Source organism: Phascolarctos cinereus, unplaced genomic scaffold (genome assembly GCF_003287225.1).
Source record: "Phascolarctos cinereus isolate Bilbo 61053 unplaced genomic scaffold, phaCin_HiC Scaffold_9;HRSCAF=440, whole genome shotgun sequence".
NCBI classification, from domain to species: Eukaryota; Metazoa; Chordata; class Mammalia; order Diprotodontia; family Phascolarctidae; genus Phascolarctos; species Phascolarctos cinereus.
This window is the reverse complement of record NW_027556402.1, coordinates 49,610,896-49,732,791: the sequence shown is the minus strand read 5'-3', so window position 1 is coordinate 49,732,791 and position 121,896 is coordinate 49,610,896. Positions and strand designations below refer to the sequence as shown.

The following is a 121,896-nucleotide window of genomic DNA, read 5'->3' as shown; positions in this document are numbered from 1 at the left end:
TTCTTCTTTCCAAAGGAGACAGGTGCAAGTGATTTTGCAGAGATGGTAGTGACCAAAGATTTTCAAATGATTATCCAATCATTTGGGGTAAGGGACAGTGAGGAGTTGAGGTTGTGAACCTAGGCATCTGGAAATATATTGGTGCCTTTGATAGACATAGAGATAGATGTTCATAAGAGAGGTGAGTTTTGGGGAAAAGGTAATGCAGTTTGGGATGTTTTGGCTCCAAGATGCCTATAGGACATTCAGTTTGAAAGATCAAATAGTCAGTTGGAGATGCGTAACTGGAGCTCAGGAGAACATGGCTGGATTTATCTGTTTGAGAGTCGTCTACATAGAGATGATAATCAAACCCATGTAGCTGATGAGGTTTCCAGGTGAGAAATGATAGAAGAGGCCCCAAGAAGAGCCTTGAGATACTCCCCCTCCTACCTTTAGGGGATGATTTAGGTAGTGAACTGGAAAAGAAGACTAAGAAAGAATGGGCAGATAATTAAGAGAACCAACAGAGAAGAATATCACTAAAACCCAAAGGGGAGAGAATATCCGATAAAAAAGAGTACTTAACAGTGTAGAAGGCTGCAGAAGGGTCAGGGAGGGTGAGAGCTGAGAAAAGACCATTAGGTTTGGCAATCAGGAGATCACTTTGGAGAGAGCTGTTTCAAGTTGAATGATGAGGTTGGAAGCCAGATTGCAAATAAGTGAATGAGAGGAGAGAACTTGAAAGAACAAGGGAGTAGAGAACTTCCCCTCTCCCAAAATTTGGCTTTGAAAGGGAGAAAAGGTATAGAATGATAGTTTGAGGGTATAAGAAATGGTGTAAATATATCATAGGGCAGCTAAGTGGTGCAGCAAATAGAGTGCCAGGAAGTCAGGAAGATGTGAGTAACCTCAGACATTTACCGTGTGACCCTGGGCAAATCACTTAACCCTGTTTGCCTCAGTTTCCTCATCTTTCAAATGAGCTGGAGAAGGAAATGGCAAACCACTCCAGGATCTTTGCCAAGAAAACCCCAGAAGGGATCTTAAAGAGTTGGAAACAACTAAACAACAACGAAAGTATATCATCAAAGAAATGTGATCAGAAAAAGATGTTGGGCTAGTCATATAGTTAGAGCAAAGAGATAACCAAATCAGAAAATTCAAGGAAGGTCTCTGCACATTAGGTGGAGCCATTGTTTTAACTCATGGTAGAATATAGACAAGAACTGCAAAGAATTGGTAGGTATGGAAGGGTTGTGGTCTCCGTCACTGGAGGGAATACCAACCTCAGTGAAATCCCAGACCCAATGGAGAAATAGCGAATACCACTCTTGAGGGCTCCACATTGTTCCTAGGATGGCTTCTCTTGCATAATGTAAGGTCACGGGAATCTTATCTATCATTTCTCTAAACCTTTTAAAATGCACTCTCCCCAAATCTAGGGCATCAGTCCTAGATTCTATTTTCCTCTCCTCTTCTGCAAATAATATGAGGGAGCAGGCAGTCACTTACTCCCCTTCAAGGCTATGTTTTTTTGTTTTCTGTTTTTCTTTTTTAGCACTTAGTTCCCTTCTCATGACCACGTGGCACTTTCTTCTTACCTATGTGGTCTTTGATAAATAAGTGGTCAATCACTATTGTCCTTTCTATCCCAAATATTCTTTTTGTTTCTATTTATTTTTCCTTGTCCTAAATCCTTTCCTTTGTATGAATTATGAAGAGCATTGACATTCACTAAATCACCTTTGTGACCCCACGCTTCACATTCACACAGTCCTCAAATAGCAGAGACCTTTAAATGATGAGAGGGAAATGGCGAAATTGCAGATATAACAATGCAGGCCACATGGTCCAAGTTTAATGAAATATAAACTGGAAGCTTGAGAAAAGTAATGAAGATACCCCTGGTGTAAGTATTTAGTAAAAGGGTTAATTGATGTAAGGGGATACCAACTAAAAAAGGAGCCAAAGAGAAGGCAGGTATGATTAATAATAACAATAATTATAATAATTGATATCTAATTCTTTATGATTTACAAAGTATGTTACACGTCAGCCTCAGCATCTCAGAATTGGAAGGGACCTCAGTGGCTGTGAAGAGCAATATCCTAAGGTCATACTACAGGAAGGCTAGGTTAGTTTTTCCTTGAAAGGTGTTGAAGCCATTTTGAACCTTAATTGGCCCAGGAGACTAAGGTTCAAGCTAATGGCAAAGGTCCTGGTGGCCTCAATGCAAAAATGAGTACAAGGAGTCAACAGTTCCTCCCTCTGGCTTCAAATGGACGTAATTGGTTATGAGGAAGAAGTCTCAGATGCCTGACAAAGTTGAAGGATTGCTGAGTATCCTTTCCTTGCTACGGCTAAGTAAACCTTCATTTGTTAATTGTTAGATGGTCTATGAGTATTTCATTTTGTTCTAATTCTGAACCTGAAGCACTAAACCGGCCTGAATGAAGCCTGCCCTCTAACTGTGGCCACTGGGCCCTATCTGAAACCAAAGAAGAATTTTCTGTGGAGAAAATTGTCAAATTGTCAACCAACCAACAAATTGTCAGCCAGCTTTTGCTTGAAGAACTTAAATGAGGAGGAACCCATTGTCTCACAAGGAGGCCCCTCCTACCTTTGCATAGTTCTGATTGTTAGCAATTAACACCCCATAAATGTAATTCCTTACAGTATCAATGTGTTTCTTAATATATCTGGGGGCAACTAGGTTGAACAGTGAATAGAGCTCCAGCCTGGAGTCAGGAACACCTGAGTTCAAATCTGGCCTCAGACACTTCCTAGCTGTTTGACCTTGAACAATTCATTTCATTTCCGTCTGCTTCAGTTTCCTCATTTATAAAAATGGAGATAATAATAACATTACTTCCTAGAGCCGTTGTGAAGAAAAAAATGAGATATTTATAATGGGCGCAGCACAGCGCCTGACATGTAGTAGGTGCTAATGTTAGCTATCATTATCATTAGTAGTAAGTTACACAACAGCCTTGTGAAGTGGGTACAACAGGTATTGCTTTCCCCATTTTACTGACAAGGAAACAGACCTAGAGAGGGGCTAAATATTTTGCCCATGTTTACACAGCTAGTAAGTGCCAGAGGTGATATTTGAACCTGGATCCTCCTGACTCTGGGTCCAGCTCTATCCAGCACATTAAAGTGGGACCAATGGAAAAGCAAACATCTTTTCTTGGGAAATAGGAATACAAATATCTGATAGGGTGTATTTTTTTTTTTTTGTCAGAACTGTGGAGTAGAAAAGGCTGGTTGGGAAGGACCTAGGTTCGAATCCTGCCTCTGACATAAACTAGTTGTGACTCTGGTAAGCATGGACGCTCAATTTTGTCATCTGTAAGATGGGGATGATAATAATGTTGGAGGTTTAAGCTTCACGCTTAAGTCTTCTCCACGCCTTTGCCCAGGGGGTCTCCCATATCTGCAGCTCAGGTGCAACAAAAGACCCTTCCTAGCCCCCAAATCATTAGGGCTCTCACCTGCCTTGAAATGGTTGCATGTATATATCTTTATATGTCTATATCTTTCAGCAGAACAGAAGCTTCCTGAAGGTAGGAACTGGGGTCCTCTTTTTTTTTTCCTTTATTTTTTTGGTTTTTGGAATCCTGGAGCCTTGTCTTGTACATAACTATTGCTCACTAAATGTTGAATTGAATCAAATCTGGTAATGTGTATAAACCTTAAAGTGCTACTTACATATCAGTTAAAGTGATGATGATAATTTTCATTCACAGCTTTCTAAGAATAGAGGGAATTAGGGATGAAGGAGAAGGGGAAGGAAAAAGGAGAGAGTGAGGGAAAGATAGAAGGAGCAAAGGGAGGAGAGGTCTATAGATTGATAATATGCCAGGAAGGGATAGTTAAAGGTTTTTGTTGTTTAGCTAAAATGTATGACTACCAAAAATTGGATGTCTGATTGTGATATGAGACCTATGTGAACTGGGAGAGACACTTTGTGTGTACACTGTAACATTTGGGGCATTGTGTGTGGACTCTGAAGGATAAGTAGTCTAAATTGGCTTATATGCTACCTTCTTTTGGCCTTAGAGAAAGGCAACATGTCACTATATTAATTTTCCAGAAACAGAGCATGATAGATGAAATGTCCACAGGGTGCTGATCTACTTAAGACACTAGTAAAGTGGACTTGGATGCCAACAAATCCATTCCTGTTATACAAATGAGGAAACTGAGGCAAAGAGGTTAAGTGACTTGCCCAGGGTCACAAAGCTAGTGATTGAAGTAGGGTCAAGTCTTCATGACTCTAAGTCTACTACCCCATTCTCTATAACATCTGTATCAAACACAAGACAAACATTCTAGATTAAAATATAATTGGGAAATATTTAATGTAATAAAATTACAAATTCGATGCCATAGTTCTATCCCGTCTCTTATCTCTCGCATCTCACCAACGATGAGATTTTGGTAGCTGTCAGTGCACCGGCTACTCTGCACTCAAAATTCGATGCCATAGTTCTATCCCGTCTCTTATCTCTCGCATCTCACCAATGATGAGATTTCGGTAGCTGTCAGTGCACCGGCTACTCTGGACTCATCTCTACTGTACTGATCTGACGCCTGGACATCCATGTGCCATCATTCATTTGATTTAACCTGGGGCAGATTGAGTTTTTGGCTAAGGCAACATCAGCAGTCATTGGCAATGTGGCCCAATAGTCCAAATCCAAAGCATTACTTAATCACGCTGCTAAGACATCTCTCTGGGACCTTGCTATACTTCCTTCTTAGGCTAGGCCACTACTGATCACACGGCTTTCAGGACCTCCCTTCAGGACAAAGGGAGGAGAAAAAGGAACCCATATACCCGTATAGATCTAATCACTTCCTAATGTCTCACAACTTTGTTTCCCCTGGTAGTTCCTCAGATGTCCCAGAGGAGATGAAATGCACTTCAGAAGCATCTAATGAAGCATTATCTTGCCAATTTCTTTCCAAAGAACCAGTGTAGCTTGGCTTACAACTTTGGCCCTTCTTCTTTAAAACTATTTACTATTCTCAGGATATATATATATATATATATATAGTTCCTTATTTAAATGCTCAAAAAATCTAACTGCAAGTTTAGGTTTTTGGGTGCCTGAGAGAATGACCTTCCTTTCCTTAATCACCATTATCTAAGAGAGGGACACAGATCTTTATCCTTACTTTTCACAGCAATACAGTAGATGTTATAATTTTGGTTAAATGAAAAATACAAATGTACCTATAATTTATTATTCAAGAACATTTATCAAATGTTTATTACATGCTAGGCACTTTGCTAAACAATAAGGATCCAAACACGAAAGTGAGGCATCTGTTGTCAAAGAGCTTACATACTATTTTTGTAAAATGTAATAGCAAGAAAGGTCTTCATCAAACAATAATTTCCCCTTATAGTTACACAAATGGGAGAATCCCATAACTTCTTCAAAGAAATATTGCTAGTTCTTAAAAACTACCAAACTCACACATTACTTGACTTTCAGAGAAGTAGGTCTGGATGATAAATATCCTGTCCACAGCCCAAATTCTAATCTTGGACCTTGACCCCTTGCCTGAGGACCTGTCTTCTCAACAACTCTTTCTGGATATTTCTGCCGGTTTAATATTATTTTAAAAATTTTATTTCCATTCCAAATTCTCTCCCTCTACTCTTGTCTCACTCATTAAGAAGGCAAGAAATGATATCCATTATACATATGACAGGGCAGCTAAGTGGAACAGTGGATAGAGTGCCGGGATTAGAGTGAGGAAGACTCATCTTCCTGAGTTCAAATCCAGTCTCAAATATTTACTAGCTATGTGACTCTGGCAAGTCACTTAACCCCGTTTGCCTCAGTTTCCTCATCTGTCAAATGAGCTGGAGATGGCAATGGCAAACCACTCCAGTATCTTTGCCGAGAAAACCCCAAATGAAGCCAGAGTCAAACACGACTGAAATTACTGAACAACATACATATGAAGTCATGTAAAATATATTTCTTCCTTAGCCACGTTCTGAAAAAAAAAAGCAAGAAAAATAAAGGAAAAAAATATATATTTCAATTCGTACTCTAGACTATCAATTTTCTCTCTGGAGGTGGACAGCATTTTACACCATGAGTCCCTTGGAATTGTGGTAAATCATTGCATTGATCAGTAAGTCTTTCACAGCTCATTTTCCATTCAATATTATAATTACTATACAGATTTTCTCTTGTCTCTGCTAACTTCACTTTTTATCAGTTCATACAAGTCTTCCCAGGTTTTTCTGAAACCATCTTCATCATTTCTTTCCTCTTCTTCTTCTTCTTCTTTTTTTTTTAGGCAATTAGGGTTATGTGACTTGCCCAGGGTCACACAGCTAGCATCAAGTGTTTGGTCTGAGACCGGATTTGAACTCAGGTCTTCCTGACTTCAGGGCCAGTGCTCTATCCACTGCACCACCTAGCTGCCCCTAATCATCATTTTATATATATATATATACATTTATTTATTTTTAGTTTTCAACATTTACTTCCACAAGATTTTGAGTTCCAAATTTTCTCCCCATCTCATCCCTCCCCCCACCCCAAGATGGCATGCATTCTGAATACTCCTTCCCCTAGTCTGCCCTCTCTTCTATCTCTTTCCCACCCCATCCTCTTCCCCTTCTATTTTCCTGTAGGGCAGGAGAGACCTCTGTACCCCATTTCCTGTATTTCTTATTTTCCAGTTGCATGTGAAAACATTTTTTTAAAAACTGTGTTTTTAAAACTTTGGGTTCCAAATTTTCTCCCTTTCTCCCTCCCCACCCACCCTCATTGAAAAGGCAAGCAACTAAATATAGGTTACACATGTGCAGTTATGCAAAAGACTTCCATACTAGACAATGTGAAAAACTAACTCTTATTTCCCTTAATCCTATTCTGCCCCCCCATTTATTCTATTCTTTCTTTTGACCCTGTCCCTCCTCAAAAGTATTTGTTTCTGATTACCCCCTTTCCCAATCTGCCCTCCTCTCTATCATCCCCTTGCTCTCTTGTCCCCTTCTTCCCCTATTTTCCTGTAGGGTAAGGCAGATTTCCTTACCCAATTGAATGTGTGTTATTCCCTCCTTAAGCCAAATCCTATGAGAATAAGATTCACTCATTCCCTGTCACCTTCCACCACTTCCCCTCCACTGTAAGAGCATTTTCTTTTGTTTTTTTTTTGAGATAATTTACCCTGTTCTACCTCTCCCTTTCTTCTTCTCCTAGTACAATCCTCTCTCATCCCTTAATTTTATTCTTCAGATATGACCCCTTAAACTTCAACTCACCCTGTGCCATCTATCTATCTATCTATCTATCTATCTATCTATCTATCTATCTCTATCTATCTATCTATCTGTCTGTCTGTCTGTCTGTCTGTCTGTCTGTCTGTCTGTCTGTCTGTCTATCTATCTGTCTGTCTGTCTGTCTATCTATCTATCTATCTATCTATCTATCTATCTATCTATCTACATACATATAATTTTTCCCCTCCAACTACTCTAATACTGACAAAGGCCTCATGAGTTATAAATATCATCTTTCCATGCAGGAATGTATACAGTTCAATCTTAATAAGTCTCTTATGATTTCTCTTTCCTGTTTACCTCTTCGTGTTCCACTGGAGTCCTGTATTTGAAAGTCAGATTTTCTATTCAGCTCTGGTCTTTTCATCAAGAATGCTTGAAAGTCCTCTATTTCACTGAATGACCATTTTTTCTCCTGAAGGATTTTACTCAGTTTTGCTGGGTAGGTGATTCTTGGTTGTAATCCTATCTCATTTGCCCTCCGGAATATTATATTCCATGCCCTGCTGTCCTTTAATGTAGAAGCTGCTAAATCTTGTGTTATCCTGATTGTGTTTCCACAGTACTTGAATTGTTTCCTTCTGGCTGCTTGTAATATTTTCTCCTTGACCTGGGAACTCTGGAATTTGGCTACAATATTCCTAGAGTTTTCCTGTGGGGATCTCTTTCAGGAGGAGATCAGTGGATTCTTTCAATTTCTATTTTGCCCTCTGGTTCTACTATATCAGGGCAGTTTTCCTTGAGAATTTCTTGAAAGATGATGTCTAGGCTCTTTTTTTGATCATGGCTTTCAGATAGCCCAATAATTTTTAAATTGTCTCTCCTGGATCTATTTTCCAAGTCAGTTGTTTTCCCAATGTGATATTTCACATTATCTTCTATTTTTTCATTCTTTTGGATTTGTTTTACAGTGTCTTGATTTCTCATAAAGTCACTAGCTTCCAATTGCTCTACTCTAATTTTTAAGGAAGTATTTTCTTCAGTAATCTTTTGGACTTCCTTTTCCATTTGGCCAATTTTGCTTTTTAGGGCATTCTTCTCCTCATTGGCTTTTTGGACCACTTTTGCCATTTGGGTTAGGCTATTTTTTAAGGTGTTATTTTCTTCAGTATTTTTTTGGGTCTCCTTTAGCAAGCTGTTGACTTGTTTTTCATGATTTTCTTGCATCACTCTCATTTCTCTTCCCAGTTTTTCCTTTACTTCTCTTACTTGCTTCTCAAAATCCCTTTTGAGCTCTTCTAAGGCCTGGGACAGATTCATATTTTTCTTGGAGGCTTTGGATGTAGGAGCTTTGACTTTGTTGTCTTCTTCTGGTTGTATGTTTTGAACTTCTTTGTCACCAAAGCAAGATTAATATAGTCTGACTCTTTTTGCGCTGCTTGCTTATGATCCCGGCCAATTACCTGAGTTTTAAACTCTTTGTTAAGGTAAGAGTCTGCTTCCAATGTGGAGAATGTACTGTCCCAAGCTTTGGGGGTTTGTACAGCTGTTTTCAGAGATACTTGTAGGGACCTGTAAATTATCAGTTCTTTCAAGGTCGTATGAGAAGGGGTGAGGTGTTTACTCCTTTCTTGGCCTGTGCTCTGGTCTATTAGTGACCACAAGCACTCCTTTCTGTCCTGGAACTGTGAGGAGGGTTTGCTCTTTACAGCCACTACAAGCTTCACCATGCCAGCCCTCCTTCTCGCCCTAGGACCACTGCCCAGAACTGTGACCAAGATCCAAGCACAGGCAAAGCAGGAGATTCCTGCCTCAGCACTGGCAAAGAGATCCCTGCAATCCTTCTCTGACCAGCCACTGGATTCCCCCTCAGTCTGTGGGCCAGAAGTTCAGGAGGCAGCCGGGCTTGGGAAGTAGAGCTGAGACCACCTCGCTTCTCTCTCAGCACCACAGAAACAGACTTTTCCCACTGACCTTCTAAGTTGTCTTCGGCATTCGTGGATTGAGGAGTCTGGAAACCACCACAGCTGCCTGCGATTCAGTCCTCTGAGGCCTGCTCCAGGTTCCCTGCAGCCTGCTCACCCACGCCACACTGCGCAATGTATCTTTCTGATCAATCATCCAGGCTGTCAATTTGGTTCACTCTGTCTTTTTGTGGGTTCTGCTGCTTTAGAATTTGTTTAGAGCCATTTTTTACAGGTATTTGGAGGGGTTTGGGGGAGAGCTCAAGCAAGTCACTGCTTTCTCTCTGCCATCCTGGCTCCACCCCCCCATCCTAATCATTTCTTACAGCACAATAATATTCCTTCACATTCATATGCCCTAACTTGTTTAGCCATTCCCCAATTGATGGGCATCCCCCTCAGTTTTCAATTGTCACCATAAAAAAAAAGCCATTATAAACATTTGTGTTACATATGGGCCCTTCTCCTTTAATCTTTATTTCTAATTATGTACCTATCACATGTAAAATGAAGTCAATATTACTTTATTTGAAGATATGGTGGACCAGACACATCTCTTAAAAGCTCTTTCCAGCCTAAGAGCTAATTCTATGATGTACTTTTTATGTTTTTTGCTAGGCAATGGGGTTAAGTGACTTGCCCAGGGTCACACACCTAGTTAAGTGTTATGTGTCTGAGGCCAGATTTGAACTCAGGTCCTCCTGAATCCAGGGCCGGTGCTCTATCCACCATGCCACCTAGCTGCCCCCCTAATAGCCAATTATAAAATAAAATTTACATTCCTTCTCAAAACCAGCTGTTTTGGACAACTATTTCTTTCATCATTCATTTTCCTGACCCACAGTTTAAACTTGGTACTGGCATCTTAGATCTTTCTTATCAGATTGTTGTTGCTGAATCATTTCAGCCATGGTGGACTCTTTGTGACCCCCATTTGAGGTTTTCTTGGCAAAGGCATTAGAGTGGTTTGCCATTTCCTTTTCCAGCTCATTTTTTACAGATGAAGAAACTGAGGCAAACAGGGTTAAGTGACTTGCTCAGGGTCTGAAGCCGGATTTAACTCAGGAACACTAGTCTTCCTGACTCCCAGGTCTGATATTCTATCTACTGGACCACTTAGCTGCCAAATCTTATGAGGCTTCCACTCCAATTACTGGACTACTCACAGCATTCCAACCATGTCACATGCATACATTGCTCAGGTGGCTTCCCCATTTGGAACACTCTATTTGCTACTTATCACCCACCAAAACAAATTCCTCTTTCCTTTAAGTCCCGCCCTCTCCCTTCCCTGACCATGCGTGATCATGGCTTCTTTTAAACTACTCCTAATTTTTCCACACTCACCCACTTTGAGATGTTTCTCATGCTGCCATCTAGAATTATTTAGCAGCTCTCTTACTTAGCTACTTAACTTCTCATGTGACGTCTTGTCTGCCCAACAAGACTATCAGCTCCTCGAAGGCAGTTTGTGAATTATATTAATTCGTATATTCCATAGTGCTGTGTTTTAATGAAGAATTTTCTTTTATGGATCATTACTCAGCTATAATCTAGCCTAATAGGGAACACAGTGGGAAAATTTGGTGCTTGAGATGGGATGCCACAATTCTCATACTAACTATGAAAGGCACTAAAGCACTCCTGAGCAGGAAATATTCAAGTGGCAACCTTCCAGGCAAAAGGTCAGCGTAATGGTAAAAATGAGAACTACGATTTCACCTGCGTTCTTTCCATGTTTCTGTTTGCTAGGCAGCATAGGAAGTTAAATTTTGAAAAGTGAAGAGGCAATTTTGGGAATCAGTTATTTTTACTGTTCAATTTTGCAGGGAAAAACCTGTCTAGAGCAGGTGAAGATTTATTTCTCTGGGTCCGTTTCCTTACCTACAAAATGATGTGGAAAAAGTTATCTTTCAAATTTCTTCTCACTAACGTTCTGTGAGCCTAAGTTGATTTCCTTTGTAGAGAACTATCACTGATGTCTTCTGACTCTATAGTTCTATCACTACTGAATGACAAAAGAGCACTTTTTACCCCCCAAAAATGAAATAAGCCCAAGTATGAAGACAGCAAGATCAATGGCTTTATATTAAAAAAAAATACATACACACCAAGCACCTTTACCATTCCATGGTTCTTTACATAGCGGCAACAATCTCTAATCTCAATGTACTTGGAATAGATTATTAAATTTTTATGAATAACTAAACTGTTGTTGAAGCATTTCTTTCAGAATGAGTGAAGGCACTATAAAAACTCAAGGTGGTACTTCTATTAAGTCAGTTAAACTGAGTGGTCATGTCATTTCTGAAAATTTCAAGTTAAAGCAATGTGAAGGTTGAGAACATTTCTTTTACCAGCACAATGAGACAACTGACGACACTAACAATAATTAGCTCTCTTTTGAAAAATTACTTGGCTTTTAGAAATGGAACACACAATGATAAGTCATAGATCATAGATCAATGAAAATATATTGACATACAGAATATTAAAATCAACGTATAATTTCCCACAAGTTACCAAATCCTACATCTCAGACATGTAAAAATATTGGTTACAAAAAATACACACACAATCAAGCAAAATATCTTTAATTAGTAAGGTGATCATAAATAATTCCACATAAAAGATTTAACAGAATTACAAAGAGTGTTTCTTATGTGGACTCCATCCATTCTTAATATGTATTAGTCAACCTCATTCTCTAACTGGGACAAAAAGATCTGTCATCAAACATCCAACAATGTAGCACATTTTAAGCAATTCATATTCTGTAGTTACATTTTTACATTTTTTTACAAATGTAACATTTATGTACATTATACATTTTATTTCTACAGTTCATGTATTGAAATTCTATAGTCTTCACTGGGAAAATGATGAATCCATTTAATGAATATGAATCATTCCTTGTTAAAAAGTAATTCATATTAAACAAATAACCTGATACCATTGCCCTTTGGCATCTCTCATCAGAGTTTAAGTTCGGATATATTCTGTTAAATGTAAGAAAAAGGATTTATCTAATTTTACATTATGAAACATCATTCCACATAGCTACATAAATTTGCCAGCTTGCAATTAATAGGACCATACTGCTGCACTACTGGAAATGTGTATAAACCAATTCAAAATGTAGTTAGTGAAATAGCATCATCATTACTATCTTTTAATTTAGGCTGAAATAAATCCTCCTTCTAGCAGACAATTCTTCACCTTTAACTGTCAAAGCTTCAGAAAGGGTGGGGTGCATTGCAAATGCTTTCTTTCCAAATTTCCCATGTGCTTCTCTGACAACGTATGCTTGTCTCAAAAGTCATGGATGTTTTTCTTCTTCTTTGGTTCCATTTCACTTACAAATCTGCTGCTGAACATGAAGCAAAAATTCATAGTAAGAGAATGCAGCCTCTGTCCGGTCTTCAACTAAGTGCTGGAAAAAGTCTGTCTTGGCAGGACTCTCATCTCTGAAAAGGAAAACAAAAAAACATTAATTGGAGCCATTAAAACATGGTCTCAAATAGAGGTCACACTGTATACTTCAAGATTTATCCCTATCACCAAGACAGATTCAGAAGCACTCCATACTGAACAATACCATCACCAAAAGATTCATCCGATGGCTAAAGCAATGTTCTTTTCTGATCTTAGCTAAGCTAGTACTTGGGTGAAAGATAAAGTCCCTCACTGGGCTCATATGCAAAACCCTTCCACTCTGGCAAGATGTCAAAGTTTGTGCTCTGGTAGCACAACCTTCAAGAGCTGAGGAGCTCTCGGTTCCTTCCATGAAATGGAGTGGGATTGGAACAGGATTTCTGTCAGGGAAGCAAACACTAAATGCTCAATAGAGAAGAAAAGCACTTGGATTGAGTATGTCGACTGTAAGCTGAACTGAAACTAAAAGTCACTGAACCTGCTATACTTGTTATGATTTAAAATAAGAAATTAAAACTAGGCATTCTATATTAAAAAAGAGAAAGGATATGTGCACTATAGAGGATATTCTGAGAGGCTAAGTGAATGTTACTCTTTTGTTTTAAAAATATTCAGTGTTTTAGGGGAAAAAAAAATCAATCACTTCCATACAGATGTACAAAGGAAACGTGAATTCCACAATAAAGTTATGAAAATACTTACTTTACCACATGGAGAACTGGACACAATGGCCTGTTGTCTCTAAGCCAGGAAAGAAAGGACCTGGTTCTTTCTGAGGAAAGTGTATCTAACTCTGGAAGATGTGTCTAGGTCAAAACATGAGATAAGAATGTTACTTCTTTTCATAAGGGCTTTAGTAGAACTGTTACAATTTAAACTTATTGAAAGAAAACAGAAAAATGAAGAAAGCTTAATTTTAGATAAATTTAAGTTGAATTTACTACTCTATTACTGAAATTAGTAGAACATGTCCAGGAATTAGTATGCCACTGAAACTCTTACCGTATCATTTTTTCTCTCTAAATAAGAATAAATCTCAATATATGAGCTGCCTATGGAAGAGGCCACTCTTGAATGATAGATCCATTTACCACTGTTCTAAGTATGAAAGAATTCTATCCTGTTTCCTTATTCCTTAAAATTTTTAAAAGGATACTTTAGAAATCAAAGATGCAGAAATATTGAGCTTTTTGTCTGACTTCTATTCCTTTCAATTTTTGTTCTTATGATTCTATTGAAATTAACACAATGATGGTGGAAATGTGACTTCCTCATTACTCAGGTCAATATACTGTAAACATCACTATTCAACAGCACTATGACAAAATTCCAACCAAGATTAACCCTTTCAGAAGCAATTTTTTCCCTTTCCTTTTTCCTTGAAAACAAAATAAAACAACAATAATAATGCCTTATAATACTGACTTGCAAACAGATTGAGAAGAAATTACTTTATTTCTACTTAAGGCTTGTATTTCTATTTCTTACTGCTTATAGTAGACATAAGGTGATACTACCATTAATGAAAAGCTTAAACTTTACAAATAACCATGACTTAAGCTCTCTTCATTACATGTTGCTCTATTACCAAAATCAAAGAAATACATTCAAAAGAATTCAACCTTAAAAACGAGGAGCCATTTATATGCAAAAAAAAAGGATGTTCAATTTCCCTTCACTAATTCCTGAATGGACTTGAAGACTGCACATTTCAATATGTGATTAGTCATTATTTATACAATTCTCATAGAATCAAATGCTGCCACAGAATTGGCTTCTCCCAAACTGGAGTGCTCTGGTGTTAAGAGTGAGGAGAAGGGAGCTCAGATAAAAGCAGGAAAGACGGAAAAATGAGCCGGATCCCATGCTTGATTCTCCAATCGTCAGTGATCTAAATTTTGTTCCACACTCTTAAGAGAACCCTCCAGAGCTTGATAGCGGACAGGCTAGTTAGCATTAGGAATTCTTCATATCTGTCTGTCTCTGGCGATGATACTGACAGGGAAGGATCTAATCTACATCAATGGCTCTATAATTATGACTCCGAAGTATACATGTCCATTTAGTACTTTATTTTCAAACGTATATACTGCCCCCCAAGTTGTAACACCTACAATGGCCACTAGTAAAGAACATTAATGCAAGGTTATAGTAAAGGTTTAGAGTTTTTGGTTTAAAAAAGAAAAAATATAGGCTCATTATTTTACAGTATTAAGTTACGCATGGAGTGATTTTAAGTAGACAGTGCCTAGCTTACAAAGTGAAAACATACTCATTTTCACCACGAAATGGCAGGTGTTCACTTGTTTCCCTGACACTGTTACAAGCTTACAGGCTCGCACGCCTCCCAGAGCTCTAGTTAAGATGCCGGCTGGAAGCGGCACCATTCACTGTCGCCCAAAGCTTGCCGATTTAAGAGATACATCAACCGTACAGAGTCCACTGACCAGTTTCTGTGGTAGTGATGCATAGTTTGGGTAACCGAGCACATCTTTTAGGAAGTTATTTTCACAGCTTTTCCCAATCCAGATGTAAATAATCTAAAATAAAAACAAATGAAAGCCCTCATCAGTCAAGAGAAGACCTGTCATAACTTCCTACCTGTCAGCAGACACAAAAGAGCTCGTATCAGGCGACAATTCAAAAGAAAAGAGAACACCGAAGCAGCAGGAGTCTGCACTGTCAGCTGCACAGTGATCAATAATCCAGAACCCTGGATTTGGGAACGACCTGCATGTATACAGCATTTCTTAGAGATCATCTCATTTGAGCCTCACAACAACCCCGTAAGGTGGGTGCTATTATTGCACCTGCTGCAGAGACAAGGGGACTGAGGCAGGGGAGTGACATGCCCAGGGTCACACAGCTAACAAGTATGTGAGGCAAAATTTGAACTCAAATCTTTCTGACTCCAGACCCAAGGCTCTATCCACTGCAATGCTAAGCTGCCTCCAGAAGGAGAAAGGCACCATGACTGTTGAAAGCAGCAAACAACAACTCACGTTCAAATAAAAAGTACAAGAAGGCAGTAGGAGTACTTTGCAAATAGAGAGAACACTGGATTAGGAGTTATGCAACAGAGTTTGAAAATTTAGGCTTTGACCCTTACTATTTCAATGACCTAAGCAAGTCACTTCTAAACTCTATGAGCCTCAGTTTCCTTATCTGTTAAATGAAAGGGTAGGACATGACAACTTCTAAGACCTTTTCCAGCTTCAAACATATCATCCTAAAAACCCCAGTCTTACTAATGTAGCTTGCTTTTTACATCACCACAGCTTCCCCAGGGTCTCATAACATCCTCTACTTTTAAAGAAAAAAAGAGTGTAACTAATCAGAACACTGAAGAAGTCTGAAAACATGTGCAGCGTGCAAGCCTGTGGGCCTCCTGCCTCAGCAAAGGGAAGGGGTGGCAGTGTCTTCCTGTAACTCTTCTGAGGCAGGCTTGTCTTTTCTGATTTTGCAACATACATTCTTGATTTTTTTTGGGTGGCTGTTCTTTCCATTTACACTGTTGTAGCCAATGTAAGTCTTGTTTTCCTGGCAGTTCTACTCATTTCACTCTGCATCAGTTTTATGTAGATCTTTCTAGGCTTCTCTGTATTCATCACACCCAGTGATATTCATTCTATGACAATCATGTGGAACACAATTTGTTTAACCACTCTCAATCTATGGGCATCTACTTTCCTTCCAATTCCTTGCTGTTACAAAATGTGTGACTACAAATACTTTGGTGGATTATGGGGACTTTATTATCAATTGCTTCCTTGGTATATAAGCCTAGTAATAAAATCTCTGGGTCAAAGGGTATGGACATTTTATTATTTGCATAATTCCAAACTGCTTCCCCAAACAGGTTTCTGCTGATTCACAGTTACACAAACAAAGCACAAGTCACCTTCCCACAACCCCTCCAATACTGGCTATTGTCATCTTTGCCAATTTGTAGGGTCTGAGATGAAACCTTATGATTTATTTCGTAGTAAAGGCATATTTCTAGGCAGTAAGTCAAAGGAAATGATTACTATGTGGTCAGAAATATTAGTTTTAGGAAAATATACAGTGTTATATGAGACAGGGTTTTATGGATTAGTTTTTTTACTGTGGACTTACTTTTGATACAATAGCACCACCTATAGGTATATTACTGATCAGCACCAAGCACATAGAGTTTTATTAACAATATGTTTCTGCTAAAAAACCAAACCACCTCACAATAACAATGATCTCATGGAAAGTATTTCAGAAAAGCTCTACTGGGGAGGCTCAAATGATAGTATTGCGTATAATTTCAAAAGAAATTAGACTACTTTTGTTTGGCATTTGGAGAGATTCTGTTTTCATCTTTTCTTGTGAGAAGTGAAATGTGGTTAGGATCTTCTCTTGTCCCTATCCAAAGTGACCAGAAGCAATACTGGAAATAAAAATCACAGATTCAAGTTTGATTATTGATAGCTGAAATGTTACATCTAAGCTATGTGATAGGAAAATGACCAAGAAAAGTATCATCATCAGGGAAAATGCTTGCTAGCAGCCAAGATATCTTACACGGACATCACTAAAACCACACAAAATATGCTTTAATCAAACCGAAATCTACAGGATAATAAACAACAACAACAAAAAAAACCCCTTGGCAGATAAAAAACCCTTCAAACTAGATATCTGAAACCGCGAAGCTTATTAATTAATTTTAAAAGATTACTCAAGCCTATTCAAGAAAGAAAAAATGTCCCCTAATGAAAGGTCTTCAATAAAAAAAATCTGCCTAACCCAAAGTGAAATTTAAGACTGAGTCAAAATTAAGGACTTACAGAACCAGCATCCATAAGGAAGGCGCCCTCTCTTGTCAGCTTCTCTGCAGACAATTTTTGAAGAGGCGGCTGAGGCACTATTCTGTCGTTAATATGTATTGCACCCTTTAAGGAAAATTAAACTTAACGTTAATATCACCAAAACTAATAGCCATTGGCTTTGTGGAAATATTTTAAAAACTAAAATTATTTTTCTCACAAAATCTATTTTGAATACGTCTATCTTACACTCTGTCACGTGTAACTTTTTAGGCTCCACCTTTTGAGCCATATTCCTCTAGTAACAGGAGTTACTTGAGAATTCCATTTTTGAAACAGTGAAACAATAAGGACACCACATCCTGAATACTGTAGGACTAGATAATCACAGTTTGAAACAGTATAACAAAACAGTCTTGGGTATGTGGCAAATTTTGTGAACTTAATTCTTTCAACTAGTATCAAATTATTTTTGTTCTGATGCTACAATAGTTTCTATGAATTTTGAACAAGAGGGCTTAAGGCACCTCTTTAGGGCAGGACATCATATAATCTTTACAATCACCATTAGAAAAAGAGGATGCAAAAAACAAAGAGGACAAACAGCCACCGACCTTGTTCTGGGCTGCAGACGATAATGAATTACTTATGCATCAAAAGAGTTCCTACCTCATCAGTCAGTTTGTCTATTCTGTACAGGTTGGGATGAATGATTTTCATCAGATGAACAAGTGGCTGACACTTCATCTGGCACATGGCAAACACACGATCATCCAGGCGGGTGCTAGTACCAGTTCTAAATGCTTTCTATGAGGAAAAATAAGGTAAATTAAAAAGTTACTAAACAACTACAGATTACATTTCATAGTTAGGAAGTTATCTATTAAGAATATCAGTTACGCATTCTAGGTATAAGCACTGACAGACGCAGACTGAATAGTTGTAGGCAATCATATATTTATAGTCATTCACCAGGCCTTCCTCATTCTCCACTTTAGTCCTGCTCCACAAAAGTCCTAAAATGCTGGAGTACCCCACATCCTATATTATTGTCCTCTAGAGCTTTTCTGAACTTCTGGAAATGAAAACACAACTTAGTCTGGTCTACCAACACAAGATGAGGTAGGTACCTGCTTGAGCAGCGCCAAAACATAGAGAGGAAACAGCTTGAGGGAGGTGGGGGCTATGAGAGCAGACTGCTGTGAGGTGGAAGAGGTCTGGCTGTATGCAGAGAGGGAATCCACTACAGCATTCACTAAGGCATCTCTTGCATCTGATAAACTTGATGAAATCGACCGATCCACAGCTGGAAAGGTAGAGAGACCACATGAGTAATGATAGCCCCAGGGCCAGAAAGCATTAAAAGGGGATTACTGTCAGACTTGGTAAGAAGTGGGAGAGAGAATGAATAAAAACAGATTATGAGGATCTCAACAAAAATTGGACAGAACAAAAACAATTCTCAAGTCCAAGGACGGGCTCTCTGGGGTATTTCTTAAGTGAATTCTTCTCAATTCTAAAACCACTTAACAGCTGTTCAGGAGATAAAGCAGCTACTTCCCAGGAAGTGCTCAAAGGTATTTGCAGGACTTAAATGGAAACAGCACAAATGCAGCTCATATCATGATTTCTAGCTGACATAACACACTTTAAGGTTTACAAAGAGCTCCACACAGATTACCTCCCTTTAGTCTCACAATCATTTGTAGGCACACAAGCATTATTCACATTTTGCAGAAAAGGGACTGAGGCTCAGAAAGACTTTGGTTTTAGTTACTTAGTATTCTCATTACCGTGGGTTATTACCTTCACCACTGCAGTCACAACCCCTGTGATCTGCATTCTGTGTTATTCTTGCCCATCTCTCCCTTTAATTCTTTCTCTGCTTCTTTTAATACCTCCAGGGTACCAATGTAGCACTTAGAATACCTATCTCATGCTTACACATAACTGGTGAAATCACAGAGTCACCTGATCATAGCATTTAGGTCTGAAAAGGATGTGAGGGATCATGGAAACCAAGCCCCTCATTACACATATGAGGAAACTGAGGCCCACAGAGAGGTTAACTGACATGTCCAGTATTATAGAGGTAGAACGTGGCACAGTTGGGATTCAAGCCAGGTCCTCTGACTCCAAATCCTCTACTCTGTCCTTGGCACTAAGGCTGCCTCCTAAGAAGTCACTGAATTTTATTACAGTACCACCATGAGAACACTGGGCTTCTGTGGCAACGGGCAACCTAGACTTAGGGAATTTAGCAAGCAGTTTCCCAAACGTGAATGAGCCAGACAGATCTTGTCCTCAAGCACTGGTCCAGTTCATGGTCCATCTGTCCACGATTATTAGTCTATTCTTTCACATTGTTGTGATATCACATTTTCCTTCTGGGTCCCGAAGGTGAAGGCTGGGTAACGGAAGCAAGGAAAAGGACTCAGGTTGAATAATAAGAAATTATGAAAGTGGTTTGGAGGTCTTTGGAATGCAAAAGAAAACCAGAAGTTGGATTTAGGGAAGAGAAATTTGAGAGAACTTGAGGAGTTAATGAGAAAGAGCAAAGCAGAAGGATGAACTTCAAACTGAAGCTATGAAGAGAAGGGTTAGAGCTAAAGGAGACGGACTCAATAGGAAGACGGTCAAGAGGAGGGAAGAGCAGGCGACAAACAAGAAGCTGAAGGAAGAGAAGAGCTTGACCTGAAGGAGAAGCAAGAACAGTAAGAGAAGGACAAAGTTAGTACTTGAAAGGACGACATAACATAACATAAGGCTGTAACACACTGGCCAAAAAAGAAAAAAAAAAAGCTAACATCTTAGCCTTAGTGAAGGGCAGGAAAGGAGACTGGGTGTTAAGTCAAAGTATTAAGGAGGCTAAAGAGACAGACAGAACGGGTTTTGTGTCATGAGAAATCTGGAGGACAGGTGGGGTGGGAGGTTACAGGGAAAGATAATGTATGGGCATCTCACCCAAACCACAACCCATCCAAGCCTGCTCATCCTGTGTGACTCACTTCATCCCACCAAAACCAAAAAAGATCAGGGCTCTTACTCTATCTTTGCTCTACGTACAGAGCTTGCCCCAAGGGCAGATCCAGAAGACATTTGGGGGTAAGGGATGGGGAGCAGAATTGTTCCAACGGCAGCACTGATTAGTTGAGGTTATAACTAAAGCTGGAGATAGCTATTCATGTCTCTCTTTCTTCTTTCACTCCTCTCTCTAGGCCAAATATCCCCAGTACCTTAAACTGATTCTCATTCTATGGGCTGAAGGCTCTTCTCATCATCTGGACTGCTCTCCTTTGGACACTGCTGATTCATAGAGCTTTGGTCCATTAAACCCTCCGAGATCTTTTTGGTTAACTGCCATCTATCCAGGTCTTCCTTCCTCCCCTTTTACCCCCATCTTATACTCGAAATCTCAGGTGCCCATATGGAGCACATGCTTTGTTCTGAAATAGCCAACATAATGGACAAGCAACGGCTGAACTATGAACACCAGGTGTTCTGAAACTGGAAAAATGAGCAGTTGCGGCTGTAACCTGAAATCAGATGGCAGAATTGGGATTCTTCTCTGAAATAATAGTAAATGTTGATTTCTTCAGTTGCAATTAACATAGGCTTATGTTTCTCTGATGCTCTAAGAAAGTGGCAATAATCATTGAGATACCTGAAAACTTTTATTGGATGAATGTCGACTTATTCCTGAAAACTGGATTGAGATTTTTTTTTTTTATCAGTTTCTCAAATAATTTTCAAAAAATATATGGAAAGAGGCAGCTAGGTGGCACAGTGGATAGAGCACCGGCCCTGGATTCAGGGGGACCTGAGTTCAAATCTGGCCTCAGACACATAATAACACTTCCTAGCTGTGTGACCCGGGGCAAGTCACTTAACCCCATTGCCCAACCAAAAAACCCCCTAAAAATACATGGAAAAGAGCTAATTGACAGTGTGGGAGAAAATGGAAAAAGCAAACATAAATAAAAATAGGAGATCTGGTATAAAAAGTAATACAAAATGATGGCTTATGGGACAGAAGACATGCCTTCCACCTGTTGCCTCACCCTTGTACTCACCCATGTTTGCTAGAAGGCAGATGGCTGCTTGTACATCTACTCCTGCATAAACATCTGCCAGTGAACTCACTACTGGCAAACAAAGAGTGTGCACCCGAATCCTCCGCTCACCTAAACAAAGTTAGGAATAAATATGCATTAGAATAAAAGGTGAAGAGAGAAAACTTCAGAGTTGCCTAAGAAAGACTCACAATCAACAAGTCTGAAAGAAAAGCAAACAGCACGAAACTGTACTGTTAGATAAGTAAACACATCGACGCTGCCATTTCTTCAGCAGGAGACACAGGAGGGCTTCTAGCGCCTCTCTCACCAGCAGGCTCCCTTGTGATCCGGTCAGACAAGAAGACAAGCTTCAGAGCAGTTAAGTAAGCTTCTCAAAGGGGCCGGCGTGGGGTCAGTCAATTGAGATGAGCACAACTTGTGCACTCCTCTAAGTCCACTCAAGCCTCAATGGGGGCCAACTGAGGCAAACACACAGATTCCCCTTCTGTAAACGTGATGGAGGCTAATCAAGGCACGCTCAGCATTCCCACCTGCACATTCACCCCAAGGGGGTCCCCAGTCACTGACCAGTGCCCACTTGCTTTACAGGGCAACAGACAAAGAAGGCATATTTCCAGCAACAGCCTCACATTTTTACATTACTTCATCCCTGTAGCTACTGCAACTGTGCAGTAGAAACCATGATCATGAGAACTCGTATCTAACACCTGGAAACTAGAGACTGTTATGGCTATGGATCCTGGGAAAGAAGCCTCTTAAGAAAGAATAACAAAAATCCACCTTTCACACACTAAAATTCACCTTACTTACATTTACAAAACAAACTATAACACTTACATTAAATTACATGCCAAGGTTGAAAATCTGGGTCAGGCTTTCAGTGGCAATCATGTTAAGATGCAGGTGGTTTCAACTATGTTGAAATATGTCACATTTGGTAAAATGGAAGAAAAATCAGACTACCTCAATAATGTACATAAGGCACTTCAATGCAAGAGATTTGCATAAGGGTAGCTCTGTATTCTTAGTTGAGATAATGCTAAAGATATAACCATCAATGAGATTCTGCACAAGTCACTTGCCAAAAACATCTGTTCCTGACTAAACTAAATACTCTTTTCTGAGGCACTATACTAGCTGATAGGCTAGTATAGGCTATCTCTCTCAGATAAGAACAGTAAGAGCTCTAGAAAGCTTTACTGAAGTTCTATTTAAATTACCTTTGCTTGAGGTATATAATAGGGCAGTCTGAAAACACACCAGAGAAGTATCTGTTAAATTTTCTTCAATTGACATCTGAACTGCAAATCCAGCATCAGGATTGATGTTGGCAAGGGAAAGCAAATCAGTAGATCGAACAAAAAAATTTCCATGGAAAGTGTGTATTGAAAGACCTAAAAAGCAAAAATTTAGATTTAGGTCAAAGTGACAACGGACAAAATTTACTTTAGAACTGTACTTATTGTGTATGGTAGAGTGAGGTGGATTGGGAAGGGAGGGAGATAAGAGAGAGGGATCTCAAACTGACTAAAATATATCATTTAAGCTTTATATAAGACAAAGACTATAAATTTGGTTCATTTATACCCATAGTTTCAATGATATTTTACCATATGTGACTGGGGCTAAATATATATATGTAACATTCTACAGCAAATGAGGTCTTCGCCCATTCATTTAATATTTGAAATGTGGTATTAGACGGCATTCTTTCGAATTCCCATGACACCAAGGAAGTAAATATAAATTGGGGATAAGTTACCACAACATTCTTAACACAATTTCATTTTAAGGGAACTTTAATTCCTTGTTTCTATCTCCACTCCACTTTGAATTATATTTTAATTTTTTTCCCCTTAATAAAGCAGAAAATCAATTTTGCTTATTATTTTTTTTTTAAGTGAGACAACTGGGGTGAAGAGACTTGCCCAGAGTCACACAGCTAGTGAGTTTTTATGTGTCTGAGGCCAGCTTTGAACTCAGGTCCTCCTGACTCCAGAGCCGGTGCTCTATCCACTGCACCACCTAACTGCCCCATATTTTTTTCAAGTTTTCACAAGTATTTGACAGTAATTAGAGAGTAAGACATCGCACAAGCCAGCAAACTGTACAATTTGGAAGTACACTGGTTAGATAACATACGACTTTTTATTTGCTGGGTAACAACATTCACAAATTAAGCCATTTCAATTAAAATTTGAACAAGCAGCAATTTAAGCTCAATTCTTTTTACCTTTTGTACATCTTATCCTCATGACTGCTTCAAATCCAATTTTCCTTGTGAGATAACGTTTTAAGTCTTTTTGCAATTTTTCTGCTTGTGAAGGATTGTGGGTATGATGAAAAGATGGGTAATAATAGATGCAACCTGCAGAATACTTGGACATGCAAGCTTGGAAAAGAAAAAGATAAATATTTATTTATTATAGATGGAGAATCCAAACTTTTTTTTTTTGTTCATAACTTGATAGTATGGCACATTTCAGCATTTAAAATAATGTTAAAGTTAAATGGCTAGCACAGATTGGATAAAATAAGAAACTTAGGTAGAATAAAGTTAGAATAAAATATACAAAATCTAAACTTTAACATCAAGTCTTAATGAAACATGTAATATCAGATTTACTGATAAATACAGTGCAGACAACCAAGAGTGAATCTTAGCTGAGCTCTTTGAGCGGCATGGCAATCCTTTTATTCTTCCCTAATTTGCTCTGTAGTATGAGAGCCATTTTGTTGATCTCAAATGAAAAAGAGGTCTGCTAACTTCCTAGAGCATAGCTTAACAGATATTGTTTCAAAATTTGTCAGAATGGATGGCTACCATCCAATTTTTGTGATTCATGTGGACACAAATGATACTATAGCAGAATGTAAACTATTTGAAGGCAGGAACCCATTTAATTTTTGTCTCCATATCACCAGAGATTAAGCACAGTGCAATTACAAAATCTTGGGAAATGAAGTGAAGACCACAGAGGCCCAGACAGTGTTTGCCTCATTACTGCTCACTGAAGTCAAGGAAAAGTTGATCTGGAAGGTAAACAACTGGCCAAGAAAATGGCTGCCGGTTGGTGACTAGAGCGCACCTATCAAAAGCTGGTAAGAATGTAATTTGCCCGGTATCTTGAAAATCTAATAAATAACCAAAAACGAAGGGGAACGGAGAGCCGAAGTGTATTCGACCATGCTTGGTACCATAGACAGCAGCAAGGATAAAGAATAAATAGCAGAAATACCTAGAAGTTCACTGAAAACAACATTCAAGAAAGTAGCCTGTAGTAAAACCATGGTTTTAAAAGCCCAAAGTTTAGGCAACAAACAAAATGAATGAGAGATCCTAATGCAAAGAGGTAAGTTTGAACTCCTAAGTATCACTGAGACTTGGTGGAATGAAATCAACTCAATGTGTTCTGGATGGCCCTAACTTAATGAAAAGAAACAGAAAGGTAAGGGTGGGGGGTACTGTGGAAAGGGGGTAGCGGTATATCAAAGATGATATACTTGGAAAACCCCAGAGACTCAACTAAAAAGCTGAAACAATTAATGATCTTAGCAAAGTAACACGAAATAAAGTAAATCCATATAAATCATCCACACTCCTATATATTACGAACAAAATCCTATAAGAAGAGATAGAGATATTCTGTTTAAAATAACACAGACATGTTTGGGAGTATACCTACCAAAACAAACCCAGGAACTATATGAACAAAATTATAAAAAAACTAGGCAAGTAAAATCAGATTTAGATAACTTGAGAAATATTAATTGTTCATGGGTAGGCAGGCCAATACAATAAAAACAATTTTACCTAAACTAATTTATGTATTCAATGCCATCCCAATTAAATTATCCAAAAATTATGTGACTGAATTAGAAAAAATAACAAAATTCATGTAGAAGAACAAAAAGTCAAGAATATCAAAGGAAAGTAAAGGAAGGTGGTTTAGCAGTACCAGATGTTAAACTATATTATAAGGCAGTAATTATCAAAACTATGTGGTATTGGCTAGGAAACAGAAAGATAGAACAGTGGAATGGAGTAGACATACAATTTATGCAGCAAATAAACATAGTAACCTTGTATTTGACAAGTGTAAGGAAGTAAGTTTTTGGGATAAGAATTCATTATTTGGTAAAAACGGCTGGGAAAACTGGAAAGCCGTATGGCAGAAACTAGGCATAGACCAGTATCTTACATGAGTTAACCAAGATCAGATCAATACAGTAGCAGCACTGTGTATCAGGAATATTCACGTGAGGAAATTCAGAAATAAGAAGGGGGAAGCATGGTGGAGAAGGTCTGGGTGACAAATTAATGGAAGACAAATAGAAATGATTTTGTCACTGGAGACACTACACCACAGGCCACCACAGGCAGAAAGATGAGTTCAGGAAAGAGATCACAAGCCTGGTATGGAGATGTAACAGAGCAGTGAGGGGAGGGCAATATCTACAGATATTTGCTGGAGTTCTCTCTCTGTTAAAAGCAGAGCAGCTTACTTCCCAAACCTCATTAATTGGAATTTCTTGCTCCCACTAGTAGAGGAAATAACAAGGAATCTGCTGGTTTTTTGGGTTGGGGGGAAAAACAGGACAATGACACTCTCTGGGTATAGAACACTATACACGTTATCAGACTTGGTTCATGGGCTGGTTGATTCTGCTGGATTGTTTTTTCCTCTCCTCTCTGGGGAGGTGGGCCTATACTGGGAAATGCACGGTGTAAAAATACTTTTTTTTTTGACAGAAGAAAAAACCCTGCTGTTCCTAGTTCTCCTACCTCCCAAAGAGTCAGCTTGACTTAAGCAAAAGTGGAGGTCATGCCAGACTAATCCTTGTTTCCTTTTTAGACGGGTTTACTAAATCAGTAGCTTAAGGGAATTCTGTCAGTTTAATTTACCTACACTTTGACAGAGCACAAAGTTTCTCATGCCATTCTTGTGGCAGACACGATGAGAAGCAGGGCATGTGATAATACACCTAGATGGATTTGGGACTGGCTGAAAAGTCTGCACTTGAAGGATAGTCTTTAATGGCTCACTATCAGCTTGGAAGGGCTGCAATAGTGTGTCCCAGGGATCTGTGTTTGGCCTACATGGGTTTAACGTTTGAATCAACGCTCTAGATAAAGGCACAGATAGCATGCTCCTCAGATCTGCAGATGACAGCATCAAAGCGGTATATAAATAAGACACTAGACGACAGGGTCCAAAAAGGTTTGGGCTAGCAAACTGGACAGAATCTACTAAGGCAAGATGTGTTAAGGACAAATCTAAAGCATTCTACAACAGGACAAGATCAGAGAGGCATGGTTAGATAGGAGCTTGTGTGAAAAAGATGGATGGGTTTTTATGGTCTTCAAGCTCCATGTGGGCCAGCACAGCCAGAAAAGCCAACAGGACTGTGGTCTGCTTTAAGAGGCTGAGCTGCCAGGGACAAGGAGGACCACAGCTCTCCTGGGCTGTCTCCTGGGCAGACAACGGCTGCATTCAGTTTGGATACATAGTTTGGGAAAGATATCGATGAACTAAAAAGCTTCCAGAGAAGAGCAACTGGGATGGTAAAGGGCTATGAGGACTGGTGGAAGGAACACAGCACAGTTTGCTTGGAAATGACAAGACTAGAGAAAGCACAGAATCACCAGCTTCAGGTATTTGAAGGGCTTTACGTGGAAGGGGAACAGACCTATTTACTCTATTTGACCACTGAGGACAGACCCAGGAGTAATGGGTAGAAACTTACGTTTGCTAAGAGACAAATTTAGGCTTGATTTTTTTTGGGGAAAAAAAATCCAAACAATTAGAGCTATTTATGAACGGAATGGGCTGCCTTGAGAGTGAACAGAGTATAGACTTGGATTCAAGAGACTTGAGTTAGAATCTTGCCTTGGACACCTTACAGCTGTGGGACACTGGGCAAATCACTTAACCTCTACATGATTCAGTTTCTTCATCTGTAAGAGAGGGATAAATCCTAAAGCACTATATAAATGAGTTATTATCATTATTTGACTGTCTTTATTGCAGGTCTTCTAAAAGAAGGAAAAGTGTTTCCTGAAGATGTTGTAGTGGGGTGCTTCTTTTAGATGGACAAAATGGGGGAGTCCTTTCTAAATCTAAAATTCTGTAAACACATTTTTTCCTCCAATGTCATACTTCAAAACCCTTTTTCATGATGCTCAATTTTTTCCTTTTCTTGCTGCCAAGGCCAACCTTTACACAACTGACCGTAGAGAACTGAAACAACTGCTCTTTAACGTTACCAACAACTTCAACTGATAAACCCATAGGCCTTTTCTTGGTCTTTATTCTACTTGACCTCTTTTGTGGCTTCTGATGCTGTTGACCACACCCTCACCCTCCTGGACACAATGTTCATCTATATTAGAGCTTGCCTGACCCTTGCTCTTTTCCTAACTGCTAGACCTTTCCTTCTCAGTCTTCCTTGCTAGATTATCACGTCCCTGATCCACTATGTGTAGGTGTCACTCAAGCTCCCCTTATCTTCTCTAATCTCCCCTTCATCATCTTTATGTAGATGATTCTCAAATTTATACATGCCACCTAGTCTCTTTCACCAACTGCCTACTGGACACTGGATGTTTCATACTCAACATATCCAAATGAGAACTTATCATTTGCTTTACCCAATCCTACCACTATTTCTATTGATAGCACCACCATCCTTCCGGTTAAGAGGGTTTGCAATCTTGGGAGTTATGCTTGAAATCACTTTCTCTTTCTCAATATCAAATGCCATGCCTTGTGAATTGCACCTCTACAACATCTTTCATATCTACTCCCTTCTCTCCACTAAACCGAGAAACCAAGTAGGAGGCTACTCCAATAGTTAAGGCAAAGGACAATGATTGGCATCCTCGGTTCCAGCACTTCCCAACCTCAAAGCATCCTCTCATGAAATAGGTATTTCTAAAACTGATCTCCCTACCTCACTCCCCTATTCATAAATCTTGACTATTTTCACTAGATACAATTTAAAATTCACAACCTGTCATCTAAAACCATCTACAATGTAACTCCCACTTATTTTTCCTATGTTATTCTCTTCTCTCTAGGTTTTTTGTGACATTGCTCTCTCTTCATTTTTTCCTCCTATCTATCTGAACATTTCTTCACAGTATCTTTTAAGGCTGATCTTCATCCAGGTCACAGACCCATTAACTTAGGGTGTTCCCCAAGATTCTCTTCTCTCTATATGTGATTTCACTAAGCGATCTCATCAGCTCCTACAGTTTCAACTATCGTCTCTACGTAGGTGAATCTCAGATTTATTCATCTAGCTCTGGTCTTTCTCTTGACCTCATTCTTACTCCCTACTAGACATTTCAAAATGGATGTCTTGTGAACTTGGCACATCCAAAACTGAACTCATTATCTTTCCCCCAGACCTTCGCCTCTTCTAAACTTCCCAATTACTGTGGAGGGTACCACCACTCCACAGTCATTCAGGGTACCTAGGTGCCATTCTCGACACCTGACTCTGTCACCCATATTCAAACAGTTGCCACGTCCTGTTATTTCTTCCTTTACAACATTTCTTTTATATGCTGCCTCATCCCTTCTGTCCCTACGCAGGCCCTCCTTATCTCATGCCTGGACCATTCTAACAGTCTTCTGGTTGGTCAGCCTACCTCAATTCTCTTCTGACTCTAGCCAGTCCTCCATTCAGTTATCAAACTGATCTTCCTTAGTTAAACACAAGTTCCACTGTCACTTCTCCATTCAGTCACCTGAAGTGGCTCCTGGTGCCACTTATTCCAGGACCAAATAAAATCCTCTATTTGGGTTTTAAAGATCTTCATGACCTGGCCCCTTCCTACCGTTCCAGTCTTCACCTTTGCCTCTCTGAGTCCCTAACTTTCCTCAAAGTCCAGGTTTTCCAAGAGTCCAGTAAGTACTCTGTTCCTCCTGAAATTACTCTGTATTTGCTTCTGTGCTTATGCACCATTAGGTCATTACGTCTTGTTTTTGTCTTGGCATCACAAGCACCTAGAACATAATGCCCTGCACATGATGGTTACTTAAAATGTTTGGTGAACTTAATTTTTCTTACATACAGTAAATGCTACTACCATCATACTCGTGCCAAACTCTCCCCAAATATAGAACTTAAAAAAAATTAAGCTATAAAGTCTAGATTTAAGTATATGTCAAAACTGGCATAGGTAAACAGGTTAAACTGAAATATCACCTTACCTAGAGACGCCAGGTCAGAATACTGTGAACTTAAAAGGAACAGATCCACTGCTGTCTGTTGCCCTGAACAGTCTAACGCCAATTTCTTATAAAAATCAGTCGCAGGACCAAGATGTTGCACAACCTTCGGCAAAAAATTAAAGATCCATTTTATGTACACAGCAGAAGTAGTGTGGGCGTACAGAAGTATTTATCTCAGGGCACTGATTCTTAATGACTTTAAACACAAATGGGGTAGGAGATATGGGCCCAAAAGTATCATATGCTGGAATTAGTCAAAATATAGGTCACCTAACTGCTTAAGACAAGTTGGATATCTAAAATGATCTCTCTTTGAAAGGAAAAAATATAGCTGCATATTAAAAAAAATTATACTAAAACCACACTTAGATTTTATAGATGCCAGACCTGAGGGGGAAAACGTCTGACCAATGAATAAACTAATATAATTGGTTTCTCAGCTCAAGATAGGCAGAGAGCAGTTTAGAAACTTAAAATGGACAGTTTTTTTTTTGAACAGTCCAACAGCAAAGAACTGTGTTAGCTTGATAACTCAGGAATTTTTAGAATGTTGGAGGGTGTCTATCTTTGCAGGCCAATGGATAGCTAAACTGGAAATGAAAATTTGTTTGCTGGTAGGTACAGAAAGCCCTTTATCCCTTTGTTTCTTCTTGACAAAATTTACCAGTTTAAAATCAACTGTGCCTCCCATGGGAATTCAGATAAATGTTTAAATTACCATTCTTCCTCCTGGCATAAGTTTTTATTCACCTTAGGTGAATTACTATTTAAAAAGATGTAATGACCATTCAATTTTAGCATCTCTGCTTAGTTTAAAAAAAAAAGAAGAAGAAGAAGTGCATGTATTTGGCCTAAATGGGGGAAAAACCTGCAGGACCAAAAGAACGCTTACAGACTCCATAAAATCTTCTCCAATCCCCCTATTTGCCAGTCCCCTCGTTCCCTAAACTACTCATACTGACTTTGTGTAGGCTTACGTACACACAGACACACACCCCACAAACACAGTTTCCCCAGGGAGAATGTAAGCTCTAAGAGAGCAGGGACAGTTTCATTTTTGTCTGTCACCCCAGGACCCTCTGAGGTGCTTGGAATACAGCAGGCACTTATTGATGAAGAGAAATTCCTAGCAATGGTTTTCTTTTTCCTGTTAAGGGCACTAAGTTTACAGTGAGAAAAGCAAAGACTGGACCTTTAATTGTACCCCTATAACTGATATTCTCTGCTCAACATTCAGTAAGTTAGAATTTGTATAACTGTCCCTAAAACTAACTGAAAACTAACTTCCTCACAAGGATTCTTTAATGTCTGAAGGTTAACAATAGCTAAAGCACACAAAAAATGACTGGGGTCCTATGATGAAAGGATGGGGAATGGAAAGCATTCTGGTGAACGCAACATGAAAATAAAATCTAAGATACCTTTGTGCTGGATCTCTGATTAGGATCTTCTCTGGACTGCAGGAGTCCTGCACCCAAGGAAGGTAACTGTGTCTGGAATACAGACACACGGCCACCTGTTGGAGACATTAATTTAAAGGCAGCCTGAAGTGCAGGACCAAGAGCACTATGGGTTTCTCTTGTATAGGTGAACATATTTGGTAAAGCATTCAATAAGTCTTTTATCAGCTGGAAAACAAAGATTACAAATAGTTACTAAAAAGGAAAGGAAATTACTTATCTAAAGCATTCTGGAGCATTTGTGTTAAAATTCAGGTTCAAGACTATATGTAACTGAAATATCAAGTCTTTCTAAAACCTAATACAGTTAATGATGAAATGTGGCTGCTTTCAATGTATTGTTTCCAGAAATCCATCTGAAACAATACATTTAAATACAGATAGCTTTTATACAAAGAAACTTAACACTAAATGTTTAACTTTCAAATTACTGAAATCACAGCAATGTATTAATAAAAAAAAGCCACTTACCTCTTTGCTTTCATGTAGATTTACAAGTAAACTATCAGGTGTAGGTAAGAAGATATCTGTGGGTAAAACAGACGTTCTAATAAACAAATCAAGGCACAAAGGATTATAATAAAGGAAAGTACTATAAGTCTTGGTTAAATTATGTTACACAGAATAGGGACTGTATCGGCATACAAACTGATTTAAATATAACAACTAATTATAATAGCAGCACAACAGAATAAAAAAATTAAAGTATTTTCCTAGAAAAATATTAAATTAAGGGCTTACATATCAGGGTATGTGTGCCCGGTAATCTTATGTTACCATTAACTCAAATAATTTGAAATTATAAGCACATTTTATTTCACAATTCTGTACCAGTCCAAGACTGTGGTGATTTCTTTTATTAAGTATTTACCATCTATGTCTGAGACAATCAACATCTGAGGCTGTGATAACCCTTCTTGTAAGTTATAGAAATGAACCGTGCTGTCAAAGGTTATGAACCCGATTCTTGTTCTCGAATCTCCAGGCAGCCTAAAGACAAAACAAACAAACAAACAAACAAAAACCTTTCAATACTAAGTGCTTGGTATCACAGGTTTTTTAAAATGACATAATAACTAAATGGGTTAATTTGGGGTTGGCTGAGCCCTTTCTTTTAAAAGAGCTGAATAAAAACAAAACAATACTTATTGAAACCATCACAGAGAGTTCATGGGGGAGCACTGAAACTAACAGACAATGTAAGAAGAAATGATCAAACACTTTTAAAAAAAATGTTAGGCATATCTGGAATTTGTATTGAATAAGAAGAACATCCACTTCAGCACCCAAATATTAAGAGTGAAAAACAACATGGATTAGAGGATGAACCAGATGTTTCTTGCCGATTTAAAAGGCAGGTAACTTGTGAGAAAACTTGACTGCATTGCTTGCCTAGCCTTGTGAGGCTGAGAAACCAGACTGTTGCTTAGAGACCAGATCTGTTTAATGCTTAACTCAGGACCTAGGTTGTGCTGACCAGAATCCCAGTCAGATCTAAAGATTAATGTAAGGAGTTTTCTCCTGCTATATATCTCAAGCAACCCACTGTGTCTTATTTGGAAATTGTCTTGGTGTGGACCACAGCTACTGTTTCCTTGTTCCTTTGAGCTCTATATAATGTGTATATTACAGACACTCAGGGGAGAAGGCCACCCACCCCTTTTCCAGCTCTCCCCTCTGCTGGATGACTTAATAAACTTCTAAGTGATTTCTATTCTGGGTTTTGTGTCTGTCACATCAATAATGGTGTCAGGAGTAGGACACATCAATAACACAAAGGCTACCTTCCTTCAGAGGCCGGCTATCCACTTTTTAGATATTTTATAGTAGGGCTTCTTTTCATGTATGGGATGAATTAGATGGCTGCTGAAGTTCCTTCCCACTCTCCAATTCTGTAGGTGTATTAACCTTCCTTTCCTGATAAACATACCCAACCATTAGCTTAATTAAAATTAACCTATAGATTTCCTTGATATGGTATAAAGGATGTCAGGGTATAATTTACAATTCAAACCAAGCAGAAAGACATCTGCAACACCTGGACAGTGAGTGTTACTGCTACTGGCACAGAGAGGCTGCTAGGTGGTACAGCAGATATAGTGCTGGGCATGGAGTCAGGATGGCCAGAGTTCAAATCCAGCCTCAGAATTGGCTTTGCCTGTATGACCTTGGGCAAGTCATTTAACCTGTTGGCCACTGGAGAAGGAAATGGCAAACCACTCCACTATCTTTGCCCAGAAAATCCCAAGGACAGAGGACCACAGGGTTACGAAGAGTCATATACAACTGAACAACAACATGTAACAATGCATCATAATGAAAGCTCACTTAAAATATTCTCCAATAATAATCCTAAATCTCTGAACCTAGCTCAATCACATAGAAAAATGAACACATCTAAACAGCCTTACTTGTCTAGATTTTCCAACAGCGACTGGCAGACAATTGTCAAATACCCAGCTTCCAGTGCATTATGAGACACATCTAAAACAAACAAGTACACTGCAGGCTGAGGAGGACGAAGCTGGAGGGAAAGAAACAATGTCATTTATTTTGTAGCCATAATTCACTCTTTCACATCATACTAAGAAGACAGCAAAAGAAACAAAATACCTAACAAACATACTGTATTGGCTACTCTCTAATACGAGTTTGCTTACAAGCTACTGAAATGACAAAGAAATACTGTTTTGTTTGGTTTTCTTTTCTCTCCATTAAATTGAGTTGATATAGGCTATGTGGGAGAGGCGATGCTGTTCAGGAAGTCAGAATGAAACAGAACTGGCCAAGTCTGTCCTACTTATGAAATGCTGTGCCAGCATGGATGGAGGCGAGGAGACAGGCCTGAGAATCATCCATCTCTGCCTCTGGTATTCTCCGCCTAAGGGCTACTAGGTGGTTTCTTTGGCTATGCTCTGCAGATTGAGGTCAGGGAGCCAAAACCCCTGGCAAGCCTTTCAGAGAGGTGAAGTGGTGTATCACATGTGAAAAGGAACAACTACCCCTTTCTCTCATCTTCAATTAGAGAAGGACACATTGGGGATAATATTCAGAACTCATAATATGGAAAAATAACTTGTAAGACAGAGTTAGTAACGGATGTCATAAAGAAAGCAGAGCTGGGAGCGGGAGACAAGAAATAGAGTAAGATGGCATGCCTCAGAGCGAAAGAACTGTAGAGGAGAGTGGCACAGACCGCTGTATGTGAGGAAGGATCTTGTAATTTTAAGTGGCTACTGACAAAAAAACATAAGATAATGGAAAGACAGGGAAAGGAAGTGGGCCAGACTATTAAGCTAACCAGTCTACAGCCACACATACAGCATGGACACTGTGTTCAGACGTAACCTCTTGAATTGTCTGGACGTGGCAAAGGCTGGAGATAGGAAAGACTCTGAGGTGAAGATCCTAGTAGCTAAGAGAAAGAAGACAGCCTCACTGAGAAGAGCAGCACCCACCCAAAGGATATGATTGTGAAGGAGAAAGAAATAAAGAGAGGGCGAGTGCCAGAGTTTGGTGACTGGAAGAGAAGAGAATAAAGGCCAAGCTGAGCCAGTAACAATGCAGCTGGGTACCTGGTGAACCAGAAATACGGTCCCACCTTCTACACACTATCAATGGAGGTAGCTTGAGAGACAGGAAGTTCCATTTGAGCATCAGTCTGAGACAGTGACAGCAGACCTAAGCTAATATGATGACCATACAACCAAAAGGCAGTAACTGTCAGTGGTGGTGCTGGTGATTTTAGAGAATGCTACTGTAGAAAAAGTGTGGATTTTGAATCAAGAAGGCCCCAGTTCAATCCTAACTCCGTCACTGTATGACAAAAATGGGGACAGCATACCTATACCTCATCTAGGCTGAAAGGACTGAGTGACGTTATATAAAATGCTTTGTAAACTTAAGAGTTTACATGATGGTAGCTATTATTATTTATGCTTAATATGATTAAGAAATGTTTATATTATAAATTGCCTTTTCAAAAAAATCTACTTTTTCATTAACCAACTTTCAGATTTTAAATAAAAAACAAATCAAAACACAAAAACAAACCCCCAGCCCCCAAAACTGATCTTGTAAAAGTTCAAAACAGCGGGGAAGATTCATAGAATTCAAAACTAAAAAGAAGCACTGCAACCACATGACCAGATAATTATAACAAAACACTTCATAGTTACCATGTAGTCTGAAGAAGCAATGAATTCCACGGTTGAATTCTGAACCTCGGGCCGTTTGTGAGGCTCTCCATAGGAACGGGTAAGGGGATTATACATAAATTCCTCAGGAACTAGACAATAATTGGGAATCCAATGCAAATCATCACTGACAGATAAAACACATGGCTTTTATACTCACAACTAAACAGTTATGCCACAGAAATTCTAATAACTACTATTTTCAATCTTGATGTTGTTTACTTGAGGACTCCAAAGAGCTTAATAATCATTGAATCATGAAAAGTACCTCCCTTTAAAAAATAACCCAGGTGCAGAAATATGAAGTTCCTTTCCTGAAATCAAGAATAAGGGCTAGAATGCTATTTCCCAAATTAGCAGCATCCTATCCATCAGACCACACAGCTGCTACGAGAAAGACACACAGAGACACACTTGAAAACAAGAGACCAAGGGTCCCTGTGAAACAGCCTAAGGAATAATGACACATAATTTGACTTCTATGATACTCTCTAGATCTGAGCTGTCCTCTGCCATGCGTAAATATAACTTAAGACACAGGACTTTACTTGGGTAACTTTCTCTGTTTGCTTTGTGAATATTTTTTTGTTTGCCCTCCACTTACACACAGGGACTTGCTCTGAATCTCATGGTCCACTAGGTTGGGGGCAAAATGAGGGTATTCTTGGCCTATGTGCTCCTTCCATAGGACTGAGGACAGAAATCACTTTATGACACAGTTGTCAGAATACACTTAAAATACATAACATTAAAAAAACAAACAAACACAAGCCAAGTTCTACTCCCAAATACGAAACTCACCATCATTAACTCTGTAGCACAGATTGCATTTCCATCTCCTCTGATCAATGAAGGACACAAAAGGGTTGATATATGTCCTGCAAGACCGGCACCTCACAATGGTGCTTGATGTTATAACTGGTAATTGCTAGGAAAACAAAATGAAGAAGTTGTAGCACACATTATCCTAAGGAAATGTTAAATATTTTTATTGTTCTGCTCAGTATAAAGATTAGAACCCATAACTGCTTATGTGTATGGCTTGAAATGGCACCATTCCAATAATACCTCACAGTGCCTTGAGCAAAATAGGTGGCTACCCAGCTGCCTCTCCTCTTACAAACAAGTAGGTAACATCACTAAAATAAGATGGCACCACAAGGAGTGAGAACTGGCCGACAGGTGGCATGATTGGCCAAGGGAATACCATGAGTCAGAGCTCATCAGCTGTACCCTAGATGTAATCCTGAGGTACTTCTCTGAGTGACTATGCCTGGGGGTGGCATTTTTATGAGTCTCCTTGGGTATGAGAGAGGTATGAACATCTTTGCTTATGTTCATGGTTAACTTAAGGTTTAACTCATGTGCTCAGGCCTCAAAATAAACCAAAAACACAGAATCTCAAAGTTGGAAGGGACTTCAGACATTATGTCATCTGTAATAACCCAGCTGACCCAAATGGTCATACAGCCTCTGCCTCTAGACCTGTCCTAAGGAGTAGCCCACTGTCACCTGCAGATCATTCTACTGGGGGCAGTTTCTCAATTGTTAAGAAGTTTTACTTAACAATAGGCCTATAATGTGTCTCTTTTCAACTTTCACCAAAGGCTTCCAGTTCTTCCCTTTGCAGCCTCTCCCACAAGATAATAGTCCTTCAAAAACCATTCCCATCAATAATCAAATCTTTTTTTCCCTCAAAGGAAAATAGCTCCACTTCCTTTAACTAATTTTTATAAAACACATTTGAGCTGATCATTCTTCAGTTATTAATGGTCTTCCTTTTTAAAAAGCTGGCCTACGTTTTATTGTGTCTTTGAACTGACTTGATGAGACTCTAGTGACCATCTAATAGTGCAAGCCTCTACCCTGCAGAGGAGGCCTATTAGGAATTAATGAATAGTAATATGAATACTGAGAATTATGCCTTGAACAAACTCAATATGCCCTATCCATTCTTTTGAGGCTCCTTTGTTTATCTGAAGCGAATACCTTGAAAAAAAAGAAATGGAATCTGATTCTTTTAGGGGAGTGAAACTGACAAGCAATAGGCAGCACTGGGAAAACACAGTTAAAATGTAGTGAGTTCAAAGTGAACTCACTAAGTCTACTGAAGTCTAAAAACACAGCAAACCTAGCTTTTATATGAAAGGGAAATGGAGCAAAGAAGAAATAACAGAGTAGGGAATGTTAAATATTTAGAAACTGTAATACTCTGCCTAAAAGGAAGTTTTCCCTTAATGTCATGCCCTAGTTACACTGAACCTTCTGTTTTTTTTTTCTTCCCTTAATGTTGCAGAGATGATTTGTTCGATATGACTGATAGCTATGGGACATTTTCTAGGATTCATTCTTACATAAACAAGCAACCTCTGTAATAGTAATGTGAATGTATACAATATACAGACATCCAAATATGTATGGACACATATATATTTATTTATTTCTATCTCAATCCATCCTCAGCTGTCTGACTCTGTGCAAGTCACTTAATCTCAGCTTCCTCATCTGTAAAATGGGGATAATCATAACACCAACCTCCCAGGGTTGTTTTGCTGTGAGGCCCAGTGAGATAACTTTAAGGTGATGAGTGCACATAGTAAGCACTATATGTTAGGTATTATTATTCCTATAATTTATCTCTCTCTCCTGTCAACTCTTACAGAATTTTGTGTCTATTTTATGCATTCCCATACCTTGGTTTCTATTTTATTTATCTGTATATGTGAAATTCTATGCCTTCCCTCCAGTGATGGTGCTCTATCCACTGTGCCACCTAGCTGCCCCTTCCCCAATTAGATCTTAAGTTTCCTCATGGCAGGGACTATCTGAATTCTTTGAATTCCCTTAAGGATCCAGTTCAGCTTAATGGAAAGAGCTTTGGATTTGGAGTAGAGGGTAAATGGAATCATGTTCCAGGGCCATGTTATTTACTAGTGTTAAGACCTAGGGCAAAGGTGTGTAAACTATAAACCAGTTTTCTCACTTTTAAAGATTTGGTTCATAATACTGATGAGGAAATCGACTCCCTATTTCACAGGGTTGTTGTGTGAAGACCAAACAAGATAGTATCTATTGGTAAGCCATAAATCACAGGGTCACAGATCTAAAACAGCTGCTATCTAGTTAACCATCTTGTTTTTACAGATCAGAAAACTGAGGCTGGGGGAGGCTAAGGTCACACAGGTCCTTGGATTCCAGACCACCACTCTTTCCACAAAACCATATGCCTTGGTTAAAGCTCTCTATAAATATCAGCTACTACTAATCAGAATCTATTGCAATCCTTTACACGTTGGAGGTGTTCAATAAACATATAATGAACTCACAGAGTGGTCTCTAATTTAATTTGGAGACATACTTCCAGCCCTGACCTTTCTCCCAAACTGTCCCTTGATTCTCTCAGTTATAATCACGTTTCCCGCCCTGTATCTTATCCAGCAATTTATTTAAAAGCTTTCCTATGAATGCACATACATGATATCGTATAATAGCTTTGCATGTCACACCCCACTATTAGATGGTAGGCGCTATGAAAATAGGAATTTAAACTATGTATATCCTCTAGCACCATTCTGCTGCACATAGTAGATGGTAATACGTGCTGAATTGAATGCTGCCAAACTAGAGTATTTTTCTCTTACAAATTAAAAACAACAAAAACAGGAAAGAAAAAATATTCAATTGATGTACAATACATAACCATGCATTTCTCCATCCGAGAACAAAAATATAAAAATGACACTTTACCGTGAGATCTCTGAAGGGATGCAACAACAACCCTAAAGGAAGCTTAGCTTTATTCAGTAAAGCCTGAGTCTGTGGAATATTTGTCAGAGTACATCGAAATGAACTGAAAGGCAAATGAAAAGAATATCAAGTTTAGCTCTCAGGCTAAAATATACCAAAGCAGATGGAGGCTAAGTTGTAAACAATCACAGTAATTAAGAATATTTCAGCTGATTATAGGGAAACCATCAGACATTTCTTGATCACTTTAAATACAAAAACATAATACAAAGCTCTAAAAAGAGGCTCAGAAGCTCTCATGATGGAAAATTACCATATTAAGAACCATTCCCTGTTCCTATTCTTGTCACTGAGGGTTAGCTATCTTAATTCCACTTCCCCATGTCACCTGTTGATAAGACTTACACATGACTCCTTATACGTGTAGCTTCATTTCACACAGCAACAAAAATAAGGTTGCCTCATCAAAGGATGAATGATATTCCTAGCACAGTTAGCCCTATTAGAAATTTTTTCCCCTAGACTTCAGAGCTGTTCTAGTTTTAGTCATAAAATATTCATACTGATACAAATTTGATAATACTTAACAAAAATTCCCTTACTAGAAAGCCAGAATTAAGTATTTAACAAAATGAATCACAAATTCACCTAAAAATAACATTCCAGGCCTATATTACTGCCTTAGGATAATTCCTTCTATTGCACATGTTAAAGCTAAAGTCCAAAAAAGTCCTGCTAGTTTCCTATAAGGTTTATTTCTCAGACAGATGTAAACTTTCTTGTTTTCTTATGCTAACCACTTTTTCATGTTAAGAATTCCTAATGACCCAACAATTACATCATGAACAAAATCAACAAGGACACAAAATAATTTTCTGACTTCATATAGTATTGATAAGGAGCCAAATAACCACAACATATCAAGGCTGACAATGGATAAATTTTTACAGCTGGGCAAAAATGAGGTATCTCAGATCCCTGGCAATTCTGCCCCCCCCCCCCACTTACAATGATCAACCAGTATGAAGAATGTTTCCATAATAAAGTGAACATAAATCAATGACAATTTCTGAGGTCTATTCTAGTTCCAAGGTTTTATACAGGAGGCCCCAAAAGTCTTAGTGAAGCTTTAAGCTTTAATAAATGTTTCTGTAGTAGGGGAGATGGGAGGACCCAAAACCAAATTTCACCTACTTCAAAATTCTGAGACAGTCCAATCCTGCTGACAACTCAGCAGCCTACTTCAGTTCCCAAGGGGCAAAACCCAGCTCTAGTGGGGCCCACCCAAGTGTGATGTAGGGGCTAGAGATGGTTTAGAGTTGACTAGTATGTGTTTCCTTGACCAAAAGGAAGAAGAGCCAAGTAATGGAGGTCATCTTCCAAGCTGTAACTCAATTCCCCAAAAGAACAAAGGAAGAGGCTAGTGATAGGACTAGACCTGCAGAAAGAATATGGGGACTCTTAAGAGGGGCATTCCAAAGAATGGCCTAGGTTAACCAGGGAGAAGGGGGATGGATGGGGAACTTGGGAGGAGGGCGAAGTCAGGGACAGGATGGATTAGCAAGTTGTTTTAAGATGTCTCTCAAAACCTCTGATTCTGAGAGTAAAGGATAATTAGACATTTGGGCTTCACTGCTTCTTTAGCAAGGGGACCCTTCAGTGTGGGTGTTCTGGGAGTCTCTGGCTGACAGGCACCTGGCCTCACTGCACAGCATGGGTGGCACAGAATTCCCTGGATTAAGTTCCATGAAAGGCATGAAAAGCAGGCCTGCTACAGGGGTCAACTCAATTTCACTTACTGCTAAGGTCTTGAGAAAGACAGGAAAGAAGCCTGATTAGGGATGAAAAAATAAAGCAGTGGGTCAAGCTAGGAAAAAGAGGAGGTGAGCTAAAAACAAATAGTTCTTAGTGAAGACAGATGGCAGCTACTAGAGCAAAAAGTCAAACAAATGAAAAGAACTGGAAATTAAGAAAGTTCATGGGCTATGGTCCCTGGGAAATAAATAAATACTTACTGATTCTTAAGCAGAGTATTACCAGACCCTATATGACAGGAGCCTTTTCCTATTCAGAGAATCCTGAGTTTACTTTTGGATAGAAGGGATGAGTTTCAGGAATAAATGGAACTCTCACGAAGGACACCTAGGGAGCAGGAGGGCATCTCACTACAAGGACAGGGAAGCTGGAAGGCACAGAGAATATTCTACTTAGGCGTTCCTGAGAGACAGGTGCCAAGCCTGATTAATAACAGGTTCATATGGAGTATTCCAAGGAAGTGATCTACAGTCAGAGACCTCGGTTTGAGTCTTGGCTCTACAATTTATTAGCTGTGTGACCCGGGGCACGGCATAGCCTTTCTGAGCTTCGGATTTCCTCAAATATCAGGGCCAGAACAATGGGAGGAAAGCAACAGAAATGTTGTGAGGCTTAAATAAGAGAAGGCACGTGAAGGCACTTTATACAGCGCTACATAATGTTGGCTATCATTATTATTATTATTTTTGTAATTAGGAGATGCAATGGAGTCTTAGTAGCAGGCCAGATGAAGGCAGAGAGTTAGGTCCCTAACTGAAAGAATGCAAAAGAAAGGAAACTGAAATTAAGATTCAAGATGGGGCAATACTACTGTTGTTTGTTTTTTCCATATTCCCTAATGAATATAAGAATACCAAATGGCAAACCCTCTGCCTAAACCTCTCCTTGGGCTTACATAAAAATTTATTAAATGAACAGATGTATCTTAGCTATGCAAAGGCTGAAAAGGGGACACAAAATATTAAAAATAGAGAGGAACTGTTTACAAGATTATTGTTTTTATTATAACTACTGATAATAACAACTCACATTTACATAGTGCTTTAAGGTTTACAAAGCGCTTTCTTCACAACAGCCCTGGGAGGTGCAAGTATTATCATCCCCATTTTATAGACAAGGACACTTAAGTGACTTCCCACAGTCACACAGCTAGCAAGCATTAGAGTCAAGTCTGCTGACTCCAAGTCCTGCGCTCTTTCCATTGGGGAAAAAAAGGATGAAAAGGAGAAAAAGAAATTGTTATTAACTTATTAGGGTACTGGAAAAATTTCTGCACCAAGACTTAGAATATGTTCAAGAAAGAGGCAGAAACTATCTCTGCATAAAACAAAAATTATCCCCCAAATGTAAAAATATGCTCTAATTGCCAGAAGTTTCTGAAAATAAAGCAGTTCTGAAAGAGGGATTACATTTTGTGTTTCCCATTTCCATGTTAAATTCCACACTAATTTAAAGTGAAAAACCTTCCTCAGTACTGTCTCCAGATCAACAAATTCCATTCCATTTTTACTACTTTTAATGCCAATATAAAAAAAATCTTGTACCAAGAATAATACATTAAAAAGATTACAAAACATATACCTACTCAGGATTACAATTTAATTTTCTCAGGTCTGAACTCAAATTAGGTACAGGAGCCAGAACGGGAGTCACAGGCAGAATATTCCTGTCTTGAGTGAGGTTGACTGGTCTCAGACTTTCGGGTTGTTGAGAAGAATGCTGCAGACTTAATCCACTTAGACTAGATGACAACTGATTCATACCAGGATACTGCTGAAAAATAAGAGCACTATTAAAAAAAACCAAACCAAACCAAACCACTATTTCAAATGTGATCTTAGTCTGTTACCCTATATCTATAAAAGATGCAGAAAATTTAAGATCTCTTATACTAATGAGTAAATAACCCCATGCTGACTTGTCCACTCACATTTTTCCTCCGTTTCAAAGGTAAAAAAACCCATTGATTAATAAGCTCTATGTTGTGTGTGTGTGTGTGGTTTTTTTGGCAGTCACATTACTTATTAGAAGGCTGTGTTAGGAACCAAGACTTCACAATTACCCCAAAGTAGAGAAATCAGAAGATAATTCACCCCATTCTATTGCAAGGATAACAGGTACAGAGATATTGTTTTGTGGGATGCTCTGGAAGGTGGTGGGGGAAATTTAGACAAAGGAAGAACAAAAGACATTAATAAAAATTCATTTAAAAAAACTTCATAGTCTTTAACTGGGTTTTACAGCAAGTCAATATTTAAAGCATTTTAATTTTTGTCATAAAGCTTCAAATTAAGCAACTTACCATAGTAAGAGAAACATTTTTTTAAAAACAAGCTTCTATAAAAACTAAGACAGTTATTGAAGTTCTAATCTTTCAGAATGATTTATATAGCTAATAAACATATTAACAATTTACACCTAGGTGAGAGGTATCATTTTGGACGTGGTTTTGAAATGTGTTAAAAAACAAGGCCAGGCAAAGAGGCTTTGCCATCTTTCTGACAGAGACATGCACCTCAGACCTAAATCTCTACCAGGTTTAGAGGATAGGAAACAGAGAATCTAGTAGTTCATAGCGCTGGTAACATATACAACATCCCCCCGGGGTAACAGGAGCAAATAACTTTTTCACTTGTCATCCCACAGAATACCCTTACTTTTTGCTTACACTAGACACCTGTCCAATTGTTCCTTAAACCCAACTCCCCACATCCTGCCTTATTTCTAGTCTAAAAAAATTAGGGACACTATGGAGTGCAATTGACGGGGTGCTCAGCCAGCCCTAAGATCATATATATCTCTGGGAAGCCTCTCAGTTTCTCACAGGACAGGGGCCTATATCACAATGACATACAAACGATTCATTTTCAATTTTACTCTTGGAGGCAATTAAAGAAAAAAAAATTATCTTTGGTGGGAAGGATACAATAGGTGCCTTCCACTGTCTTATTCCTTTATCTTTATTCTAACACATTACTTATGGTCTTTTCCAACCATAACAATAAAACCTTTTGCTTCTTTCTAACCCCCAAACTTCTAGGCCATAGAATCCATTCACATTTGGTATCTCCTTATTAAGATAGTGGGAAAAATTACATGTGATCAAGAGTAGGAATTACTGGTTCTAATACAAAAACAAAACCAGTTTATCAAGTCAAATCTTTACCTGAACTGATGAACAAATAAAAGAAATTTACTCAAGTAGAGCTCAGGAAAATCTCTGTGCCTATAGAGAGGCAGGAATTACATAACAAAGTACTAGAACTTGAAGTTAGAATATTTGGGTTCAAATCCTAGTCCTGACACGAATTGGGTGACCATGGATTAACTTAAGTCTAAATTCTTAATCTGTAAAACAGTGATATTAACACTTATAATACCTACCTGCCAGGATTGTAAGGCTTAAGTGAATAACGTCTTCAAACCTTAAAATACCAGCCATCACCATCACTTTCAGTATTTTTGCTACTATTAATGTTATGGTTTTTTCCTGCTCCTTGTTTTGCACCTTCCCTTAGAAGGCTTCGGCTCTTTGTGACTTAAAGCCTTTGACTAAGGTGTTAACCAGCTTCTAATGTTTATTCTCAGCCACTCTGAGACTGAGAACATTTTCTAAGATAGGCTGAGCAGGGGCCTTTGATTCCAAGCAGAGAGCTTTCTTGTCAATCTTGGGGAAATTCTGCTCTATTTAAATTACTTTTCCCAGTGCAACAGAACACTTGAGAATCAGAAGGCCTAGGTCTAATTAAATTCTAGCACTGACACTTACTAGCTATGTGACCCTGGACATGCCACCAATTCTCTGAACCTCAGTTTCTTCATCTGTAAAATTGAAAAAAATAATATTCACAATGATTTCCTCACACAGTTGTCAAGGAAACTGCTTTATAAACTGATTTACAGGAATGATGTGAGCTATTATTGCCAGTAAACACCAACCCCAAATGCTCATGTTAAATTGAGATGGTGTCAGACTAAGCTAGGCTAAGTATGGCAATAGCTAATTACAACTGGGAAGAGGGAAGACAAGACAGACAAAAATGTCCAAGGATCACACAGCTCAGGCCAACAGTGATATCACTAGCACAAGTATCTTAACAGAACGATGTCATTTGCTTACTAAGCAGATTAGTAAAACAGTTTTGGGAAGACATAATGCTGTTTTCAAATGGGACGAGTGAGCTCAAAACAAATTCCCCACACTAGGAGACAGAAGAAATAACAGCAGATAATCCTTTTTCCTTTGGGCAGGTGAAGTTCAATCATGATAGGTTACATAGTGATAAGGATGGGATCTAGACCCCAAAAATGAAAAGCCCTGGACTTTCCCACATGGCCAAATCTCTGGCGTTCACCTGAGGCTATAATCCCCATCAACTGGGATCTCCCAGTTCTCTAATGCCAAAAGAATACAGAATTGGGCATATGCTTCCAGATAGGGAAGTTCTTGTCCTCTATGGTGGGGAGGGTGTACCCAGATCCATGGCCTCAAACTGAACCAGCGGACTGAGAGCCTGAGAGCGTCACTGCCCAAAAAGCACCTCCAAGCCTTGCTAGATGCTTGGTGAGTGACCTCAACTGCAGGGCAAGAAAGAAGGGGAGGAAGCTTATATACTTTCCAGTCTTGGCTGGAGAAAAACTTGGGGTTAGGCAGTTTCCCCATATGGGCCACCAAAATGTTGAGTTTTAGGGGTGCTGGGACCCCAAATCATGGCAAGCAGGTCCTGCCTGAAAGAATTCGACCCAAGCCTTCTTTCAGCCAAAGACAAGGTTTATTAGAACATCCATCATATTGGGTGGACTCCTAAGGAATCTCAGCACTGGCTAGATTTTAAGAATCAGAGCACCCTAATGGAGATAAGATGGACCTTATACACAGAGAGACTGAGAGAGATCTAGGAGTGGCCAAGTAGTCTGCCAGACTGTGAGGTAATAGAATGCTAGGGACCATAAAATAATGGAGGGCTAGGCTAGGTTAAGGGTAATAGAGAATTGGGAGATTGGGCATAGCCACAATGAAAGGCCAATTGATGGGATTACAGCCCCAGGCGAACTCTAGAGATATGGCCATGTGGGAAGTTCAAGGTTTTTCCTTTCTGGGGTCCAGATCCCATCCTCATCAAGAATGACCTGGACTTCGATTAGGATGATAATTCTGATGATAATCCGCTTAGACTAAAGAACGCCATTATTTACACATACCTGGGCAAACTGCTGGAATCCAGAATATGCCGGGTTACTAGTTTGTACTCCAGAACTCAGCCCTACATTCTGATAACCAGGCTGAAGGATTGGATACCCATAGCCAAAGGGCTTAGCAGGTTTGGCTGCCTGAGGAACAGAGAGAGCCGGAGCTGGACTGCTGGTCGATAGAAAGCGTGTCTACCAAAGAGATAAATACAGAGTCAGAACCTTGAAAACAAACTTCAAAAATGCAGCTATGGCTCAACTCCACAGATCCTACCCTACTAGTCACTAGCATCCTTTTTTGATTTTTTTTTTTAACACAACACCAGGAATGGGTTAAAGGGTACATAGCAGAGGAAAAACCACTTTTCTTCCCTTTCTACTAAAACTGACCTCTGCCTTGTCACATGTCCCTGAAATGGAATTTTATTATATAAGCCAACAACATAGTATAGTAGAGAGGCTACATGTGGCTCTTTAGGTCCTCAAGTTCAGCCCTCTGACTGAATCCAAACTTCACAGAACAAATCCCCTTAATAAAAGGATTTGCTCTATAAAACTTGGACTCAGTCAAAAGGCTGAAATCAAGGACCGAAAAGGGCTGCAGGTTCCTCCTAAATGCAAAGAGGAAAGAAGGAAAGCATCCTGAAGGTCAACAGACCACAGCTACCAGAATGTGAACTGGGTGGTAGAGCTACACTGAATCAATTTCAAAGGAGCACAGGTTACTGCATAATGGAGGTAGATGTTTGGAACCACTGCTTTTTTGATACTGTTACATATAAAATGCTTTATTCCAGGGGCTGGCAAACTACAGCTGCTGCCTGTTTTTCTATATTGCCTGAGAGCTAGGAATGGTTTTTATGTTTTTAAATAAGGTTTTATTGTATTTTTTAAAATGTTATAACCACTTTAGCTCACTGGCAGTACGAGAACACCAGGCAGAGGGTCAACAGGAAGACCTGTACTTTATTCTAATACAAGGTCTTCCCTGGAAGTCCATTCTTTTTCACAAGAGTTATTACGCCAACACACCCATCGTGTCACCTGGATAGCTCCCACCTTCCAGAGCATCAAAGCTGTTGGGCACAGGAGAAGCACTGCTGGTGGTAGAGGAGCTGTCAATGGCTAGGAAGAAAAGAAAACCAAAATAACATTAGTAAAAACTGCAGAGATTCAGAGAAAGTCAATGGCAGTTTGATAAAGATGTTTTTCGTAGACTAGAGTAACAGTCTTGCCTTGAGAAATCAATAAAAAAACTAATGGTTAAAGATAGTTTGAGTTAATATGGATTTCGGTTAAAAAGAAATGCATGAGGTGGGAAAAAAAAGAAATAAATAGGTATGAGGAAATAGCCATTTAGAGCAAAAGAGAAGACATAAAATTGATATAGGAGTAGCCAAAGAACAAAAGAACATGAGTTTGAAAATGGGAACCAAATGTAACAAAAGCCCACTCCAACGAATGCATGCCCATTAAATATGTCCCCTCAAGGTTGAGGTAAGAGCTGCCTAAAACAACGGGCTCTTCTACTTCTATAAAGAAGAGGTATAACCTTTGCTCTGCCCGGTTCTCTGACTTTCTACGTGTACTGAAGCAGTTTCTTCATCTGTAAAGTGAGGGTAATATTTTCTGTTCTATTTACCTTATAGGATTCTGGAAAGAAATTATAGCAAATATATGGGAAAACATTGTATAAAGCATAGGCTCAGTGTCAACATAAGGGAGCATTATGTAGGTCAATTTAAATAGTACATTTTTATTAGTAAAGTTAACTAGATTTTTAGGAAGAGGACATGGTGGTAGGTCAATCACACAGCATATTCTCTCTGAACAAAGATCCCACAAACACAGATGCTATCCTTGTTCCCTGACACCAATTATTACACTAGGGCTGTTCCACCCCTGAATTTTAAGTTCATTTAAAATTATATGTTTGCTTTGTGATCCTGGGCTGAAGTCACTTAACCCCAATTGCCTAAAAAAAAAAATTTTGTTTGTTAGAAATACGTTTTTCATGACTGCACTTGTATAACCTATATAAAATTGCTTGCCTTCTCAATAAGGTGGGGAGGATGGGAAGGATGGGAGGGAGAGAGAATCTGGAACTTAAATATTTTAAAAAATGAATGGTAAAAATTATTTCTTATATAATTGGGGGAAAAAGAAAATGTTAAAAATAAAAAAGAATGTAAAAAAAATTATATTTTTTGTTCCATAATTCTAGTGCTAATGACAAAGCTTACTCTATCTTTAAAACATCAGACAAAGGGCTAGACATTACAGCTATGGGATGACTTCCGTTATGAACAATTCTCTAAAAACTTACAAAATCAATTCTTTCGCTTTGGCCTCAGTATTCCATCCTCCCCCCTGCCCCCATCCCCACCTCCACCTATAAAACATTTTACTTGTACATGAGACTCAACAAGAAATTTGATAATATGAACAAATTAGGATGAGAAAATTATCTCTAGAGATAACTACTCAAGCATTAACTCTTCTGGGTACTAGTTGGTGAAGTAGAGGAGAATATTTACCTCATACTAATTACCCAGACTGTTAAGTAAGTTCTTTGTTGAACAATTAATAGAACCATTTAATTAGTAAACTAAAAATGTGAAAAATAATCCTCACTGTAATGGTATCAATGCCTATAAAACATAATGAACTTCTTATAAATATAAAATGCTTAAATTAAAACAAAATAAAAAACCAAAACATTTCAGATACCAAAGAAGACAAAATATACTGACACGTACCTTGAGACCAAAATTACATCATACAATAGGTATTAAATTTTCAAAGTCACTAGTTCTGGCCTTTGTGATTCTTATATTTATGGGTTACTAAGAACCTAAATGTACAAGATTAAAAGTCTACAAAAAGCAACATTTTAAAAAGGAAAGCTGGTGACTTTTATAAGGAACAAAGTTATTTGAGACAGCACACTACTGAAATTAATGAAGACTTTAGGGAAGTATGTTGGCCATAAGCAGCCTTTTTTACTTTAGGGACTCACAGACCAAAAAAAAGAAAAAAGAAAAAGAAAGTAAAAATGTATGCATTAATTTGCATTCAGACTCCACCCAGTTTTTTTGTTGGAAGTGGACAGCATTTTTCATCATAAATTCTTTGGAAATGTCTTAGATCATTGTATTGCCAAGAATCGTGATCATTGTATTGCCAAGAATCGTGAAGTCTTTCACAGCTGATCATCATCACAGTACTGCTATTACTATGTACAATGATCTCCTAGCTCTGCTCATTTCACTTTGCATCAATTCATCTAAGTCTTCTCAGATTTTTCTGAAACATCTTGCTTGGCATTTCTCATAGCAAAACAGTATTCCATCACAAACATACAGCACAACTTGTTCAGCCATTCCCAAGTGATGGGCATCTCTTCAATTTCCAATTCTTTGCCACCACAAAAAGAGCTGCTATAGATAATTTTGTACACATAGGACTTTTCCTTTTTCTTTGATCTCTTTGGGGTACAGACCTGATAGTTATATTGCTGGATCAAAGGGTATGCAGTTTTCTAGCTCTTTGGGAATAGCTCCAAATTGCTCTTCAAAACGGCTGGATCAGTTCACAACTCCACCAACAGTGCATTAGTGTCCCAATTTTTCCACATCTCCAGTATCTGTTGTTTTCCTGATGAGCCAATCTGATAGATGTGAGGCGTACGGTACCTCAGAGCTGCTTTAATTTGCATTTCCCTAATCATTAGTGACTAAGGATTTTTTGATATGACTATAAACAGCTTTGATTTCTTCTTCTAAAAACTGCCTGTTCATATCCTTTGACCATTTGTCAGTTGGGGGATGACTCATATTATCATACATTTGACTTATATATTTAAGAAATGAGTCAGAGAAACCTGCTGCAAAATCTACCCCACCCCCACGCCCCACTTTCCTGCTTTCCTTCTAATCCTGGCTACATTCTTTTTGTGTGTGCAAAAGCTTTTAAATTTAATGTAATCAAAAATTATCCATTTTACATTCTGTAATGTTCTCTATCTTTTGTTTGGTCATAAATTCTTCCCTTATTTGTAGACCTGACAGGTAAACTATTCCATGCTCCCCAAGTTGCTTATATCACCCTTTATTTCTAAATTAAGTACTCATTTTGACCTTATCTTGGTATACAGTATATGATGGTAAAAGTAATGAAATATTATGCTACTAAAAGAAATGATTAAAGAAATGGTTTTAGAGAAACCTGGGTAGTCTTACATAAATGAATGCAGAATTATATTTTAACAAGAACACTGCAGAAATGAACAATTCTGAAAGATTTTATGAACTCTGATCAATCCATTACTTAAGGACCAATGACAAAGAAAGTACTCACACCTTTTGGCAGAGGAGGAATGGACTAATATGTAGAAAGAGACATATTTCTGGATATGGCCAATATGGGAACTTGTTTTGCTTGACTACACATGTTACAAGATTTGTTTTTCTTTTCTTTCTTTCTTTTTTTTTTGGGGGGGGGAATAAAGAAAGGGAGAGGAAAAATAAATGCTTGATAATTTAAAAAAATAAAATAAAAAGGGTGAAGGAAGAAGCCAAAATGGCAGGTTGCTAAGTAGTAAAGAGATGATGACTAAGTGGGGGTAGCACTAGTGGAGATGATATAGATGCTGATAAAGCTGAATTTCCTCATCCTGACTTCAAAATTCTCTAAGGAACACATATTTGTATTTCCTTCTAAACAGTGCTACCTATGCTAAAAAGTTTTTTCTTTTTGTTAAAGAAACAAAGTTATAGATAGGGAAAAGAGGACATTTGAGACAACTAAGGGGAAAAAAAGTCCTGATATGACATGCTAATACAGTGGGGCATAAGCTAAGTTAAATACACATAGCCTCTGTACTCTTATTTCAGTGCAAAATATCTTCTTGTTGAGGTTTAGAATTTCCTTCTAATCTTTTACCAATCTTCTAGCTTGGAAGAAAATATATTTCTTTTTCAAAAGCTTTTTTTGTGTTAAAGGAATTGATAATTTCCAAGAAACCATTTTACCTTGACCACAGAAAGAAATGTAAGGATTTTTTAAACAGTTGTCAAAAAGTACGAATGGGGAGACGAAACCTAAATTGTCAAACTGAATGAGTATCAATTTAACAGACGGCAAGGATTATGACTTTATCATTTCCCCTGAAAAGAGAATGAGCACATGAGTTTCAGCTAAGGCACCAGAAGTTTTCAATGAAACACATCCATTTTTTGAAAGGTCTTTGATATTGTAGGTGTGGGCACTCCCTCCTGGATACGGAAAAACTCTCTTAACTAAATTGCTGTGGCAAAACACTTATCAACTGGTGGCCAAGTTTCTTGGGCCTGCAGCTACAACTGCTTACTGGGAGGGGTGTAATAATCTACTCTCTACTCTACAGCAAGCAAATTGTCCTCCTTTCCATGATTTAGACTCAAAGGCTTTCTACTTCTCTTTCCCTGATTAAGTCTAAAGTCCAGAGGAAGAATGAGATAGGATCACAGTTAGAGGGGAGACATGCAAGTCAGAGGGAAGGTTTCCTTCCACTTTGGCATACGCATGTATATGTTTTTTCGTGAAAACAAGCACCAGATAGTTATTTTTTTTTTAAATCTTAAGTTAAATTTATTTTTCTCTGAATTATTTTTCAGGATTAGATTGCATATGGAATGATAGTTTAATCTGCTCTTTGTAAACTAATTTACACGAACAGTGCTAATTAAACTTTGTCTCCTGGAGATTTTGTTTGTAGACAGCAACTTTTGGGGAAATGTTGTTTACTACATATGCAGTGGGTTTACCAGATTATTTTAAAGAGCATTGGAGTAGAAAACAAAAGTCGTGGGTTCCAGTCTCTGCTCCACCATTTATTACCTGTGTCTGACTTTGGGTAAGTCACTTAACATGTCTCAGTCTTATATATCTACAAAATGAGTGCTGTGCCTAATACAGATCATGTCTACCTCACAGTGTAAGGATACTGATAGTAATAGCTGACAATTAGATAGGACTTTAACTTTTACAAAGCATTTTATACACATTATTTCATTAGGCCTTCAGAACAATCACGAGGTATTATCTTCTTTTTTACAAGTGAGGAAACTGAGTCGTGTTACAGGACATGCCTATGTTTATACATCTAGTAAAATGTCAGTAGAATCTAAACTCAGGTGTCTCTAAACTCCAAGTCCAGCATGTTTTTTTTTCCCTCCTATCCAATGAGGTAATATGTGATTGGAAAATTATGAATCTCTATAAAAACATAAAATATTATTTTTAGTATCCCGCATCATACTTTGCCATAGCATAAGCAAGTAAAAAATATTGGTTCAATTACGGAATTAGAGGTGCTCTGAGGGAGATATGATAAAAACATTATTTTGTGGATAAATGTTCTGCTATTAATCCAAGAGACTGGATTATGTGGCCTAATATTCAATGTCCTCTCATAAACTGGTTCAATAAAAAAAAAAACCAAAAACAAACAAAAAAAGTCAGTTGGTTAAATGACCTTACAAAAAAAACCAGTCTCAGAAAAATGAGTAATTAAAGCAAATTTAGTACTATTGTGAAAATGAAAAGATTAATTCACAAAATATTTTAGGTCTCATCCAAATTCAAAAGGTTTCTATTTTGTATTTTATAAAATATTTATTAAAGAAAATATGATTGAGTCTTTTTCTTTTCCTGTAGTTGTCTTTGTTGTTTGTGTCCACATGGACCATAGCATGCCAGGCTCTTCTATCCTTCACTATCTCTCAAAGTGTCCAAGTTCATGTTTACTGTTTCCATGACGCTATCTATCTACCTCATCCTCTGCCATCCCCTTTTCCTTTTGCCTTCAATCTTTCCTAACATCACAGGGTCTTTCGCAATGGAGTCCCATCTTCTTATTATATGGCCAAAGTATTTAAGCTTCAGCATTTGGCCTTCCAGTGAACAGCCTGAATTAATTTCTTTATGTATGGCGGATTTGACCTCCTTTCAGTCCAAGGGGTTCTCAAGTCTCTGCCAGCACCACAATTCAGAAATGTCAATTTTGGAGCACTCAAGTTTCCTTACAGTTCAACTCTCACACAATAACTTTGACTATATTGTCCTTAGTTGACAAGGAGATATCTCTGTTTTTTTAGAATGCTGTCCAGATCTGCTATAGCTTTCCTTCCAAGGAGCAACTATCTTCTAACTTCATGGCTGCACTCACTGCCTGCAGTGAGCCCAAAGGTCTCAAAATATATAAAATATATACACGTATATAAAATCTGACATTGCTTCCATTTCTTCTCCCTATATTTGCCAGGAAGTGATGGGACCAGATGCCAAGATCTTAGGGTTTTTTTTTTTTGATGTTAAGCTCCAAGCCAGCTTTTATACTCTCCTCAAGGAGCTCCTTAATTCTTCTTCACTTTCTACCGTCAGAGTAGTTACCTTCTCCATATCTGAAGCAGTTAGTTCTCTCAGCAACCTTAATTTCAGATTTCGATTCATCCAGCCTGGCATTTCGTATGACGTACTCTGCATTTAATTTAATCAATATATTGACAATATACAGCCATGTTGTACTCCGTTTCCAATCTTAAACCAACCAGCTGTTCCATGCTCGGTTCCAACTGTTGCTTCTTGGCTGGCATACAGGTTCCTCAGGAGAAAAGTAAGATGATGCAGTACTCTCATCTCTCTGAGGACTGGCCACATTTTGTTATGATCCACATGCTCAAAAGCATTATGTAGTCAATGAAGCAGAAGTTTTTCTGAATTCTGAATCCCTTGCCATCTCCATAATCCAGCAAATGTTGGCAATTTGGTCTCTAGTTCCTCTGCCTCTCTGAAAACCAGCCTGCTTTTCTGGTAATTTTTGGTTCACATACTGCTGGAGCTTAGAGTTTGCAGAATTTTAAGCATAATCTTGCTGGTGTGTGGAATGAGTCCAATAGTTTGGTAATCTGAACATTCTTTGATATTGTTCTTCTTTAGGATTAGGACATAAGCTGATCTTTTCCAATTTAGTGGCCACTATTGTGTTTTAAAATCTGTTGGCATATTGAGTGCAGCACATTTCATAGCATCAGCTCAGCTGGAATTCTGTCACCTCCACTGGCCTTACTGTTAGCAAAGCTTCCTAAGGCCCACTTGACTCCATTCTCTAGGATGTCTGGCTCTAGATCAATAGCCATACCATCATGATTAGGACTGATCTTAAGATCTTTCTTGTATAGTTCCTTTACGTATTCTTGCCAACTCTTCTTAATTTTCCCCACTTCTTCTTAGTTTCTTCTGCTTCTCTGTTAAGTCCTTACCATTTTTGTTTTTTCATCATGCTCATTTCTGCACGAAACGTTACCTTGATATCTCTAATTTTCTTGAGATTTCTTGTCTTTCTCATGTTATTGTTTTCTTCGATTTCTTTGCATTGCTCGTTTTAAGAAAACTTATCTCTTTCTATTTTCTGGAATTCTACATTCAGTTGGGTACATCTTTTTCTTTCTCTTTCCTCAGATATTTGTAAAAGCCTCATAGGGACAGCCATTTTGCTTTTTTGCTCTTTTTTATTTTGGAATGTTTTTGGTTGCTTCCTCCTGTACAATATTGTAAACCTTTGTTCATAGTTCTTCAGGTACTCTACCCTACCAGACCAAATCCCTTAAATCCTGTGGAGTACACAGGCTTTTTTTCCCTAATTGCCACAGACTTCAAACTATATGTTCAATCTCAAAATGTATTTGAGAATCCATTTCTCTCCTGCCATGATTTCTATGATATTATACGACCGTGGTTTAGACCCTTATTACCTTTCACTAGAACCACAATTGCCTTCCAGCTGGTTTCCCTGCTTCTCTTCTCTCTAATCCTCCCTTTACAGTTTTGCCAACCTGATTTCCCTTCCCCAGCACACTGTTAGGGGTGATCTAGAAAATTCTCTCCGCATAAAATTTTTTGGCCCTCCCTTCCTACCAGAGAAGTATGAATTTTTTCTTTTATGGCGTGTTTACAGTACCTTATTGTGAAATCTGGGTTAAGCATTTGGTCATAGACTCTGTCATCTGCTGGCCTTTGTGTGTCCGTGGCTTCTGCAAAACTATCAAAAAATTCCCCTTTAATTTTTTATGCTGACCTGTGATATGTTGAAACCATGATGGAGAAAGCTGAGATGTGGAAGGGATGACTTTATAAGATTACTCAAATGAGGAACACTGACCACTGCATACATGGGCATTCATATTAACATTTGCTCTCTTTACCTCTGATTTCTTTTTAAACCTCTATTTCTCATTTTCAATTTTATGATGCTAAATGTCACAGGCTTAAAAAAATAGCAGCTAGAGCAATATTCTCGAGAAGAAAAGGTGGTATGTAAAACAGAAATTAACATAAATAGGAATGAATGCAGTGAACAAAAAGATTTAAAACAGCAGAAGATTTTTGTTAGCTCTGGTAATCTGGAGAATTTATATTTGCTCAAGACTGGTTTAAACTTACTCTCTAACAACCCGGAGCAGATAGTAACATCCCACAAAACATAAAAAGTCTGTCTCTGACAGCTGTCCCTGGCACAAGATAGTTTTATTAAACTTATGAATACAATTTAGCATAATTTTTAAAATGAGGATAGTAAAAAACAAAAATCCTATTTGCTTTTGTTCCCTATAATTTTAAAATGTAACATTTTGGGGGGGTTAGTACAAAACGTTGAAATTTTTCTTAATGAGGACCTCACATTTAAAAATTTTTTTGTTGTTCAGTCATTTCAGTCATGTCCCACTCTTTGTGACCCCATTTAGGGTTTTCTTGGCAAAGATCCTCCAGTGGTTTGCCATTTGCTTCTCCAGCTCATTTTACTGATGAGGAAACTGAGGCAAACAGGGTCAAGTGACTTGTCCAGGATCACACAGCTAGTGTCTGAGGTCATATCTGAACTGACTCCAGGCCCAGTGTTCTTTTTGCCCCTTTTAAATATTTATATACATTTAAATGTAGATACGTTTATGTGTGTATATACACAATTATGGGTCTGTAATTTTATCAATTTGGGTAATCCCGTTTTTGATAACTTAGTTGATGGTCTACGTTTTTATAGTTAAAATAATTATTATCACATTACTAAGTTAATAAGGAAAAATCAGCACTTCAGTGAAATACACTCTCCTCTCTCCCCCAACTCAATTCAAACTACGATGACATAAACTTAGTAACAGATTTTTCATAGCTGTCGAGTTGAAAGTAGGTAAAAAGAAACCAAAAAAGGTCTGAGAACAAAACGAACAGGGGCCAGTGACTTCACTGAAATGCTCAAGTTTCAGGCTAGCATCAGATAATGGGCTATTGCTACTGCTGTTATGTTTTTGTTTGTATTCCCAGGGCTTAGCGGAGTGCCTAGCACATAGAAAACAGAGAACAGGAGCTTGGTGACTTACTACTCTAGGTACTGTTAGAAGGTTCTAGAAAAATGTTTTCTTTCCTGTGTCTTTCAGCTCATTAGACAGGAATTTAAAAAAAAATACAAGTACAACAAGCTTATTATAATCCAAAGGAGTTTTAAATAGTAGAACTAAAATCTAAATTTATAAGTAATTTCCCCCTACTGCTCTTATCTTTTTTCTATTGCCCAGAATAGAGTTATAGTTCATAACAAACAAAAAGACATAAAAAAGTAAAAAAAAAATTTCTACTTTCCAAGAAACCTGGCAGCAGTGGAGCTCTTAGTCAAAATGCCTTAATGCTAACATCACACTATTTCGTGAGGGTATTAAAAGGATAAAAACCTGATCACTTGTGATAGTGCTATGAGCTTTCTTCTTCCCTCCTCTTCACCAGCTGATGAAAGTGCTACTGGCACACTTTACTCCACAGCCAATGTTAGGATCAACTATGGAGTGTCTAAAGCAAGATATTTAGCAATGATGGCTGTTAATCAGCATCCTGGCCTTTCCCATTCCAACAGCTTTACCTCACTGTAAAATGCAGAAACATTACTGTCAAGTTATTTTGAGATCAGTAACACTGAAAATATTTTACAGATGGGATAAGAGGGGGGAGGAGGGGAAGTGATTCAAGATGAACTCAGACAGGAATAAGTAGGGAGAGAGAAGAAAAAAAGTAATTAAATGCTTTATTCCAACCATTAAAGTGGCCTTTGACAAGTCTCTTGTTTTAGATTTGCACATTAAGTTGGATAACAGTCTTCATTCAATAGGTCAATTAAATTGTGTACTTCGGCAACACAACAAAAAGAATCAGATATTCTGAACATTCTGAATCTTCTAGTCAGCAATCATATGGCAAATTTAGCTCAATTTGAAATCCTAGGTTTTGAATATGCTGAGATATATCAGATTCTAGTGAATTTTAAGGGGAAAAGGTTCATGAATAAGCTTTAAAAAGCTTTTTGCTTTTAGAACTGCTGTACTTTCTAATGTTCCTAGTGTAGTCACTTGAAAGGAAAGTTTAAAAAATAACATGCACAAGCTTAAGTTTTTATTGGAAACTCAAATATAAATTGATGAATACAACATTATTTAATGATAAACCTACACATTCATTATTTTCATTTGTTAGGCATATGGTCTCAAGTGTTTTGACATTTTTTACTTTATTTAGGTATGGGCTGATCAATGCTTATCCCCTAATTAGGATTTCAAAATCTCAAGGTCTTATTTTTTAAATTAAAAATTAGTTTTCACTATTACAAAATATTCCAAAAGCTTCATTAGCAAAACAGACTGGGTTAAAACATGATAGATTCAGAGAACATTAAGTGTACATTTATTGCAGAAGTAAATACAGGGTCCTATTACTCAGGGTAGATCTTTCTTTTCAAGCAACTTTTATTCATTATGTTTAAAAAAACTTAGGCCCTCAAGAACACTTAGTATAATGCCTGGCACACAGTAGAGCTTAGTAAATGCTTGTTGCTTTGCCTTATTACCTTATTCTTTTTTAAAGGACAAAAAAAATCACAAAGGTGGACATTTTCACCATAAGAATTGAGTCCTACAATCTAGAATTTAAACTACAGCAATCTAGAGTTATGAAGATCAAGTGTAATACTTCACGTGCAAATAATACTTTATTTTACAAACTAGAAGGAATAGCTCAGTGGAAAGAATGCTCACTTCAACATCAGAAAACCTGGGTTTACATTCTGGATTTGCTGTTTCCTACTGCTTGTGTGACCATTAGCAAGTCATGCCACCTAAACAGCTCTCAGTTTCCTTGTCTGTAAAAGGAGGGAACTAGACTTTGTGGACTCTGAGAACCTTCTCCATTTAGGATTCTATGGCTTAATGGTTACCTGAGTCAGCCAATGAAATAATTCCTAAAAAGCCACACGGTTCTACCACACTACAGTTAATTTCTATTTTAAGTGTGATGTGGTATTCCTCCTTGCTATCCTAATGGCACCTTCCTGTCACTTGGATCCTAGAGCACAAAGCTGGCCATGCTCAGTGTTGAGGACACAGAAGCAAACGTGAGACAATCTATGTTCACAAAAAGCTTTCTTGTGGCCAGAAAGTTATGACTGCTCTTAATGATCACATCACTTAAAAATTTGAGAACCTTGGTATAGAAAACAAAAAAATGGCTTATCTAACTGCAAAGATAAAAACCAATAAAAGCACTCTTTTGCACAAAATTTAGCACACATGCATAATATATACAAATGAAGGAAATCTATTCTTTCAACTCTTTGGGACCTTTGACCACTTCATTTGCACATTCTTCTTGGCAAAGGAAGTCTTATCCCTTTATCTTGACCAAAAACATTTAAACGAAAGTATTAAAAGAAGTTACAATATAAATGCACACTAATCCAACTACTCAAAGATTTTTCTACTCACTAAAGATACACACACAAAAACTCTAGCTCAAGCAAAGGGTGACACTGAAGAAGCCTCAACTATCATAGTATTCTCTCAAATCTTTTATTAAACTGAGCAAGTGGAGTTTTCAACAACAATCCCTACTTGCTGGCAAACGAACAATAGGTTAACAGACCAAAGAATACCATCCAAAATGAAACACAATGAAAGAAAGATTATAATGATGAGAAAAGCTGAAACAGAACTAAGATTTTGGAAAATAAACACATCTGATAAAGTCTGCAAAAATATAAATGCATTTTTATATTTACAGTAAAAGCAGAACCAATCCCCTGCCCTCCCCCTCAAACACTCACTTTTTTTTTAAAAGGCAAACAAATACCACATAGTTTAAATAGGAAACAGAACGCCATGTATTTCAAGGTTTCTGACAAAGCAAATCTCACTGGTTGGGAGTATGGTGGAAGGAAGAATAATGGTGCAATAGAACAGCTAAGGATACTATTGGTTCAATATTAAATCAGTGAGAAACAGCCCTTGAATGGAACCTCTCAATCTTTTGCAGGATTCTACCAACTAAGGGCAGAGAGAATGATATTAAGGAGATTTGAATAGAAAACCACATGTATTCTTTTAACCAGTAATATATGAGGTGATTATGTACTTGCCTGAAGCATGCAAATAACAGCAGTATTATTTGGGTTTGCTAGGCACCTATTAAGATGGGCAGGTGACGTTGAGAAAGTAATCTCCTCCTATTTCTATGTCATTAAGATAAACCAAATCCAACTCTACAGATCTGAATAGAACACTGAAGAAGCAGGCAAGGTAGAGACCACAAAGCATTATGTAAATGTGCTAGAGTAATAATCAGCCAAAAGGTTCACAGCCAGTAAAAAACCTTTCTTAGCTCGAGAAGATGGAAGGAAATACAAACTGAATAAGAATCCCTTCTCTCAACATGTAAGGCTTACACTGTCATCTACAAATGAAAGTAGCTGTGAAGTTTATGAAATGGAGATAAAAATGTCATTTCAGGTATCACAACCTCTTCCACCCAAACTAAATTTTATTTTCAACTATGTACTTCACGGTACCAAATCCTGAAACACTAATTTTCCAGTTTTTAAACAGAACCTAAAATCCAATATGGAAATAAAAAGAAAACTAGCAAAGGAAAAGATTAAGAACTGGTGTAAAGCTAAAGCAGACCTGCTTCCTCATCCTCCTCCTCCTCTTCCTCATCATCTGAAGTTGATGACGAGGGAGTTGGTGCAGAGCTAGCTTGATTATTAACATATCCACCATACTGCATGCCTGTGAAGTGGAAAGCACAAACACAAGAGTCAAACCGACAGGAAAGATGAGAAATAAAATCATGTCATTGCATTTTAAAGTGAGAAAGAATTCTGGCATTCCAAAGGACAACTCAACCATGCACATAACCAAACATGTTACCCAATCTGGCACGGCTCGGTTATCTGTGAGAAGCAGCTTCTGCATGGACGAATCTGGTTAAGCATCAACAGTACACGGCACTACAAATTCATATTGCATAGAAGCAACCATGTTTCTCTGGAAGTTTTCCTGATGCCAATACACCTTCTGAGCACCTGGCATGTGTTTCTTTTCAGACCGTAAGCTTCTTGCATGTAGGAAGCATGGTTCAGCACAAAGAGCATTCAGCTTTCATATTCTAGCTTTGCTACTTGTGTGACCATGAACAAGTCAAATACTTCCCTTTTCTGGACTGTAAAATGAGGGTATGGGACTACACTGACCTCTGAACTCTTTTCTAGCAAAGACTCTAATTCAGCTTCTATAGGACTTGTCTTGGTAGCAACCCAGTTTCGATAACGGAGGAAGGGAATGGAGAGAAGATGAAAATCACAATGGAAAGAGATGTAGAAAGAATAAAATAAATTCTAGCACATGGAACAATGGTACATACATAGTAGGTGCTTAATACAAATGGCAGACTGCCAATATCACTTACCAAAAAGAGAAGAAACTGAAGGAATGACAAATGCACAACCATTTTAAGCTACTCTGCCCATACTGGGGGTTGAAAAATAGAACAGTGAAACTGATTCCCTATTAAATCCAACACGAGGAAAATGTTGCAGGAAAATACAACAAATGACAATTATTAGGTGTTTTCCAGCAAATTAGGCTGAAAAGCAGCCTTTTCTATGTTTCCTTAATCAGGTAAAATTAGGATAAACTTTTCAATCATTCAATAAGCTAACTCAAACTGTTCTTAGAAGGAAAAATCCGAAATTTTGAATTTCCAGATGAACCACCAAACATTTAAAGAAAAACTAATCTGAAGAAAAATATGATAAGTCTGCCTTGAAGCATTCAGACTGTAGGAACAATGACTGCAGCATTTAGATGTTTTCCACATTTCTTCAAATGAACATGTTTTTGGAACAGTAGTTACTTCTAAAAATCATACAACTATATGTATGATTTCCCATTTGTAAGAAATATTTTTCTATGATGGGGCAAAAGCTAAACATAAAATGATTTTAGAATTTTAGCTTACCCATTAAATCTCAAGATACCATACAAAAAAACCACTACTCTTCTTGAAACATGTTAATGTAAAAATGACAGCTATTTTGATAAAGTTGGAAAGGAAAAAACTATAACATACATGAAATTCAGGCATACATAATATAAACTTGAGACTTGATGCAAATTGGCCTGATTTTCTATGTCCAACTAAATGCATACTTAAACATCAGTTACACATTACGCTGCATATGATAAAAATGTCATGGTAAGCATATAGTTTGTAGGTTAACACAAAATATTTATAGAAAAAGAGATAAATACATTTGATTCTAGATCTAGAGTTTATGGGGGGGGAAAAGCAGCATTTTCTCCACATATCGTCAGGAAATATGTACTTTAAATAGTAAAAACTGATGTGAATGTACAATATCACTTACATATAAGCAATAATTCTCAACTAGGGAAAATAAGAAACAAGTTAAAGTATCTGTTTTGTTAAGTTATCATAAGTTAACATGATAGAATCAGAGTAGAAATGTAATATTTTCCATTTTTTAACAGGCTGCTGGTAATCCTAGGCCCAATTCAGACCTACCATTGACAAAGACAGGTGTCACTGTCCCTGAAAACCTATGTAATTTTGTTGACTTGTCCTTTCTAAATCAGATTATTTAAAAGCAAATTACAGGTAATTTTCCTTAACTGGAGATAGTTGGGGGTGGTGGGGATGGGAGGGGGGTGGTGGTGGAGAAAGCTAATCCTTTCTCACAGCAGAACTGCCTGTGTTCTGCTCCTTTATAAACTGTCCCATTATCATTCAGTAATCTTCAGAAAAAAAAAAGACAATTAGCACCACTAGATAATGCCCTTGTATGTATGAAGAACTCTACCAGTGTCATTGGGGTACAGAAAGATGGATATGATATAAAAGGAAATAAATGGGAAGATTTTTTTTTAAACTAAAGCAATCATATTACATATTACAGAAATTTATGTAATAGAATCATTCCAAGGAAAGTTCTAGGGTAATCAAATTTTTGTAAATTAACAATTAATTTATCAGAGGAATCCTTTTGTAATGCAAAAAAATCATTCTGGAATCTGTGTTTTACATGCTGGATTTTTATATACTGAGTTTTCTTTGTAGTATGACTGATCCATATATTTCAATATGTCCCTTTACGGTGTCAGCACCTTACATTTATTTATATTTATATTTAACAATTTACTTTGCTAATTAAGCAGAAGCAGTGGAATAGATAATCCAGAAAGTATTTATATTTGAAACTGGAATGCCAATGCATGATGCCTTTTTTCTGCCAACTTAATAAATAATTTTGCTCAAGCCAACATTAAAATGAGTTAACCTTCCCTAAATACACTAGGTGGTAGCTTTGGTATGTGTTGGGTTGGGAAGCCAAACTAGAATGGAAATTGGCCATAGACAACTCATAAAGTAGATAACGCAGTTGACTGTGGAGGCAATTTAAAAGATCAGAGAAGTAATGAATGAAAGTAAATTAGATTTAAAAGCTGTACCAAGTATAGTTAAAAAATCTTTGTAAAAAGAATACAAAGACAGCTGAAAGATACTTACAATGTCCTTCCTTGGCTAAAAGAATCTCAAGAAATCTTAACAATAAATTGGTACTGGTGAAAATGCTGAAACAGAGACTTTTAAAATGATAAAGTAGCTTTAGCTTTTCTAGGAATTTAAAATATCCAATTCACACTTAACATAATCTCTTTTCCCACTGACAATCAGGAAACTAAATCATTGTGGAATAAAGTTGCTTAAGTACTGTTTTAGGTTAAAATACTGCAAATAATGCATTAGTAAGGCTAACTTAGTGAAAACTACTCTCCAACATGACTGGTCATGAACAAAACTATATTTAACTGTGGGCACTCTTCAGGTGTGAAGAGCGCTATGTCCATTTCACCCAAGTAAACCCAAAGAGATGATAATAAAATGACATATTCAAACATCTACTAGTATGCTGATGAAATAAACAGGGAATAAAAAGTGTCACAGAGTACAGAAAACACAGCCGATAGTCTCTTTCCCCATAGGTACAGAATATACATTTATTTGTATTTATTAATGATTGAAAATATCAAATCAAAGATTCAAGGGCAAGCAAAAGACACGTTTAAGATTTTATCTTAATTGCTCTCTTACATTAAATAATAATATGGTTGTCAATTTAGTGCATTTTAAGAGAGTACAGTCTCCACACATTAGGCAACACCATCCCTTCCATAAACAGGGGTGGTCTACAAAATGCTTTGGAGATCAAAAAGTAGACTGAAAGGTTTCCTTTCCTTCTTTATGACCGAAAAGGAGGCTGACTCTTCATCTTACTGCACTTTTGCTCTTCCAGGCAGACTAATTTAATTGCATGGAATTACTTAAAATGCAAGAATATGTAACATTTTAAGAATTTCACAGGGAGATGATTAACTGCTTCAATAAGTGAATACATATTACAGGCCCCAGCACTGTTACGCTGGCATTTAATGTATATGGCATGCAGGAAAATCTATGGTCACAAAGAGTGTTGTTTTTTTAAAACCAAGATTTCAAAGTTGCCTTCTGAGTTGGAGTCCTTTTGTAGTTCAGAGATTTTTCCTGGATTCCCTCTAATACAGTAAAAACTGTTGGGTCCTGACGTACAACCTGAAGTTTAAGGTAAAATGTACTACAAAAAAAAATTAGGATTTCTGTTAAAGGGCAACAAATCTTGATTAGAGCCTTTAATATCAGAAAGACTGACTAGCTTTGTAAAGCCAAGTGGCTGCAGCTATATTCTAAGGAAGTCTTTATTTAAGGAAAGGAAACAGGATAAGTAGGAATCTAAAGTCCTCAAAAATCATCTTTTTCCCCTAAATAACTGATACAAGTAGATTAATCAAGTGAAGTCAAAGAAGTTTTCTAGGGGCTTTTAAGTTCCTTCTCTCTTTCAAAATTCCTTCCTATTTACAATAGGAAGAAAAATAACGGGTGTAGGAGAAAGTTAATTTGACAAACATTCATTAAGCACCTAATATATGTAAGGCCTTAGGGATACAAAGACCAATAAAACCAATCTTTCCTGTCAAGAAGCTCACACTCTACCAGTGTGGGAGAGAAAAACAACATGAAAAGTACAGGGAAAAGGGGAGAATGCTCTGAGCATTAACAACTTGGCTGGGAAAGAGGTTCATAGGCTAGGGGGTACCTGATCCAAGTCTGAATCCAAGCAAAGACTCTGTGAAGCAGAGAAGAAGAGGGAGGACATTCTAAACATGGTGAAAAGCTTATATGAATGCAGAGGCATTTATACTATAAAGTTGGGATCAACAAGGAAAGACATAGGCAGGAGCTGTATCAGGTAATGCTATGGAGAGTCTGTAAATAACAGGACATCAAAGAAACAGGTATGGCAGGAAGCATAAGTTAAAAGCATCATGTAAGCACTGCTGCAAAATACTCTAACTTGTAACTGTCCATGAGAAGTATGATCTATGACATCATGCTCAATCATTGGAGGTAGAAATCCATGAATGGAATTGTAAATTCCATTCCTAGAATATCCAGTGACTTAGTGGGTAACACTGGACATTCTTGTTACCTAAGTGACTTATCTGTAAAATACAATAAAGAAATTAACAGTCTTTGTAAGGGAAAGAAATGTTTTTGCTGACCATAAAAAACAAAATAAAAAACCCCTGAAGAGATGGAGAGTAGTAAGGTTAGTCACAAGATTATTGATGTTCTAATTCAGAGCTTTTTGATAAAAAGCAAGCAGTCATTCTGAAGTTTGGCAATTGCTAACAAACAGAATATCTGCCACATTTCTGCTGACAATGTAAAAAATACAAACTGTAGGTAAAAGAGTTTTTAAAAATCAGTCAAAATGAAAAACAGTCCATTGCTCTAAAAAGCCTTAATGGTTTAAGAGTTTTAGTAGGACAGAAAATAGATGGGAAATCTGTCAAGGAAAAGGGCAAAGTGGTGTAATTTTGGGTCAAAAGCATATTGCAGTTAGCTGCTGTATCCCTTTTGAAAACTGTGGGTATCAAAACATAGAGCCTACATAAGTGCCAGTCAATTTGTGGAATAACAATTTTGGGCCTGAAAAAAATTAGAAAAAAGATGATTCAATATATTATCTCCCTATTAGCTATAATTTCACATATGAACAATGATTAAAAAAAAAACTTGCACAGAAATAATCAGTGATTTCCTTATCTATCTAGGGTTTTGAAGAACCTCAGACAGACAAGGAAACTTTGGCTGCTCTGCACTTAAACATAAAGACAATGAGTTTGATTTTGCAGAGGTAGAAGGTCTAAAAATATTGTATAATGCAAATATTTTAAGACTTTTTTGATGTCTTTATAAGGTAGTTTCCCTTCTCTTTTTCTGGCATAAAAAATACTTTATATAGGACGGCCCTCTGGGAGGGGATGGGAAAGAAATACTGGGGAAAAGTATGGTGATAAAAAAAGTAATTTTTAGGAAAACAACAACGACAACAAAAAGGAAAATTTACTCTGAGATTTGAACACGTCTATTCATTTTCTCCAATACCTTCCTGCAGTAAGCGTTCTGGAGGCTGTGTCTCCGAGGCCGCAGGTTCGGTTGCCTGGTCTGCAGCAGACTGTGTCCTTGCTGAAACACTCCCTGATGAAACCGTGGGTGGCGCTGGGCTGGTCTTGAGAAGCTGAATGTTTTGCTTTCCAGCACAGGATGAAGAATCTGCAACCAAAGAGGGCAAAGTATTTTACTTACCATCCCATATGAGATTTATTAAATTTTGTTTAGTTATTTATTAGTCACTGTACTAACAGGATAATTCATCTAGCAAGCATCCTTGTAGGTGTAGTTTCCAGATTAAATAAAGGTTAAAACCCTGAAGTACTAATATGATTCTCTTTTAAATGAAAATCTCGATAATATGTTTAATTAGTCAATCAATACAATTTATTAGGTACCTACTATGGGCAAGGCACTATGCCAAGGCTGGGGATACAAAAAGAGGCAAAAGACAGTTCCTGCCCTCCAGGAGCCAACAATCTAATATTTACTACACTTTCTTGCCTTTAGAAACACAATAGAGAGCATTTAGTCTTTTATTGTTAATTCAAGCCATCAATGGGAACACTAATTAGGGCTTTATGTACTGATACCTTAGAAATTAGTGGTATGGAGTTTTTTGACTCTTCACTAAGTAACCCTAGGTTTGTGACATTTCTGGTTTTTTTTAAAACTCAGCTAAGCTGTCAATTCTTACTTCTGGCTGTTTTATTTGTTTGCTGCTCCTACGCACCCAAGTGCCACAGGAGAATTCCAAAGTGGCACCAACACTTTTGAAGTCAAGCACACAGGCCGTGTAACAGCTGTGCTGGTTAGAGACCTTTTTAAAGGTTTTTAAAGGTTTAAAGGAAATTTATTTTGGATGGATGAGATTGCTCAATATCATATGAATAAATCTGAATGACAGAGAATTTTATAAAACACAATTAGGGAGACCAAACAAAAATGTAATATAGTTAAATTAGGTGTCTCAGGGTTGTTTTTTTTAAATTAAACAACACTACCAGAAAAGTCACAAACAAAACCATTTAAGTTTTTCATGTGGTTAAAAAGAAACTCCTTTCCCTATATCTTCTTTCCCAAACTATAGGTTGGCTAAAATTCTCTCAAAGAAAATCAATTGGTACAGGGAGTGTTTGAATAGTTTGTATACAATGCCAGATTTAATGAAATGTTAATGATTTAATGATAAATTTGATAAAATTATTTAATAAAATGTTAAAAGAAAAGTCTTCCTAGATGACCCACACAATGCCCTGGAGCCCTTCCTTTCCTTATTATCCAGTATACTATCCATCCAAGTTATCTTCTATAGTGGTCTCCCCTGCCCTCAATCAATACAGGGCCTTGGTAAAATATCTTTATACAAGATACCCTGGGTAGCACAGTGCAGCCTGTCTCATTTCTGTCATCTTTCCACTTGTTCTCCGAGTTAAATTTTTAATTCTAAGATCATGATGTTCCATAAATTGTAATCACACAGCATCAAAATGAGAACAACTAAGTTAAAGCTTAGAATTACCCAAAGGGCTGCATGACACCTCAAATGTGGTCTGGGTGGATTTTCTTCTTGTTCTCAATTCTGGGCCAAGATAATTTTCCATCTACAGTACCTAAGATATGTGTCTAGAACTGGAAAGCACCACAGACACCCTCTATTCCAAGCGCCTCGTTTAACAGATAATGAAACAAAGTCCCTTAGAAGCTATTAAATTGCACAAGAAAACATGGGTGGGAACTTGGATTCCCTAGACTCTTTCCACTCCACCAAGCAGTCTCCCAAAGGCCTTCTCATCAGCTATATATCATAGTCTAACTTTTTTATCTGCTTTTTTTAAAAAAAAGTGGGTAGTAGGATTAATTTCTTTCACATTAATTTAGATTTCTGAGGAAGTGGTAATGTTCCAGAGTCTGATACAATTAATAGATTATTATCTGCAAATTTAAGCATTTGGAAAACTCTGATATCAACAGGAAATACTGTAGCTTATACTTTAGGATTGACATGTATTAAAATATTGGAAAACAATTTAGATGGAAATGTTTCCCCATATTATACCCTGCCTGACATCAATTTTCAGCACAGCACTGATGAAAAATAATTTCTGTATTTACATGGGTCACAGTTATGTATATTCATACCAGCATGAATAGTAAGAACTGATATATTCATGCCAGTACTTCTAATTTTAATGTAGTGAGTCTCCAAAAATCTTAGTGCAGTTTTAAGCTATTACACACTCAAGAAATACACAATGGCATTTTAAGGGAAAGGGCAGATTTTTCATATAAGTTTCTCCAAAGAAGCTCAAAACCAATAGGTACTTGTCTGTCTGAAAGAGTCTATCACCACCATGTCTAACTTTTAAAAAATGTAAAATTTTCTTCTCATGGTCCAAGTTGATGAGATTTTAATTTATTAGTACTGCAATGACACTGGAACCTGAATCCTCTTTTGTGCTATTAGGTTTGTCTGTTTCTCTCTCACACACACTAAAAACTCTCATAAACAATTTATCACAATTTACCTAGCTAGTTACTTTATTTGCAGAACTGCTCTACACCAATGGAAAATCAAACAGTAAAAGCAAGAAAGGCTGAAAAAGGAAGAAAGGATAGATAACAGGGAATTCCTACTTTTATGACAAAGTCCAGGGTTTATGGCTTAGCACTCTATTTGGTGTGATATGCCACAAGCGACAAGGCAACCTTTAAGACAGACATCTTATTGGATATTCTGTTGACTGCAGGACTCCTGAAGAAAATGAGACAGCCCATTATCCTGTCTGAAGATTCTGCTCCCTGAATAAAAAGAATTCCTTCCCAAACTCACAAAGAACAAATCTAACATTGAGCACAGCTCTCATTTCATCAAAAGAAACTGATGGGTTTATTTTGCTTTTGAGGGTTAAAAGCTGTAAATGAAACCAAAAGCCACCATTCATCTATTATACTTTACAAACGTCACTACAAGAGCTTATTGTTTTATCACCGTGACAGGTTATGTGAATGAAAAACTCCCTCAAATAGATAAGTGTGGACTCTACCTGCCTATAAACTGCCTGCATGAAGAAAAATCTTTTAGTCACCAAGATTCAATTTTGTGCAGGAGACATACAGAGTTAAGACAAGAGCAAATTCAACTATTTAACTCGCTACATGTTTCTAACATACTAGAAAAAGATTAAGCTAGGCCTTGAAAGACAAACATGCTGTGATTACAAAGCCAGTGCGCACTAGATTTGAATGTTGGCTTTGCTCTCAATTTCTTTCATCTTTTTACCTATCAATCCCTCCCTCCCCCCATTCTCATTTATCTATCTTATCTTGGTGCCCTTGGGAATGTCTTCAATTTCTGTATCTATAAATGAGGCACTGGAGACAAGGTAACTAACTGTTAAAGATACCTAAATTCTACAATCCTAAGTGTACTTTCAGCTCAGACTAGTGAAGAAATCATCATATTCAAAAATTCAAAATATTAATGGTTTTCTAATACAGTGGTCTCCAAAGTAGGGGCCATGCACCTCCCAGGGGCTTACAGAATGATTCCAAGGGGATAGGAAGATGGGTCACCTTCTGCTTTCCTAGGAGCCTGTGTTTCCAATACTTCTCCCTACCCCCACCACGAAGGGAGTGGTTATAATCTAACCTGAACCTACACAAGCACAATTTCCCACCTCATCCAATGTCCCCATGCCTGGATCTCACCTTGGGCTGTACTCAAGGAGTGACAGATCACCCCCTCCTTTTAATTTTTTGATGAGTGAGTCACACAAGATGAACAAACAAGAAAGGATTTCCCTTTGCAATGCAGATGTCACTACATTCATGACCTTTGCCCATACCCCTCCCTCCAAATTGTGGAGGACACCGTATCTTTCCAAATCATCCAGGCTCACAATATGTGCCATCCCCAATCCTCACTCTCCCTAATCCCACATATCCAGTCATTTGATAAGCTTGCTACGGAGGTAGAAACAACTTTTAAAAAATCTGTCCTCTTCTCAACTCACACATCATAGTTCAGGGCCTTATCACTGAGGTTACTCCTATAGTCTCCTGAACATCTCTTCCCTATCCAATACACCCCGGTTAAAGTGATTTTCCTAAAGTGCAAGGCTAATCACATCACTCCTTTGATGGAAGCAGCTCTCTATGAAGTTGAGGGTCAAACAGTAATCATTTTGGGTTACACGACTCCTGTTTTTTTTTTCCTAGTAGGGGTTCAAGATCAAAAAAGTTTGGAGCCTACTGGTGTAATAAATGCAATTTTCGGGAGAAACTCACCTACCAGCTCTACTTCTCTGCCCCTTCTGTGAACTACTAAGACACAGAGCCAACAGGTGGGTTCCATGGTTAGAGGGGCACAGAGAAAACCACTGACAACTTACCAAATCCTAAGGTAAAGGTAACTGACTAAGCATGGGCTATCCTTTGGAATGGGTGCAGGAGCTTTTTCCTCTTGCACAAACCTCCCTTCTCAAAGGGAACGTTATCCCAATGTAAAAGCTTCAAATGAAAAGGGCCCGGCTAGTTAAGAGCTCTAAAGACATAGCATGTGTAATAGCACACGTTGTAAGATTTGTCACTATACACCAGAGATTCTGCCGATCTAGGACATAAAACGTATCTGGACCAAATCTTTGCAAATTCTTTGACAATATGAACAGCTTACTGACAAAGTAAGTTAGCTAGCATTTATTAAGCGCCTGCTGTGTACCACGTGCTAGAGATACAAAAAAAGGGAAAAACAATTCCCCCCCCCCCGCATGCTGGAATTACTGCCCTCAGATATGTTATATGTCTATGGTTCCAAAACCAGCCTACAAAAATCTATTTCACATTAGACGAGGAGTCCAACACCTTGTTTAGTAGTATCACAGAACTTAACCATCATTTGTAACTTTTAATGGGGGGTGGGAAATTGCCTCCATTATTTACACAATAAATTATTTACTAAGAAGGTACTATGAAGGAAAGGCTCTTCCAAAAAAGATACTTTATTCCCTTTTTCTGGTGGACCTGATGAACTTTCCTTTTTTACATACTATCTCCTTTTCTACTTGGGGCAAGGGAAAGAAGATAATTACTTAGCTAAGGCCGCAGGTTCGCCATCCCTGATTTAAGTTTACTATGGGGAGGGCACTAAGAACCCATTACCTATTAACTGTAATCGGGGGCTTCAAATAATTGAGGATGAGCCTAGGATTATAGAAAAAAGGCAAATAAACAAAGCCTTACTCCAAAACCTGTCACAGGCAGCCTGGTAAACAAATCCCAAAGTCAGCTTTAGGAGCATTCTAGGAGCAAGTGAGATAATATATCAAAAATGTTTTGCACTGAGGTGAGGGAGGGGAAGTAACACGGTAGGAGCAGAGGCATGAACCTTCTTGGGGTTTGGGAGGCAGGCTCTAGGGATGTCCTTCCCTGAGGTGCCCACGACTGACTGGCAAGAAAGACAGATGACACTGCAGAATCCAGGACTGCAAGCCAAGAAATCTGAGTCTGAACCTTAACTCTGCCACTCACACCTTCATCTGTGACCATGCACAACTCACTTCCTCTTTTGGGGCCTCAGTTTCTTTCTCTGTAAAATGAGGAAGTTTACATGCATGAGTTCTTAACTGGGAGTCTGAGAATGTTTTAAAAATATTTTGGAAACTTCTTTTCAATATAATTGGTTTCCTTTATTTAAAAAAAAAAGAAGAGAGAGAGAAAAGTGCTTTACAAACTACAATATGGAGATTCTTAAAACTTTGTGTGTCATGGATCCCTTTGGCAGCCTGTAAAAGCCTGTGGATCATTTCTGAGAAGGTTTTTAAATGCCCCCGAATCACACAAGATTACAAAGGAATCCAATGACACTGAACTACAGTTTTAAAAGTTCATGGACCCAGGTACAGAACCATGCCATAAAGGCTTATACAAATGCCAATTTATGAAGATGACAAGGGTGAAATGCAATTCTCACAGTGGAGCCCAAAAAGAAGCAAAAACCACGACTGGAAGAGGATCACTACAGAACCCAAGGTTATATTACAGATCCTGAGATTAAAGGAGTTTAGGAAGTCATCTGATGTGGCACCAGTCAGGTGGGGCAGTTAGGTGGCAAAGTGGAGATGGTGCTGGGCTTATCCAGTCAGGAAGACTCATCTTCCTGAGTTCAAATCTGGCCTCAGACACCAGCTGTCGCTTAACCCCGGGGCACGTCGCGTAACCTCATTTGCCTCAGTTTCCTCATCTGTCAAATGAGCTAGAGAAGGAAATGGCAAACCACCCCAGTATCTTTGCCAAGAAAAGCAAATGTGGTTACAGAGAGTCAGACATGACTGAAAATGACTCAACAACAATATGGTTTCTTTTATTCACATTCCTTATTACCTTACACCGGTATATTCTGATGTTGTATAATTTCTGACGTTTTCTCATACATTCTTTTTAGATGGAACCTGTAATTTCATTGGTGCAGGAACTCTCAATGAGGAAGCTCCCTCTACCACTACAGATCTGCTAGCACCTGTTCTACAACTGACAGTCTTAGACAGTGAGCTAGAACACAAGGAGGGTAAGCAGCCTGAGGGGTCACACAGGCCGTAATTGTCAGAGGCTGGACTCTTAGGCCAATTTCCTCTCTACTGGGCCATTCTATGCCTACTCTCTTGGAGGACTAGAAAAGGCATTCTTGTGACCCAGAGTTGTACAGCTGCCGAGGTAAGAAGAGAAAGAGAGATAGATGTCAAAACCAGACACACCAAGGAGAAGAGGGAAGGTTTATTAGGCCTTAAGGACAGCAAATCTCTAAAATTCAGGGGACCAAGAGTGCTCAGGGGCCGAGAAGCTTCAGGTTGATTAGATAACCAGTTAAGTTTGTGAAATGGAAAGACTTAGAGGCAAAATTTCTAGGAACCACGAGCTGGTGATCTGGGAAGCTTGCCTTTCAGAAGCTTACAGTCTGACAAGGAAGTTTATAATACATGCAAATATGCCCCCTACTCCCAAAAGACTAGTTAATAAACAGCAATGATGATGCAAAATATTAACAAAAGAAGCACTTTTATCCTCAAAACAACTTTGGGAGGTAGGTGCTAATACTATTCTCATTATGATCCCCATTTTACAGTTGAGGAAACTGAGGCAGACACAGGTTAAGTGACTTGCCCAAGTTAAGTGTCTGAGGCTGGATTTGAACTTAGGTTTTCCTGAATGCAGGCTGAACTCTTTATCCACTGTATCATTAGAAAGGGACAAAATAACTTTAAGCTCTAAGGACGAAAGATTACTTCTTAGGTCTGGGGATGGAGATTTCAGAAGGCTTCACTGAAGAATTATTTTATACACACACACACAAGCTTAAGTGATATTAAAGATACACATACACACAAATATATATGTAGCACTTTGTAATCCTTAAAGCACTAAAGATATTAGCCAGTGTCATTATTAAAATTTGAGACAGACCTTAAAAAATGAATAGGTAGAAGCAGTCGGGTGTTAAGGTGGGCCTATACTAGTGGTAGCAGTAGAAATGGAAAGGAAGGTATGGATTGTCAAGACACTGTGGAAGTTGTCTCCTATTGCCTACAGGGGGGGAGAGAGAAGGAACAGTCAAAGATAAGATTGATGTTTTAAGCATGGGTAACTGGATGAAAAGTTGGCACCCTTGGAAGACATAGCAAAGTCATAAGTAATCAGGTCTTTCTATACTCTCCTTTTGTGATTGCATCTGCTTTTAGAGGTTCAACTACCACCTCCGGGCAAAGGACTCCCCAAAAAGCTTACTCTCTCATGAACTTCCAAGTCCTACATCTCCAGCTGCCTGCTTAGATGTCCCATCAGCAATTCAAACTCACTATACCCAAAGGTGAACTTTATTACCTTCCCTACTAACTACTGTTCTTCTTTCAAAACTTCTGTTTTCTGTTAAGAGAGCAAATTATCTTCAAATTCCCCTGTTCCAGGGGCAGCTGGGTGGCACGGTGGATAGAGCACTGGCCCTAGATTCAGGAGGACCTGAGTTCAAATTCGGCCTCAGACACATAACACTCACTAGCTATGTGACCCTGGGCAAGTCACTTAACCCCATTGCCTAGCCAAAAATAAAAAAAAAATATTACCCCATTCTAAACCAGAGTCATTTTTGAGTCTTCTATCTTCCTCACTCCCATGTCCTATCAGACGTCAAATCCTACCACTTCTATTTCCACATTCTCTCATGTCTTGCTTTCTCTCTAGGTTACCTGCCCTCTCCTTACCATTTACTTGGACTACTGTGGTTGATTACTGATTGTCTCTGCCTCCAGTATTTTCCCTCCCTCATATATATGTGTGTGTATATATATATATATATATATATATATATATATATATAACAAAATTATCAAAGTAATCAATCTTCCTGGCATAGGCTGCACTACATTACTCAGCTGCTCAAACACTTTTTTTATATACATTTATTTATTCTTAGTTATCAACATTCACTTCCACAAGATTTTGAGTTCCAAATTTTCTCCCTTCTTCCCTCCCCATCAGAAGGCAAACAACTCGATACAGGTTATACATGTATAGTCATGCAAAACACTTCCAGAGTACTCACGCTGTGAAAAACTAAGTATATTTCCCTTCATCCTATCTGCCCCTCCCTGTTTATTCTACTCTCTCTTTTGACCCTGTCCTTCCTCAGAAGTGTTTGCTTCTGATTACCCCTCCCCCACTCTGCCCTCCTCTCTATCATCCCCCTACTCTCTTATCCCCTTCCACCCCCTATTTTCCATTAGGGTAAGATAGATTTCCATACCCAATTGAGTGTGTACGTCTTTCCCTCCTTAAGCCAAATCTGATGAGAATAAGATTCACTCATTCCTCTTTTTCCCGTTTCCCCTCCACTTTCTGTAAAAGCCTTTCCTTGTCTGTTTTATGTGAGATAATTTACCTCATTCTACCTCTCCCTTTCTCCTTCTCCCAGTATAATCCTCTCTCACCCCTTAATTCTCCAAATAAGACCCCTTCACCTTCAACTCACCCTGTGCCCTCTATCTATCTATCTATCTATCTATCTATCTATCTATCTATCTATCTACATACGTATAATTTTTCCCCTCCAACTACCCTAATACTGACAAAGGTCTCATGAGTTACAAAAATCATCTTTCCACGCAGGAATGTGAAAGTTCAACCTTAATAAGTCCCTTATGATTTCTCTTTCCTATTTACCTCTTCATGTTTCACTTGAGTCTTGTATTTGAAAGTCAAATTTTCAGGGTCAGCTAGACAGAGCACTGGCCCTGAAGTCAGGAAGACCTGAGTTCAAATCTGGATTCAGACTAAACACTTGACACTTACTAGCTGTGTGACCCTGGGCAAGTCACTTAATCCCAATTGCCTAAAAATAAAAAAGTCAAATTTTCTATTTAGCTCTTGTTTTTTCATCAAGAATGCCTGAAAAGTCCTCTATTTCACTGAATATCCATATTTCCCCCTGAAGGAAAACACTCAATTTTGCTGGGTAGATGATTCTTGGTTGTAATCCTATCTCCTTTGCCCTCCAGAATATTATATTCCAAGCCCTGTGGTCCCTTAATGTAGAAGCTGCTAAATTCTGTGTTATCCTGATTGTGTTTCCACAACACTTGAATTGTTTCTTTCTGGCTGCTCACAATATTTTCTCCTTGACCTGGGAACTCTGGAATTTGGCTACAATATTCCTGGGGGTTTTCCTTTGGGGATCTCTTTCAGGAGGTAATCGGTGGATGCTTTCAATTTCTATTCTGCCCTCTGGTTCTAAAATATCAGGGCAGTTTTCCTTAATAATTTCTTGAAAGATGATGTCTACATCTGTAGTCATATGAAAAAATGCTCTAAATTGTTACTGATTAGAGAAATGCAAATCAAAACAACTCTGTGATACCATATCATACCTATCAGATTGGCCAACATGACAAAACAGGAAAATGATAAATGCTGGAGAAGATGTGGGAAAATTGGAACACTAATACATTGTTGGTGGAGTTGTGAAATGATCCAACCATTTTGGAGAACAATTTGGAACTATGCCCAAAGGGATACAAAAATGTGCATACCCTTTGACCCAGCAATAGCACTTCTAGGGCTATATCCCAAAGAGATCAAACAAATGGGAAAAGGACCCATATGTACAAAAATATTCATGGCAGCTCTTTTTGTGGTGGCAAAGAATTGGGAATTGAGAGGATGCCCATCCATTGGGGAATGGCTGAGCAAGTTGTGGTATATATGAATGTAATGGAATACTATTGTGCTATAAGAAATGATGAACAGGCTGACTTCAGAAAAACTTGGAAAGACTTATATGGTCTGATGCTGAGTGAAGTGAGCAGAACCAAGAGGACTTTGTACACAATAACAGCCATGTTATGTGATGACTAAGATTGTTAAACTGAACCCTTCTCAGCATTATGAGGATCTAAGACATCTCCAGAGGCCTTGGGATGGAAAATGCTGTCCACATCCAAAGAAAGAACTATGGAAGTCAAATAGCTATCACTTATTTCTACCTTCTGTTGAGTTTTGTTTCATCTTTCTGATGGTTCCTCCTATTGGTTTTAATTTTTACTTACAACTTCACTAATGTGAAAATATGTTTAATGGGTATATAAATGTAAAGCCTATATCAGATTGTGCACTGTCTTGGGGAGGGTGGGGGGGAGGAAGGGGGAGAAAAATTTTCAACTCAAACGCATATGGAAGTGATTGTTCATAAATCAAAATAAATTAATAAAAAAAAAAGACTAAAAAAAAAAGATGATGTCTAGGCTCTTTTTTTGATCATGGCTTTCAGATAGTCCAATCATTTTAAAAAAAATCTCTCTCCTGATCTATTTTCCAGGTCAGTTGTTTTTCCAATGAGCTATTTCACATTTTTTCTATTTTTTCTTTCTTTTGGTTTTGTTTTACAGTGTCTTGATTATCTCACAAAGTCACTAGCTTCCAATTGCTCCATTCTATTTTCAAGGAAGTATTTTCTTCAGTAAGCTTTTAAACTTCCTTTCCCCAGTTGGCCAATTTTGCTTTTTAAGGCATTCTTCTCCTCATTGGCTTTTAGGACCTCTTTTGCCATTTAGGTTAGGCTATTTTTTAAGGTGTTATTTTCTTCAGTACTTTTTTGAGTCCCCTTTAGCAAGCTGTTGACTTATTTTTCATGATTTTCTTGCATCACTCTCATTTCTCTTCCCAGTTTTTCCTCTACTTCTCTTACTTGCTTCTTAAAATCCTTTTTGAGCTCTTCCAAGGCATGGGACTGATATATATTTTTCCTGGAGGCCCTGGATGTAGGAGTTTTGACTTTGCTGTCTTCTTCTGGTTGTATGTTTTGATCTTCTTTGTCACCAAAGAAAGATTCTATGGTCTGGCTTTTTTTGCAAGGTTTGCTCATGATCCCAGCCAATTACTTGAGTTTTTATAAACTCTTTGTTAAGGTAGGGGTCTGCTTTCAGTGTGGAGAATGTACTGTTCCAAGCTTGGGGGAGTATTGTGCAGCTGTTTTCAGAGATACTTCTGGGGCACCTGTAAATTTTCAGTTCTTTCAAGGTGGTATGATAAGGGGCAAGGTGTTTACTCCTTTCCTGGATTGTGCTCTGGTCTATGAGTGACCACAAGCACTCTTTTCTGCCTTGGAACTGTGAGGAGAATTCTCTTTCTACCACCACTACAAACTCCACCACGCCAGCACTCCTCCTCACTCCAGGACTGCCACCCAGCACTGCGACTCAGATCCAATCACGGGCAAAGCAAGAGAATCCTGCACCAGCAAAGAGATCCTTGCAATACCCCTGTGATCAGCCACTTGATTCTCCCTCAGTCTGTGGGCTGGAAGCTCAGGAAGCAGCTGCTACCCTGGGACTGGGGCTGGGACCAAGTTTCTCTCTCATCGCAGTCACAGACTTTTCCTACTGACCTTCTAAGTTGTCTTTGGGGTTTGTGGGTTGAGAAGTCTGGAAACTGCCACAGCTGCCCGTGATTCAGTCTCCTGAGGCCTGCTCCAGGTTCGCTGAGGCCTATTTGGCTACATGCTCACATCGGACCGTTCCTCTCCCCACCCAGTGCAAAAGACCTTTCCAATCAACCATCCAGTTTGTGTTGGGCTAGAAATTTGTTTCACTCTGTCTTTTTGTGGGTTCTGCAGCTTTAGAATTTGTTTAGAGCCATTTTTTACAGGTATTTGGAGGGACTTGGGGGAGAGCTCAAGCAAGTCACCACTTTTACTCCACCATCTTGGCTCTGCCCCACTGCTCAAACACTTTCAGTGGCTGCCCAGTGCCTACAGGATAAAATTCGAACTCTTTAGACTGGCATTTAAGTCTTCACAACTTGACTCTAACCTATCTTTCCAGGGTTATTTTACATCACTCTCCTTCCTTCCTTCCTTTGGTCAAACAGAACTACCAGCTATTCCTCAAAAACTGAACATACAAGGAATGCAACATCTCTACTGTTTAGAATCAGTTTCCTTCAATGCTATCTCCTAGGGAGTATTCTCTGGTATGCTGACATCTTATGGCTCTCTCAATCCTCAAAGAATCTTATGACGCTTTGTGTGGCTCTCACTTTTATACCTATAACCGAGGGTATGTTGGAGCCAGCTAAGACCAGCATACTGTTAAATTTTCAATGTGAGCATTTACACCTTGGTAATCAGCAAATGCTATATACATCAGGGCCAGATTTATTGTTTTCCTACAGAATTAGAGGCAGTGAGGTTGCACAGTGGGTAGAGCAGTGGGCCTGGAGTCAGGAAGACTTGAGTTCAAATCTTGCCTAGCGGATGCGACTCTGGGCAAGTCCCCTAATCTCTGTTTACCTTAGTTTTGTCATCTGTAAAACAGGGATAAGAATAGCACCTACCTCCCAGGATTATTGTGAGGATGAAATGAGATAACGATCAGAGTGCTTGGCACATAGTTAAGCGCTATACAAATGGTTATTATTATTATTGTTTAGTGATGGAAAAAATATTCATGCAGATTAAACTTAAAAGTGGGTCACGTGTTTATCCCTCCATTTACCTGCACATCCCTGCCCAAGACTCTACTTTTTATGATACTTACGTCTGTGTCCATTAAAAAAAGAGTAGTGGGACAGAAAAGGCTCTGGATTGGAAGCGAGAGGACCTAGGTTCAAATCTTGGTGCCACTGCTTACAATATGTGTGACCTTAATCAAGTTACTTAATATCTCTGGGGTCTCAGTTTCCTCAGCTGTAAAATGAGGAGGTAGTACTAGAGTCCATATCAGCTCTGAATCCACAATCCTATGTCACATATGTCCCCTTCATGGCACTTACTATTTTTACCTTTATTATATCCCCAGCACTCAGCACATTGCCTTGCACAGAATATGTCACTGTAAATATTAATTTAATTAAAGGTAAATTCAATTCTGGAATTGCTGAGTTAGACCTACCACAAGGGAATCCAGAAGGAGATGGTCCAGCACGCAGTCACAGCTGCAGGTCCAAAGCTTGAATTCAGAATCCCATTTACAAGCATTATAGGTACCTCCTTATCCCCAGTTATGAGTTATTAGTGGTGATTCTTGTGGTCTGGGACAAGAAGTCCAGTGGAGTGATGGCTAGGGACAAAGTAAAGGGTCAGGATGGGGGCAGGAAGATGCCAAAGAGACTGGGGAAGAAACTTAGGAGATGAGGCAGGCCTCTGGAGTGAGAAATGGAAACCACAGATAAAGAGATAAACACACAAGGTTTAAGAGTGATGAGGACTGGGTGGTGGCATGAGGGTGCAGAGAGTTCTTGGCCAGAACCATCTCACTCCCTTATTGCTACCACCTCCTGGTGCCGTTAATCTCTTTCCCCGAAATATGTGCTACATGATGCAGTCTCACAATTTCTCCTCTTCCTTACAATTCTAGATCAAGTAACAAAGTCCTTCTTAAGCCTGACAAACAGATTTTCCTGCAGCAAAACAGGAGCCAAAATAAGGACTTGCCTATGCTCCCTCTTTCTTTTTCCCATTCACACTAAAAGGAAGGAATGAGAGGATGTAGTAACAGATCAGACATAGAGAATAAAGGAAAAGAAAGACTCAGAGGGTTTAAAATTGAAAGATTAGAGAAATGGTGGTAATAGTGAAAAAAGTAGGTAGCATTATCTTTACATCTCTCCATTCCCCAGTGCAAAATTGGTGTGAAATACTACCGAATGAATGACTCCCGAAAAGGAAGACAGGTTGGGACGATGAAGAGCAGTTCTCACATGCTGACTCCGAGGTGATGATATGAAAGTAGAAATGTGGGCCTGGAGCAAGCAAAGGCTAAAGATGCAAAGGATTTAATAGGCTAGAAATGATGGCAGAAACCATGAGAGGAGATGAACTCTCCTAGGTAAATGTTGAGACTTTAGAGCTGAGATCTCTTTGGTGTACAACAAGATTCAAAGTAAATGTAATCAAGTTAGGGCATCAATTCATTCCGAACATTAGCTGATCACTTCAAAAGGCTGCTAGCATTCATACTTTCTTTAAAAAGCCAATATTGGGGGGCAGCAAGGTGGCATAGTAGAGTTCTAGCCTTGAAGTCAGGAGGATCTGAGTTCAAATTTGGCCTCAGACACTCAAAAAAAAAAAGCCATACTGAGTGGTCCACGCCTCTAATTCCTTGCTACTAGGGAGTCACCCAGAGCTAGCAGACTGTTTGAACTTGGGAATTCTGTGCTGAAGTTTATCGGGAGTCCACACTAAGTCTGGCACCAGTATGGTAAGCCCCTGAGAACAGAGCAGATGATTACCAGGCTGCCCAAGGAGGAAGGAACCAGCCCAGGTAAGAAACAGAGCAGGTCAAAATTCCCATGTCAAACAGCAGTGAGATCAGCCCTGGAATGAGTGCTGTACTTCCAGCCTGGACAAGACAGAGAGATCCAGCCTCCAACAGACAGACAGAGAAATCAATGAGCAAGCAAGCAAATAAATAAGTAGCTCAGAAGAATACTGAGTCATTTTTTATGTAGTAATGTGTATACTCGACCTACTTGAAAAAACTACAAATGACTATTTTTCATGTAGTAAAGCAAAATACTTATACTGTATTCTCCCTAACTAGAGAATGGTTTGATTTCTTTAAAACACTGACTTATTTTAAACCCACTTTAGCTTTACTCTCACAATCAGTTCATTTTCTCTGCTGCTGGAAAGGTAAGATTATATACTTACTTATGTAATTTAAGATACAGCAATTAAACATAGAATAAAACTTACCAAGATATCTCCCAGTCAACCCATTCCATTAGCTTAACCTTGACAAAATTGGTCACTCTTAGGTGGCCTAGAGAATAGAACAATGCTGGGCTGCCTTGTACTTTTCCCCAAACAAGATCATTACATAATTTAAACAACTCTGGCTGAGTGAAAAATTAATAAAAACATAAAGATATAATTGCTGATTAATACCTTACATTAATTAATAATTATAAAGAACTTCATAAATTTATAGAATGTATCCTTAATAATGAAATCAAGACTAATGAATGGTACCAAATTCTTACATTTTTGCTTGCTTGAATATGCATTTGTCACTAGAAAATTGTAGGTCTTACTAATTATGAGTTTAGGATTAGAAAAAACAAATTAGTTTTATTAATTACTTGGCCACTTTAAGGTTAAAAAGTGAAACATTTAGGTCATGTCTTGGTAATTTAGTATTACAGCAATATATGATCTGCATATACTTATCAGTTACCAATTTTTTTTATTATAAAAAAGGAGAAAATATTTGATTATGGCCAGTGTTCTAATGATCACTTCTTTTATTTTGACTTTAACATCTATCCACATTGTCAAAAACATGAAATTTCTTTTAATCTTAAAATAGGAATACTTTGTTTACTTCTGTCCTCCACAGTTTCATCCTAGCTTGTAATGCACTGAACTTTCATTAGTTGGCTCATCATCTTAGGTTAGTATGCCAGGTCAAAACCCATGTAGTGGAAGGGTAAGAGAAAGGTTTGATTGGATTCCAGTTCTGTCTCATGGTGCCTTTTCTTGCTGTATGACTTGGGCAAGGCATTTAACCCCTTTCGAGACTTGTTTTTTTCATCTGTGAAAGGGAGAAAACGACACTTACACGTACCAGCTTCACAGGACTATTGTGAGGATCAAATGTGACTGAATATTTAGTGTTTTGTAACCATTAAGCAAGTATTCATATTATCGGTGCCTGGTATCTCCAATTCCTCGACATTGTTAAAAAAGAATATGCTCTCTTTCTCCCAGGTAAATCCTTCCATGGCTATAATGATGTGTAGAGACTTTTTTGTGTGTGTGTGACCCAAATGGACTGATTAAAGGGCGTGGTTGAAGACTAGTTATAAATCCATGCTAAGAACTACAGCCACATGAAGTAGCCACGGTGTTAAGTAAACAACAAGTATATACCACACTCCACCAAAACTAACACTAGAGTAACTAGTAGTCCTGAATCTTAACATACTGATGCACTTTCCCAAACCATAAAGGCAGATTAAGTGTCATGGTCTTTTTCTTATTCTCTGCTTCCAATGTGATCATTTCATTAACTGCCTGAGTTAAAATTATTATACTCATTCTTTTCCCCATTAATATTTGCTAAATTGTAGGCTAATGCTTAAATATGCAAAATTATCACTAAAGCATTTTTAAACATTTCTAACAGTGAAATGAGAAATCAGTAATTGAGTAGAAAAAATAGTCAACATCACAATAGATAACCATGCCAAAATTACTCAAAGGTTAAGTTGTTTACAGCAAAAATTAAACATGCATACTTATAATAGGTAGTTTATACCTTTAATCTCTTATTTAACACAGAAATGAGAGCCACATTAAATCCTATAAAAGGAGGTATGCTAGGAAAATTAAACTGTCTACCTTACTAATACTTTAGATTCAAGCGTTCAAATTTAATCTGAAGTAAGTCTGAAAAGTGACTTACAAATTGGCTTAGTGATGCACAGCATTCCTGGGACATTTAAAATGTCAACTATACCAAAAATTTCTAAGACTTATTTTGATTCTAAAATGTTATTAATTCTGCTTTGGGAAAAAGCAATTTACTAGTCCAAAAAGTGATAAGTATAGCCTTTCATCCCTTCACAATAGATCTGTGTTCCCAATATTTTCCTATAGCTCACTCTATTGTGTGCTAAATTACATTGGATCACCTTCCTAACTAATGGTACTTTTGACATTGCTGGTATTGTGCAATGTCACATCTACAAAAGGAATACACCCTAACCTGTGCCAATAGAATACATTTTCTAATAATCTTTCCTTGCTCCCATGAAAAACCAATACCAATAAACTGTCTACCACTTTTTCAGTGTATAAGCATCCCCTTACTACTCACTAATTCCAGAATCTAGGACAGTTCAGTTTCCACTCAACCACTTTACTCCTACACTACAGAGAAAAAGGGGAAGAACTACTTTCTTCCTCTCCTATATATCATAGCATCACACAAGCTCATAGTTAAAAGAATCTTAAGCATAGCTCTCACCCAATTCCTCTGCAACACTGCGTTTAAAATATTCTCTAAAGACGTTACTTTATTAATTCCTAATCATATCTGTGTAAATTTTCAATACTGAGTTCAAGGCAGTCTCTGCAGATCCAAGTTTGCAAACAATGAAAACAGTACAGTCAACTACAAATACAACAGTAATAAAGGCAAAAGATTCTTAATCTCATCGATTTAATTATACTTTGTCCTAAAAGAGACAAAAGCAAACACCAAACATTTAGGAGCAGAGAAAGAAAAGCAAATGACGGTTAGCTAACAGCCTGGCAAGTTCCACATTGTCTTTCCTTTCTATTTCCGACTTTACCAACCTGAGGGAATAGGATGAAAATCCTGGAAACAGCCTATTGTGGCAGGCAGTTCACCAACCTTTGCAGAAAGTCAAAGGGCATCCTGGTTCACTCTAGCTGGAACTCCTTCTTAATGCTCTACACAATCCTTTTCTGGCTCCTCTCACTTCTTCCCTCTTAATGTAGGTCTTCTCCATGACTTTCAATCCACTTTTTCCTCTTGGCAAACTCACCTATTCCTATAATTTCAACTATTATACCTGTAAGTAGATAATTTCAAATTTAAATTTCTAGCCCTAACCTCTCCTGAGCTATGTGAAGGTCCCACCACCTCCATTCCTCATAAGTAGATCTGATCATGTCATTCTTCTGCCAAAAAACTTTTTAATGGCTCTGTCTTATCTACCAAACAAAATTCAAATTCCTGAAGGCCTGGCACTCCAGCCTACCTTTTTTTTTTTTAACCACCACATTCTCTCCATCTTCACTAACCCACAGAGTGATTGTGACTCTGATGAAGGCAACTAGAGCAGCCCATCTCGAATGTGAAACCCTTTCTCCAAGTTCTGTTTCAAGTGCACTTTTACCTACGCCACCCTCCCTGATTCGTCCAGTTGGAAATGACAATAACAGAATCATCTGGGTGTCTACCTAGCTAATCTGCTAAATTAAACACCACATTCTTTCTTCAAGGCAACAAGTGCCTCTGATTCATCCCTTCCTCAGCTGGATCCACTAGAGTACTTGAGTATTATGGCTACTAAGTGATTGTTTGCTTAACTGGCTGAAGCATAACTTCAGAGAAGATCCTCTTTCCTGGACCTCACCAATTAAGCACCACAACTTTAGTAGTACTTTGCACATCAAGACACAAATATCATGGGGTATCCACTATATGCAAGGGACTGGGCTAGAACAAAATCAGATAGTTGGGCAACTATGTGTGCAAATTAAAAGGTGAACTACATTTCCAACTTCTCCATAAGACAACACATTCTTTAATCTTCAGAAAGATAGTGATAAATGAATTTCAACTACAAGCTTTTGCAGATTTCAGTGTAGTAACATACCTGCATTAGACGTGCTGCCTGCTGTAGCCAGGGATCCAGTGTGATTTTGGGTAAGGTTGTCTTGGGTTGACTGGGGGCCCGGAGTTGCCCATGATGAAGTACAATATCCCACAGGACTCTGTCGCCGCTGCGGCGGATGGTTGACGGCTGTGTTTTGACCAGGAAATGAATTATCTTTAAACTGTGTGATGACTGAAGTGCTCTGTGAAGTAAATACTTGCCCATATGGATCGCCAGCAGGCACCGAAGGATATGAAACACTAGGGTACACAGCACCCGAAGCAGTAGACATAGCATAATGGCCAGAAGTAAGGGGAAATCCCTGAGAAGCAATGGAAGAACTGGCAGAGGGAATGACCGGACTGTTGTAGTGATTACCAAAGGAGGAGTGCGGCTGGGGTCTACCTGTGTGTAAATGGGATGCTGAAGATGCAACACCACTTGGGAATGATCCAGGAGTGGACCCTACAGTATGAGGAGCAGGAGGACCCCTGCCATATACCTGCTGTGATCCCAGCTGCATGTTCATCGAGCTAGGACCTGTAGCAACAGTCACATTTTGTGTTGGTACTGTGTAGGGGCCAGAATAATAATCAGTCCCATACTGGCTTTCCAATGGCAGAGGGGTACTTTTCCCAGGTCCTTGGGAATAGAGTCCTGAGGGAACAACATAGCCTTGAGGAGGTAATCCATATCCAGGTGGAAACTGCATCTGATTCTGTGCTGGACCTAAGAAAAGGAAGAAAATCCTCACATAAATCACTGAAAAAGCAACTAAGGTACCAGAGCATGAAATACTGGTCCTTGAGAAAGTGGAAAAATCAGAATTTATATAAGGCAATATTTCTAAGCACCTACCTACCTCAAGAGTGACCTAACTTTTTCCCAACACGACAACCTACTTTGTAAGGTTACATTGTCACAGATGTCATATCAATCTAGTTCTACTCCTAGCTTAGCGACTATTTCTTCTATGACCTTTAGGATAAGTCAATCTTTCTATATAGCTCATTTGTTTTTCTCAGTAAAACTGAAGACTATGCCTTTTCCGTCTCTTAACAGGAAACTAGAAGATAAAAAATTTACACTGTTATGGGTAATTTAATAAAAGGTACAACATGATCATTGTTATGCTCTTTTACTATCAACAACACACCTTCAAAGGCCTGAGAGCTCCTTAATCCTTTACTAGGCAATACTGTAGAAGTCAATTTCAACCATATGTCTATGGAGTCATAATGAGGACTTCACTAATACAATTAAGACAGAAGCTGAGAGGTGTTGGAGAGGGAATATTATTCATGTTTCTGTTACAATTATGTTATGAATACACAATATATGTCCACATGACACCCTAATTTCTAAGTGCTTTAATTAAAATTATCTTGCAGAATGATCAGAAACATTAGATTTACATTCAAAGTCCTCATTTATGAGTTAAAAAAAAAGGAACCAAATAGTACTCCCTTAAAAAAAAAAAGTTAATGCTCTTGTCTACCCAATTAATACAAATTGATAGCATCTGGAATGCCCCATCAAAGAACTACCCTGTATCAATTTTGAATCATGAGGGTAACTTAGTAAGTATTAAACAAATCTATTTAAATGACTATCCATTTCCTAATGACTTATTTGGCTTATCCATGTCACAGATATGGAAGCAGGGAAATAAAACATTACCATATCCAAAAAGCTCAAATGTCAATCTTCTAAAAAATAACAAGAATGTTTTATCTACTAAAAGTTTACTTATTCTTATAAATACAACAGAAACATTTAAGTCATTTCTTCAAATCCACAAAAATACCTTACGTTTCCATTACTGTACACTTAAAAAATATTCATTATCTGTTATTTTACCATAAAGCTTTAAATTTATTTAAAAAGCTGATAAATCATTCAAAATAAATGACTCAAAGCACATTCAAGAATGAAATGCTGACATTTTACATTCTTCCATTGTTCTTTGAAAAGCAATCTAAAAAAAAATCAAATTTTTTTAAATGGAAAATTTAGTCAAAAAACACAGTGTCCTTTGCTTTCTCATTCTTAAAACTTATTTTAACCTTTAAAAATATTATTAAAATGATTGTGTTATGAGTATTACTGCACTTCTATGAATCCACGTAGAATAAAGTAAATAAAATCAGGAAAACATTATGCAAAAGAACTGTGGCAGAGAAAATGAAAAGAACAATACAAAAAAAGTGAATTCTGTCTAATGGCCAACATTGGCTCCAAAGAAGAAATGAGAAACTGAACTTCCCTCTTTTTGTCAGAGGTCTATGGCTGTAAAATACAGCATATGCTGTATGACAGCATTAATGTATTACATGTTATTTCTAAACTTTTAAAAAAATCTTTGTTACAGGATCTAAAACATCTCCAAAGGCCTCATGCTGGAAAATGCTATCCACAAAGAAGAAAGAACTATGGAGTTTGAATGCAGACTGAAGCATACTATTTGCTATTTTGTTTTCTTCTATTGTGTTTTGTTTCCTCTTTCTGGTGGTTCCTATTGTTTCTAATTCGTACTTACAACATCACTTATATGAAAATATGTTTAATAGGAATGTATATGTATTGCCTATATCAGATTGCTCTCTGTCTTGGGGAGGGGAGGGAGGGAGAGAAAAAATTTAAAACTCAAAAGCTTATGGAAGTGATTGTTGATAATTCAAAAGAAATTAATTTTAAAAAAAGAAAAAAAAATCTTTGTTACAAGAGAATGTTGGGTAGGGGAAGTGGAAGTGTATATTCAGAAATGTTACGTAAAAACAAAGTCATAAATAAAACATTTACTAAAGAATTACTTCTTTTTATCCAAAAGTTTACCCAAACTCATAAATGCATTTTATAAGTAAGCCAGAACTATCCTGTTCAGTTGGGATTTCCTTGACAAGGATTCTTAAGTGGTTTGTCATCTCCTTCTCCAGCTCCTTTTACAGATGAACAAACTAAGGCAAGCAGAGTTAAGTGACTTGCCCAGGGTCACAGCTAGTAAATGTGTGAGGCCAGGTCTGAACTCAGGAAGATGAGTCTTTCTGACTCCACGCATGGCTCTCTACCCACTGTGCTACCTACCTGTCCTCAGAACTCATTAAGAACTTTTAAATTACAGAAGTATTATGAGTTGATAGCTAGGTTATACTGTCAAGAGAGGATAAAATGATCTAGTGTAACATACTTGGGAAAAAAGCACTAATTACCAGGCAGGAAAATTAGTTTCTCATCTTAGTCTCTGCTAATCATTAGCAGAGTGAGCTTGAGAAAATGACTTCTACTTTAGGAACCTCAGTTTCCTCATCTGGAAAAGTCTGCTCTGCATCCCTCATATAATTCTTATAAGGATCATAAAATGAAACCATATAAAAGTACTTTATAAGTCAAAGATAAAAACACTATACACCTGTATTGTTGGAATTTAAACTCCTTGAGACCACAGACCTCATTTTTAAAAAAATTCTGTCCCCATCTCTCGGAGAGCCACGCCACTACATTACACAGTGTAGTGAACATAGCTGCCTCTCAATAAATCTGTCAAATTAATATGCACACAGTAAAAACAACAAACTGGACTATTTTCAATTCCTACAACTCCTTATATCTGAACTTCACTCCTATTCCCCATTTCCACTAGATGAAACTGTTCAAGGCCCTATTAAAATGCCAATTCCCCCAGGAAGCCTTTCCTGATAACTCTTGCAGATAAAGAACTAAAAATAAATGGATATTAAATTTGAAATAAGTTTAGATATCACTATGTCTAACTCGATTATTTTATAAAGGAGGAAACAGTTTCCTCTTTAGAATTCATACCATTTGGCTTGTATTCCTTCTCTTAGCATAGGGATAGGAACCACATCTGTGGTTTCATTGATATAGGGAAATCCTGGGTGAGGAAACTCCCTCTACCAATGCAGGTAGGCACCTTCTTTTCTATCTATAGTTTTAGTTTCCTAGAGTACTGAATGTGAAGTGACTTGCCCACAATCACCTTCTATGTGCCAAAGGCAGGACTTGAACCTGTCTTCCTGGTTCCAAAGCTAGTTCTTTATTCACTATGTCATGCAACCTCTTAGCACTTCTCCTATACATGGTTGGCCTAATCTGTAGTAAAGTGCATAGGAGAATAGATTGAGAGGTAAAAGGTACCTCAGAGGTCACCCAATCTAACTCCCTCATTTTTATAGATGAAACTAAGGCCTAGCAAGGTTAAGTTACTTGCTCAAGCCACATAGGCAGCTTTAACAGGAAAAATTTTAACTCTCGTCCTCTGAGATTCATGAATCAGTACTTTCACTTCTGAATCATGGTGTGCTGCAAGGTACAACTCTCAGAATATTTAAACTGTATTGTGCACTTAGGAGCCCTCTGAGTGCTTGTGAATGTGACAAGGATGGCTTCCAAGGTCCTTTGCAGCTCTCAAGCTTTGAATCTGAGGACCTATTATCTCTCTGAGCCTTCACATCCTGTGAAGTCATGAGCTCTCATAAATCTTCCAAAGAACTACCCTTCCTGCTGGTCTAAATAATCGTCATGAGGGGCAGCTAGGTGGCGCAGTATATAGAGCACTGGCCCAGGAGTCAGGAGGATCTGAGTTCAAATCCACTGTCAGACCAGACACTTGACACTAGATGAGTGACCCTAGGCAAGTCAACCCCAATTGCCTCAAAAAACAAAATAATAATAAAAAAACCCCCCAATCATTGTGCATAGTATGTGTGTAAATGCTTTCTGAATTAATGAAACAATGATTAAGAATCCTAGGATAAATTAGGTACTGCACAATCCAAAGGTGAAGAAAATGAACTACTATCTATTACCCCATCCAGCCTTTCACTGGATGTATAACAATTCTGAAATATACATAGTAAAGATTTTAATACCTATACTGAGGGAAGGTTGGTGAGAGTTGAGGAAAGGAATGGAATGGTTTGGTAAGCACATCTGGGGGAGGGTCAATTTTAAACATTAATGGAAGGCTGCTATATTTTCCAGGCTTCTGATTCTTTGATAGCTCTCCTGTATTCATTTCAAATGTTACATATTGACAAGGAAAAACTCTTATGATCCTCAAAGTGGGAAGATCCAATTGAGAACTTCAAAGACGAACATGTATAGCTTGAATTTTGATATTATGAGCTACCTAAAACAAACTGAATATCGATTCCTTTTTTTAAACTAACATTAAATTAAATTTTCTTTTTTCAATTAACCACAAAAATCTGCCTTCTATTTCCTACCCCCCCAATGAAAAAGAATAACAAAGCCCTGACAACAAATTATGTATAATTAAGGGGGGGAAGCCTGAGAGGGTCACGTCCAAATAATTTATGCCTCAATCTGCACTATGTCCAGCATGTCTAGATCAGCAGTTGAATGGCAAGTTTCATCAAGAATCTGTTGGAATTGTGGTTGGTCATCGTACTGATCAGTTTTTCTGTCTTTCAAAGTTGTTTGTTTCTACAACATTGTTGTTGATGCACAAATAGGTCTCCCAGTTCTGCTTCCTTTTCTCTGAGTCAGTTCACATGGCTTTCCAGTTTCTCTGAAAATTGAACTTTTCATCATTTTTTATGGAATGAGAGTAGTTAACACATTCATACATCACGACTTATTCAATTATTCCAACTGAGGGGCACCTGGGCATCCATTCTTCAGAGGCAAAAGAATAAGAATCATACAACAATAAAAGACAAGCCTAGCTCAAGTCTTTACAAACATCAATTTGTATTCAGTGAATACACAGTATTTCTTCTGGGCAAGACCGGGGTAAACTGAGTTACCAGTGTGATATAGCAGCCAAAAAATCTACTGTGATATTATGCTACATTAAGAGGAGCATAAAGGTGAAAGGGGAACTTAAAAAGTTATTTCTGTGAATATTTTCAGTGAGTTGCTGGCCAATTAGTGTGAAAGATAATATCACAGAACAGGAAACCCCTACCTCTAATTTCCAGCAAGTATTACCTGGTTCTTATCTGGTCCAGCTTTACCTTTAAATAAAAAGTTGAAGTCATGTTTCTACACCAGTGACCTATATTCTTTTACTGGTATGTAAACTTCCTACATCAAGGCAGACAGCAATCAGTCTATAACTCAGAAAAGTCTTAGGAAATTTTCTGAGGCTCAGAGAGTTAGGTTAAGTGACTCACTCATGATCAGAGGTGCTATTTGAACTCAGTGTCTTCCTTACTCTAAGTATGACATTCTATCCATTAGACCACAAAGTCTCTCTTATCCAATCATTAATTGCCTATTATGTGCAAAGCACTAGGCTAGACCACTTTCTAAAGGAGTATAATTCACTCCAAAGGCTGACACTAAAAAGTGTCCCTTTTTAAACAAACCTGATACAAGAATATGTGGATTTACAAAACAAATTACACTGGATTATTTTAAATTGTAAGCTCCTATAGTGCACTTGACTTAGCATTTGATTTGCAATATTTAAACCAGCTTGGTAACAGGTTGCCCAGCTTCCCTCCAATGTATCCCAAACATTAGAAACGTAGCTTTCTTTTTACCGTATTTATCCCTTGGCTTGTACAAACATCTCAGACTGGCATTCAATGTGAGTGCCAGGCACCTTTTCCAATCTTGGCTCACAGTGTTCTTCTATAGGTATTCAATGCAATGGTGAATTGGACTACCTGCCATTTATTCCTGAACATGGTATTTGCTCTCCCGATCCCTTGCCTTTGCTAGTGTGATTCCCTCTGTGTGGAATCCAAAAAAAAAATTGGCCACATCTGCCTCTTAAAATCTCATGCATCCTTGAAGGCCTGGCTCAAAAGATATTTCCCACATTCTAGGACATAATTATTCCTCTTCAGAATTCCTCTCTGTGCTACTCTTAATACCATTAATAACAGAAACTGCTGGAATACTGGACCAATCATCTCATTTCCTAAACTGGAAGCTCCTTGAGAGTACAGATGATATCTGATTTATCTTTCTATCCCCAACAGAGACCCACAAATAAGGCACTCAATAAATGTTTACTCAATGAAATTAATTTTACCTTCAAATTTTGTGGACCACATGTATTCCATAAAGTCTTAAGAAAAAAGCAGTTTTAAAACTTACACTAAAATATTTACAATTTTTAAAAGTCTGATGGTATAAACTATGTAAAATGCTATACTTGAAGAACTTTAAAGCTAGGTAAATTACACTATTTATAATTGGTCCTTATAGTACTTACAGAAACAAGCTGAAAGGGATTTTAGAGGCCAATTAGCAACCAGTTAACCAAGACCTGCACAAGAATTCCCTCTACATCATATCTCCACCAAACAGTCATCCAGGGACCCCCAAGTCCTCGAGTGAGGGGAAGAGCCATTCTCTCCAGAGGCAGCCCAACTTACCTTTTGATAGGTCTAACTTCCCTATACTCAGCCTAAATCTGCCTTTCCATAATTCCTACACATTGCTCCTAGCTCTTTCCACTGGGTCCAAGCAGATAAAACCAATCAAATCTATCTTTCACATGACAGCTGTTTCAAATACTTGAAGACAGGTACCTTCCCCCACTTCCAACCAATCTTTGTAAGGCATGCTCTTGAGGCCCTCCACCATCCATGGTGGTCTCTTCTAGACAACCCAAAATCAAAAACCTTTGTTCTCCAAAATTTTAAACATGGTCTTTAGAACCGAACACTATATTCCAGAAATGGTCTGATAGGAGCAGCACACAAGACTATTCATTCTTTCCTTCATTCTAGACATTATGCTCCTCTTAATGTAGCATAACATCACAGTAGATTTTTTGGCTGCTATATCACACTGGTAACTCAGTTTACCCCTATCTTTCCCAGAAGAAATACTGTCTAGCCAAGTTTCTCCCCTCTTCTACTTTAAGGGATTAATTTTTTTTTGAAACTATTCATTTGAATTTATGTCAAGTGTAAGATGAGAAAGTTGCCCTTTGCCTCTCATTTCCCAACTCCTAAAATTTGTGACATGACCTGCCCAGAGTCCACCAAATGACATAGGATCATCAAAATGGTAAACGCTATTTGTTTTAGTCATCTTCTCCTAGCTTACATTTCAATGACTGTGAAAGAGGTCAGCCTTAAAGGTCTGAAAAACGGATTCTTCTGTAATCATAAAAGGAACGTCAAGGATGACAGTACTGCAAAAATGTTTTTTTGTTTAAAAAAATCATACCAAACTAATTAGGCAGGACCACCGCTGGAAATGGAATTTTTTAAAAAATAACGAGATAACATTTACATAGTGCTCTAAGGTTTGCAAATACATTATCTCATTTGATTCTAACAACCCTAGGTGCTATTATTATTATCCCCATTTTACAGATGAGGAAACTGAAGTTCACTCAGTTATGCAGTGACTTGCCTATGGTCACACAGCTACTAAGTGCCAGAAGCAGGATATGAACCTAAGTCTCTCTTGACTCTAAGTTGAGCATTCTTTCCACCACACAATGATTAATTATCAACAAGGGTATCAATAACATATGCTAGAATATGCTGACGGTTTTACATAAAGTCAGTATGAAAATAGCTAAAAACTCTGAAGGAAATCTACATTCTATGTTGGCATGATATAAACCGATGAATCTTGGGAATTTTAGCAAGTACATGCTTTCTTTTCTCACAATTTAAATAGGCCTATGTAGAAATCATACAGAACATACTGGGCAACAAGAGTCAGCAACTCTAATGAGTCAGGAACTAGTCATCACTTGTAGATTTCCCAGGCTATACATGTGGCTACTTTATGTCCCCAGGGCTTATCTTTCAAAAGCAAGGCCTCTCTAAGTGAGTCTTTTAGCCTGAGGGAGAAACAGTACTATGGAAAGTTGTTGAGGTCCTTATAAGGCTAGGCTAAACACATCGTTTTGAATTTAGGAGTTGGTCCAAAAATTTTAGAGCTAGATGAATTTTTTGGCTTTCAAGGAAAGAAAAAAAAAAGAAAAGAAAGCAGTGTCCATCACTGACCCCTAGCTTCCAGTCCCTCCCAAATCAGGATTACTGAGGGCCTACATTGTCACAGAGTGGGAAGAATACTTCGTATTAGGTCAGAAGCCACTTGTGTGTGTCTTGGTGGACAAGTCAGCACTCCTCCTTCTTTCTGGGGCACGGTTTCTCATCTATAAAATGAAGAGCTGGAGACTACATAAGCCCTCAGGACTCTTTCACCTCGAAATCTGTGATTCTATGAATGACAGAATCTTCACACAGCCACTAGTGATTTTCCTAAAGCACAGAAGTGAGAAGTCACCTTACCTACCTAATAAACTCTGAAAGCTCCTATAATCTAAAGGTCCAAACATAAAATGGAATGTGTGGCAATCCAAGCTCTTCGTAACCTGGATCTTTCTCCCTACCTTTCTAGTCTTTTTTACATACTATCCCCTTCCACATATTCCATGGTCCAGCCACACAGGTCTACGACACTCCATCTCCTGACTCTGCCTTAGCACTGGCTGTACCCAACTCTGGAACCTTCTCACTTTTACCTCAGCCCCTAGGAAATCTCTACTTGAAGACGCAGCTCTAGCCCCACTCTCCACCCTCTTCTTCAGGAGGCCTTTTCTGGTTCCTCACTGCTAATGAAAGGCTACTTTCTTTTTAATTTGTATATACTTACATGTACATATTGTCTTCCCTGTTCAAAGGCTCCTGCTCCTTAGGAGCAAGGATTGTTTCATTTTGTCTTGGAAAGGCAGTGCCTAGTATACAGTGCCTGGCACTTAGCAGATGCTTAATAAATTTGTATAGAATGATTGGTTTATTCCAGGGGTGGAGAACCTGCAGCCTCAAGGTCACTGTAGCTCTCTAGGTCCTTGGGTGTGGCCTTTTGACTGAGCCCAAGTTTTATGAACACACTTTTATTAAGGCCGAAGGTTCCCGACCCCTGGTTTATCCTCTAGAAATCCTCAAAAAAAGAAACTAAGCTCTTAGGCTTGAAGGATCTCCCAAGTCACATGCAGAGTGACTCCTGCCCTTACTCCTCTTTTATTGCTTGAGGCTGACATGACCTCTCCAGAGTTCTTTACTTCTACTACACACATCTTGCAACCTACTTATTTGTGTGAATGTCCTCCCTACCTCCTCTCAGATTAAAAGATGCTTAAGGACAAGGACCATTTGTTTTTTTATGGCACAATGCCCCTATCGTTCCCAAAAGAAATGCTGTCCAGTCAAGTGTAATAAATGCTTAATAGTATGTGCTGAATTGAATTGTTTGTAGGATGCTCCTTGTTCTACTTCACTTTTCCAGTGAACCAAAGCCCAAGCTGGAGCAGGGGAGAGGGATGACTGAAAAATCTGGAGAAGCCCAAAGTGTATCCCCATTACTGGCCAAAGTTATAATAGTACAATGCTGAGTACACAAGAGGAAAGGGAGTGAAGAGCACTTAACTATCTTGGTTCAAATGCTGGCTGTACTACTCACTAGCAATGGTACCCTGAGAAGGTCATTTCACTTCATTCCTTCAGGTGTAAAATGAGAGTTGAACCAAATGATCTCAAAGGTTACTGGCTCTAAATCTATGATCTCTGAAGGCAGGGGACTTCTGATTTTTCACCTTTGCATTTCCAGGGCATATCTAGTACAATTCCCTCTTCTTGGTAAATGTCTGAATTGCATTTTTTGGTAAGACTTCATAGAAAAATGGACTACTACCTACTATGGTGACCTAGAGTCCAGTACGTTAAGCCCTGTTATGAGAAGTCCTATGACTCCATATCGACCACATGGCTGACTACTATCAATTTTGTGAAAACTTTTAAAAAGACTCATTTTAAGGGAGGAAGAATTTGAGGAAAAACACCGAAACCCCAGACCTAAATTTTTTAAAAAAATTAATTAATAGCCAGGATTTCCTCCTTCTGCTTTCTGTGGGCCAACTTACTATCCACTATCGCCTAAAAAACTCACCTAATCAACCAGCCATTTCTTGAACAGTTTTAAAAGCAAAGAAAAAACTCCTGTACCTAAGATTATATAGGGTTAGAAAGAAAGTGAAACTGAAGATAGTCTATTTTGTTACTTATTAGCCACTCTGGCAACATGACTGCAGAAGAAAGAAGTCTTAGCTAGAATGAGGTTTATTTTTTTAATTTGCGAGCCATTATTGTGTAATAAAAAGAGCACTGACTGAAGTCTGATGACCTGGGTTCAAATCCTACTTCTGATGGCTAGTTACTATCTGTGTAACCGTAGGCAAATCACTTTCCAGCTCATTTTCTTTATCTACTGCACATGAGGGCTGGACCAGAGGGCTGCTGAGGTCCCTTCCAGCTCACTGAGAAAAGCTATTCCTCTACTTCCCTTTCCTAATTCCATCCATCCCAGGTCTCCCCCTAGTTTCCTCCATACAACTAAGCAATACTTGAAACTGATAAACTCAACTTATCCTTCCAACCAGGCCACAAAACAATTTACGACAAGTATGTTGGACAACATAGTATGTTTACGAAAAAGGCTCCAAAAATGGATTCAAGGGGTCTCTGGTTCAAAAAGTGTAGGAAACACTAAGAAACTGATGAATTCCCATAAAACCTAAATAAGAAGAAAAGTATTTTAGGCATATGAAATTAGTTTCACCTTTTAGGGTAAGGAAAGCTCAAATCCTCTGGTGGCAGGTCTTTAAAGTCTACAAGAGAAATTAAATTGCTAATCTTTAGTAATCTGCCTGGACAGCTAGAAGAGTGCAAAGTCCTACTGGAGAAGACCACATTAACAAAGTTAATAATGATAATTACCACTTACAGGTTTGCAAAGTGTTTTACATGAATCTATCCTTCCAACACCCTGGAGAAACTGAGGCAAACGTAGGTTAAGTGACTTGTCCAAGGTCAGCAATCTGAACTCAAGACTTAGCTCTATCCACTGTATCACCTAACTGCCTCGAGAGAAGTCTAACCAAGAATTCCGGGTTGACAGTTTGTAAATGCTCATTCCTCCTCTCTAGGAAACCCAAATGGTGTAGAATTCTTACACTGACTTACCCAAAATGAAGATACTGAAGATCTGGCTCAACTGCTTCAGCCTGAGGTATTACTAGATTTTTCCAATGATGAACCTGGCAGAAATGACTATCATAAACTAATTAAATTTCAGTTCAACATGTGAAGCCTGCGATATAGTCTCTGTTAACTTCCACACAGTCTTTATTGGCAAAGTCTAATCCCAATGGTCCAGCCAAGTAATAAGGCTTGGTTGCACCATAAAAAAAGTGAACCACAAACAAGTTTCTGCACTATACAACAAAATTGTACTGCTGACCCAGGATGGCACAAGTAAACCAGACACAAGAAAAGCATACTCTATGATATGCTGGTCACATTCCTTTTATTCTTAGCATAAGACTGAGCACAACACCACAGATTTAAAGACAGAAGGGATTGGAGAAGCTGTCCAGTCCAACCTCCTCATTTTATAGATGAGGAAACAGAGGTCACTGGCCCAAGATTACCCATGGAGTGAACGGGTGGATCTGAATGCAAGTTCTCTGACTACAAATCCAGCACTCTTTCTACACACCAGGACATATCATTACATTTACTTTGTTGGGAAAAAAAATTCTCCTACTGCTTCACCTTGGTGTCAAAGGGGCTTTGGCTTCCTAAAGACTACCCCCAGTGAAGTCCAAGCTCTGGCAGATTTTATTAAGCTAGAAAAGCTTTGATGTGGAACCTGGGCCTGGTGATGGGCTCTATATTTGTCATTCAAAGCCCAGACTAACAAGTTCACAGAAACTTGTCCCTAGACTGACCTCATGGTAATGCCAATTTTAATCACAGCAACACAAGATACAGAAGATGTCTCAATAAAGGGATCCATATAAAGGAAATAACTGAGTCCTTTAAAAAGTACGTGTGAGGTAGCTTGCTAAGTTCTTTACATACAAAGCTCTAAAGGAATTTAATGCTTCATATACAGCTTTTTTAAAATTCCCAGCATCTAGCTTTGAATAGAGTAATAAATATTCATTGGAGTGAATTCAACAGCTACTTAATGTGGGGTAGAGATATACTGAAAGACAGCTGAAATAAGAAAAATAATAATTAAAAACCCTAGGTAATAGGCACTAGAGATCACCTAGGGACAGGACTGTTTTCCTGAGTATCTTAGAGATCTCCATCAATTTGGATAGACAGAAATTAAGCATCCAGACAGGCACATTATCACCATGGTGATGTCTTCATAAGAAGACCTGATGCTTTTTGGTTAGCTATAAACAAAGAGAAGAAACTGGAGGCAGATGCTCTGATCAGAAGAGACTTCAGGCATAGTAGGAAGTACTTGTTTTATTTTAAATTTTGCATATTTTCTTAGAGTTGAAGGGTTTCCCATACCTGATAAGGTAATACCAAGTCAACTGATGATCTATCCTTATTTATATCTCCCATTATATCAAATTTTCATAACATAATCAACTTTATCTTTCTTGTTGCCTTACTGACTGCTAAAATTATATAACTGTTTCTCCTCTGAGAAGAGCATGTATGTGGAAGCACAGTAATCTCCAGTATATCCAACAGTTAACACCTCAAAAGTATGTCTAAGTCCTTTAAAAGTGAAACAAAGCAATAGCTTACACATACATTCTGAGTCCACTCCTTTAGGTTGAGTTCTTTCGTATGTCAGACAATTGTAGCTGCAGAAAGGGGAAGACAATAAGCCGCTAGCTTAAATGACTAGTCACACAATTCTCTGGTGGAAGATTTAGTTTCCACCTTGATAAGAATTACCAGGAAACAAAAAATGACTATTAAAAAATACTATTTCACATGGAGATATAAATCATTCCTAAAAGTGCATCTGCTGTCCAATGGAAAAAATTTAAGTACCTATTTCCAAACAGCTATGAAGAAAACTGGCTTAAAAATTAAAGCAACACAACTAGTAGTTGTTCCCAATTGAGGACAAAAAAAGAAGTTAGTCTCTTACATAACTTTTAAAAAACTCTTTAATGAAAAAAACCCAACAAATCTAGAAAACCAGTCTAGTTATCATCCTTTATTTGGATTTCCAGCTCCTTCATTCCCTACCCTTAAAAAAAAAAGTCCAAATGACAACATACTATGCATTTTTAATACTGATATTATGGATTCAAGATGCCGAACGAGACATACATACTTGGACATGGAAAGTGTGGGAACCTGTTTTGCCTGACTATGCTGATTTGTTACGAAGGTTTTGTTTTTCTTTGAAATTTTTAAAATCTGGGGTGGGAGATATAATAAATGTTTGTTATCTGAAAAACAAAATAAAAATTTTAATCTGAAGAATGCAATAAAGTAAAATATTTAATTACAGTGAGATATTATATTATAAGAATTAGAAATCAAAATGAATTCTGAATAGGTAGCTACAGACTATGAGCATACTTCTTTAAAATGAGGAACTTCCATTACTGGACAGTCACAAATAAATTGATGCTAATGGGAGCCAACAGTAATGTAACTTTCTTTAATAATTTTGCCAAATAATTTTCCAAATTGTTTTGCTTAAGTCACTATAACATTTACATTCCTTAAGCACTCACCAACAGATGGTAGGGTTATGACACAAATGCAGCAGAGATAATTCACAATGTCAATAATTCGCAACACAGAAAACAAACAGTTAACCACAAAAGGCATAATGCTTGGCTCCCAGGTAAACATGGGTTTATGTTACTCTAAAACATTCAGTTCACTCCATAAAACAAGTTTGGACCTCTTATACAATAGCCAAAATAACATCACTGTATGTTACAAAAATATTCTCTCTATATCTTGTGAAGTAGACCCTCTAATATTCCTTCCTAGTCATAGAAAATGATTTATCTTGTGTCAATCAATGAACATTATCAAAATGATTTACTGATTAAACAAATAGAGCTTACTTCCCTTTTTGAAGAGTATCAATTAGAAAAATTAGATGGATACTGAGCTAGATGCTACATAGCATACATTTTAAGTTTTATATTTAGATTTCACTAAGAAGACAAGATGAAGAGGTATATTTTAGGACTCAGACTTGTAATGATTTCAAGTTCGAACCAGAGCAAATCCCATAGTCCACCCTGCCTACACTCAACAACATTCCCCAAATAGGGGTTGGATTTCCTAGAGATAATTTTTCAGCTCAAAATTCTGGATAACTCCGGCCTCAGACCAAACGCTTGACATGTACTAGCTGTGTGACCCTGGGCAAGTCACTTAACCCCAACTCCCTAAAAAAAACCCAAAAACAAAAATCTGAATAACTCAGCTCACAAAACCTCATTTAAAAATTCACTTTGTTATTTTCACGGGGAATGTGAAAGGCCAAAATTCAATACAAGGAGCACTCTATTTTGCTGTGTGCGTGTGTGTGTGCATGCATGGGGGGAATGGAGGTCAGACACACAGGAAGGAGAGGAAGGGGAGACTGACCGACACACAGGGAGGCGGGATGTGGGGAGGAAGAAACACACAGGGACACTGTGTGGGAGGGAGATGGACACACGGGAGAATGAAATACAGGCAGGGAGACGGAGACACACACTGGAAGAGGGGGGAAGAGAGAGGGACGACGGGGGGGGGGAGAGGGAGAGAGAAAAAGATGGGGGGGCAGAAACAGACATTCACAGAGGCAGGAAAGAAGAGAGGGAAACAGAGACACAATGACAGAGGGAGGGAGGGGACACGATGGCAGACAGGGAGCTGGGGGTGGGGGGGACAAAAACAGATCCCTGGATAGAGTAGGAGAGATAAACAGGGGCAGAGGGAGAAACAGAAAGGGGGGAGGGAGAGAGGGAGATTGATCGTTGCTCGTTCCCCTCCCCCCATGCATTTCTGAGACAGACTTGCAGGACGGGGAGTTTCCTTTCGAGAAGGAGCAGGTGTCAAGAGCAACAAACTCCGAATCCCCCAAGGAGCTGAGCTGCCCCCCGAGGAGGGGGAGCAGCCGCAGCCGCCGCCGCCGCCCCCAGCGCGGCCCAAGTGGGTCAGGGGTCCAGTTGCACCCACGTTGCACGTTGATGCGCAATTGTCTGCAAACTTAAGCCCGAACTTGCGCCTCGTTCCGCAGCCGCGCCGCAGAATCCAGGCTGCCGCCCCCTTCCGTCTCGCGGCAGCCCCGGGGAGCCGAGCCCCCCTGACCCCGGGGGATTGCCTCGCCCAGAGCCGAGCCCGGGCCTCCCGACGCGGTCTCCGGCCCCGCGTGCCGCCAGGCCCTCCGGCCCGGCTGCCTTCCCCAGGCCAGGCCGGAGCCCCCGGCCGCCCTCCCGCGCCCTAGGCCCCACGCGCCGCACCCCCGCCTCCCCCTCTCGCGGCCAGCCTCACCGTTCTGGTAGTGCGGCGCCGAGCTCGGGCCGGCGGGGGCGGCCGCCGCTCCGAGCCGGGGCGGGATCCTGGCGCTGGCGGCGGCGTGGGGGTGCGGGGCGCCGGCAGGGGCGGACATGACCGGCAGCGGCGGCGGCTCCGGCTCCTCGTCGGGGAGGGAGGGAAGGAGGGAGAGGGAAGGGAAGGGGGGGAGGGGAGGCGGGAGGAAGAGGAAGGAACGCGCCGGGCGTCACCAAAGAGATCGAACCGGAACCTGGAAGTCGGGGGCGCGCCGACGTTCCACGGGACGATCTACGCTACGCCCGCCGCGCCGCAGCGCCGCCGCTGCCGGGAATCCCTGGCCTCGTTGTCTTCCGGCCCGGCCCTCCCCCCCACCTCCGCTTCCCACGCCGCCGTCACAACGCCCCCTGGCGTCGGCACCGGGAGTCTCGAGCCTCGCAGCACGCCCAAGCGAACCTGTCAGCACCCGAGAGCTGACGGAGCTTCCCGAGCTTTGTCTCCCTGCTGGTGCCCTGGAGCAGACCCTCCCTTCGGCTCCCTGCCCCCCTCCAACCCCAGCCTTTCCCGGGTGTATCGCACAATGGATGGAACGCGGGGAGCCCGGGGATTGGCCGGGTAGGGGATGCCTTCCGCAGCGAGCCTCGGAAGGAGACCGCTGCATCTCGGGCTTGCTCAAAGTTCTAGACCCCGGAGCGTGCCGGGGCGGGGGCGGAGGGGAAGGCCCCCAGGCACTCGGTTACAGCCACGATCCTCGTTTTACGAAGGAGTCCGGAGGCTGGGCGGGGCGAGGCTCCGCTGCCCTACAGCGGAGTTTGGAGGCAGAAGTGAGTTCGAATGCCACCTCTGCCTCTTACTCCCTGGATAAGAGGTCTGTTGACTTCTCTGGACCTGTAAAATGAAAGAATTGGACTAAGTGACCTCAACAAGCCAAATCTGCGTACACTTTTTTTAAATGTGAGTTTCATAACGCTAAGTATTTTCTTTCCCCATTAGAATGTAATTAATTTTTGTAATAGCCTAGCGTTTATGGAGCACTTTTTAAGGTTGGCAGAGTGTTTCACATACGTTAATTCGAGTTTATTTTATTTTATATTCCCCTCTGCTTAGCACTGGGTTTGGTACATAGCGGATGCTTAATAAAGGCTCTCTTTACCCATCTCTTCCATTTACCCATCTCTCTGTTGATCCATATGTCTATCCTATGTACTTACCTATCCATAGCAATCTAATCTAGCTAGCTTATCTATATCTACTTATCCTTCTATCTTTATCATCAATGGATCTTTCTATGTATTTATCCTATGTATATCTACTTATCTATCCCGTCATCTATTCTATCCTATCCTATTGATTAATTATCTATCAAGCTATATGCACCTACATACCTATCTATCCTTCTATCTATTTAGGTCTACTGAGCTATCCTTCTATACTGTCTTTCTATCCTATCATTGTATAGAATCCATATGATCTGACTTCATCCTATCCATCTAGACTACTGATCTCTTATATATCTGGATCTTATCTTATCCATCCTATCTGTCCTTCCATCATCTATCTATCCATCCATCCATCCATCTATCTATCTATCTATCTATCTATCTATCTATCTATCTATCTATCTATCTGTCCATCTGTCTCTATCCATCTATCTATCTTTCATCTATCTATTTCCCTTTTACATGTGAGAGGAAAGGGAGGTTTAGAGAAGTGACTTTGCCCATGGTCACACATTTATTAAATGCCAACAGTGGGAATTCAAACTCAGATCATCCTGACTTCCTGGCCCACAACCTGTAGCTTAAGAAAACTCTTCATTTTACCCTTTCAAAGTTTATCACGCCACCAAAGGATTTAGAATTGTCAGGAACCTTATAGATCCCTCAGCCTAGTGGTTCACAATCATTTTTGACCCAGGACACTTTGGCTTTCAGAAAACCTTCCAATAACCCTATTCAATAGTAAAGGAATAAAATTCTAGAGTTCACCATGCATAGATGCACATAAGCAAATGAGATTAATTTTTCATAAACCTTTTATTTGATTTGATAAGTGGCATTTTTTCCATTTCATGAAGTTGTTCTCTTTCTATTCTACTATTTTCCCCCACCCCTTTCCCCTTCATTCAGGCATCCCACAGTTGGGAATCCATGATTTGGTCCAGAGGTGTCTAATAGGAAGCCTGGGGCTGCAGTCAACACTCCCAAGTCCTGCACTAAGGAAATTGAAATGTCATTAGGAAAATTTGACAAAATAGTCTATTTGAATTTGACACCCTCTCATTTAATAGATAAGAAAACAGGCCCTGAGAGGTTAGGTGACTTACTCCGGTCACACAGCAAGTATCAGAGTGGGTTTTTGGTCCTAGAGCTCTATCCTGAGGGTTTTTTTTTAACTACGTTGAGCTGCAATGGCTCACAAACTCTCAGTACTCAAACTCTATTACCACAAAATCTTCCTACCTTGCCCTTTTCAAAGCCTCTTTTTAGTGATAGCTACCAATATCTTTCACTTTTCTCTTTTTCCTACATGATTTTTAGTCTAGAAGGTAAAGGGGAAAAAACAGTGAATCTTTTCACCTTTCAAGAAGTCTTATTTCAAAAGTCATCTTTCAAAAAAATCTTTTCACCTCTCACTGTTCAAAAAGAAAGTCAAAAGAGATGGTAAAAACATGCGGTAAATGTTTATCATGCCCATCACTTGAATCTAAGAAACATCACATTTGTACAACACAAATCACAAGCATGGAACTTGTATAGAATGTTAATTTTTGATATCATATGTCTGTTATATTTTTATTTGGTGGTATATAGCTCAATGCTTATCTTTTTTGTAGTGTGTCATGTGTTTTGCCCTTACATTTTAAAGCTGTGCACACATAAGCTTTTAGAGGGCATAGACCATCCTGTAGGTAGACCTCTTTTCTTGGGATCCATATCTTCATTCTTTCTCAAAGGAGAACAGTTAGTGCATTGTTCCCAGGCTTGTGGAAGAGTAAGGACTTTAGCGGATAAGGAAGGTAATACATTTTAACAAGATAAGTTAAAGAGAAGACAGTGATAAGAATGACTGCTAACTAAAGACTACAGCTAGACAGTGAAGTAGGTAGCATCCTGGGCCTGGAGTCAGGAAGACCTGAATTCAAATATGGCCTTAGACTCTTACTAACTGTGTGACCCTAGGCAAGTCATTTAACCTCTGCCTATTTCCTCATCTATAAAATGGGAATAATAATAGCACCTACCTCCTAGAATTGTGAGGATCAAATGAGATAATATTTTTGAAGCACGTGGCACAGTTTCTGTCACATAGTAGTTGTTATATATATATAAGTTGTTGTATTATTATTGATTCTTGTATTTTTTTCTGACTAGCTGGTTGACTATGGAAAAGTCAGTTGACTTCTCTGAAGTTCTTTAAGAAACATCTAATCTGTAAAATGGTATAATAATGCTTGCATTGCCAACCCTTGGTAGTTGTAAGGAAACAACTGTTAAATTGTATGGCACTGTATAAATGTGATGGTCGATGAATTCTTTTATCTTTCACACAATCACACGATCTACAACATTACAATGTCTAGTCACTTTGTCTATCGATGAGTTCTTGACCTGGGGTCTGTGAACTTGTTTTAAAAATATTTTGATGGGGTAGCGAGGTGGCACAGTGGGTAGAGCACCGGCCCTGAAGTCAGGAGGACCTGAGTTCAAATCTGGCCTCAGACCTGACACTTACTAGCTGTGTGATCCTGTGCAAGTCACTTAACCCCAATTGCCTAAAAACAAAACAAAAAAATATTTTGGTAACTCTAATTGAATGTAATTAATTTCCTTTTGTTGAAGAAAGTATTAATACTGTATCCTGCATTTTAGGCACAAAGTGTGCTGGAAACCATGTAATTTAGCATCAATTGAATATCAAACATACCTAGATAAAGAGAGAAATGGCATAGACCTCCCATAGCCATGGATGGCCCTCTATACTCTATACAAAGAAAGGCAAAAAGATAGTTCTTGCCCTCAGGGAGCTGAGGGTGAACAGGGGATAACTTCTGCGAATAGTCACTTAATAACTACTCTTTGCCTTTTTTCACTACTTTGTGTGACCTGAGAGATACTCGCATAGGACCAGTCAGCATGGTGTGCCCACATCAGAAAAGGTACTGTGCTCTATGAACAAAGCAGAATTGAAATAGCTCAAGAGAAATGCAAGATGAACAAATTTAGAGAATCCACTCCAAAGGTTCACACAGACTATTTGTGCTAGACCTGTGGTAGGACATTCTGCGCTTGTATTGATCTGATCAGCCACAGTCTATAGCCACACTAAAACTTGACTGTGCTAACAGTGATGTCATTTTAGTCCTCTTCAAAACGAAGGACAAGAAAGGACTCACTCAAAGAGTCTCTTTTCCTGGGATCCCTATCTTAATTCTTTCTCAAAGTAGACTAGTATATTATTATAGTAGTTAGTACATTATTCCCAGGTGTGTAGAAGAGTAAGGACTTTAGGGGATAAGGAAGGTAATAAATTTTAACAAGATAAGTCAAACATAAGATAATGAGAAAAATTTAGTTTACACCAGATATCTATTTAAGTGGATGGATTTAGCTTTTGTTCTAAACCACTTTCCTGAAGAGAGAAGTCTAGAAAGGATTTTAAGCTAATGAAAATATTGTATTTTAAGTTGAGTTTAAAAAGGTTTTTAGTATACTTTCACGCTGTAATTCTATGTATTCTATGCACTTGAAAATATTATTCCTCATTATTGCTATTTAATAGTTCAGGGCTGGGGCAGCTAGGTGGTGCAGTGGATAGAGCGCTGGCCTTGGAGTCAGGAGGACCTGAGTTCAAATCCAGCCTCAGACACTTGATACTTACTAGCTGTGTGACCCTGTGTAACCCCATTGCTTAGCCAAAAAAAAAAATAGTGCAGGGCTAAAGTCAGGAAGATTAATTTTGCTGAGTTTAAATCCACATTAGATACTAGCTGTATGACCCTGGACAAGTCCCTTCACCCTGTTTGCCTCAGTTTCCTCATCTGTAAAATGAGTTGGATAAGGAAATGGGAAACTACTCCAGTATCTTTGCCAAGACAACCCTAAATAGGGTTATGAAGAGTAGGACATGATGGAAAAAATTTGACCCCCATGAGCTACTCCTTCACCCAACTTCAGCCACACACACACAGAGTCACACATTGATGTTGCCATCACCCATATTACTTCATCAGCTCCCATGGATTTAATAATCATCTTCATGCTGATGATTCTCAAATATACCTGTCCTGCCTGAAACTCTCTTCTGACCTCCAATTTTACATTACAGCTGCCTATTAGACATCTTGAACTGGAAGTAGAGTAGATATTGTAAACTCAACATGTCCAAAACAGAACTCACTATTTTTTTCCTCCTAAGTCCTCTCCTACCTCCTGCATTCCTGTCCCTCAGGTTCACAACCTAGGAGTTGTTAGGATTCCCTTGCCAAGACCACCTCTCTCTTTTTGCTATTAGGAGACCCCCTATTTTCCAGAGCTATGGCCCAGCAAGCAAGCTGTGCCCTGGGCTTGGCATGATGACAATCCTTTGAGCCCATTCTGGATGAACTCAGCTGCAGCAAAATCTTAGAATTGTTTTGTACCAGAACTAGGTGATTGCTAAGCTCGGACAAGCACCTACAAGACTCATGTTCTGGTCATGAAGTCCTGCTATGAATTAAACTTGTCTCATTGTTGACATTACCCCTCAATGTCAAGGTTACAGCTCACTGTGTAACCATTGCTGCGTGTATTGAGATTTGCCCGCCCTAGAGCAGGTCTCCTTCTAGAGGAGGCCCCTGCATGTGTCTGTTTTCCCTCCTTTACTGAAATAAAGAAAGCTTGTTGGCCCTAGTTTCTGTTTTGCTTTTATTTTATTTTGTTTCTTAGAGTTGACTGTGGTTGTGATAACCTGTGTGAGCTCTGATAATGCGTTGTGATAACTTGTGTGGGCTCTGATAATTTTCAGTTAACTGTGGTTGTGATCACCTATGTGACTCTTTCCTATTTTTAGAATTAGCAATGGTTGTATAACCTCTATCACTCTGTGGTCATTTGTTTTCACCTTCCTCCCCCATATACCATCTATTGTAAAGGCCTGTCAATTTCACCTTTTCAACCTCTCTCATACATCCCCTTCTCTCCTCTGCTACTGTCACCACGCTATAGCAGGCCCCCATCACCTCACGCATGAATTATTGCAATAGCTGCTGGTGGGTTGGCCTAATTCAAGTCTCTCCCTGCTCCAATCCATTTTCCATTAAGCCACTAAAGAGATTTTCCTAAAGTGAAAGTCCTCTAGGACCCCAACTCTCCACTCAATAAACTCTAGTAGCTTCCTCTTGCCTATAGGAGAAATACAATGTGGTGTTCAAAGCCCCTTATAACCTAGTCTCTTCCTACCTTCCCAGTCTTCTTACACCTTACTCCCTAACATGTACTCTTAGATCCAGTGACATTGGCCTCCTGGCTGGTCCTTGAACAAGACACTTCATCCCTCCATTCTAGGCATTTTCTCTGTCTCCCATTCTTGGAAAGCTCTTCCTCCTCCGCTCCAACTACTGACCTCTCTGGCTTCCTCCAAGTTCATCTAAAATCCCACCTCCTACCTTCCTCAACTGTTCTTAATTCCAGTGCCTTCCCTCTTTAATTATTTCCTATTTATGCTGTAAGAAGCTTGTCTGCATTTATTTGTTTGCATATTATTTCCCCCAATCAGATTGTAAGCTCCTTGAGGGCAGGGATTGTTTTTTGCGTGGCCCATAGTATGTGTGTGTTTGTTTTTGTTAAGTCATTTCAGTCATGTATAATTTTTGTGACTCCATTTGGGATTTTCTTTCTTTTCTTTTCTTTTTTTTTTTTTTTTTTGGCTAGGCAATGGGATTAAGTGACTTGTCCAGGTTCACACAGCTAGTAAGTATTATGTGTCTGAGGCTGTATTTGAACTCAGGTCCTCCTGACTCTAGGGCCAGTGCTGTATCCACTGCGCCACCTAGCTGCCCCTCCAGCTCATTTTACAGAGGAGGAAACTGAGGCAAACAGGGTGAAGTGACTTGCCCAAGGTCACATAGCTAGTAAGTATCTGAGGCCAGATTTGAACTCAGGCAGATGAGTGTTCCTGACTCCAGGCCCAGTACTCTATCCACTTTGCCACCTAGCTGTCTTACACGTATTTAATAAATGTTTATTGAAAGAAAGGTCCATAGGTTTTACCAGACTTCCAAAGGAGTCCATGACACGAAAAAGTTAGAACCCTAAATTAAAGTGTAAGCCCAATTAGCATGTGGGATACAGAATAATCAGGGTTTAAAATGCAACCCAAGCAAAGTGCCCTGATTCCTGACACGTAGGTCAATACTAGAGCTTCCTAAGCTTTTTAAAGTTTGACAGCTTTGACATTTTTAATGGCATACGTGGAGGGTGATTGAGCTTACTGATCAGTCACTCAAACAATAAGCATTCATTAAGCTTACCTTGATGCCTCCTATGTGAATGGATACAGTGTGGGGGGGAGGGGAGGGACTCTAACAATTGTATAGGGAGGATCAGAAAAGGCTTCTTGGAAAGGTGCTGCTTAAAGGAAAAGGTCGACTCTCAGAGGCAGAGATGAGAAGGAAGTGCATGCCAGGCATGGTGAGTAGTGCCTGGAATGATGTACATGAGGAACTGAAAGAAGGCCAATTTGGCTGCGTTGTGGTGTGGGAGGAGGGAAAATAGGTTGGGGCCAGGTTGTGAAAATATTTAAAAGCTAATTCTAGGCTCTGAAAATATCTAGGATATTTTATCCTAGAGACAGTAAGAAGTCACTGGAATGAAGTGTGGTCGTTGACATGATCAGATGTGCTTATGTGATTTTCACTCTGACTACGTACATCGTTCATTCATCTGTATGCCTAGACAGTAGGCATTTTTCAGTAACTGACTTTTCCTTCATGGATGCTTAAGCTAAACTGTTTTGAGGTATAACATCTACTGTAGGAAGCTGTATAGTGTTCCCGGTAGTCTTGCAATCAGCAGAAAACCTCCACACATAGGAACTAAGGAGAAACACTACCATCTATATGGAATTGCTCTCTTCCACATAGATTCCAAAACTGATAATCCTCCAAGTTAGTGGCAAACACCTTTGCTAACCTTAAGATTCCCTGTTTATGCTTGTTATTAAAGTATATCTTGACTTAATTTGGAGAATTTTATCAAGTTTTTTATTGAATCTCTGTAACTCATTTTCTTTCAAGAGATGTTGGTTCATAAGTTTCAATTTTAATGATCTTTTTGTGAATGTTTATTGTGAGCATTGCAATATGAAATGGCTAAGTGTTCCATGAAATAATGTTTCTTCTTGCCTTTGGATGGACAGTCAAACAACTCTGCTAACTCTTTTATTTGCTTCTCTGAGGGGCATCTTTATGAACCATCCTTCCATTTGGCTGCAACGTCCTTTTGTTTTCTGGTTTCATTGATATCAAAAAATGTCAAGATTCATAAGATGCATTTTTAAAAAATTTTTTAGACAATTGGGGTTAAGTGACTTGCCCAGGGTCACACAGCTAGTAAGTGTCCAAGTGTTTGGTATGAGGTGGAATTTGAACTCAGGTCCTCTTGACTTCAGGGCTGGTCCTCTATCCACTGCACCACCTAGCTGTCTCCCCCATATGATGCATTTTTTAAAAGTATTTCATCATTGGTCACTGAAGAAAGGGATCGAAGTTAATGTTTATAGATGTTCTAAAAACTCTGAGATGCTTAGGATCCTCTTCACCTTTTTCCTTCACTCTTCTACCAAAACTTCAGATACAAAAAGAAAGCCTTATAGGACAGAGGACCATTTTGCACACTTGTCTTTGGTTCATGGCTTGCCATAACCAAGACGATTCATCGCCTACCCCTTTCTAGCCTTGGTTCCATGTTCAGTATGAGATTTGCGGAAAGTCTCTTCACTATGACTTTACCCATTTTTTCCACAGTTTTACTAAGTGAAGTCCCTGGGATAACTTGAACGGGACCTAGGTGAGTGATCTAGGGGGTATGATAGGAGTTAAAAGGAATTTTGTTCAGTAATCTATACAGTTGAGTCTGGAATTTGATAGATTGAGTGGCAGTATTTTAAAGAGCAGTTCAAAAGATGATCTTTTGAATGTTCAAGGCCTTCTCTAGCGAATAAAAGAAAATTATTTTTTGTTTTGTATGTCCAGTGCTTAGCACAATGCCTAGTTCATAGTGTTGATAGGGTGCTTGGACCCCAGCCCTAGGACCATATCTCTCCCCAGCGCAAAGACCATATCTCTGGCAGTAACTCTCCCTGTTACAAGAAGCAAGCTGACCTCTATAGAATTTCTCTTGTATGACAGGACTATCTCGTATCAGCAGAGCTATCATGTACTGATTCCTACAGTTACCATATACAACCCAGAGGTCGAGCTATAGACGTCAACTCTGGAGGCTATCTTGTTACGAACCAAAAACACACCCCTTAGAAGCCCCCCCCCCCACACCCAGGATTTCCAGTAAAGAATGACACCAAGGTACAAAAACTGTATGTCATCACCTGATTAGCATACTTGGCATACCACTCACTGAACTTTTTCTATATAAGCTTTAGAATCATTCCCATTAAGTTGCAAGTTCCCTAAGGAGCTCCGCCCGCTATAGTAGTGTTACAGTAAACTTTTTGCCACTTGACTGGAAGACTGCTTGAGTTTGTGAGTTCTTTCCAGATGACTCCACCCTGTACCTTGATAGTTTTGGGGTCTCTGTACCCCTAAAACTGCAGTAGTATGTGTTTGTGGTTGTTCAGGTGTGTCTGACTCTTTCTTGACCTCACTTGGGGGTTTCTTGATAAAGATACTGCAGTGGTTTGCCATTTCCTCCTCCAACTCATTTTACAGATGAGGAAACTGAGGCAAACAGGGTAGAATGACTTGTCCAGGGTCACACAAATAATAAGTGTCTGAGCTCTGATATGAACTCAGGAAGATGTCTTCCTGATTTTAAGCCCAGTGCTCTATCCACTGCACCACCCAGCTGCCCAATAGCATAAGGTGGGCTTGAAACCACTCCATTTTATCTCTGATACTAGGTAAGAACCTATTTTGATTGCATCAGATAATCAGAACTGAATTTGAGGAGAACCTGTATTCAAAGGAGGGTCAGCCTCCTTGAATCAAGGCTATTTAGTGAGAGACTGGGTAATGACAGTAAATAATTTAGGAAAAAAGTGGAAAAAGATACTTCAGAACTGGAAAGAGAGATTCCAGAGATCTGAATTCTAGAGATAACTTCCTTTTTTTTTTTACAAACAAAATGACTTTCATTGATTTATGGAGGTATACTGGCACTGTTCACATTTTGAAATGATTCAATCAAAATGTGTTCTTACCTTCTTAAGGTATCAGAGCTTAAGAGTGAATGGGTTTAAGGCATGGTCCTTAGAAAAGAAATTCAGCCTGTAAACCCCAAGATATCTTGAGAGGTTTCAGTGGTCAAAATTTATATTCCTTTGGGCAGAGCGCCTTTAGGCAAGAGTATGATTCCCTGTGTGGACAGAGGGAGAGGAGGAAGGGAAGGAAAGAGGGAAGGAAGGAAGGAAGGAGAAAGTGAGACTGGTGACTTTGCATACCGCTTGCTCACGTAAGTCCAATTCACTTGCGTGTCATGGCACCACCTTCCGATTGTCAGGGTCCTCTTCAAGAATGAAGGAAAAACAAAGACTAGAGCTAAAATGCAGTGGTTTTAAACTTAGCCTTTGACTTTGTGTGGGTCATAGTGTGGAATGTGGACACATGATGACTCTGCTTCACAGATTGGTGAACAAAGCTCTTGGTGAATATTAAGACTATCAAAATGTGAGCTGTTGTTTGAATGTAGCAGAAAGAATATTGAAACTCAAGTTAGAGGGTTTGGGTTCAAATTCTGGCCCTGCTGCTGGACTACATATGTGACTTTGGGCAAGACACTTTATTATCCCCTCCCCCTTTCCCTACCTGCCCTCCCTCCCAATCCTGTAACCCTTTTGTGTCTCAACATGTAAGCTGAGGAGTAGTGGCTTATGTTACAATCATGCCATAAACGAGGATGAACCTCAGAGTTCATTGGCTGTCCTAGTATCCAGACAGCTCAACCACAATTCTCTATTGGGAAGACAATTGCTCATATAGATGTATATCTATATATTATGTTCAGGGTAACATCTGGTAATGAGATATTTCTGGGAAGATGAGGGGTCTGCATTCCTGAGGGACGTTATACAACCATAACAAATGGCTTCAGGGCACAAATAATGTCACTTTATACACCCATGTCCATATCCTTCACAAACAATGTTAATTAGATTTGTCCCTTCAAATTCTGGAGGTTGTCCAGGTGAGGGTGGTGAGGAACCTCTTCTCAGAGCCTAAGGGGAAAAAGGCCCTCCTACTTTCCCCGCAAAAACATAAACTTATGCCAAACCTAAGTTGAGAACTTTTCTCTTGAACAGCTAATGGTTTCAGCACTTTCCAAAGCTACTTCTGAAATGACTGAGAAAAAATGTTGAACCTGGTCACCATTATCTGAGGGCAAAGATACCTAGGTTGGCTGCTACCTGCTTGGTTTTAAGCAGCCTCTACTGTATGGGTGGTCTTAAAACTACAGGATAAGTCTTACCAAGGAGTTAAAGGAGTATTAGAACCATATTCTCTCTCATGACTGAGACAGAAGCAGAACTTCTGGGATTCAGTTCAATTCAAGAGACAATTATTAAGAGCCCAGTTATCTGCAATACGCTATGCTAGGGGTATGAAAATTAAAAAAAAATGATACAATTCCTGTCTTCAAAGAGCTTACAGTTTCGTAGGTGAACCATGACATATACAGGCAGCTACGCAGAGCAGTGGATAGAGTGCCAGCCTGGAATCGGGAAGACCTGAGTTCCAGTCCAGCCTCAGACACTTGCTAGCTGTGTGACCCTGGCCAAGTCACTTCACCCTGTTTGCCTCAGTTTCCTCATCTGTAAAATGAGCTGGAGAAGTCAATGGCGAACTGCTCTAGTACCTTTGCCAAGAAAGCCCCAAATGGGATCAGGAAGAGTTGAACACAACTGAAATGGCTGAACAGCAAACAACGTATAGCACCTTCTGTGTGCCAGGCACTATGCCCTTTATAAATATTATCTCATTTGATCCTCCCAACAACCCTGGGAGGTAGATAGTATTACTATCTACCTTTAGGTGCTGTTATCCCCATTTTACAGTGGAGAAAACTGAGGCAAACAAATGTGAAGTGGTTTGCCCAGGGTCATAAAGTTAGCAAGTGTCAGAGGTCAAATTTGAACTCAGGTCTCCCTGACGCCATAACTAGCACTCAGACCACTGCTACCTTATTGTCTCTTTCGTGATTTCTTTAACAGCTTTTATTTTCCTGTTTCTGTCTCCTTTTTCCTTAGTAACTTGAAGTTCTTTACCATTTTAAAATCATGGTATTTTTCACTCTGTTTCATCTAGTTATGTTATTATGGGAAATTATAGTCATAAAGTTAGAACAGCTTTAATTTCACTTCACAGAAAATGCAAAAGAGTTTGAAAGATTCACAGTAGCCCACATGAAAAAATGGATAAACTCATACACTTTCTACATAATTGCATTCCTCTGTTCTTTGAGTTCCAGTCTCTAATCAATCATTCAGTCAATCAAGCTATTAAGAGCTATTAAGCTCTTATTATGTACCATGCACTGAAAACACAAAGTCAAAACCATAAAAAACACTCTTTGTCCTCAGAGAGCTTAGTCCTAATGGGAAGGAAGTTGCAACCTTCCACCCCACTTGTTATCTGGAGGAGCATCTCCTGTGTGGAAGGGGCCACCTATCCTGTCCAACTACCACAGGGCTGCCAAGCTAGTGTGGCTGATGCACCAGGGCACAGACAAGAGGCAGCATGTAATGTGCCAGGCCACATCAAATCACCATAAATACCTTGACTGTGTTTTCTCAGACCCTGATGGAGATGGCCCAGGATCTTGGACCCAAGAGTTTTTTTTCTTTCTTTTTTTGATGAGGCAATGGGGTTAAGTGACTTGCCCAGGTTCACACAGCTAGTGAGTGTTATGTGCCTGAGGCTGGATTTGAACTCAGGTCCTCCTGACTCCAAGGCTGGGGCTCTATCTACTGCACCACCTAGCTGCCCTCTCAAGAGTCTTTAAGAAGCAATGCTTCTAGCCCAATGTTTACTGTCTCTTCCTATTATACCTTCACCATCCAAATAACTACTAGTAGTGTATGAGGTTTTTCTGGTCCATATTATAACTCAGTCTCTTCCTACTTCTTCAGCTCTGGGTTAAGTGTGTAATCCTCTTCTCTGCAACAGGCTGGCATTGTCTGAAAAATTTCCTTCTTTCTCTAGAGGTCTGTGTCTAGGAACTCTCCAGGAATTTACCATTCTATATTAAATTTTCCCTCCTTTACCAAGTGAGCAAGTTCCAGGATCTTTCTAGGAATAGGACATTATTCAGTCTACTTTATTTAGGAGACTGGGTCAAGCAGTCCCATTCTTTATCAGAAAATGTGGTTGACTCTCTGTGCCACTTTGGACCTTGTATATAGTAGCATGTGCAAATGCAACATTCTTTTGTTTTTGGTAGGGCCTTGTGGGGAGGCTATATGAATGGGTCATTACTTTGTCCCAAGTCTTCCTTGGAACTATGATAAGGCTATTGGCTATATACATGTTAACACAGAAGCTCTGGGGTCACTGTCCCATCTCACACTCAGATTGGCAGAGCTTACATATATTCCCTTCAAGGTTTTAGGGGTAACCTTGAGAGGTTGTGATCCCACGTTGATGTGTCAGAGACAGCAGCAATTCAATCAAAGTCTTTCTGACTTGCAAGGCAGCTCTCTATTACACCATGCTGACTTTTTTGCTTTGTTCTTCTTTTTCAGTTGATTATTTTTAATATTCTTTTTTTTAATATTTTGAATTTTAAATTCTCTCCCTCTCTCTGGTCCATCCCCCACTCATCCATGCTGACTCTTAACAACAGCAATGAAAACAATAATAATAACAAAACCCTTAACAATTGATCCTGACAAAAGCCCAAATAGTATTAATCAAATCGTAGAGCCTATCACCCTAAGTCAGTTGGACAAATATTAACACTTCCATTCCCAAAAGAAAGATGAAGATTGATAGTTCTTCAAGCACAAGGCAAAAACTAATAGCAACATTGTTGGAATGAGTAGATTATTTCATCAAGAAGTATTAAAGACTGATAACAGCTACACATTCTTGGATTCATTAGAGGTAACAGAAAATGACTTTGCTCTGGATGGAGTCTATCAAACAACCAAGATCCAAGAGTGAATCAAAAGGCCCTTTGTAGGCAGAATTAGCATGAACTCAGCCTATAAGATGTTGACAAAAGACGCATTGACCAAGTTGTTGAATCATGTAGATTCGTTTTGTGGAAACCAAGGGGTTTATGATTGCAATTCAGGACTAAATCATTGCCGCCAGAAAGTGCAGAGGTTTTTTTTTTTCCCTTAGTGAGGCAATTGAAGTTAAGTGACTTGCCCAGAGTCACACAGCTAGGAAGTATTATGTGTCTGAGCCCGGATTTGAACTCAGGTCCCACTGACTCCAGAGCTGGTACTCTACCCCCTGCGCCACCTAGCTGCCCCCAGAGGTATTTTTCTTAAGGAGCCTAAATTTAATGATAAATATAGATTATGGTATAATGTAGGTGGTACAGTGAATAGAGCACTGGGCCTAGAATCATAAAGACCTGAGTTCAAATAATATGGCTTCAGACACTTACTAGCTATATGACCTTGGATAAGTCACTTAACCCTGTTTGCCTCAGTTTCCTCATCTGTAAAATGAGCTGGAGAAGGAAATGGCAAACCACTCCAGTATCCTTGCCAAGAAAACCCCAAATAGGGTCATGAGGAGTCAGACACAACTGAAATGACTCAACAAGGACGACAACAACGGTTATACAAGGAAATGGCACAAAATATCACCATAGACTATGACAGTTTGGCACATATTGGATTGTACGTCAGAGGCTCACTATCCCTCTGTGGACTGACAAATAAATTCTGTGTACTACAAATACAGCCCTCAACATATCCTAGAGAACTTGACCATTATAAACTGTAATGAAGTTAGACTATTATCATAGACCAAGCTGTTGCCCAGCAACATTCAGTCATAACATTGATTCACAAAAACTTAAGAACAATGTTTTTTAATAGGTACTGCCATCCCTAGTCTTTTGATTGAACTGTACAAAAAACTTTTTAACCTGTTGGTGAGTTAAGGAAATGTCTGCCCCAAGCATGTGAAGACTTTCCCTGGTGGAATGGGCAGATGAGAACAATTTGTTCCCACACCTGTGAAGATGGGGGGAGCAGTCACCGTAGAGGGCTTAGAGCTTGGCCAGGCATCCAAGACGCCAAGGTCATCCGCTGCGTCCCGGACCATTGCTCAGTTGTCTTGACTGTTGTCCTGACACTGGACTTTGAAGACTCTGGAAGAGAGAGTGAGGTTGACGACTTTGTGCAGCTCTGCCTCATTTAAATCTAATTCTTCCGTGAGTCGAGACATCACCCCATGATGTCACTGGTTCTAAACAAAGGACAAACAACAGCAAAAAAAACTTTCAAAACATAGGAACCTGGTAGAAGGAATCAAAATCGTACAGGAACTGCATGAAGTACATTTCATTCCCAATATCCAGTGTGCTGGTGAGGTTGTTCCAGAGACAGAAGATGATCTTATATCCCATTCATTTTCCTCAATTCCAAAAAATAGTTATCATATCGAGCTGTATGGTGGTCCACAGAACATTAACTATAAAAGAATAATGTCAAGTTAGTGATTTCTCCCAGGACCAATTCTATATCAACTCCTGAAAAATATGAAAAGGATAAAATAATGATAATAACTGAGGTATTGTGCAGTGGAAAAAAAGTTGAACTTGGTATTTTACAGCCTAAGTTTGTATTCTGGCTGGGCTACTTACTGCTTGTGTGACCTTGGGCTAATTGCATCATCTTGTTGGGCCTAAATGCCCTCATTTGAAATAGGAGGGGTTTGAGCTAAATGACCTCCAAGGTCCCTTCAGCCTCTAAATTTATTATCCTATATATTTGGAACATTTATATGGTGCTTTTAGGTTTGCAGAGCACTTTACTTACAATAGCTTGAGACCCAACAACTCTGTGAGGTATTCATGATGATTATTATTATTCCTATTGTGCAGAAAAGGAAACGGAGGCCTGTAAAAGTTAGGTATCTTTCCCATGATCACCTGCTCATGAAGTATATTCTGCAGTTCCACATCTTTAGGGCAAAGGAATTCGATGACTCCGTGATCTCTCTGTAGACACATTTCCTGAACTGAAGTTGGAGCTCGTAGGTCCTTCATACTCGAGGGCAAATTTATCCTCCGGTTTTTAAAAAGTTTTGAGCTGAGACCATTGGCCCTGTAAATAAGAAAGGAACTGTATTGATCCTACAATGACAGAGTTTAGTATTGAAATCAAATCACAACTACAATAAAGTCAATGTAATACATTTAATAGTAGAATTAATAATTATATTTGAGACATAAATAGTAAGGACTCGTTTTTCCAAGTGCTTATTGGACATTCAAACTGGAGGTCTAGGAGACATCTTAAACTCAACATTGCCAAAACAGAACTTATTATCATTTCCCCAAAACCTTCTCTTTTTTCTAATTTCCCTATTTAGGGTTTTACCACTTTGCTATCACCCAGGCTCACAACCTAGCTGTCATCTTGGACTCTTCACTTTTACCCTGCCATATTCAATCCATATTACCAAGACCTGTTGATTTTACTTTCTTCAGATCTCTCAAATATGCTTCCTTCTTTCCTCTGACACTGCTACCATCCTGGTACAGGCCCTCACCATCTCATGTCTAGACTATTGCAATAGCCTGCTGGATCATCTTCCTGCCACAATTCTTTCTCTACTCCAGTCCATTCTTCACTCAGCTGTTAAAATGATCTCTGCTGCTTGTGCTACTTTTGGCCTGACAGTTGATACCAAAAAACAGAGGTTTTCCACCAGCCAGCACCACACCATCCATATGTGGAACTATTAGTTACAGCAAATGGGGAAATTTTGAAAGCTGTGGATAAATTCATTTACCTTGGCAGTATACTTTCCAGCGATGTGTACATTGATAGTAAGATGATGCACACGTTGCCAGAGCTAGCTCAGTGTTTGGGAGGCTCCAAAGGAAAGTATGGGAGAGAAGAGGTATTAGACTGAAGGTCTACAGACCCATTGTGCTAAACTCATTGTTATGTTTGTGGAACCTGGGCAGTATACCAGCGCAATGCCAGGAAACTGAATCGGTTCCATTTGAATTTTCTTAGGAAGATTCCTAAGATCATTTGGCAAGACACTGAGACAGACGCTGAGGTCCTTTCTTTTGCTGAACTTTCAAAGCATTCAAGCACTACTGCAGAGAGCACAAATCCCATGGGCTGGCCATGTTGTTCAATGCCAGACTTACCTTTGCCTAATAGACTGTTTTACTCATACAAGGCAAGTGCTCACATGGAGGTCAGAAGAAATGATACAAGAATACTCTTAAGTTCTTTTTGAAGAACTTATTCTTTACGAGACATGACAGACACTGGCATAGGACTGCCCATTAGGCCTACCTATATCAAAGAAGGCGCTGTGCTCTATGAGCAGAGCAGAACTGCAATAGCTCTAAAGAAATGTGAGATGTGCAAATTTAGAGTCATCTCCACTGCAAATGTTCATATGGACTATTTCTGCCTGACCTGTAGTCATATTACTAGCTCATATTGGTCTGATCAGCCGCAGTCAGACACACTGTACTTTGACCCCAACATAGTGATATAATTTTGGTCCTCTTTGAGAACAAAGGACAAAAACCAAAATAATCTCCCTAAAGCATAGGTCTGACCATGTCAAACTCTCCCCACCAATAAACTTCAATATCACCTCCACAATCAACTACAGATTCTTTTATTTGGTGTTCAAAGCCCTTCCTAATCTCCCCTACAACCCATTACCCCCTAGCCCCCAGCCTTCCCAGTCTTCTTGCACCTCGCTATATACTCTGTGATCCAGGGACGCTGGCGTCCTCGCTGTTCTTCTCACACATTGGCGCTTTATCTCCCAACTTTGTACAATTTCACTGACTGTCAATCATGCCTGCAATGTTAACCTTCCTCATCTCTATCTCCTGACTTCCTTGCTTCCTTCAAGCCTCCTTCCAGTTAAAATCCCACCTTCTATAGGAAGCCTTTTTTGAATCAAGCTTAATTCTCATTCCTTCGCTCTGTGGCTTAGTTCCAATTTATCTGATGTATGTCTTGTTTGTACATAGATGTTTGCAAGATGTCCTCCTGTTAGAATATAGACACCTTGGGAGCTGGGACTATTTTTGTCTTCCTTTGTATTCCCAGTGCCTGAAACATAGTAGATGCTTAACAAATGTTATTAACTACTTAAAAGCTCAGGTAAATTGAGGATTGGTAGGTCATAGATCTGCTGTCAAATGAAGCATGGGTTTTTCCAAACAATTATTCCACTAGTTAGAGCATGCAAGTGGGTGAAAAGGATGAATTACCTGAAATTTCTGGAGAATCTATATCCCGAGCTATAACCCCAATTAGGGATTTTTATTTCCATTTTTATCCCCCCCTGAGGGGTTACAGGATTACATGATATTTTTAGATCTATTATAAATTATGCTCAGGCATCTTTTGGGGGATGAAATAGCCACATTTTCTATCCTCCCCTGGCCAAATCCCTGGATAACTGGAACTCTTCACAAAGTACCAAAGCAAAACATTATCCAATCATGTGCAGTATATCTTTGTATCTCTTAGATAAGGAAGAAAAATGCATCGTTAGTCAATAAACATTTATTAAGTGCCTACTGTGTACCAGACACTATGCTAAACACTTGGGATACAAATATGAGGAAGAAAGAATCCCTGCCCTCAAGGAACTGGGGGAAGACAGTAAGTACTCAAAAGGAAGTTGAGAAAGAAGCAGGGGAAGGGAAGGTACCCAGCTTGGGCAAATATTAAAATTATATATTTATAATTATATGTATAATTATATATTTACTATATATAATTATATACAAAATTATGTATTTACTTTTGTTATATCTAGAGAAACTTTTCTTAGGCTCTGCAGTGCAACAACACTGTTCAAAAATGGACTTGGAAGCTGCCATTTCTGTTTTGACAATTTTTTCCCCTTCTCCCAAATGGTGATGGCATAAAACATGGACGGACTTTCAGCACCATCTGCTGGCCTGTTTACAGATGTACACTGGTGCTTAGGAAGTTACTCTCTGGCTGGTCCTGGACCATCTTCAGTGAGATGAGTGTTATGTCCCGGCAGCTAACATGAAAGCACAGCGCAGAAAGATGCAAACTCACCGAAATATGCAACCACATGGATGAAGGTAGTTCATCTTTATGCACATGACCTGTGATTAATCTGGGGAACTCCTTCTCACAACAGATCACAAGAGCCCTAGCTCTAGAGCTAGAGGACCTCGATTCGGATCCCCCCTCTCAGGCTTAATACCTTTGTGACTCTTGACAAGTCACTTCCCCACCTTGGGCCTAATTTTCCTTCTCTGTAAAAAGAACGGATTGGATTAAGTGGCTTCTGAGATCCCTTTTAGCTCTGGATCGATGACTTTACTTCATAACCTGTGCCTAGCTAAGACTTAGGGAGTTGCCTGAGACATTTTGAGGTTGCATCAAACCTAGTAAGTGACAGATGCAGGATTCAAATCCAGGTTCTCCCTACTCCAAGCCCAGCATACTATCCATTAAACCAAAATACTTCTAGTTAATATTTTTAAAGTGATAGAGAAAATAGTGCTTATTAGTAGTAGGAATAATAATATTATTTTGCATATTTTTTCTGTATTTTATTTTACATATTATTTTGTGGTTATAAAGTATTTTCATATATACTAGCTCATTGGTTCCCTACAACAGCTCTGTGAATTATGTGCTCTAAGTATTATTGCAATGATTAATTTGTTTTTGACTTTTTAAAAATTTTGTTTTTCATTTATGGAATAAAACAATCATTTTCATAACATAGTATAGTAAAATCATTAAATAAAATATTATTGCAATGGTCAAGTTTTTAAAAAAACTTAACCCTAATTTTTCATAGTCCTGGGGTACAGCTAGGAGTTAGGGGCAGGGAGATCCTTATTCTTACTGTTAAGTAGAGGAAGAGGCTCATAGAATTGGGGAGACCAGTAGCTAAACTGTGGTGATAGATCAGATAAGAGCTAGTAAGTGCCTGAGCTAGGGGTAGTTCTATCCCTGATAGGAAGGTCTAAATTGCAAAGATAGTCCCATGTGGTTGGGCAATGAAGAAGAGGGAGAAGCCAAAGATAACAGCATGCTTTCAAATCTGGGTGACAGGGAGGGACCCCATTAGCCAAAAAAGGGAAATCAATAGTAAGTGCTGGCTGGGGATAGGATGAGTTGGGTGGGAAAGGTGATGAGTTAAGTTTTGATCATGTGAAGTTTAGGTACACTGATATC

The 121,896-nt window shown here is 38.8% G+C and overlaps 1 protein-coding gene across 4 annotated transcripts; it reads right to left on the bottom strand.

The window, feature by feature from the left end:
• Positions 1-11,782: 11,782 nt before the first annotated feature.
• Positions 11,783-101,562, bottom strand: SEC24B (SEC24 homolog B, COPII component). 4 transcript variants are annotated; one of them, XM_078148533.1, is made up of 24 exons: positions 101,281-101,562; positions 84,986-85,714; positions 66,083-66,250; positions 60,199-60,303; positions 47,193-47,287; positions 46,175-46,354; positions 42,558-42,745; positions 39,158-39,260; positions 36,212-36,338; positions 35,393-35,502; positions 33,626-33,738; positions 32,086-32,204; positions 31,686-31,741; positions 31,176-31,382; positions 29,734-29,857; positions 23,745-23,903; positions 22,732-22,905; positions 21,509-21,619; positions 18,566-18,741; positions 18,105-18,242; positions 17,457-17,561; positions 15,087-15,179; positions 13,342-13,445; positions 11,783-12,671 (listed from the first exon to the last, which is right to left on the bottom strand). In XM_078148533.1, the coding sequence occupies exons 1-24, from the start codon at positions 101,396-101,398 to the stop codon at positions 12,557-12,559; spliced, it is 3,717 nt and encodes a 1,238-aa protein (XP_078004659.1). In that variant the 5' UTR covers positions 101,399-101,562; the 3' UTR covers positions 11,783-12,556. The 4 variants fall into 4 exon arrangements, with proteins under 4 accessions (XP_078004659.1, XP_078004656.1, XP_078004657.1 ...); XM_078148530.1 differs by lacking the exon at positions 101,281-101,562 and having other exon boundaries at positions 47,195-47,287; positions 84,986-85,368; XM_078148531.1 differs by lacking the exon at positions 101,281-101,562 and having other exon boundaries at positions 42,558-42,742; positions 47,195-47,287; positions 84,986-85,368.
• Positions 101,563-121,896: the final 20,334 nt, after the last annotated feature.

Excerpts from the sequence above, each read along its gene's own strand:
- SEC24B (XM_078148533.1), bottom strand. The coding sequence starts at position 101,398 with ATGTCCGCCCCTGCCGGCGCCCCGCACCCCCACGCCGCCGCCAGCGCC. Across the intron at positions 60,304-66,082 it reads AGAACGCTTACTGCAGGAAG|GCATGCAGTATGGTGGATAT; the intron begins GTATTGGAGAAA and ends TCCACTTCACAG. Across the intron at positions 18,243-18,565 it reads TTTTGGCGCTGCTCAAGCAG|AAAGCATTTAGAACTGGTAC; the intron begins GTACCTACCTCA and ends TTTTCCTCATAG.